This window comes from Brassica napus, chromosome A7 (assembly GCF_020379485.1).
Source record: "Brassica napus cultivar Da-Ae chromosome A7, Da-Ae, whole genome shotgun sequence".
NCBI lineage: Eukaryota > Viridiplantae > Streptophyta > Magnoliopsida > Brassicales > Brassicaceae > Brassica > Brassica napus.
The window spans coordinates 9,962,984-10,085,808 of NC_063440.1; the positions used below are offsets into that span (position 1 = coordinate 9,962,984).

Consider the following 122,825-nt stretch of genomic DNA (forward strand, 5'->3'; position numbering starts at 1 on the left):
GGATATGGAGAGGGCTCTTCTTTCAATAGAAGGTTTCATGGACATGGAGATAAGAGGACGGCTCTCCAGGCGAGAGACTTTCCACATCAACAAAGACAAGTGATAGAAGAGCAGCGCTCTTTGAACCCTACAAAGCTTATGCTTGACGCTTTTAAGGGAGCTCCAGGTGGGGTTCAGGGGAGTGGAACAGCCGGGACTGGGAGGTCTTCAAAAGCGCGAAAGTCTTTGCTATTTGAGGAAGCGGCTTCTGAGGTCAAGAGTGATGAGACAGGGCAAGAGATTGGGGTGCTGAGTACGGCTCAGTCTGTGCAGGAGCAAGGTGCACTTGATGTGGAGGCTAAAGAGGTAGAGGAGCAGTCTTTGCACTCTGATGCTCTAGATGATGCGAACCTGATGCTTGATGGCGTGATCTTGTCGGATTCGGAGCTCCTGGTGGAGGGGGACGAGTTAGAGGGTTGGGAACAAGGCGAGATTATGGATTTTGCCGAGGAGGAGGGTTTAGATGCGGGTGATCAAGGTTTGGGGGAACAGGAGTTGGGTGATAAGAAACTGGATGAGCAGGAGGGGAGTGATCAGAAGTGGAGTGATCAGGTGCAGAGTTATGTTGTCGATGACGGGAATGTCCAGATGCCGGACTCTGAGAAGGAGGTGGCCCCATCCGATGAGAAGTTTGCAAAGAAGAAGGAGATGAAGCAGGAGGCGGGGATGATAGGGGGTGTCAAGAAGCGTGTGGGGCAAGCTTTTGTTTCTCCACGTAAGAAGCTGTTGGCAAAGGCGGGAGTGAAGCAGGGCGATAAGGCTAAGAAGGCACCGCCGAAGCCTTAGAACTCATCTGAGTAAGGGCCTGCAGTATCTTTATTTTTATTTGAATAATGTTGGATTCAATTATGAAATCCCTTAGAATCGAGTCTTGTCCTAGTGGTGTTGTTTTTATGGTTTTCAGTTTCTATAGTCTTTTGCATGATCATCTCTGTGGTATGGCATGGTTGTGTCAAATCAATGAGCTTTTAATGGCATGCATGTGGTTTAAGGTTTTCAATATATGGCTCTCTCTTTGGTATCAGCATGGTTGTATGGTTTTGGCTCCTATGGTTTTGGCAATGTGTTATGTTATTTGTTTTGAAGATTTTGTCAAAGAGAGAATAAGGTCTCATTCGTTGTTAGTGTGGTTTGAGATGAGGTGGATTTTGGAGTTCTTAAAGTTGCTTTGTATGATAATTTGGAGAATACATATGCACGTGAGGTTGGCGGTAAGCTGCGGCCTGGTTTTATTATTTTTTAACCGTGTTTTGGTTTCTTGGTTGTGGAGATATTTGGAAATGGAATCTTGGAGATTATGGTCCGTGGGGTTGCTGATTCAGTGGAATTTTAAGGATTGTGGGGGTAGCTCATGCTCAGTTTACCAGATACATGGGGGAGATGGCTTGTCTCGGAGGCAATATATAGTTTGGTCTCTCATTGGTGATAGAGACTGGAATGGTAATTGGGTCTTTACGGTTTATACCGTGGAGTTGGAATTGTTGAGTCGGATTTGGTATGGGAGCACTGGCTTGCTTTGGAGGATATTTATAATTTTTGTTTCTTCATTGGGACCATACGGTTTGGATACGGCTACATACTTCAAGAGGTTTCGGTTTCCAAACTTAATTATTGTGGAATTATGAAAATTATAAGTTGGAATTGTCAAGGATTGGGTAGTCATTGGACTTTCAGTTATTTACGGGAAATTTGGGGGAAACATAAACCAGCTTTTCTTTTTCTATCAGAGACAAAGCAACAATTTGATTTTGTACAATCGGTTCAGTTTCATTTTGGTTACAGTCATCTTCATACTGTTGACCCTCTAGGTAGAAGTGGGGGTCTAGCTCTTTTCTATGATTCCTCCTTTAAGGTAACCATTCTGTCATCGACCAACAGAATTATTGATGTGGAAACGGAATATGAAGGGAAACAAATTTTTATATCCTTTGTTTATGGAGAACCAAATCAAAATCTACGAGATCATGTCTGGGAAAAATTAACTCGAATTGGTATAGCTCGGGATGAACCATGGTTTATAATTGGAGACCTAAATGAGATTACAGGAAATCATGAAAAGGAAGGAGGGGTCCTGCGGCACGCTGATACCTTCATCTCCTTTAACAATATGATTGAGAATTGCGGTTTGGTAGATTTTCCGAGTTTAGGTAACACTTTATCTTGGAGTGGGCGGAGGAATAAGCAAGTGGTTAAGTGTCGGTTGGATCGGGCTCTAGGAAATAATGAGTGGCATAATCTATTTCCTTGTTCTCATGTAGAATATTTGGGAATGGTAGGTTCGGATCATAGACCTATTGTGGCGTCTATTGAGAATAAAATACTTAAATTTCGTAGACAGTTCCGGTTTGATAAAAGATGGATTGGTGAAGAAGGTTTAATGGAATCCATTACTCGCGGTTGGCATTCGAGCAATAGGCGTGGGGATGTAGGAATTGTTGGGAAAATTCACAATTGTAGACATGAGATTTCGGTGTGGAGAAAAGCTAATCCACCGTATGGGAAAGATAAAATAAATAATTTACAAAAGGCGCTGGAGGAAATTCAAAATGCTTTTCCAAAACAAATGATGAGGTTCTGGAAGTCTCTCGGAAATTGCAGGAAGCATATCGCGATGAGGAACAATATTGGGAGCAGAAGAGTAGAACAAAATGGCATACATGCGGTGATCGGAATACGAAATTTTATCATGCTCTTACTAAACAGAGAAGGATTCAGAATAGAATCTCTGGTCTGTATAATGAAGAGGGAATTTGGGTTAATTCTGAGTCCAAGGTGGAAGAGGTTGCAGTAACATATTTTAGGGATTTGTTTCATACGTCATCCCCAGGAGATTTTGATAGCTTCCTAGAGGAAGTTCCTACTTCGATAACGGATAGTCAAAATCGGAAACTTATGACTGAGGCCACGGAAGAGGAGGTTAAAGCAGCACTATTTATGATGCATCCAGAAAAAGCGCCCGGAACAGACGGAATGACGGCACTTTTTTATCAACAATCCTGGTCAATCATCAAAGAGGATGTGGTGAATATGGTTAATAATTTTCTTTCTTCAGGAGTTTTTGATGACAAATTAAATATGACGAATATTTGTCTTATTCCTAAAACGGTGAGACCCAATAGGATGACTGAATTGAGACCAATTAGTTTATGTAATGTTGGGTATAAGATTATTTCAAAGGTATTATGTCAGCGGCTAAAAGGTCTGCTACCAAAGCTGATATCGGAAACTCAGTCTGCGTTTGTAGCTGGAAGATTAATTTCGGATAATATTCTTATTGCTCAGGAAATGTTTCATGGTCTTCGTACAAATAAAGCATGTAAAGGTAATTCTTTAGCAATTAAGACGGATATGAGTAAGGCTTATGATCGTGTACAGTGGCCTTTTGTCAAGCGTTTACTATTAAAGATGGGTTTCTCGAGTGATTGGGTGACCCTAATGATGCAATGTTTCTCTTCAGTTAATTATAAGGTTCTCTTGAATGGGCAGCCGAAAGGGCATATTGTTCCAGAGAGAGGGTTAAGGCAAGGTGATCCATTGTCTCCATATTTATTTATCTTGTGTACTGAAGCCCTCATAGCAAATATTAAAAAGGAGGAGCGTGAGAAACGACTAACGGGACTGCAAATTGCACGCGGCAGTCCAAATATTTCTCATCTCTTATTTGCGGATGATAGCTTATTTTTCTGTAAAGCTACGACGGAGGAATGTGGCATAATTTTAAAAATACTTAAAGAGTACGAGGCAGCTTCTGGCCAACAAATTAACTTTCAGAAATCATCGGTTCAATTTGGTCATAAGGTCCCAGATAATATTAGAACAGATATTCATAATATTTTGGGGATTACCAGTGTGGGGGGGAATGAGTAATTATTTAGGCATTCCGGAAAGTCTTGGAGGATCTAAAATACAAATTTTTGGTTACCTGAATGATCGGGTTAATAATAAAGTAAATGGCTGGACTGTTCGGTTTCTTACTAAAGGGGGAAAGGAAGTTCTGATCAAATCATTGGCTTCACCGATGCCAACGCATGTAATGTCATGTTTCAGACTTCCAAAAGGAGTTACGAAGAAAATAACAAGCACCCTTTCTCATTTCTGGTGGGGTGGAAGTGGAAATAAAAAAGGAATACACTGGCTCTCTTGGGATAAAGTGTGTGTTTCTAAGGAAGAGGGAGGGTTGAATTTTAGAGATCTTCAAGACTTTAATACAGCTCTGTTGGCTAAACAATTCTGGCGGTTAATAGATAAACCAGATTGTTTGTTTTCAAAAGTCTTTAAAGGCCGTTATTTTCGGAATACAGATCCTTTGGACGATCACAGATCATATTCATCCTCTTATGGATGGAGAAGCATCTGTTCAGCTAGATCTCTGGTTAAAAAAGGGCTAATCAAAAGAGTGGGAACAGGACAATCCATCTCCGTATGGACAGATCCGTGGATACCCGCTCCTCGCCCGAGGTCAGCAACACCAAAATCAAATACTCAATTTTTACACCCTTCATTAAAGGTGGAATTTTTCATTAACCCAATTGATTGCTCATGGAATGTAGAATTGCTGAATGCCTATATGCATCCCGATGATGTGAAATTGATTCGAGGTATAGCGATTAGTAGATCTCGGAAACCAGATACAGTGGGATGGAGCTTTACGGAATCTGGTAAATATACGGTTAAATCAGGGTTTCGAACGGAATCTCTGTACTCAGATAGAGTTCAGATACCCATTTTCTATGGACCTAATGTTAAACCGTTGTTGTCCTTTTCTTGGAAACTGAAATGTCCACCAAAATTGAGACATTTTGTGTGGCAATTTCTTTCTGGTACACTACCAGTGTCCAAAAACCTTACTACTCGAGGGATTGTTTGTGATACACGATGCAGCATGTGTGGGGCAGATGAGGAGACTACTAACCATGTTCTTTTCGAATGCCCACCTGCATTGCAAACTTGGGCACTCTCCAGGATTCCTTCTTCTCCAGTTTTTTTTCCATCGGCGTCTGTGTTCACCAATATGGATTATTTATTTTGGAGATTACCAAAGGAGGAGGATTTACACTATTTCCCATGGTTACTATGGTATATTTGGAATGCTAGAAATGATAAGATCTATTCAAATAAGGATGCTAATCCACAGGAGATTTTAAGGATGGCGGAGGTGGAAAGTAGGATGTGGTTGGAAGCACAGTTAACCGTTAAGGATCCTAATGAGAATTCATATACTGGGAATGTACATCAATCGGAGGATCTAGGCCTGGAAGACTTTAGAGTTTGTTATATTGATGGCGCTTGGAAAGAGGATGATAAGTTTACGGGACAAGGGTGGTTTTGTAAACAGAGAGGATCAACAGAGGTTATGTTTGGGGCAATGAATCTTCGAAGAAGTTTGTCACCTCTCCATGCAGAATGCGAAGCACTTATTTGGGCAATGGAATGCATGAAGACCCTCCAATATCCTGATGTAGTTTTTGCGACGGATTGTTCTCAGCTGGTGAAGATGGTGTCGACACCTGAAGAATGACCTGCATTTTCTACACACATGGAAGAATTCAAGCGAAGTAAGACTTTCTTCCCCCATTTTCGGATCAGACATATCCCTAGAGCACAAAATACCTTGGCGGATAAGCTTGCACGTGGTGCGAGGAGTTCTCCTTCAGCTATGCTTTATGTCGATTCAACTCCACCGGTTTGGCTTGCTAGATCGGCTGGAGACTCTAATTAGTGTTTGAGTGTTGTTGTCAAAAAAAAAAAAAATATCATTCCGGAAAAAACATATTAGTAGTCACATGTTATAAATAATAGAGAATGAAATATTAAATATGAGAAATTTGAGTCATTATTCTTCGTATCACCATCTTTTACTTGTAAATTTATCATTTTTAAGAATATTTTGCATTTCTTTTTTTTTGTCAAATCTAGTTAATTACTTTAAATGCATCTTCTTCTGTTGGAATCTTACCAAAACAAAATCCTAAACTTGAATTTCTATAACTTAAATTTTAATTTCAATCTTTAGACCATCTACATTGATTTATCTATTCAACACCCTCTTTTTACATCTTAACATTCTACGCCATCTTCTTTCACTTCCACATAATCATTTAATATACATAAATTTTATATATTTACAATGATTTTGTTTTTAAAAAATTACAACACTCTTTCCATCTACTTTTATTTTATATGTATTTATATTTTATTTTATGATTATATATTTTGGAATTCTATCTTACAATAAACATAAACAAAATTTAGTAAAAATTAACAAAAAATTATAATAGTATAAAATATGTTTTCTATGTCCAAATTAAATGAAAAAATCTCTATTTACAAAACACAAAATAATAAATTTTGATATTAAAAAAAAAAAGATAAATTAAGCTATTATACGATAATAGGTTTGAAAATGTCAGGGTGAATAAGAAAATATTAACACTTTCAAAAGCTAATAATATACTGACATGTTGTTGACATAGACCCCACCTTTTAAGTTTCAACTAATTGAATATATTCAATTACAAATAATTCTCATCATTTTAAAAACTTTCTCAACACCCTCATTAAACTCATTCAACCGTTTTAAAAAAATATTCAATAGCACATGGTCTAAGTACGAGTATAATTTGAACCTTAAGTAAGATTCTTGATCAAATCAGTTAACAGTAGTAATTCTTAACCAAAGGAGTCTAGCGGATTTCTCACATTAAATTAAGTTTAAATTTATGTATATATTTTCTTAATAATTTTTAACTATTAAGAATTTAGTTGCAATTGTTCATATCAAAACCATGGTTAAAACAATTATAGCTAGTTTGTGACAACATATTGTTATTAATACGAGCATGAAAACCGGTTGGCTACAATGAAACTAATTTAAATAATTTTAAAATGATGTCAAGAGATTATAAAAGTGGTCGGAACTTTTTTGTCGCCTATTATTTTTTTTAAAAAAATAACCACAGTAAAAACTAGATATCTACACTGAATTTCCCTTTTTATTTTCTCATATTGATATTACTTTTCTTATTGTTTTTATTGAAAAATTAAATTTATGTATGAGGAAAAAGAAAAAAAATGTTACAGAAATAAAACTTGGATTGATTTTTTAACCAAATAAAAGAAAAAAATGTTTACTTTCATTATGTAAGTGAAAATGAGATCATTGTAAAGTGCAGAAATAAAAAAGACACAAATTCTTTATCGAATTCAGTAGAATAAAAAAAGCAAATTACACCAATCTGTTAATGCATAAATCATGCACAATCCTCCTGAAAAACCACCATTGTCTATTATAAGAAAGTTTGGGATAACTCAATCATAAGCTAAAATTCACCCTAAAGTCTTAGAAAAACAAACTTGATAAGGCATGGGTCAATGGGTGATGTCTAGGACAGTAGGACTATTGAGTGTCCACGACCAGTGTCCTCCCCGAATTGATTTTCGTATTGTTGATAATGGACGAATTTTATGTAAGCGAAAATAAAGAATGATTATTTGTAATACAAAAATCAATAATGAAGCAGAAGTGACTAACTAGAGGGAAAGGACTTTGGAGTCGATTAAAGACATCGACATGTTAGAAGGCATGAAAGATGAAAGCTCGGTAATGGAATTACATGTCCGCGTAATGGAGATTACTTGTGAAGGAATGCATACACATTGATATGGACTTTCCTTTGCCACCTCTGAAAAGTGATGTAGCAAATCATTTGAAGAATTTTAAGGTTTTTATTTTATTTTTTGAGATCAGTTTTCTTATAATATGAACTTTATGAATTTTAAATTATAATATTTTCAGAGTTGGAACCGATCTTTATGAAAACTAATAAAAGTAAAGAATACAAAAGTATATATTTGAAAATCATATTAATATTCACGAAAATAATGGTAATATATATACAATGTTTTATTTTATTTTTAACTAATGCTGAACAATATATATTAGAGGTAAATGTAAATTTTATACTTTCAGATATTGCTTATATTTTGATGTCTTTTTTTTATTTCGATTTTTGATCTCTTCTCAAACTTCCAATATTACCACAATATTGAAAATACTATTTTGACCTCCAAACACACTGGACTAATATGCGCATGTGTTAGTAATATTGTGCTACTAATTCGCGAGAAAGCGCTTTACACCATGTTTTTGGTATTAAAGCGTACTGGTTTTCAACTAGAAAGAAATTAAAGTTTAAATTCTGTATAACTAAAAAATATATTCGATTTATTTCAGAAAGAATGTCACTTAAACATTTTTCACACATATTAAGAAACTGACTGAAATGTAATTGTGTTTTAATTAATGTCATCTATTTAACCAATAGCATTTTAGATAAATATATTTATTTATAAGAACAATGCATTTTATAATTAATATTGAACTAAAAGAAAATATAAATTGTACTGGAATGTAGAACGACACTTTTTGTGTTATAAGAAAAATGTTGAAGTAACAGCTAATATGAAACAAATGGAGTATGTATTAAAAAGTCTAAACCGGAGTATAAAAAGGAGCAATTACAAAAAGTACTAATCCCTAATATTGTATTAAAACATTTTAAAGTTATTTATGAAGACATTTGTTCTTCGTTATGTATCTATGTTATAAATTGTGATTTCTTTCCAGTGAACTCCTTTGTTTTGGAAGAGAAATAATCTTTTTTTAAAGAGAAATAATCTTGCAAAGTAAGTTGGCTATGATGACAAAAAAAGAAAGATAAAGTCGGCTGAATAACTGAACCTGAATCACATATGATTATGACGAACATGGCATCTAGTCGATTCTGTCATTTCTTAGATTTAGTAACTAAGATGATTGGGGAAGATGATATACACAAACTTTTTAGTTAATCTTTTTCACACGTTAAAAGCAAAACTTGTTGTCGCCCAATCTAATTTGCATTTGACTACGGAGTCTATCCGCTAAATTTTCAATGATGAAATTGGAAAACAAAATCGAAATAATATCTGTCACAATGAGTGATATATTGTCCAAATTCATTACTGCCTTCTGCATAGTTTACCAATGTGATAATTTTGTGTGTGGTAATATGGATGTTGAAAAACTTGTAAACCTCCCCCCTCCTTCTCTCTAGACTTTTCTCTCATACATTTTTTAGATTTCTTTCATTTAGCTTCGTTTTCCCAGTCGACAGAGTGAGTTTCATAGTCACTATCGGTTTAGTTTATGTTTTCTTTTCCTTTTCTAGTCAGTATACCGGCTCACCAGAGAGAGTAACACTCGTTCGGGTCCACCATAAATTCCAATAAATTTAATAACAAAAAGAGTCCATATTTTTATTTTTCTTTTACAACAAGGGTCCCTAATCTTAAGTTTAATTAACTATTAGGTGTAAAATTATTTTTGCCCAAGGGCCTAATACAATTCTAAGCCGGCCCTGTTTCTAGTGTACATGTATTTTTACTTAGGTTTAAAAAAATTTCTGATTGTATTCTAGATCATGATCTGAGATTTTGAGGTTGGAGTCGAGTTTCATTGGTGATGGTTCTTTTGAAGTTGCTTTTTCGTTGGTGTGGTTCTTTTCGGAGTTAAGAATATGAATATTGAAACATTCCTTGCATTATTATCCTAATAACCAATATCACAGTACGTATTTTCAACTATATATTTGGTTAAACCAACCAAGAAAATGCTATAGATGTGCACCATTTTACGTCCTCATATCATTAATAGTGGATGCTTATTTGGCACATAATAAATACAATAATAGTTATGGGTTTTCCGGTTTTCTAGGACAGAAAATAAAATTTGGGTCAATTTTTTTTTTTGCTAAATTTGTGGTGAATTTTGGTTATTTTACAAGTCACTTAATCTTGTTCCTTTTTTTCGATAAATTCTATCGACTGATCGACATCGGTATCGGAAGAAACACATTTAATGCTAGAAAGTAGCCATTGTCTGATTCGAGTTTAGAATACCTTCCGACTAATGATAACGGGTGAACCGATCATCTATTACGATCCACCATGTAAACTATTTTAGGACAAAGCCTAATCCCAAACCGTCAAAGTGATGGTAATTTAGTTTCTTGGCATTGGGATAACCAATGGATGTCCCTAAATTAAGTAGGTTGGATCGTCGTAAGATATGATTCGATCAAGTTTCTAAAACACCAAAACTATTAATAAGTACGAATGAATTTTTCTGGTCAACCAACGGTACAAACGATTGAAATCTGAAACAAAGCTTCAGTTGACATTATCATCCGTTTAATAAAACTAATTCTATGTTCTAAATGATGAACTGACAATATGTCACACTGATGTACTAAATTTTTTTTTTGCAACCAAATATATCATACTTTCCTTTTGATCACACAAAACGATAGGTGGCGAAAAATCATTTAAAATACATAAGGGAGTATTAGAAAGAATTTTGGGAGAATTTTAATTTAACTACAAGTTTGATACTATTTTTCAAAAAACAATTTTTTAATAATTTTTATAAATAATTTAAATCTGTGATATAAAATAAATTAACTCTCTTAAATCCTTTATAATTGTTTAAGAATAATTTATGAAATATTTATAAGAGTTTATAAATCCAACTTCACCACTAAATAAGGAATATCACTAAACCGTAGATCTAAATGTTAGGATATTTTTGATTGAATGTATTTTTGAAAAGTGATAGCCAAGTATTTAAGTAATTTTCAATAAATTTGAAAGATATGAGCACACTCATTGAAATTAATTAAAGATATCTAGATGATTGGGGGAAACGGGTTAGTGGCATATGATAAAGTTTTATTGATGTCGACTTATTATTCTCCTTCGTTCTTTGTGATTGTCTTTCTCATATTGTCGTCATCACATTTCTTTAAATGCGTAAAAGACTCAAAAGTTGCATAAATGAAAACTGAAAAGAAAACAGCTTCTAGGAATATCCCATTTATACAATCCTATAATCCGTTGATAGGTGATAGGTCATAAATCCTAAATATTTCAAACGATGATGTAGCATTGTAGCTGCATCTAGTTAACACATGTTTACAAAACTATTTTGGATGATTGATCGGTTTTCCTTGAACATATTAGTTTCTAGATGATAGTATATTTTAGTGATAAGTAACACATCGAGGTAAGTAATCGATCAACATATTTATAATAGGAAAAATTGTTTTTTTAGAGCAAAAAAAAAATGATAACTATGTCCCTTTAGACTAATATCTATTTTGTGTCATTTTTATCCATAACACCTTTTAATATTTTTGAAAATAAATTTAATAAATAGTTTTACAAATAAAAGAAAATTGGAAAAATAGTAAATTTTGATTAAATACCAATATGAACTTAGTGGTATTTTTTTCAGTTTTAAAAATGTTTAAATCATAAATTTTAGATTATGTTCTAAATAAAGTAGAAATGACATTCAACGAAGTAGAAAACAAAATCCACTTTTTTCATTGAATCTACAATGTTTAGAATACACGATATATGTAAATAAGAGTATTCTAAAAATATTTAGAATACACATTTTGCACTTAACCTACCGATCTAAAATCTTTAGAAATCAAAATGTACATATTAATATAAATCTACAACACGTAGAAACCGACTTCTACAGATTTACTGTAAATCTAAAACATGTAGAAATCAAAATCTAAATATTACTATAATTCTAAAAACCTGTAGAAATCGATTTCTACAAATTAGTTGTATTCTACAGATAAAAAATCAGTTCCTAAAAATATGGAAACAAAATATTTGAGAATATTCACTTTCATATTTTATAAAAAAATCGATTTTTTATAAAAAAACAAAAAAAAAGACGAAAAAAAAAATTACAACTTTAAGGGCATTATTGCTATTTTGAAAATAATTAGCCTAATAGAACATAAAGTATATGAGATTAGTCTAAAGGGACATAGTTATCATTTTTTTGCTCTAAAAAAACAATTTTCCCTTTATAATTTAACCAAGGTGACCCAATCCACTTGATAAGGCGTTTTAAAGTATTGATTTGTAATTATTTGATTTCAAATTTGAATTAGTTCACGATAAATGTCATGGATGATTGGTTGAATGAAAAACTAATGGGTGTACCCAAACTAGATAAACAATGATTCTATATATCTCATATATTAATTGAGGACATATATTAATTGATGATCATTTAAAAAGTTGTAACCTTAAGTTTGTACTAATTAAAAAGAGGTTTGCTTAGGTGTCACTTAATTAAGATGTCAATTTAGCTTACGTGGCAACATAAAAATCAACTGAAAAAAATGTTGGTCCAAACTCAATTACTAGAGAATATTATATTAACCCAAAATATAAGAAATACACACATTTCTTAAATAAAAGCTACGGAATTACCTAATATGGTTAACAAATTAATGACTATGAATTATAAAGATTTGATAACAATATTTTCATTCCTCTCATTTTTGTTTAATTTTATATTGAATAATAAAAAAATAGATTTTTATATGTTATATTTTGAATTTTTTAAAATGACTTTAAATTACAAAAATAAAGAAACTTTATATGATAGTATATTTTAATTTTTTTAAAGAGACTCTAAATTACAAAAATGAGGAAACCTTATATGTTATATTTTTCTTATATGTTAGAGTTCCTTATTTGTTATATTTAAAATATTTTAAAACGACTTTAAATTACAAAAATGTAAGTTTTCCTTAAGCATACGACTAAAAGCATTAAAATGATATTTATCAATTCGATGGTTGATCTGAAACCTTTCAAAACCATATGGAAGATAAAGGTAACATTACTATTCACTTTTTTCAAAAATATGTTCGGAGGAAAAAAAAGGTTTTTTGTCATAGTTTGTTCAATGTTCAATCTGATCAACCCATGACATATTATTTATAGTTTAGTTCCATAATTTTTGATAAAAATTGATCCGGTCCATCGGAAATAAATTATATAATGACAACAAAAATATTGTATATGTATAAATAAAATGATCAAATATATAAAAAAAATTCGATAATATATATAAATAAATTCACCATGTCTTATCCTAGTAAGCGATATTCTCTATTCGTTGAACATTAATTGTGAGCATGACAACTTCCTAACCTCTAATTATTTATAACCTTAAAAAAGCACTCATGTTATTGCCCGGACCCGACAACCCGAACCGGAATCGATCCGAAAACCCGGTTCAGGTCGGGTTCGGATACAACCATATTATCCTATTGGGTCTTACTTCTTAGGACCTGCGGATCGTCGATCTGACCCGAAATTTACTTCATACCTGAAGCAGCCTAAATCTATTCAGTTCCCGATACACCATTATAGCTCCTACTTTCCTTAATCGGTTCCACTCCCACAAAAGCAATTGAATCGAAGAGTTTGTCCATTTATAAACTGTAAATCCGAAATCAAACATCATCAAATTGTAATCTCATCATCATCAAACCCCCCTAACCCTAGCCGCTTCTTCATCAGCGACAGCGTTGTCTACCAATCAAACTAGGGTAAGTCTCGAAGTTTTGATTTAAATCTTGTTTATGTATTTGGTTTAGTCCGATTCTTGTTTTTGGTTTTGTTGTAATCCAAGTTTGATTCCTACTTGTGTTCCTTTGTTCTTTCTTTTGAAGCGTTTCTTTCGTGTTTAAGATTTGATCTAAAGTGAACCCGGGTTTGATAATGATTAAACCAAGTTTATTTCCTTGATTCTATTGTTCCTTAACTTCCTTTATTGGTCAGTTTCGAAGTAGATAATGTTCTTGTTGTTGGTTGTGTTTATCATTCTTATTTCTTTCTTAATGTTGTCTGGTCTATAATGCAGATGGTGTCTTGTGATAATGGTTCAAATTTAGATAAATCAGCAAGTTAAGACTCCAATCTCTCGTAACAAATCAAAACGTAAGAAAACATAAGGAGCCAGTGGTTCAAGGTCAGAAAAGAAGAGAACATCAAAAGTATGGGAACACTTTACTTGAAAGAATAAGATAATGATAGAGCCACCTGCAACTATTGTGGAAAAGAGATGGCATGTGCAAAAAAATCAGGAACAAAAGCTTGAAGAAACATTTGAATCTTGCCTGCAAGTGTTACCAAGCATGGGTGGCTGTGAACAAAGAAAATAAACAAGGTGCTTTAGATGGTGATTGCGAAGATGATAATATGAGAGTCTGCAAAGTATTTGAATCTGTTTCAGACAAGCGACAAATGAGATGATGGTTGTGGGAGAGTTGGCTTTATCTTGGGTAGAGAGTGTAGCTTGGAGGAAATTCTGCAACAAGACTAAGCTTTACGTGCCTCATTCTAGAAGAACAACAATCCGAGATATTGTTGAGATCTTTGTGAAAAAAAGAAAGACGCAATGAAGACGATTCTTAACGAGATCAAGCAACGACTTTCATTGACGAGTGATATCTGGCTTGATCCTCATACTGGTTCTAGTTATATGGTGATTACGGCTCATTTCATAGACAACTCGTGGCAATTGAGGAAGCTCATCGCTGGATTCAAGAATGTGTATGATCACAAAGGATCAACAATATATAAGGTATTTCTTGAATGCTTAGAGGAATGGGATATCAAAAGACTGTATGGAATAACCGTAGATAATGCCACATCTAATGGTTCTGCATTGAGAAAGTTTAGGGAACCTTTTGTTGAGAAAAATGGGGATGATGCACTAGTTCAAGATGGAAAGTTTCTGCATTTTAAGTGTGCTACTCACATTCTCAATTTGATTAAAGAAGGCTTGATGGAGATAAAGAGTAGTGTCAATGCCATTCGTAATGCCATATATTTTGTGAGCTCTTCAACTCCGAGGCAGAATTCTTTTTAGCGACATGTAGAGTCAAGAATAATTCAGAGAGGAAGCTTACCTTTAGATGTGAGAACTAGGTGGAACTCCACCTATTTGATGCCAGAACAAGAAATGAAATTCAAGGTGGTTTCTGAGAAGATGGAAGCTGAGGACAAGCCATACAATGACTACTTCAATGAAATTATGGATGGAAAAAAAGAGTTGGACCACCAAGTAAAGATGATTGAGAAGCAGTTGATAGGTTAGTCAAGTTCTTAATTATTTCCTACAAATCTACTTTGGTTATGTCTGCATCAAACACTGCTATTGCGCATAAGTTGTATCATGCGATCGTCACAGTAACGAGGAACATTAGTGCTTTAAGCACTGCTCCTGGTCCAGATGAAAGTTTAAGGTCTAAAACTAGGCAAGTATTAGAATCCGTTTGGGACAAATCATGAAAAGATGAATAAACTTGTGATTGTCGCTGGTGTTCTTGACCCAACCAAGAAGATGAAGGTTACCACAAAGCTATTTGAGAAGTTGAATGGTGAAGGTTCGGTTGAGGTTACTCATTTGACATATGAAGTCGAGGAAATTTTGAAGAGTTTGTTTGATCACTACAACAATGGAAGTGGCACTAGTGGTTGTTCGGTTTCATCACTTCATAGTCAGTCTCAAGGACCATCTTTTCAATCTGAATCTCAGTTACAGGATCAGTTAGGAGATGAAGTATCTCAGAGGATAGTACTTGAAAATGGGCTTGCATATGAGAGTATGAATGACATCTACAAAGAGCTTATTCAAAAAATATGATTATAGGAAAAACATTGAGTTGGATATGTATCTGAAAGAGAATGTGGAGATTCCAAACCTTATAGGCGGTTCAGAATATGATATACTCTCTTTCTGGAAGGTTAATAGTGCAAAATTTATGATTCTATCACTGCTATCTAAGGATGTACTTGCAATGCAAGTGAGTTATGTTGCATCTGAATCGGTCTTCAACACCATTTACCGAATTTTAGACCCCAGTAGAAGTTGTTTGACGCACTATATGGTAAACGTATTGATGTGCACAGAGCAGTGGCTCAAATGTGAGATTAGACTCAAGGGAAAAGGAATCGCAGGAAAGGAACAAATGCTTAAGGTGATAGAAGAGGAATATGCTCTTATGAGAGGTATAAGTTCTGGTTTCTTGTCTCTTTATTCTTTATGTCTATTGTCATTATGTTTTGTAGTTTGGTTTATACTTTTATGACCTTCACTGTTTTAGTTTTTCAGAATTTGAACATGTGTTTCAAGCTTGAATGTAGCTGTTCATAAGCATACTGAGAGTTGGAGACTGAGGATCAGTCTGTTGTTGTTGTTGTTGGTTTTGCCTTCTGGTTGCTTACTTATGTTTTTTAATTTTCACTTGATCGGTTTTTAACTTTAATGTCTACTTATGTCTACACTTTTATATAATGAAACTGCTAGTTTGTTGTTGTTGTTGTTGTTTTTGCCTTATCCTTGACTAATTCTTATGTTGTTATGAAGTATGGAAAAATTTACGAATTGATGGCTTTAAGTTTCAGCATTGCGGGTTTTTATTACAGGGTAATATCTAAGGTAAATAGGCTAATTTGGGCCAAAAACATTAGAACACGACCTGAAAACATCAAAGATCCGAAAACTCGAAAACTGACCCGATTTTTTTGGAACCGTAAATTGCTAGGTATTTACAGGTTCTTAGAATCTGAACCCGATCCGGTCCCGACAAGATCCGAACCGAGATTTTCAAGTTACCTTATCGGGTCATAAACTCTAAGACCCGAAGGACCGGGACTTGACCCGACCAGATCCGACCCGAACCCAATCCGAAGATCCGAATGCCCATACCTATCATGTTACATGACATATATATATATATATATATATATATATATTATTATATTATTATAATGTTCTCATAGAAGAGAAGAAAATCATTTAAAAAGCATAGGTCTTGACAAAACTTTAAAAAGCATAGGTTTTGATTCATATAATTAGAGCCCTCAATTATTTAATACATAAATCTTAGCAAGAAATATGTTACTATTGCTTGAGAGTTGAGACCACCAAGTTCTTGTAATCCCTTAAAGTATATACTTTGCTGGAGTAGAGTTTTGGTTTAAAACTTTATTGTACCATGGATCAGAGATGTATGTGGCCAGAAGGAAGACTCTTAGATATGGAACTTTTTCAAATTATTTAATTTTTATAAGTGTATATGAATCGACTGAGTACAATCTTGAAATGATGTTGACGTGTCACTGAAAACTTAAGCATTGGATATTGAGAAAATTATAACATAGTTAAGTCATAAAATTAAAGCTGTCGTAATGTCACAAAAACGCAAATCACATATACAAAGAACCATGAAAGACTAATAAATCTCTTAATTTTAATCATAAATTTATGTAAAATGCATCTCTCTATTCGTATTTATTTATTTTTTTTGGCAAAAATGATTGTACATATATATATTTCGAAACTGATTGTACATATTTTGCACATCTTCAATTGTTATGAACGCCGAGAAACATGATAATGTCAGAATGTAGAGAGGACTTTGTGGATGCATGCATGTGCATGAACATGTGTAATCTGTTTTTACTTTCACCTTTTAATGTAGCAATAAATACTAAATAGATCAGTAAAAAAAAAATCAAATAGACAATTCGATGTAGTGCTATTTATGTGGAGGCGAGTATAAATATGTACACTTAAATTTTTTTTTTTGGACAAATGCACACTTAAATTTAAAAACAAGAAAAATGGGATTCGTAGAACTGTGGGGTCAAACGGGGAGATAGGCCTGGGCATTCGGGTCGTCGGGTCAGATTCGGATCGGTTTCTTTCGGGTCTGAGTTTTTTGGGTCTAAGAGTTTAGGACCCGATAGAGTAATTTTAAATTTTCGGTTCCGGGTCGTTTCGAGTCGTGCCGGGTTCGGATCGGGTCGGGTCTTAGATAGTTAGACCCATTCGGGTAATTAGAATTTATCGGTTTGGATTCGGTTCGGTTTCGGATCGGGTTCGATCTAAAAAAGACCTAAAAATACAAAAAAATATCTGAAAATATTTATATATCCGAAAATATTCAAAATTTTATTCAACATTTGTGTTTTTATTATACTAAAATGTGTATATATACTAAACTATGCGAAATACAACAACAATTCGTTGTCTCCTAGTGGTTGACCCCATGTTCTCTGGACAAATAACTTGTCTTCGATTCCCTCTTGATGCATTTTATTTAATTTACATTATTAATTCGGGTACCCATCGGGTTTCGGGTTTGGGTCGGGTCGGGTCCAAGACCCGCGGGTCCTCTGCAACAAAACCCGATAGGGTAATTTTCGGATCGATTCCTACACGGACCGGGTTTTTTCTGGTCGGTTTCGGGTCGGATCTTCGGATCCGGGTAAAATGTCCAGGCCTACGGGGAGAGTCACCTTTTTTTGTGTGTGTGCACGAAACGGGAAAGAGTCACCTAACTCGCAATCTAAAGGTAGATCCGTAGATAACGTGGGATGTGACCGGTCAGCTTTCAGCTAAAAGCAATTCAACCGAAAATTTGCATATTAAAAAATATAGATATTTTAGTAACATTTTTATATACATACTCCATCGATCAAAGTATCAGAAAACAATTTCCTGCAAACCAGTCCTAAATAATATGCGATATGTTCAAAAAGACCAACATAATAATGTTCAAAAAAAAAAAATAATAATATGCGATATGATAGAGAAAGATCCTAGAAAAAACAACTCTTCAGGGTAAAGGGGTTAAATATTACTAAAGGATTACATATTCAGAGTTTCAATTCATACAACAACTTTGGATGTTTTAAATGGCTAAATATCTAAATTTTCACAACACATCAGAGAAAAATCTAAATTTTAGTATGACGTTATATAAAAACAAGATAAGATCCTAAACACTTCGTGTACACTATAATTCAAAATACGAATATCTCTTATATATTAAAGGAGAAGCATTACACACTATAATGGATACGTGGTAGATTCACAGCGATTGAAAAATAAGTACGCTGATGTATCATGTGTAAAAAGCTTCTCAGCCAAATTCTACACAAATGTGTTCTCACTAAGTATTTTATATTTTTTTTAATATAAAACTCATATGCATAGTTCCACGGATTATACAAAGGTTTCACATAGAAAGATAATTTACAAAAACTAATTGACATATCTTCTCCTTCATAAACCTTTCAAACTCTCTTATACAATATATATGTGTTTTTAATCAATACTAAACTCATATACAATTTCGAGAAGGAAAGATAGAGTGAAGTAATATAGAGAAATAGAAAGAACTTCCGGTAATGGATTCAAAAAGATCGAGTGAAGATATTTGTTGAATTTCTACGAATGTGTGTACACGTTTTAAAATCTTAGGCTTTTTGTTTTTTAGCAGTCCCAACTGTAAAATATTTGTTGCCATAAATGATTAATGTTAAAAACTGATTGGCCAAGATACAACATAATATACCAAAAAATAAAATGCAGCAAGCCATTATATATATATATATATATATATATATTATTTTTATTACTTACAGATACAATTTGATTTTTTATATGAAAAAAATTCACTAATGTGCCTATTTTATTTTTAATTAATTTTATTTTAAGAATTGTATCTTTCATGTGTTATTTTAAACAAAAATGACTTTTAATATTAATTAGCAGTATCTTTATATATGTATCAACTACTTTTATACACTTTTACATACACATACATGTGCACATTGACGTGAGCACCTATATAACTAAATATTCACCACAAGTGAAGTATCCAATTCTTTTGAAAGTTGAAATATTCTTTGTCTTAATGCTTCTTTTACTATCTACCTAATTATAATGAAATAATTCGTCTTAATAATTTTGTTTTCTTTTTGTTCAACTATTATTCGTTTAAAAACTATAATATGAAACTGTTGGTTCGACATCAGGACTATCTAAAATTCTTATAACATGAAACTAAACAAATAATAATAGTTTTTGGTTATCACCAAAAAAATCAAAATATCAAACATTTAACCGAACAAATCAAAATAAATATTGATTTGGATTGGTAGTTATATTTTAGGAGATTAAACCCGAAAACCAACCTAAAACCGAACCGATATTCAGAACAAACATATTTAATGTTTTCTTATTAAAAAATAACAAAAATAACAACCACATTCTGCGCAAGACGTGGATTATTACCTAATTTTTATTAATTCAGTCTACTATGTCTGATAATATTCACACGACACCCTTTTGTTATGTGTATCAAAAATTCAGAAATAATGTCAACAGAAAAAATAATTATTCATGAGAGCATATATAATGGTTCCTTCTACTTTGATATGCATTTTGTGTATACATTTGTTTTTGGGTTAAGTTAACCATAAATAATATCAATTCATCAATTCCTTCTATATATTCGTATGTATCGTATACCTTTTAAAGTGACTCAGATTTTATTTACACGTTCATAATTGATATCCATCATATGCTTTTATTCAAAAATCTTCATTCGTCTAATTAATTTATAAAAACTACCTTTTCAAGTCAATCGTTCTTTAGTAGAAAAAAAAAGTCAATCGTTCTATGTTTGCTTGTATAAATGTACGACTACAAAAAAAATGGACCTTATTTATAAATGTTCTGTCATACATATTCAAGCATAAATCGATTTCCAAAATCTGAAAATCAATTAATACAATATTTGTAAATCGTATGTATTTGATTCAAATTCCTTTTTAAACTGAATTTGATTCAAAATATTCTCACATCTACTAATATTTTTTTTTTTTGAAAAGCACATCTACTAATATCAAGCACGCCAAACATATGATACTAGGTAATAACCCGCGCCTTGCGCAGAATGTGATTACTAGTTTCGTTATTTTTAATAGAAAAACATTAAATCTGTTTAATCTGGATATTGGTTAGGTTTTACCTTTTTTTTTTGTTTTTAATCTTCTAAAATATAATTATGATTTTAAATTAATATTTATTTTAGTTTATTCGATTAAAATATTATTATTTGTTTATTGTCATATTATGAATTTTAGATAGTCGTTATGTCGAACTAATAGTTTCATATTATAGTTTTTAAACAGATAATAGTTTAAAAAATAGAAAAAAATATTATTAAGATAAATCATTTCACTACAATTTGGTCGGTAGTGAAAGAAACATTAAGAAAAAATATTTCAACTTTCAAAAAAATTAGATATTTCAGTTGTGGTTAATACTTAGTTAGAAGGTTCTCACATCAAGGTGCACATGTATGTTTATGTAAAAAGTATATAAAAATAGTTAAAAAAATATATAAAGATATTGTTAATTAATATTAAATGATATTTTTGTTCAAAATAATATATGAAAGATAAAATTAAAATTAATTTAAAATAAAAAAGACCTTGACATTAGTCATTTTTCATATAAAGAAAATAAAAATATATCCGTAAATAGGGATGGACACATATCAAATATCTGGGTATTTGAAAGCATTATTGTCGATTCGATATTTAACCACCTAGATATTTGGTGACTCGGATATCCGAAATATTTTAGAATTTTAAAGAATATCTGATTTGATTCGTAAATAAAATAAAATTTTAAAAATAATTTAATAATAACATTTTATTACAAAAATAAAATATTATATAACCTTTTAAATTCTAGTACCTAATATAATAAATTTAATTCATAAAAATATTTTAAAACAGATATAAAGTATAATATATATAACATATATATATATATATATATATAATTCTTTACATATATGTATATATGCATATAACATATCGAATTAGATATATGTTCCTAAAAATATTGGTATTTGTGATTTGCTTCTTTTTTGGATATTGTATTTTAGTATTTGATTTGTTTCGTAGAGTTTCAAATATCCAAATTTTTTGGTTCAAATCAAAACGGATAACGAATCGAATCAAATTTTATGAATATTTTGCTCAACTTTATCCGTAAATATAAAAATAATATATATATAGTTTGGTTTTTGATTCGTTATCTATTTTTATTCGAACCGAAAAATTCGGAGTTTTATTGGAACCATGTATGTGAGTTTTATATTTAAAAAAACACAAAGTACATAGTGTGAACACATTTATGATTATAGTGTGAACGCGTTATCATATTTATTATCAAATCATTGTGAGACTGACACGTGTCTATTATAATGTGAATGCATTTATTACAATGTTTTTCTTTTAATATATAAGGGATTAAGAAAACTAGCAAAACATGCGTTTTTTGCAACGTCTACAACTTCGATTCATCATGTTAACTTCTAATCGACTCGTAATCTTTCTTTTTGTTCTTTGTTTTGGTCGGTGAGCGAAACATTCTCACCCATAAATGATTTCTTCAAGTTTATCAACAACAAAAAAAAAGGAAAAGAAGGAAATCTTGGCTTATCGCTATCTAAAAGTTTATGCATTAAAGAGGAAACTGCTGATGAAAAAGAGGACACGTGGAGATTTAGGGTATATGAAGTGGAATGGGATGTCGTGGCTTTACTGACATCGTCTCAATCTTTTGGCAACTAAAGATTCCGTGCCCTTCTCTTTTGCTATGCGCCTACGCAAACACGTAACGCTATTCAACTTCTCATTTTTTTCCAATAAGATTCAGATAATATACAACTATACAATAATAGATATTTATATATATTTTTTTTTTGCTAAGAATGTAAATAACATTATAAACGAAAAAAAGGTTTGTACAGAAAGCAGACCTAAAGAAAGCAACACTTTGGCAAAAAGTGGAAAAACAAAGTGAAGCATTTGAGAGACCAATGAAGGCCTTTTATCTTAACCACAACGACATGAGGCCCCGGAAATGCTTCCGCTGCCTCCTTGCTGAGATAGAGTTTTTAATGTCTCTGTCTATTGATCTGAAAATTGCGTCCGGGGAGAGAGAGAGATTCCATTATGCAGTACGTTAGTACGCTGCCTCCAGATATGGTAAATAGTAGACTGGCCAACGAGCATTCTCAGTACTGCTATACAATAATATTAACAGGATAAATAGTAGACTGACCAACTATACAATAATATTTGCATGACGTATATCCAAAAGGATAATGCATGCATCTTAACAGCCGTATTTGGTCAGAATATAAACATTAAATTGATTGCCGAGCTAGTTGGGCATGTGGTTACCATCTCTACTCTGCTTCTCGGGCGTGTAATGTTTTTTTGTGCGAGTTAAAAAAAATGAGGGAACTAGAACTAGACAGAACGTATATCTACAAATATGAATGCGTATTAGTATATAATGACATGTACCTTTGTTAGATATCCATAAGAACACGTTTTAAGATTTATTCTGACTTTAGCGGAAAGTTTTAGCCAATACAAGAAAATAAATTTATGATACATGATTGGTTGGAATCTAAATGATTTCCATAGCCCTAATAAAATGCATTACAATTTATATGAAGAATGGTTTAAGCTGCGTGAAACATTGTTTTGAATATTGGACCGAATGCATTATATAAAACTTTGATCCTAAAGTACACGTTCTATCCGTGTGACAACAAGTTAAAATAAATAATTCATTTAGAGAAAAATATTATAAATATAAAAATTTTATTCATGTGCGAAACCCAGTCTAATATAGATTTTAGCTTTTAGTTATAAAATAGAAGAACTAAGAAAAAAAAATATTTTCTAAAAAAATAAAAAAATATACATATTTTAATGAAATCATGTTAGATAAAAATAAGTTTTAGAAAATCAAAAATCAAAAACTATTTTAAAAACTGCAAACAGTCGGTCAATCTCACAATCTTCCATCATTGAAATATCTTTGTATGTGAGGGCTGAGAAAAAGTATTCAAGAATCATATAATCTAAATCCTTTTCATATATTTATTATAGAAATATTTGAAATAAAAAATCTCTTTCAAACCTATATATCACAATGACTTCCAAAACCACTCATCATAGTTAACTGGTTAAAAATACACCCAAAGATTACAAAACCAGGAGTTCAATTCATACAACTGCAATTTCAGTTGACAACTGCAAATCTTTTATTGGCTAAATATATATGTTTTCTCTAAATCTCAGAGATTATAGAAGGATGCTTAGGATTTAAAGACCTTCCGGACTTTAATACTGCTATGCTTAGATATCAATTTTGGAAGTTGATAGAGAAACCAACCACGTTATTCTCCCGAATTTTTAAGGGACAGTATTTTAAGAATACATCACCCCTAGAACCGATTAGATCGTACTCGTCGCTGGCGCAGTTTTGTCTTTGCTAGATCTCTGGTTAGCAAAAGACTAATCAAAAGGGTGGGATCATGATCGTCTATTTCAGTATAGATGATCCTTGGCTCTCATCCACTTGCTCGAGACCAGAAAATAAAAATCAACATAACCTTTACCCTCACCTTACAGTGAACTCACTCATCAATGCAACTTCGAGAACATGAAATTTACAGACAACTAGGTCTCTGGTGGATCCTCATGATGCGAAGATTATTGAAAGTATACCTTTGAGTCGAAGCCAGATAGCAGATCGTGATGGATGGCATTTTACTAATAATGGGAGATACACGGTTAAGTAAGGATATCAATTGGAATGAGTGTACCCGAACAGAGAAAGAACACTGGCAGAGTACGGTCCTTCGGTATCTTCCCTAAATGCTTTTTGTTGGAAAGTTTGTTGCCACCTAATCATGTGGTTTTATGGCAACTGGTCTCAGAATGTATAGCGGTTAAGAAAAATTTGAGATCTAGAGAAATTCAGAGTTATACAATGTGCCCGTTGTGGAGCACCTAAGGAATCCACAAATCATGTGGTTTTTTAGTGTCTACCGGCGGTTCAGATCCGGGTGCTCTCACGAATACCAACAAATCCATGTATATTCCCACTCAGTCTCTTCGCAAACATGGATCATTTATTTTGGCGAGTTTTACCATATTTGGAAGATCATCAATTTGCATGGATTTTATGGTACATATGGAAAGGAAAAAACAATAAAGTTCTTAGCAATTTGGATGTGGACCCCATAGATACTCTCAAATTGGTAGAAATGGAGTCTTTGCTTTGGACTGCGGCACATGCTTCACTTACACAGAGAACTGATCAATCTAGATTGGTGATGGACGAAACATTGCCGACCATACCAGGTAGATGGTATGGATCATGGAAAGCTCAGGAAAATTACTCTAGACAAGGGTGGTATAATACATTGGCAGGTTTTGATGGTTTAATGGGGGCGAGGAACACAAGAGTTAGTCAATCACCATCCCACTCGGAAGCAAATGCTCTCATTTGGGTAATGGAATGTATAAAAAATTTAATATAGTTTAATGTTATATTTACAATGGATTTTTCTCAGTTGATGAAGATGGTTTCAGAATCAGATGAATGGCAAGCCTTACAAGTTATTTTGAAGATATCAAGATCCTGAAGGGAAGATTCCACAGTTCAGAGCTCATTCATATATCACAGACACAAAATACCCAGGTGGCTAAGTAACCGTCGTTTGTCGTTCATATGGATGCGGAGCTACCAGTTTAGTTTGTAGAATCTACATGCATCTGCTTAAGTTGATTACAAAAAGAAAAAAACATAACAAGATCCTAAACATTTCAAATCTATTATAATTTAAATATGAATTTTATTATTATTATTTCAATCTACATGTTGTAATAATATTTACCTAACATCCTTGATTATAAATTCATGTCAAAGGTTAAAAACATTCAACAATGTCAATTGAAAAAATAATTATGCGTCAAATAAAGTATAGTGTTCATTTTACCGTTAGACATGCATTTTTTGTATACATGTGTATTTAAGTTATTTTGAACTATATTTCTAATAGATGGTGATGCAAGAACGAAGATGTAACAAAGGAAACAAAAAGACGACGGCAATTTCTCGTCACGAATTTTGTGGTTGAAGGTGATTTTAAAGATAAAGAGGGGTTTTCTACAAGAAATCCACCCACGATGTCATGTATTCCCATGAAGGATCCCACGTCCTTTCGTTACAAATTAGCCACACAACGGTTAAAGAGAGATGAAGCCTATAAATTTCCAACTCAAAAGATGATTTCACTCACATTTTTCTCCAATTCGTTAGCAAACCTCTTGATTCACTTCTGGAAATTATTTATTTATCATAGTACAATGGAAGACGGAATTCGACGAGCATTACAAGAAATCAATTTGGGATTCAATGATGCATCGTTTGCTTACCCACGGAAGTGGTCCAACAAGTGTGAGAGGAAAACTGTTTTATCATGGTGGGGCGACTGGTTATATGCCTAAAAGACAATCTCTATGCAATTGTGGCCTCTATGAAAAGAGTTTGGGGAGTGGACGGTATATTTCAAGGATGTCTCATGGAAGGGCATCGATTCCAATTTGTTTTTCCTTCGGGGGAGGCCATGGACACAATTATTCGAAGGAGTCCTTGGGCTTTTGCAGAGAGAATTCTAGTGTTGCAGAGGTAGACAACATTAGGGGTGGGCACTTTACCCGATATCCAAAGTGGCATCCGAACCCGAACCGAAATCCGAACCGAAGTAGCAAAATACCGAACGGGTATTGAATTAGGAGAGATTGGATACCCGAACCCGAACGGATAATACCCGAACCCGAATGGATATCCGAAGATAACCGAACATATGTATAATTAACCTTATATTTCTACTTTACATCTCTCATTTTATATAAAACATTTATATTGATACTACATATACTTTAAATTCATATGATATATATACAATTACGAAAAATATGATTTGCTACTCACTTAAAATGCATGTCAAGTTTTTTACTTCAAAAAATAAGAAAAAGTTACATCAAAATTTTAAAAACAATAACTAAATTAATGTTTTTTTAGTTTCAAAATGTTATGTCCAAATCTATTAACCATTCAATCTATTAAAAATAAAAAATAAGTTAAGTGAAATTTATATTTTTAAATACAAGAAATTTGAGAAATGAAAATATAATTATTTTTTTTCAAAAGCTAAATATCCGAACCCGATCCGAAATAACCGAATCCGAACTAAAAATACTCGAACCCGACCCGAAGTACAGAAATACCCGAACGGGTTCTATACCTCTATACCGAAATACCCGAAAATCTGAAATACCCGGCCCGAACCCGAACTGGTACCCGAACGCCCACCCCTAGACAACATTGATGGATATTGAATTTTTTAATTTCATTTCTTTTTGGATACAAGTTAGAAGCATTCTTTTCCAGTTTATGAATTGTGAAATGATTCTTCATATTGCAAGAGCAATGGGACAGTACATCTTGATGGAGTACAATGAAGAAGCTAGTGGAAGACTGGATTTTTTCGCATAAGGCTGAATTGGAATGTGGCTCATTCTTTGAAGTTTTAGAGACATTTTCAGTCCACCCTTGGTGTTAATAAACTTTTCAAATTTCGTTATGAGAGGCTAAGAGATTTTTGCGAAGCTTGTGGAATGCTCTCTTACGTAATCAACAATGGAGGACTAGGACCAGATGATGGGGATGATGACAGTGGAGACGATAATGATGAGGAAGATGTAGTTCATAATCAAGGTGTCATAACTGAGGAAGTCAATGAAGATGAAGCTAAAACAGAGGAGGATCAGCCTGAAGAGTAGAACATGTCCAAGTAAAGTATAAGAGGGATGTGGGGGATTTTGAGAATGACGCCAATGATGATGAGTTACGGAGTAGAGCAGCTAGGAAGATGACGTTTTCCAAAGATCTAAATCAGGAAGAGATGTTCAATCATGTCAACCCTTTTGGCATTCACAATGGTGTGGATCCAAGTCTTAAAAGGAAAGCATGGATGGAAGAAGCTAATTAATGGTAATACTTCAATATTTACTAAACAAGAGAATGGAGAATCCAATATATGTAAGGATGTGAAGCGTATGAAGAGAAACACTCACCTTGATGATGAGGATGCAGATGACCTGGAACAAGACAAAACTAAGCAGAGAGGTGCGGTGGGTCCAGAATAACATATTCAGCCATGAAGACACTAAGTTGGAACTTTCGAGGTCTAGGCAGTGACTCGACAGTTTGACGCTTCAAGAGATACATAGGAAATATCTCCCATACATATAACCCTATCGGAAACAAAGCAACAATATGACTACGTGAGAGACGTAGGAGCTCTGTTAGGTTATCTGCATTCTGTTTTAGTTTCTCCGGTTGGAATGGGTGGTGGTTTAGTAATATATTTTTTGAAGCACATTCAGCTTTCTGTTCTTAGTTGTTCCTCAAATCTCATTGATTGTAAAGTTATATGCATTGAAACTCAGTGTTACTTGCCGTTTGTATATGGGCACCCAAACTAGGCTTATAGACAACATACTTGGGAAAAAATGATGTGTCTTGGTATAAATAGAAGAAGAGAACCTTTGTTTGCTCTTGGAGATTTCAATGAGATAGTTGGTAATAAAAAAAAGATAGGTGAACGAGTATGATCAGAGGCTTCATTTCATGATTTTAGAAGATGATGAGTACTTGTGATTTCACTGATCTTCAGACTATTGGTAATCATTTCTCGTGAGTTGGACAAAGAGGAAACCATCTTGTTCGATATTGTCTAGATCGTACATTGGCGAATAGTAGATGGTATGATATGTTCCAATTTCTCATACTACATTTCTTGAAATTGGAGAATCGGAGCATCGAGCACTGGTTACGTTCGTGTCAGCGGATAGAGAAGAACCTCAAAGATTTTCCAAGTATGATAATCGTTTGTTACACAAGGACGGTTTCCAAGATATTATGCATAGATGTTGGAGTGGTATGGGACAAGCACAACTAATAAGAGTTCCTCTGGCACATAGAATAAGTAGATGCATACAACATATTTCTAAATGGAAATGACTCAATAGGAACAAATCAGAGGAAAAGGTAAAGAGATTACAAAGTAAGCTAAATAAAGTTTTCATCTCCAGTGCCATTTCTCTTGAGGAAACGAATGCTATAAAAGATGAACTTCACCAAGCGTATCTTTAGGAGGAGATATATTGGAAGCAGAAAAGTTAAATTATATGGTTACGGTCAGGTGATAGGAATACTAGCTATTTTCATGAAATCACAAAGGCTAAGCGAATAAGGAATACAATAAGTTCTGTTCGAGATGATTAAGGAGTCATACGTGAAGGGCACAAAGAAGTTTCAGAAGTTGCTACAAAGTATATTAAGAGTTTGTACGCGTTTGAAGAGACTAATTCAGAGTTGTATTCAGAATTTTTCTCTGGGTTTAGACAACGAGTTACTCAAGAGATGAATGATGATTTAACAAGACCAATCACTGAGGAATAAATACAGGCTGGTATGTTTGATACGGGGCCTCATTGTTCTCCTGGATCAGATGGGTTCACTGTTGTATTTAACCAAAATTTTTGGGATGATTTCAAAGCTGATATAATGCAAGAAATCGAGGGATTATTAACTTAGGAGTGATGGACAAACAATATAACCATACCAACCTCGGTCTCATACCAAAAATATTTCTACCGAGTGATATGAAAGATTTTTCCTATTGTTGTGTGTAATGTTTTGTATAAGATCATTTCTAAAGTGTTGGTGAACCGTCTGAAGAGCCATCTACCCCATATTGTTGCGGAAAACCAAAATGCTTTCATCTCAGGTAAATTGATTTCAGACATTGTTGTTGCTCATGAAATTTTTCATAGCCTTAAGTCACGGAAGAGACAAGCTAACTCCTATATATCTGTTAAGACTGATAGTACAAAAAATATGATCGCGCTGAATGGAGATTTATACAGGAAACAATATAGTGTATGGGATATAGAGAAAAGTGGATTTGGTGGATCATGGCTTGCATATCTATCGTCACCTATTCAGACCTAATCAATGGAACTCCGAAGGGGTATATCATCCCAGAAAGAGGACTAAGACAAGGAGATCATTTATCTCCTTATCTTTTTTTTTTCCTTTGTGCAGAAGTTTGTCAAAAGTTATGGAAGATAGATCATTACTCGGAGTTAAAATAGCTATTCAAGCACATGCACTTAGTCATCTTCTCTTCGCAAATGATTTTCTTTTCTTCTCTCTAACCAATTTGAAGGCGGCAAACAAGTTAAATGATATTTTCAACAAGTTCAAATCAGTCTCAACTTAAGCTATTAATATCTTTAAGTCTACTATAACCTTTGGAAGTTAAGTTCGCTCTGAAGTAAAGACAAGGATGAGGAATGTGTTGGGAATTCATAACAATGGTGGTATAATGAACTATTTGGGTTTTGCTTGAACAGTTTGTATCAAAGAAAAGTGAGAAGTTCTCATATGTTATCGATAAGTTAAAAATGATTTTGTAAGGATGGAAGCAGAAACATAGTTCACATGGTTGCATAAATGTTCTCCTAAAAGTTGTAGCCCTTGCGATGCCAGTATATTCAATGAATATTTTCTGATTACCAAAAGAAGTTTATGAAGAGATCAATGCTATTTTAACTAGATTCTGGTGGGTTCAGGAACTAACAGAGGAATACATTGGTATGCTCGGAAAAGAGTTTGTATCCCTAAGAAGGAAGGTGATCTTGGTTTCACAGATCTGAAGCAGGTGTGGAGAATAATGCAAAATCGCAACTGTCTTGTGGGTAGGATTCTTCGAGCCCATTACTTACTTGATGGCGGTATTTTGAAGGCTACATTGAAGAATAAATCTTTTTATGTTCGGAAATCGATAATGCATGAAAAGGAGGAATGATATATATAATTGACAATGGTACACAAACAAACATGTGGACATATCCATGGTTATCTATTCACCCTCCACAGACTCCACGGCCATTGAGAGGAGTAAATCCAGCTATTAAAACCTCTAATTACTTCAATGTTATATACCAAATCTGGTTGGAATATAGAGAAACTCAGAGAAGATGTTGTTACAGAAGACATAGAAATGATTATGGTCCTTAAAATCAGTTTAAAGGCTCAATAAGACCTGATGGGTTGGCATTATAATGATAACGGTATCTATTCGGTTAAATCAAGGTATTCGTTAGCTACTCATCTCCCAGATAGCAACTATATTTCCCCAACATATGGAGATGCGAGGCTGAAACATTGAAACATTTTCTTTGGATACTTTTATCCAGAAGTATTGCAACTGGAAATAACCTGAGAAAAAGATATGTTACGACGGATGTTATATGCAAGAGGTCTTGGATGGAGGAGGAAACATAAGAACATCTTTTATTTTATTTTATATATCCTTAAAAAAATGGAGGGCACCTTGAAAAGCTAATACAATCATTGATAGATAGTTAGATGGAAACATTGGAAGAAAAACTTGAGGCATGTCTTCAATACTCTGCTTCCGCATCACTTAATCATTTCTAGGAATTACAAATCTAGATATTATGGGGATATAAAAAAGTAGAAATGTGTTATTATTTGGGAAAAGCCAATTGAATGTTTTGTTATATGCAAAAAGTGATGTTAGGAAATGGAAGTATATGGATCAGGAAGATAAATATGATTTTCAAGTAAGTAATGTCACATATTGAATAAGGAAAAAAAAACCTTGTACAACACCACCATACAATTGGATCAAATGTAATGTGGATGAATCTTTTATTAGTTCACAAACAAAGGCTACGATAGGATATATGGGTTGTTTGTGATGGAAGAGGACGTTATCAAGGTGCAGTACAAGCTAAAGGGTATAAGGTTTGCTCTCATTTGGAAAGTGAGTTACAAGCCATTCTAATGGCTATATAATATTGTTGGAGTCAAAGATATGGAAAGATCATCATCGCGTCAAACTGCAAAAATAATGAAAATACTAAATAATAGGTTCTACATTTTCCTACTTACACCTGGATAAGAGAGATTAGGTGGTGGGCCGATAAGTTTCAGGAATTATCGTTCCAATGGACCGGTCGGGAATCAAACAAGGAGGCATATATTTTAGCAAAACAAAGATCTCCAACTATGTCTTCTTATTATTTTCACTATTATGTACCTACAAAGATATCAAGTTTTCTACATGTGGACTATGTACTTGCTCGATTATCTTAATAAAGATTAAGAAGTTAAAGAAAAAACCATATCCTTAATTAATGTTCCCAAATTTTAACTATGTCTTTGTATATGTAGTATATTTATACCTTTTAAACTTGCTCAGTTTTTTTTCACATTTATATAATTAGTATACATCATAATTAAATCTTAATTAACTTAGACTAATTTATAAAATAGCCTTTTCATTTTTTTTGTCCGTTTCTGTATAAATGGTAGATTTTTAGGAGTAATTTGAATCAGATCTGATTTTCCTGTACCTAGAACCAAACAGTTGCTGATACCGAATAACATGACGTAAAGTATAGAGGTACAAGAAAATCAATTTTTGTACTAAACCAATACTTTAATGTACTGTTAGTTATAAGTATAAGCCCAATGACATCTAAGGCCCAACCTGATCGGCCCAGCTCCTCATTTATCAACGGTCAAGAACACGCAACAACCATGTCGTCGAAAGGTGTGCTTCGTACAGGACATACAGCCAAGGATCTACAGCTGCACAAGCGGTTTGAAACTTTAGGATTGTGTGCTGTCACCTGCTGAGCTATACCCTAGCTAGCTTCTGCTGTGTACTCAGTCCTTTCCTATATATTCATCTCTTATGTAATCTCAAATGTTAAGTTGAAAACATCAATAAAAAAGTTATCTTCTTCATAAAAAAATCCTTTTATCACCAAGCTTTTAACAAGTAGATGTTTGCATGTATACAGAGGGCTAAATCTAGATTTTTTTATTGGATATATTACCAATAAAAGCATAATTAAAATATAAAATGTATCGAAGTTGAGATATTAGAACTGCAATCTTACTGTTTTATATAACAAAGTTTAAATGATTTTATGCAAAAAGAAAACAAAATTTATTATTAGTGCACTTGCATCCATAACTATTAGCTGCCTTTGGCCTTAAAATGTTATGTCATCATTCAATCATAAACCCACTTTCAAAATCTCAAAATTAAGTAAGACATTGGGTAATTGAAATTTTGTGTATTTGATTCAAATTCTTCTACTAACAACAATCACCCCTTCTTTCTCAAAAAAAAACATCAATCACCCCAAACACATGATATTCAGAAAATACTGTTAACAAAACATGGGTTTGGGGCAACGTCAACAACTTTGATTCATCGTGTTAACCTTTTGTTTTGTTTCGATATGAAACATTCCCAACGATAAATTAAATAGTTTCTTCAGAATTATCAACTACGAAAAAGGAAAAGAAAAAAAGTCTTCGCTTATCGTTATCTAAAGTTCATGCATTAAAGAGGAAATAGCTGATGGAAAAAAATGTCACGTGGAGAGCTGGGGTGCGTAAAGTGAAGGGGGGTGACGTGGCTTTACTGACATCTCATCTCATTTTTTGGGGTAAATTTGGACAGAACTATTTTCCGACAAAGATTTTTGTCTCTCTCTCAGTTTCCAAAGGGTCACTCATTGAAGATTCCGTGCCCTTCGCTTTTTGATACCTACAGAAACACGTAACACGTTTCAAATTTTCTTTTTCTTTCAAATAAGACTCAGATAGTATGAAGAATTATTTTTTTTGCATATGACATATTAAAAAAATGAGAGGATGAATAAATTTAACATTCCTAGTACAACTGTTTTTTCAGATGAATAAATTTAACATGCCGTATTTGATCACAATTGTTCAGATTTTAGAACTCCTTGGCAATGTGGTTACCATCTTTACTCTGTTTCTCAGGCAGTCAGGCTTTTTTGTTTGTTCGAGTTAAAACGATAAGGGATTTAGAACTAGACAAAGTACACACATACAAAAATACTGGATGAGTATTTTTATTCATAATAAACTGAAACTTGATAAAGCTAGTCATTTACAATAAATGTACCTTTTGTTAGATCATGAAACAAAACTCGTTTAAAGATATATTCTGATTTTAGCAAAATAAAAATCATTACAACAGTTATAAGTTTACAAATATGATTGGTTTAAATGGAAATATATAATTGTTTGAGTGCCGTCCCAAAAAATTCTGTGGCCTAAAGCATATTTAAAAATAGTGGTTAACTTTTGTTTAAATTTTTTTTTCTGTAAAAACGTATATTAATTTAGATCATCAATAAATATTAGGGAGTTATTTTATAAAAAGAAAGGATAAAATAACTTTTAAATAAAAACTATAAAACTGTCAAACTATATATGAAAGATGAAAATATATTGTGATAAACATCTAAATAATCGAATGAAAAAAAAAATATATAGTAGCAAAAGCCAACTAACACAAAGAAGAAAAAACATTACTCAAAAGAAAACCACGCTAACCAACAAAAATGAGTAAAAAGATGTTGCATTAGACATTGAGCTACAATCATTTTATTGCAATGTGGCCTTAAAAACTGTGATTAATATGTGGCCTTAAGAACTGTGATTAATATGTGGCCTAAAGCACAAGCTTTAGCTGCCTTATGGCAGGGACGGCACTGATTGTTTCCGTCAACCTCCATACAAATTATAGTTGCTCCCGTCAACCATCATCACACTCTAATTAATTTAGAAGATATAAATCTAATTAAAAACTCCACCTAAAAAGTTTGTTTACAAAAGGAATCATTTATTTAAATATAGAACTATGTATGTATCGTATCGTATCATGTCATGTTCATTATTTGACAGTCGCGGGCGATTATAGAACCACAAAAAATCTGTAAAAATTCTTGGTCTTCGCGGCCAAACCAAACCCCATATACTATCACGTGGCTCATCCTGACCTCATCCAAAATCCATAATTAAACTACCATATAATATGCCGCACGAAATTCTCACGACGGCTACTTCATTTTGAATTATTAGTTCATCAAATTTGAGCTACTAAAAACTTGGAACGGAGGAAAAATATGTCTGAACGTGAGAATCCAAATTAAAAATTATGAAACAAAGTGCGATGATAACGATAATATAAAACGGTAAAAACATTAGAAAACATATATGAAAAAGAAGAATACATGGAGTAGTGATTTGATCATTTTTTTTAATTCAATAAATCACCCGTAGGTGAGACGATTTCCCTACGATTTTGAGTATCGGATTAAAACCACGTGAGATTATTTTGCTTCACTTAAAACAGAATCTACGAACCAACTGTAACGCTATAATCTCGACACTTGACTGCCATGCTATACTCTCGTCACTTACTTTGAAAGACTAGATGTATTGCTAGAACTTTTGTATGTGAAAGCTTACATATGATTAATTTGTCAGTTTTCAAGTGTATGAGAGTATATCTTTAATGGAGAGGTAAAATGTCTATTTATAGGAGAGATTCACAAAGTTTAGTTATAAAACAACTTGACATGTGTTATTGAGAGGTTGATTGTTTCTAGTTTTTGGATTAGTTTTTGGTTTTTGTTTTTCAAAAAACTATTTTGTATCCAATCAAGATTTTGAAAGAATAGATTTCCTAAAATGTAGGAAAACTAATTTTTACAAGTAACTATTTTTTTAACATAAAAGCCAAAAACCAAGTTTTCATGTTTTTTCTAAACCCACGGTAGTTTTTCATTTTCTTATAAAGTTATTTTTATTACTTTTATTTTAATATAAGAAAAATGATAAATACTATAAACAAATAAGGTTTTGTAAGAACCATTTGTTTACTGATGCCAAAAAAAAAAGAATCATTTGCTTACTATTTATTAAGTTTGTGATATATTCTTTTAGTAATTTTTATTTTGTCTTAAAACAAGAAATTAACTTCTAAGTTATTTAAAAAATATCAGACTAAAATATAATTAATCATTTTTTTTGACAAACCAATAAGATAATAAATTTTGAATTCAGAAGTCAAAATAGATTTATAATTTTATACAGAAAAATCATCATTCATTTTTTATAAACAAAAACTACAGAAAAATCAAAATTTATAATAAATATTTTCTTAGTTTAAAAAACAAAAATCTAAAGCTAGAAACCAAAATCACCGTTCGTGTTTCTCCAAAAACTAAAATCTACTGCAAAATCAAAAACTAAAAATTAAAAACCAAAATCTAAAAACTAAAAACTAAAACCAAAAGCCAAAAACTAAAATCTAAAAACCACGAAACAATCATCACCAGAGTTTACTTAAGCTTTTGACATTTGTTACTAAGTCATCAAGGTTAGACACCAAGTGAGCTTTAGCATTTGCCATTTGTCATTAAGTTGCATAACTTGGTCACTAAGTTAAAATTAGTCACGAAGTTTACTTAAGCTTAAATCATTTGTCACCAGACTTAGCTTAGTCATTAACATAATAAATGGTTTTCTCCATCATTTCTCAGCCCATGGGCTTGTAAAATATGATGAATTTTCTCCATATATTGTACAATATTTACTTCACATTAGATTAGATTTTTTACTCAACCCAATAGGCTTGTAAAATTCTATTCACACATACTTAATTTTTACTCAGCATAAAAGGCTTGTAAAAATAGTTCCAACAATCCCCCACATGAATAGATAAAATCTAAACATATGCAAGACTCGAAAGAACTTATACAGACTCGACAGATTCGACTGACTAAACTTAACTAAGACTAGACATATAGACTTTACGAGACTATAAGCAAAAAAACTAATTGTATGTGATGTGTAGTGTTTTCCATCCTTGGACTACTCATTGTTAGTATCTGTAGGATTTACTTTTCTCGTAGTGAACTTGATGTCTTGAACCACCTTAAAGTTTATGTAAACTGAGTCAACAAATATTAACACAGCTGTGTTTTCTCGTTGTGTTAAATTCTCATGTTTGCGTTTTGGCCGTGAACTTGCCTGGTGTTTCATGAGTCAAGTTGGAGGGTGTAGCCTGATCACCTCCTTGAAACGGTCTCATTTCAGACTCACTAGGTGATTGCCATGTGCACCTATCATAAACACAATAAATTGCCATGTTATACTTTATCATCTTGGGATATGGGCAGGCTACAGTGCTTTTATCGGATATTATTTGATTTAGTTATCCCCTTGAACCAACTTCTTGGGATCTCATGTCTCGATGGTGGGGTTTTCATCAAACATCCTTAGTTGTAGGCAATAAACCCATTCCCTTCGATGATTTTAAAATTTGATTTCCCAATAAACCTTCAGTAAATGGATCCGCAAGGTTATCAATTGACTTTATATAGTTAAGATATTGCACCGCTTGGATCAAGTGTCTAATGGTCTTATGACGTCGTCTTATGTGTCGTATCTTTCCATTATAGAGAGTGTTCAGTGCCCGAGCTATAGCCCACGGACTATCGCAATGTATGCGTAGAGTTGGGACTGGTTACTCCCACATTGGAATATCTTCCAAAAGGTTACGAAGCCATTCTGCTTCTTCAGTTGCTTGTCTAAAGCAATAAACTCAGATTCTATTGTGGATCTGGCCAATACTGTTTGTTTGGAAGATTTCCAATATATCGCTGCACCTCCAAGTGTAAACACATATCCACTTGTGGATTTCGAGTTCTTAGAGTCAGATATCCAGTTTGCATCACTATATCCTTCTAAGACTCATGGTTCTTTACCATAGTGCAGCCCATAACTTTTGGTGTATAGTAGATAATTCAATACCCTTGTTATGGCTTTCCAGTGTATATTACATGGATTGCTTGTATAGCGACTTAATACGTTTACCGCATGCGCTAAATCGGGTCGTGTACAATTGGTTAAGTACAACAGACTTTCAAATACCTTTGCATACTCCACTTGCGACACTAGACGAGGACACTAGCTCGTCTGCGTTTTTAGTTAAGTGCAATTGAGTGTCTAGTTGGAGTTTTCGCAATTCCATTTGAGTAATTTTTAAAATTCTCAGGTATCTTTTCAGCATAATGATCCTGGGATAAAATTATACCATCAGGAGTTCTCATGATTTTAATGCCGAGGATAACATCCGCAAAACCCATGTCTTTCATGTCAAACCGACTATGAAGCATGTTTTTGGTTCGTTGGATGATATCTTTATTACTGCCAATGATGAGCATGTCATCAAAGTACATACACAACAAAACATACCCGCTAGGAGTACATTTGAAGCAAATGCATTTATCATATTTATTGATGCTGAATCTGTTTGACATCATTACAGTATCAAACTTTTCATGTCATTGTTTCGGTGCTCGCTTGAGCCTATACAATGACCTCACAAGTCAAAAAACTTTTTGTTCTTGACCCTGGACTATGTTGCTTCATATATATCTCATCTTCTAAATCTCACCTTAGAAACACAGTTTTAACATCCATTTAATAGATTTCCAAGTCTCTAATGTTGCAATTGCAATCAATATTCTTGCTGAAGTTATTCTCATCACTGGAGAATAGGTGTCAAAGAAATCTAGACCTTCCTTTTGTATTTTTCCTTGCACCACAAGTCCGGTCTTGTACTTATCAATTGAGCCATCAAGTTTCAACTTGGTTTTCATTAGCCATCTACACCCTAGTGTTTTGAACCCCTGAGGTAACTCAATTAACTCGTAGGTATGGTTATGCATTATAGAATCTATTTCACTATTGACTGCTTTCTACCAAAAAGGTGCGTTGGGTGTAAACATGGCTTCGGCTTAAGATTTTGGCTCATTCTCAGTGAGAACTACCTTTATAAAATATTCACCATACGACTTTTCCTTACGAGCTCTTTTGCTTCATCTAGCTTCGTCTTTCATTTCTTCTGCTTTAGTTACAGAAGTGCCATAAGTACTTGTCTCATTAATAGAGGTCACCGCATCTGTTTCTTCACGAGTGCGTTTTGGATATTGTTTATCCTTACATGGAAATATATTTTCAAAGAATGAAACAGTCTTTGATTCCATGATTGTATTGACATGAATGTCTGGTATATCTGATTTATGAACCAGAAACCTCAAAAGTTCATATAGCATTTTGCCAGATACCTTATGAGGTATTTTGTTGAGGATTTCATTTGCGGAGAGAAGAGCTTCCCCCACCCCCCCCCCCCTCCCCCCACACAGATGCTGAGCTACACCAAATTCCTGCAACATTGCATTCATCATCTCTTTCAGAGTTTGGTTTTTGCGTTCTACAACTCTGTTAGATTCAGGTGAATATGGAGTGGTTGTTTGATGAATAATGCCATTTTGTTGACAAAACGTATTAAAACGTCCATCATACTCGCCTCCTCTATTACTTTTGACTATTTTGATAGTCTTTTGCAGTTATTTTTCAACTTTGAGTTTATACCCGTTGAATTTTTCCAAGACTTCATCTTTACTACGTAATAAGTATATGTAACAGTACCTTATGCAATCATCAATGAAAGTCACAATATACTTCTTACCACTTATAGTTTGTACGTACTTTAAGTTGCACAAATCTGTGTGTATAAAACTTAGAGGTTCGGTTGTTCTTTCGACACGAGGTGATGGTGTTTTTATGAGTTTTGCTTGGACACAAACTTCACATTTGTCATTCCTAATTTTGGATCTTGGGATCATGTTTAAATTCATTAGTCTTTCTATAGACTTTTGATTTACATGTCCTAATCTTTCATGCCAAATATTAGATGACTCAATGATATAAGCAACTGGATTCTTATTCATTGATTTTTCGGAAATAGGTTCATCGTTTTTCTTAAGGATTGTCATTACACACATTTTGACTAATCCAAATTTGACGAAACCTTTTCATATGAAAACACGATTCTTTTTGTGTATCAGCTGGTCAGATTCAAAGTGAATTCCAAAACTGTGTGTACTCATCAGAGATCCGGAAATCAGATTTTTCCTCATGTTTGGAACATGTTTTACGTTGGTGAGAGTGATCTCCATTCCAGAAGTCATCTTCAACACAACTTTCCGAGTACCTTTGATCTTAGATTTGGATATGTTTCCCGTCTTTACATGATCTTCAGATTTACATTTCTGATAAGTACTGAAAATATATCTATCAGTGCAGATATGTGTAGTGGCACTTGTGTCATACCACCAAGTTTTGGGATTTTCTTCAACAATATGAGCTACTGTGACCACATCACATAGATCTGCTTCAGTTAGGTTGGACTGATTTTTCCCCATGGATTTTCTACGACATTCAAATGATTTATGTCTCATCTTGCCGCAATTACGACATCTCCCTCCATGGGAAGTTGAGTTTGTCTTTTGAAGTTCGAGGGTGCTTTTTAAATAAGCTTCGGTTCGAATTTTTGAAATCTTGCCTTCACTTTACCCTTGTTCCGATACTCAGCCACATTAGCATCTTGAGTACGGAATGGCTCATCTTTGTCACGTTTCTAAAACCGGGTAATTAAGTTTGCCAAAGTCAAGGCCTTTTGCTTGTAAGCAAGATAAGTTTTGAAGTCTTCCCAACTTAGAGGAAGCTTTTCAATGGAGCAATTCACTGTGAAGGTCTTACAGAGCTTCATACCTTTGTCAACGAACTCTTGAAAGATAAATTGTATCTCATGAACTTGTTCCATGATAGGTCGTGAATCGACCATCAAGAAGTTAAAAGATTTTGCAGTAGCAAATTTCCCCGAACCTACATTGAAGGATTTGTATTTTTCTCCAAAGCATCCCATAGATCTTTGGAGGTTTCAATCTCACTGTATACATAGAACATCTGGTCCACCAAGTGGTTTTGGATGTAGCCTTTACATAGGAAGTCACCATGCCTCCATGCTACAAGGCGTGCCAGCGCCGTGGATCTGTATTATCGGCATCTAGCACTGGTTTGACTTCGGTAAGATACCTTGCCAAATTCAGTATAGTCATAAAGAATTGCATTCTTTGCTGCCACTGTTTAAAGTTCGATCCATCAAACTTATCGGGCTGAATTCCGCTTACGTTGCTTGGTACAACCGGAACTTGTGTAGGTTGCGTTCCAAGTGGTATACCATTCCCGAATTGGGTTGTCGGCTAACTTGTTGAATCACCTTTCGCCCCAATAACCGTAGTCATTGATTCGAACATGCAATTTAAATTGCAAATAATTGTTCTCAAAATCGCTAAGAAGCGTTCTTGAACTTTAATAATCGTTTTTTGGATTTCGCCAAAAGGTCATCCTAAACGTTATTTCTAAAATAAAAAACGAGATCGTGAACCTTTCAATGAATGTTACATATATCATTTTCTAAGGATGATTCGTCTTTTTACCAAAACGTTCTGAAGAAAAGCTAAAGAGTGTTCTCAGAACCGTTTCAGATGATTTAAAAATCCGTTTAGAAATATTGTTGGCAATATTCAATCCAATTCAACTAATAAGCATGAAGCGGATTTATTGAGTTAAGTATGTTAGGACGCAAGAATCCATATTGAAAATTACGAAACAAAGCGTGATGATAACGATAATATAAAGCGGCAAAAACTTTAGAACCCCAAAATGGAAAAGACAAATACGTGGAGTCGTTATTTGATCACTTTCCTTAACTCAGTAAATTGCCCGTACGTGAGAAGGTTTATGTACGATTTTGAGTCCCAGGATAAAACCACGTGAAACTATTTTGCTTCACCCAACACAGAATCTGCGAACCAACTCTCCAGACTTACTTTGAAAGATTAGAGGTATTGCTGAAACTTTTGTATGTGGAAGCTTATGTATGAATTTGTGAGTTCTTAAGTGTATGAGAGTATGTCCTTAATGGAAATGCAAGATGTCTATTTATAGGAGAGATTCACAAAGCTTAGTCTTAAAGTAACTTGACATGTGTCATTGAGTTTGTTTAAGCTTTTGATATTTGTTACTAAGTCATCAAGGTTAGACACCAACATAGTTTTATCAGTTGCCATTTTTCACTAAGTTGCGTTGCATAGCTTGGTCAATAAGTTAGATTAGTCATCAAATTTACTTAGCTTAAGCCATTTGTTACCAAATAGACTTACTTTAGTCATCAACTTAGTAAAAAGTTTTCTCCATTATTTTACTCAGCCCATGGATAGGGCTGGGTTGCGGGTCAAACCCGCCCCGCTGATCCGCCAACCCGCGGGTTACAAAGTTTTTTTTTGTCAAAAAATCCGATCCGCACAATCCGCGAACAAATAAATTTATACCCGCACCCACCCCGCTTAATTTTGCGGGTAACCCGCGGGACCCGAGGGTTATATTTTTGTTTTAAAAAATAATTATTTAGTTAATTTTTTGTAAAATATAATATAAATAATATATTTATAATTAAAATTTTAAATATTTTAAAATATTTTGATTATTATTTTTTAAAATTCCCATATTTTCTTTTAAAAATATACATTTTTACAGAAAAAAATATATTTTTTTAAAAGTTTTTTTTTAAAAAACAAATTGCAGGTTGGCGGATACCCGCGTTTCAAAATCCACCAACCCGCATCCGCCCCGCATAAAATGCTCATGATCCACACCCGCACCCGCAAATTAATTTTTCTAAATTGTTTGACCCGCATCCCTCCGCGGCGGGTCAAACGGGCCGGACCCCGCAGGCAAAGAATCATATTCCCAGGCCTACCCATGGACTTGCAAAATATAATGGACTTACTCTATATAAAGTACAACATTTACCTAACATTAGATTAGATTTTTTACTCACCCCAATAGACTAGTAAAATTATATTCATACATACTTAATTTTAGTCAGCTTAAAAAACTTGTAAAAAATAGTTCCAATAAAATAATGATGACATAGCACCTAGAATCCCATTAGTGAAATATCTTTGAATGCGAGGTTAGGAAAATTATTCGAGATTCGATAATCGATCTAACCTCTAACCTACATCCTTATATATATATATATTTTTTTTCCTATAGTATTATCTTATAATTAAGAGGGTGATATCTGATACTTATCAGAAAAAACTTATTGTAATGATGTCCCGTTTTGGGAGGAAAAATGAATGAAGAATGGTATTAAAAAGAGATCAATGCCTCATTTTGTTGTATTTTTGGATTTCCTATGAAAAATATGTTCTAAAAGTTACAAAAATTAATTTTTCGTTTATTATGTAATAATTTAATTATTTTAACTTTATATTAAAAGATTTGAACGATTACAGATGAATTCGATCGGACTGAATCCAAATATTAGGAGACCCAGGAGCTAGATAGCTATATCTTGAATTCCATAAATATGATTACATATTGAATATTGTAAGATAAGAGAAATTTCCAAATATACCACATTTATAATACTATTTTGATGTTTACACTAACTACTTTTACCCTTATTTTTAAAGAGGGAAAAAAGACATTTATAACTATATGATTAACTAATCTAGACTTAAATATTAGAGTTGAAGTGTAGGGTGCGATTCTTCGAATGTGAAATTTAGGATTTTAATAAATATATAAATAAATACTTTAAAATATAATGTTTAGAGAAAAAATAGTTCAAAAATAATTTTCGATTTTCATAAAGAAATTTTGAAAAAATAAACTGGAAAAAATTCAAAAAAAAAGATTTATAAAAAGGTTCAAATTTGAAAAAGTATAATGTTTTTTAAAAATAATTTTTTATTATATATATAGAAAACAAGGGTATAAAAAATATTTTGAATCTTAATGAAAAATATATTTTTAAAAAGATTTCTTAGTGGTAAACAGAAATAATGATACTAAAAAAATTGGTAAACATGAAAATTCAAGATAATTTATTTTGTTACTTATCAACGTAAACATTACACGCACGGATGGATGTCTTTGATGTTGATGTCAAGTTATTAAAAAAAACATCTTGATCTCAATTAAGTAAATATTTGTCCATAAACACTCAAACGTGGAGGCATCAAAATTTTCATTATTGAAACAATCTGGATCATACTTAGTCTTCAGACCCGAATTCGAATCTGCACTATACCAGATTTCCACAGCATGTGGTTACCGGAGCTTTCACATTTTATTTTCGGAGAATAGTTTACTATTTTTTTTACTTAGTCTTCGGTTTTGTTTAGTTATGAACTTATGATCAATTACATGTTTTTTAATCAAATTTAAAAAAGAAGAAAAAATTCAATACAAGAGCGGTCAGAAGATACGTTAGTTAACGTTATGGAATATTTTTCAACAACATGAGATTACTTTATATTTTGATTTCAAATATATGAACATCCATTTCTTAATCTTTAATGACCAAAAAAAAAAAATTTGGTGATCAAATGACAAGTTTTTTATTTGAACATGATCAAATGACTAAAGTTAGGACTCTGAATTTACATTGCCAAACAGCCTCATCATGTTACGTACCTGGCAGAAGCGGATGAGCCATCGGAAACACACACTGTCTCTGTCAAATTTTATAAATTCACGTGATTGTCATTCTACTTGACATGTATATATTTACATGTCGACATTCGATTATACAAAAATTTTTATGGTAACTTGTACGCTTTACGTGTACATTCGTATGCAAATGAATACGCATGTTGGATTCGCCTTGTATTTAACATTTTTTTGTCTTGATCGTTTTATGTTCGAGAAAGAAACGCGAGATTTGTATCGGTTTTTCAGGAGAAATCTTTTATATATCCCTTTAAATCCTTTTTACTATAGAATAAGCTTTATCTGGTAAGCTCTCTCTTGTGTGGACAGCACAGATGCAGGTTGAAAAAAAGATATTTCATCAATCATCATATACGAGTTTTCTGAATTAATATTAGAAACACCTACGTATAATTCCAAAAAAATTATATAATAACCATAATCGTGTGTTTATTAACTTATGTATGTTATTTCAAAAAAAATAAACTTTTGTATGTAAAATCATAAAATATACAATATTGGATTCGACCTTCGTCATCAATTCCACACCATTAGAGCATGTTTATTGGTAAAACCCTTAAGTGGTTCTTAGTGAATTTTTAACTATTAAATTTAAGATAAAAGAGTTTGTTAAGAGACCCTCAATTTTAATGGTTTATTGGTTGTTTCTTAATGATGGTATATAAGAACACAAGTTAAGAAAATGGAGATGAAGAATGTGAGATAAACAAGAAAGAGGATGGAGACTTCAATATTTTGAGAAAGAGAAGAATGGTATCTGATTTATAAAGTTTGTTTATGAATTACAAGTGTGTCTCGTGAATTAAAAGGGTGTCTTGTGACACAAGACTACAACGAGAACACACACACAACAACTACATCTCTCGTGACACACACACACATACATTTCTCATGACTACACACACACAACAACTACATCTCTCGTGACTGACTACACAAGACTACAACAACAACAACTATACTCTTCTTCTGAAAATCACAAACCTTTCACCATTTATCAAATCACGGTGCTTTCACCACTTCACTTCAACTATAGCTTTTACCTTGATTAACAATTGGTATGTGTTTGAGATACTATCACAAGACAATGCAACGGTGCCCGAGAAACCATCACTCTGTAGTTTCTTCATCCTCCCTTAACCTTAGCATGCCTCTTGTTCTTCCAATCTAAAGACACAAAGACAGGAAAAGATCAAAACAGAGCAAATAGAAAGGTTTTGTCCAATTGACACAACGGTTTATCCAATTCAACAGAGCAAATACAAAGGTTATATCCAATTCAAAAGATCAAATACAAAGGTTTTACCTTTATAAAAAATCTCGGGGGGTTTCGTCTGGCAGAGAGAAAGGTTTGACCTTTCGATTCGCTTGAAACAGTCACCGTTCTCCTTCGTCTCCGACAGCCACCACGAGTTTTAGATCTCGTCGTTTTTCTTGGTCGAAGACAGAAACTGATAGAGGGGACGCCGATTTCCATCATCGACAAGAGCCTTCGGGAGCGCCGACGTTTCGTTGAGGAGAAGCTCCTTGAAGAAGAGAAATCGACGAACGCAGAGAGGAGCGAAGGAAAAGAAAAAGAAGGAAAAAAAGAAAAGAGACCAAACCGACAGACCCACTTCTCCTCAATCCAATGAACAATAGACACGTGGCTCGTAAGGGACGTGCCTTCGCTCCCTTAATTAAGGGACGGAACTTAGTTTAATTCATGTTTTTCTTTTATTTTTAATGCAACTAGACCTAAGATACCAGCTTAAGGGCTGCTGATAAACATGCTCTTAGCATCATCATGAAGTTATTGACAATTAACCAAGCCATGAGAATCAAAAATTGACTCCATACGTTCGCAAAGGCCCATTAGCTCGATAGTCTGGATGGAACTAGGCCCTTTTAACTAAGTCCATTAACGATATGATCTTCCATCTATAACAAATACTCCCTCTATTTTTTATTTCAAGTAGTTTAAGTAAAATTTGTTTGTTTCAAAATATAAGTATTTTTTATAATTTTAAGTAAATTTTACTTTATTGGATATAGTGTGACCAATCAAATAATCAATACTATTAAAAGGGAAGGAGTCCTAAAAAATCTACTTAAAACAAGTCATAGTTGGACCATTTCATTTAACTAGAATTCCTATTATTTCTCATACTACTAACTTAATTATTCTTCATTAAAAGTAAATTAGTCATAAAAAATGGTACTAACCTAATTATCTACTTATATGTTTACTATATACGCATTATTCCATCATAAATATTTTGAGCTAATATTAAATAATGTCCATCCTATATTTATATAGTATATAGTTACTTGTGATTTATTTAATAGATAATACTTTCGAAGACTATAAACAAAATATAATATCCATTGTAAAAAATACATTTTTTATAGAGATGAACCATTATTTTATACTAACCTTATTAACTAAACTGATTTCATTAACCATGTTATATATATGAACACTTCAATATTATCATTCACAAACTAAACGATGTTTGTCACAATTTAATATTCCAAGTTGGTTGTATTATTCTAATACCAAACCAGTTCCTATAAAAATCCATAGATATGATTATGGTCTACATAAAACCGGTTCAATCTTTCCATCTGCTATATTTTCAGAAAATGACTATTTATCTTCGGTTATGTTAGATATTTAGTCTAACCAATTATAAATCGGTTAGTGATAACTTCTAAAACTTTGAAAACACTTTGTTATTTATTAACACTATATCGATACTTTAAAATATGTTAGCAGTAGAATTGTGTTTTAGAACAAAATCTACTTATTTTAAAACATAATATTATTTTGAAAATCGTTTTGATACTATGTGTTATATTAAAAATAGTTATATATATTTGAAATAAATAATTATATACATAAATTATACTTTTGGTTAACTAAATTATTTATCAACCAAATAAAAATATTCAGGTAATTCAAGTTTTCGTGTTATCCGGTTTATAAATAGTATTTTTAGGATATGTGTTTATTTAAAAATTGAATGTAATTAATATTTTTAAATATATAATTTTTATTTAAAAATTCAGGTACTCATTTGGTTCTCGGTTTGGTTTCAATTTTTCGGTCATAGATTTATGATTTGCTATATTATTTATGCAATTCAATTCAATTTTGGTTTTTCAGCTTGGTACGGTTTGGTCCGTGGTTTTGGATAAATGTGCTCAAACTTATACACTATCTTATATAGAAATTCGTTTACAATATATTTAATTACAAAATCTAGTATATACTTATTTATGATTGGTTTGGACTATACCTAATTTATATATCAAATGCTATTTTTGAAAAAATTAATAACTTTTTTTAATAATTGTGCATTCACCTAAAACTACCTCCATAAAAAAAACAGAGGGAGTATAAAAGAAGACAGAAAACCCATGTAGCTTCTCTCAATGATATCATTGACTCCAGTATATATCATGTATTGGCTGATTCTGCCTCTATAATTAGTCACAAGGTTGTGATGCAGCCACAAATAGGATCAAAGTGTGCTCATAACACATGTCATGTCTCATTTTCCATTTTACACTCCCGAAACATGTTATGTGTGCTGCTATATTGGATCAAACCAAGGGAATGACAAGGTTCGGCCCATCAGTGAAGCAAGCCTGCAGCAGAGAGTATGAATTTCTAGAAGGCAGATGATCTTATCACTTGCCAGCTGTCTCTACGGAATAAAAAATAACAAGTGAGAGACATCCCATGTGCTCCTAACGGCCTCGTCACATACGTGTGGCTGAGGTTGGGATCTTCTATTTATAGATTGTTCTGAGCAGAGAGAATGCTATCTAGTGTTTAGATCAATCAAGAGAGAAAGAGGGAGGTGAGGGTAATCCATGATACGTAGCAACCAAACCCGAGCCAGGCTTGGTCGCTACGCAGCGACCGAGCGCTCGTCCCGCTCGGTCGCTACGTAGCGACCGAGCTCGAGCCAAAAAAGCTCGGTCGTAGCGACCGGGCTCGAGCCAAAGTTCGGTCGCTGTGTAGCGATTGAGCCTTTCCGAACATCGACACGACACCGGTCCATGCATTCTCGTCAAACCTTCGAATGCTATCTCCCGAAGACCGTAGCAAGCTCAGTCCATGTTTCCCGCTATTGTAATTCATCGATCAAACTTCGCGGATTAGAAACCGCAGAAAACTCGTAGTAAACGTGTCGAGTCGGAAGACGGCCCAGAGGGACCTAAAACACGATTCGAAGCCCATCCTACGATTTTCCTACCCAAAAGCCCGTAAACCACAGCATGGTTTACGCTTGGCCCACGAGGAAGGATAAATGTCAAGTTTCCGCGGATAAATACGGAAGTTTTGAAGATAATTATGAAGATCGGGAAAAATGGAAAATCTCCATTTTATGCTATGACGGCTTAAGGGCAGAAGAGTAAAAGCGTAAACCGACCTTGGAGCTAGTATATAAGGAGTCCTAGGCGAGGAGCAGAGGAGAGAACTTTTTCAGAGCAAACTTAGCACTTAGAGCAATTTAGGCAATTTTCCGTTTTTGTTATTTCGAGCTGCGACTCAATTAGGTTTAGCTGTCTTAGGGTTGCTAGAACTAGGAATCTCGCCGACAGCTCTCGAGCCCAGGCTTATACCTTGTTGTAACACTCATACGCAGATTCGGAATAAGATCTACTTTGCTCTCTTTTCGATTTCTTATTTTTATCGTTGTTATTCTCGTGTTCTGATTGCTTGACGTGTGGTAATTAACAGATATCCGGGTCATCTGGGAAACTAGGGTTTTCTTAGTTTCCTTATTTAAACGGAAATCGACAGTGTGAATTTCGGTTCCCACAAAGTATATGACAGAATGTTTGGTATAACAAAACAAAAGGGTTTGTGTAGATGAGGATGAGAAGCAAGATTGAGCATGCTTTGAAATATAAGTCACTGCCACTGGCCAACTGCTTACCTCCACACAGAGGTAGGTTTTGTTTGGAGAAAAAATATGTATGGTAAAAGCTACTAGTGTAAATCTCCAAATTTCCTAACTAGAGAGGGCGACAAGATCTGTATAAATTTATACACACATTCAAGTGCAGTTGTCAACAAAAAGAACACTAACGACAGAAAGGGATCACCACCAAATCTAAATCCTCGGAGATCGTATTTTCGAAAGAGATAGTAAAAGAAGAGATGTAATTTTCGTAAAAAATAACTTATACGAGGTTTTTACGAAGAAGTATCCTTTGGGAATCAAACCGAACAAACCAAGCTCGGTCGCTACGTATACACGCCGTCTGGTCGCTACGTAGCAACCAAACCCGAGCCAGGCTCGGTCGCTACGCAGCGACCGAGCGCTCGTCCCGCTCGGTCGCTACGTAGCGACCGAGCTCGAGCCAAAAGCTCGGTCGCTACGTAGCGACCGAGCGATCGTCCCGCTCGGTCGCTACGTAGCGACCGAGCTCAGCCAAGCTCGGTCGCTACATAGCGACCGAGCGATCGTCCCGCTCGGTCGCTACGTAGCGACCGAGCTCAGCCAAGCTCGGTCGCTACGTAGCGACCGAGCGATCGTCCCGCTCGGTCGCTACGTAGCGACCGAGCGCTCGTCTCACACGTAGCGACCGGGCTCGAGCCAAAGTTCGGTCGCTGTGTAGCGATTGAACCTTTCCGAACATCGACACGACACCGGTCCATGCATTCTCGTCAAACCTTCGAATGCTATCTCCCGAAGACCGTAGCAAGCTCAGTCCATGTTTCCCGCTATTGTAATTCATCGATCAAACTTCGCGGATTAGAAACCGCGGAAAACTCGTAGTAAACGTGTCGAGTCGGAAGACGGCCCAGAGGGACCTAAAACACGATTCGAAGCCCATCCTACGATTTTCCTACCCAAAACCCCGTAAACCACAGCATGGTTTACGCTTGGCCCACGAGGAAGGATAAATGTCAAGTTTCCGCGGATAAATACGGAAGTTTTGAAGATAATTATGAAGATCGGGAAAAATGGAAAATCTCCATTTTATGCTATGACGGCTTAAGGGCAGAAGAGTAAAAGCGTAAACCAACCTTGGAGCTAGTATATAAGGAGTCCTAGGCGAGGAGCAGAGGAGAGAACTTTTTCAGAGTAAACTTAGCACTTAGAGCAATTTAGGCAATTTTCCGTTTTTGTTATTTCGAGCTGCGACTCAATTAGGTTTAGCTGTCTTAGGGTTGCTAGAACTAGGAATCTCGCCGACAGCTCTCGAGCCCAGGCTTATACCTTGTTGTAACGCTCATACGCAGATTCGGAATAAGATCTACTTTGCTCTCTTTTCGATTTCTTATTTTTATCGTTGTTATTCTCGTGTTCTGATTGCTTGACGTGTGGTAATTAACAGATATACGGGTCCTCTGGGAAACTAGGGTTTTCTTAGTTTCCTTATTTAAACGGAAATCGACAGTGTGAATTTCGGTTCCCACAAAGTATATGACAGAATGTTTGGTATAACAAAACAAAAGGGTTTTTGTAGATGAGGATGAGAAGCAAGATTGAGCATGCTTTGAAATATAAGTCACTGCCACTGGCCAACTGCTTACCTCCACACAGAGGTAGGTTTTGTTTGGAGAAAAAATATGTATGGTAAAAGCTACTAGTGTAAATCTCCAAATTTCCTAACTAGAGAGGGCGACAAGATCTGTATAAGTTTATAAACACATTCAAGTGCAGTTGTCAACAAAAAGAACACTAACGACAGAAAGGGATCACCACCAAATCTAAAACCACAAGAACCCTCTGAAACCATTAAGACAGTGCCCGAGACTCCGAGAGCACAAGTGAAGGGCATTGAGAAATGTGATTGCAATTTACTAGCTGAATGTTACGTGAAGAAGTAAAAACAATGATCTAGACAACAAGTGTATTATTGAATCAATCGATCAAGTGTTTACAACCAAGAGAAAGTTTCACAGGAGATTTCTCAGCTCCTACACTATGATCGACTCAAACACTCGATACCATTTCTCTTTTACATAGTCATATAAATAGGATAAGCGTAAAGGATAACACGTCACTCTCATTCTGTTAGGCTCGTACGTGCGATGTTCCCTCCGGTACGTGTGATGTTCCCCTCAAGTGGTTATTCAAAGATTCCCCTTCTAGATAAGTGCCACTTCACCTTCTAGAATCTGCCGCTTCCCCATCAAGTTGGAGCCGCGCTCTTCTTATTCTTTCTGTGATATTGGTAAAGGATAGGAGGCCTGCGAGCCTCGTATGTATCATTACCGCCGCCATTGAAATTGACCTTGTCCTCAAGGTCAAGTGTAGGAAACTGCTTAGCCATTGCCTCTGCTCCCTCCCACGTGCAGTCAGCTTCTGGCAATCCTGCCCATTTAATCAAGACTTCACGCTGTACCGACGTTGGGTGAATGCGCGCGTCTAACACTCGTTCTGGTTGGGCTTCCAAAATCCCATCCACCGTGAGCTGTGGCGGTAAAGAGACCGGAGTCAGCTCCTTTCCCACGGCTTTCTTGAGTTGAGAGACATGGAACGTCGGATGAATGCGTGCTTCTGGTGGTAGAGACAGACGATATGCCACTGGTCCCACCCGTGCAGCGATCTCATATGGTCCATAGAATCGCGCGGCGAGTTTCTCATTTGCACGACGGGCCAACGTATGCTGACGGTAAGGTCGAAGTTTAAGGAACACCTTCTCTCCGACCTGAAACTCCACCTCCCGGCGACGTGCATCAACCCTGTTCTTCATAGTTTGCTGAGCTTTGTGCAGATATTGCCTGATCAGTGCCAAGTGTTCATCTCTACCCTTCAAACGTTTTTCCAAATCCGCATAGCTAGTAGAGCCCGACTCATAACCCATCAACACAGGCGGGTCTCTACCATAGACAGCTTTGAAAGGTGACATCGAAATAGAGGAGTGAAAAGATGTGTTGTAGCTATACTCTGCCCATGCCAAGTACTGACCCCAAGTGCGAGGCTTCTCACTTGCATAGCACCGCAAGTACGTCTCCAATCCTCTATTTGTCACCTCTGTTTGCCCATCTGACTGTGGGTGGTAGGCAGTGCTGAAACACAACCTTGTTCCCGCCAAACGAAACAGCTCTTTTCAAAACAATCCCGTGAATACCTTATCTCGATCAGAGACGATCGTTTTAGGGAAACCATGTAACCTGACTATCTCATGAATGAATAACACCGCGACATCAACCGCAGTGAAAGGGTGTTTCATTCCCAAGAAGTGAGCGTACTTGGAGAAACGATCAACGACAACCAGCACCACGTTGTAACCCTCTGACTTTGGCAACCCTTCAATAAAATCCATGGACACGTCTTCCCAAACATTGAGTGGAATCGGCAGTGGCTGAAGCAGACCACTAGGGGCCAAAGTAGAATACTTGTTCCGCTGGCAGACCTGACACGCTGAGACATAACGCCGTATGTCAGTCATCATCCCCTTCCAGTAAAAGATCTCCCCGATGCGCTTCTGCGTTTTCAGCACGCCGCCATGACCCCCTTGTTTCCCATCGTGGAACTCGTTTAATATTAACCCCACCATACTCGCATCCTTCGGAATAACCAGCTTACCCTGGCGTAGGAGCCTCCCCTGGACCAGTGTGAAGTCAGGGTGCGCTTTGCTGTCCTGCTTCAAGTCTCGGACAATCTGTCCCATCTCCGGGTCAACCTCAACCGCTCTGTTAATATCCTCCATCTGTAGGGCAATAGGTACTGATAGTGCGTCGGCCGCCTTATTCTCCAAGCCTGGCTTGTATTGGATCTCGAAATCAAATCCCAATAACTTAGTAAGCCACCGCTGATATTCCACCTTAATTTCGCGCTGCTCCAGCAGAAACTTCAAGCTCTTTTGATCGGTACGGACCAGGAACCTGCGCCCTAACAAGTAGTGCCGCCATTTTTGGATAGAAAATACGATGGCCATTAGTTCCCTTTCGTAGACTGACTTCATCCGCTGCCTGTCAGTGAGAGCCTGGCTGAAGTAAGCAAGAGGTCTCTGCTTCTGCATCAGTACCGCGCCCAGACCGAATCCCGATGCATCTGATTCCACCACAAACAACTCATTGAAATCAGGTAGCGCTAGCACCGGTACTGTCGACATCGCGTGCTTTAGATGTTGAAAGGCCTTTGCTGGTACTGGCCCCCAAGCGAATTGATCCTTCTTGAGTAACACCGTAAGAGGTCGAGCTATATCTCCATACCCAAGCACAAACTTGCGGTAGTAGCCAGTCAACCCCAAAAATCCCCGCAAATCCTTCACATTCTGTGGTTCCTTCCAATCTTTCATGGCCTGTATCTTGCCCTCATCTGCAGCTACTCCCTCCGCTGAGATGATGTGACCCAGATACTCCACGGAAGAACTGCCAAACTCGCATTTTTTCTTGTTAGCATACAACTTGTGTTGTTGCAATACCTCCAACACCAGCCTGACGTGCTCAGTGTGCTCCTCCAACGTCTTGCTATAGACGAGGATGTCGTCAAAGAAGACGAGGACGAACTTGCGCAAATAGCCCCGGAACACATCATTCATGAGAGATTGGAATGTTGCTGGTGCATTAGAGAGTCCGAAGGGCATTACCAAGAACTCGTAATGACCATCATGCGTGCGAAATGCTGTCTTCGGTACGTCGCAGGCCTTCACTAAAATCTGGTGATACCCCGCCTTCAGATCCAATTTCGAAAATACCACTGCCCCCTGCAACTCGTCAAGCAGCTGGTCAATCATCGGGATTGGGTAACAATCAGCCACTGTGACTTTGTTCAAGGCGCGGTAGTCGACGCAGAATCTCCAGCTTCCATCTTTCTTTCTAACCAACAAGACAGGGCTGGAAAAGGGGCTACTACTCTCCTGTATAATGCCCGCAGCCAGCATCGTAGTGACCTGTTTCTCTATCTCCTCCTTCTGTATCTGCGGGTATCGGAAAGGGCGCACCCTCACTGGTTCTGCGTCAGGCTTGAGCACAATGGCATGCTCCTTCCCTCGCGAGGGTGGTAACTCCTTGGGTGCCTCAAAGACCGGCGCATAAGCCTCCAGTAACGAGGTAAGTTGTGGTGCGAGTGGTCCTTTCACCACTGGTTTCTCAACTTGCAACCCGTAGTACTCCACCAACACTACCTCTCCTTCCTGTTCCATTGTTTTCCTCATGGCTTTTGCTGAGACTGGTGAGCAACAGAGACTTGGATCTCCCACCAGTCTATACTTGCTGTTTCCAATCTTGAATTTAAGCACCTGCAACTTCCAGTTGACCTTCGTATCGCCCAACGTCTCAACCCATTGGATCCCTAAGATCACATCAGCGCTCCCCAATTCAATTGGCAGAAAGCTTGAGGTGATTGAACAACCTTGTAACTCCAACCTCACGTCAGGACACGTCCCCGCTCCTCTTATCGTAATACCTCCCGCCGTAAGTATGTTGTACGCCTTAGCACTATCGATGGTCAGGTTCAATCTCTTCACAACCTCCGTTGACACAAAATTGTGGGTTGTGCCGCTGTCAATCAGAACCACCACCTTCTCGCCTTGTATTGTTCCCTCTAGCTTGATGGTTTTCGATGATGAAATCCCCATCATTGAGCTAATCGAAATCTCTGCAATCTCCCCTTCCTCTTCCACCGCCGTCTCTGCCAACTCGACGGAACATTCAGAGACATCAATCTCCGTTCCATCCTCTAGCAACATAAGTACCAACAGCTCCGGTCGCGCACACCTGTGATTGTACCGGTACTTCTCATCGCAGCGGAAACAGAGGCCATCCGCCTTCCACTTAGCGACTTCCTCCGGTGTCAGGTGTCGGAACGGTGGCTTGAGCCTATTATGTGGCTTCTGACCTCCGTTGTTGGTGGTTGTCGTGGGTGTGTTGGATTTGGGCCTGTTCTGTCCACTCCCCTGGCCCAAACTTCCTTGAACGCTCCCACGAGCTCCTTGGGCCTGAAATCGTCCGTTACTGGCCCGGCCCGTTTTGCTATCGTTCCCTTCTCCCTTCTCCGACGAGTCTCCTTCTCCGGACCATTCATCGACCAGCTCCGCCACGTTCATTATCTTCTCCAACCCCCGCGGCTCCATCAGTTTCACCCCCGCTCGAATCTTAGGACGCAGACCGTTCTGGAAGGCTATCACCAACACTGAATCGGGAATCTCTGGGGCGTTGGATGCGAGCGCGATGAACTCCTTCCGAAACTTCTTCACGGAGCCCGTTTGTCTTAAGCTAAGCAGTCTCTCGCCTACGCTCGTGTCGCGTACGGTTGAGAACTGCTGAAGCACCCTATCCTTCATTTGCTCCCAACACTCAAATGGGTTTCGATTTCGCTCCCAACGGTACCAAGATAAGGCTTCGCCGGTGAAACACAGTCGCACCGCCCTCATCTTGTCTGCCTCCGTAAAGTCTCCGATCTCAAAGTATTGATCGATCCTCAGTATCCACCCCTCCGCTTCTGTGCCGTCGAACAGCGGTATCTCCATCCGCCGAGACAGCGAAAAGTTTCGATCCTCCAAGGCTCTCCACGGTGGCGGCTGTACCGTGAACGAGTCACCCTCCAACCTTGACTCACCCACGTACCTTGCCTCCCCATGGTGCCTTGGTCCTCCCTCGATACTTTTCCCCGATCCTTCTCCTGGATAGACCGGCGCGTTGAAAACACCCGCTGGATGAGAGACCAAACAAGAGGAGAGCGGCCCTTCTTCCCGCCGATCCTTCTCCTTGGTTTGTTCTGTCAGTCCAAGACGAATCTTCCCAAACTCACCGGTCATCAGCTTCATCTCCGTCATCATGCTCTCCATACACCTCTCCAATGACGAGATCTTCCCTACCTCCTTCTCGATCGCGTCGGTCCTCTCATCCACGCGATCTGCGAGCTCGGAGATCTTCTCATCGTTCTTCTTAACTGGCGCCATGCTTGATCTCAGGTAACAACCGTGCTCTGATACCAAGTTTGTTATGTGAAGAAGTAAAAACAATGATCTAGAGAAACAAGTGTATTATTGAATCAATCGATCAAGTGTTTACAACCAAGAGAAAGTTTCACAGGAGATTTCTCAGCTCCTACACTATGATCGACTCAAACACTCGATACCATTTCTCTTTTACATAGTCATATAAATAGGATAAGCGTAAAGGATAACACGTCACTCTCATTCTGTTAGGCTCGTACGTGCGATGTTCCCTCCGGTACGTGTGATGTTCCCCTCAAGTGGTTATTCAAAGATTCCCCTTCTAGATAAGTGCCACCTCACCTTCTAGAATCCGCCGCTTCCCCATCAAGTTGGAGCCGCGCTCTTCTTATTCTTTCTGTGATATTGGTAAAGGATAGGAGGCCTGCGAGCCTCGTACGTATCACTGAATCAAGCCTTTGCTTTTCCTGCCTGGATAGATTGTAGACGTTGTTGTAACTTCATCATCTGCAAGAGTTTGATTCCATAAAGATCGTCATCACTAGTTTAAGTAAAGGAACGAGTTTCCATTTGTGACCATTCGTCTCTATTCTTTCAAACAAAACAAACTCGTATATGGTGCTAAGTCCACCACGCAACAAGACAGAGGAGCGCACTCAGTTCAAGTCTTTACTTCCAGGACATGAATAAACTGACCCAGAAAACGTCTACTGTATATTTCTTAAGCTAAGTAAATTTAAGCATCAATGTTCGGACTATGACTGGTGTTAGTATCCATGTTGAAATGCATTCAAATCAGCATATAGTCTGTGAGAGGGATGACTTACAGCTTCTCTCTTGCTGTTTTGTTGCCCCTCGTTATCCTGGAGAGTTGCATCAATCCGTTTCCTGCAAACAATAAACGTTATTCCTAAGGGACATGACACTATGTAGCTCAAACACATGATCAACATAGGAAGTCATGTTTTCACATAAGTGCTAAACTACATATTCATCAACAGCATTTATTAGTATCCTAGGGCTAGAACGAAAGGTTCTCTCTTTTTCTTTCCAAGTTGATGTAACAATCCAAAAGAAAGAAACTTGGAAACATACAGTTCAGCAGAGATGTACTCCATACGTTTGCGAACATTGGCATTAGCTTCTGCCAAATCCTGTTTCACTAGCACAGGACCAATCAACTTGTATACGTTCGCGTCGTCTTCCAGCAAATCCAACTCCTGTATGATTCTCTTTCAATCTCAGAAGAATCATACTCTGTATACAAAACAGTGAGACATGTAAATACCTTAAGAACGAGCTCGTTCTCACCGAGTTGAATCGTATACTTCTTCCTCAGCTGGTGATTCTTCGCGATTTCTGAAGTATTAATCTAAGTTTATTGAACAAAAACAAGAGAAAGATTTCGAATCAAGGGATTGATTACCTTTCTGGATTTTGGCGAGATCATTGGCCTTGGCCTCTAGGTCTCTTTGCATATCTCGAAGAGCCATTGATGATGAACTCATCTTCTTCTTCTTCCTCTTGTTCCTCACTCCGGTGTCGAGTTCTTTAGTACTCTCTGTTTCCAGATGGGCTGAAAAGCCCGTGGAGTTCACTAGGATTGCAAATGGCCCATTACATTTCAAAATAGGAATAAAGACTATTAAGAACTTTTTATTATTTCTCTAAATCCCCTATATATTAAAAGGGAAACATTACAACATATTTTTGTATCCACATATCATCACCACAATCATTTTTAGAATCTTTAGAAAAATATGTTGGTCTATATAAATATATAATAAGTTTTTTATTAAACTAACCATAAATTAATCATAAATCTTCTTCATTGTTTACTTAAATAAAAATCACGGAATTATCTAATGTGGTTAAAGTATATACGATAATTAATGATTTTGAATAATAAAAATTTGATAAAAATCAGTTTATTCTCTATCATTTTTAATTCATTTTAAAATAAATTAAACAACCACATTAACTATATAATAAAAATTTAGATTTTTTCGTATATGTTATATTTTGAATTTTAAAAAACGAATATAAATGACTAAAGTTGTTAAAAATATCACACTAAAATTTTTGTGATCCATGGTTTAAAATTTATGTTATAACAAGATACAAATGATTACAAAATTACATAAGTAGGAAGTCTCATCGAATTTGATTTGAAATTTTTTTATAAACATTTTGAACAATTGTTGACAACTTAATATTTAGATTTTAAACTTTGCATTGAATGTTTTTAAAATTATAAATTATTAAAACTATTAAACATCCCATAATTTTTTTATTGTTATCATTGATTTAAAAATTTTGTTATAAAGAAATACAAACGATTAAAAATAATATGAGTATAAAATATGTTTTAACAGATGTCAATATTAAAAATGTACTATATATTTATGTTAATATCATTTAAACTTAATTTTATAACATATAAAATAGAAAAAGTGTTTGTCTGGATAAATAAAATTTATTTAAATATTTGTACCAATTTAATTATATACGTAATAGTTACTAAAATTTTAATCATTCAATATATATTTATTATTTCATAATATGTAAAAAATATATAATATTTAAAAATAATTTATATATAATATTCGTTCCGCGCAAGGCGCGGATCTTAACCTAGTTCACAATAAAAAAAAAAAAGAATTTAACAAAATTGTGTTTAATATGAACTAAGAGTCAACGTTTTTTTTTTAACAAACTAGGAATGCTATAGTTGGTGCCATTTTTAATAATATCTTATAAGCAATCCAAATAAAAAAAAAAGTAATTGAACTATACTTGGGTGAACTTGGGTGAGCTATATAAGCCGCAAAGTTAAATACGACCAGAGATATGATGATTCCTGTGAATGATATCTACTTCAAAGAGAAAATTCCTGAGAATATCACATTTGCGCTAACTTTGCTAATGATATTTACTCTGGATTAAGGTAAACAAGTTCTGGAATTCATGCCTTCAAGTATGGCATTGAGTTTCCAACACTTGAGCAACATCATAACAAAACAAAACAAACACACACATATGTCAGCTATTGCAAATCATATCATTCCTATGATAACACTTGAATATTGATTGAAATAAACACCAGAGTTTGACGAAGTCTTACATCCATTAAAAAAAAAACACAATTATAAAAAGGCAATACTTTCAACATGTTCGGGTGAGACAGAGACATTACAATCGCTCACCAGTCCATAACGGCGCCTAAAACCTTCATCGTCAGCAATCCCATGTATCCGAACTCTTCTCAAGTCTTTTATTTGAGTATTGTAGTAGAAAATGTAGAAGGGCTGTGCACCATGTGACAGTTTTGTTGGAGCAAAAATGATTTCACCAGCCTTGTTGGTGCCCGGGGAAGTCATATTCACCAAATCGCAAGGAAGGTCAAATGTTTGCTTGGACCAGACACCTTTCTTCACGTCCTCTAAAATCCATAAATCAAAACTGCGGAAGCTCAAAGGTTGGTGTCTAACAACGGAAGCTAACTTCCCTTTGTATTCTATCAACACTGAATAACTCAGGACATCCTTAGGCATTTTGATAAAACTTATCTTCTCATGTCTAACATCAAAACAGACAATCACCGGATTCATTCTTGGTCTTGGGGCCCAAGCACCAAAATATATAAAACCATTAATGCATAGTCTATTCGTCAGAGGGGAATAAGGTGGGGAGGTTACCATATTGCGTGATTCTCCTCCCCCTCCTCCTCCAAGTTTTATAACCTCGTGCACAACACAAATATGATAACCCCGGACAGGAGTAGGCACCAAAGACAATGCTTTGAATTGACCATCAACAGGATCGTATCCCAAGGATGTGCGGTTTCCTTTACAGGGCAAGCTAACGACTTGACCCGTGCTAGGGTTACATATAGTGAACTGAAAACCATAACAACAACCGACAAAGCCATGGACGGAAGGACAATCGGAGACGTGAGACAAGCTCAACGAAGGTATAGTCATGTGGAGATTGGCAGCCAAAGAAGAAGACGAGAAGATGAACAGACGCTGGGCATCACCCTTGACAAATACACTGTTGCTGAAAGCGACTGTAAACCGGGATCGGGTTGCAGAGGAGGACATAGCGTAGTAAGCATGGACGAACCCTTGGCTTAGGATGATGGAAGACCACGTCTTCGACACACATCGGGACCTCATCAGAGACTTTACAGGCAATCTAGTCATTATCTCCACCTCTAGGTCTAAAGGGATCGAATGTAGTAGCTTACTTGGCCTCTTGTCGCTCTCATCGTCCTCGTTACCATCTCTCTCCTTGCGTTTCAAGCAAACCCTAGATTCGACTTTGCGAAGGAGTTTCTTTTGGTGTGGTTTAACCTGCAATCTAGTCATCTTCTTCAGATCAAGAGGGATCGGTTCTATACTTCGGTGGCTGGAGAACCTCTCCGTCTCATATCCCTTGCGTTTCATGGCGACTCAAGACGAAGACTTTTAAAGCCAAAAAGAGTTTTTTTTTTTTTTTTTTACGTGTTCCAGAAGTCATCAGTTCCTCTGCCGTTTGTTTTAGGTTAACTTCTCTCATTAGAAATATCAGTGAATTTCTCAATCTCAGCCGTCTATTTGAGGTGTATCCCTGAAATTCGCTGAAATGTATTATATACGGTAACAACTATATAAAATAATAATGTTAAGAATTTGATATTTTTTATAAAAAAATACAAAAAGTTTCTTTTTTGTTTAATTAGATTCATTTATTTTAAAGTATGTTTCATATAACTTAAGAAAATTGTTTATTTACTGTAGACTCATATGAAGATTTTTACTTTTGACAAAGCCAAAGAGTTTCTTTTTCTTTTACGTGTTCAAACCTTTGAGTCTGAACCTCTTCTCTAAATCTCAGCCGCTTGTTTTAAGTTAACTTCTCTCATTGGAAACATTTTCAATCTCAGCCGTCTAGTGAGAGGCGTAACCTGAAATTCGCTGAATTTTTTTTTTTCAACTAAAATATTATTTATTAGACAAAGGTGTGGGAGGCGACAAAAGACAAAAGTGATTGTCCCTTGAGCCGACAAAAGAAAAAAAGTGATGGCACTTGCAATGTTTCACTATATGATGAACTTGTCATCAGAAGACCAAATGTTTTTTTTAAGAAGCAAAATACAACATTACATGCCCAAGCAAAAAAGCAGATCACAAACCATAATAGTTCATGGCTACAAATGATTACAGTGTAAGTTCCAGCCATACAAATCAAAAGGCTCAAAGCAAATCCACAAGTACACCTTGTGCAACACATAAAATGAAACAACATATATAGAGAGAGAGATTCAACATACTGTTATATCTAAGTACCATAGATATACCATAGAGAGAGACAGAGTGGTCCAGATAGTGCTGGACTGAGAGTTACTTCCCAAGAACAGTTGCAATGGAAGAAGGAATATCGGATAGTATCTTCAAGATTGGTTTGAGAAATGTCCAACGCCAAGTTTCTGAGCTTCGAGTTTAAGTGACTTGAGGTACTGAACAGCTTCATCAAGTACAGAAGCTGTATTCATCTCGTCCCCTCCAGGGACTATTCTCCTCAACACTCCCATCATTTTCTTCATCTTTCTCCTTCCTTTCCCATCATTGTTAGAACTACTAGCACTTCCAGATAAACTCTGCTTCCTTCTTGAGCTATTATATCCAGAGCTCGAGTTACGAGCAGTGCTGCTGACCTCTTCTGAATCACCACCATCCTCACTCTCATCATCATCATCATCTTCATCTGTGCTCAAGAGAGCATCAATCTCATTAGGATCTTCTTGGTGAGAAGAAGAGGATGATACTTCTTGTTGGCCATAGTTACCATAACCTCCCGCAACATACTCGTTCTGAAACGAAGAAGCTAATCCGGAGTTCACGAGCCTAGGTGTCAGTTCAGGATGGAACATCACTTGGCTGCGGTCATACGTTTGGTCGAAAACGACAAAGTTCTTTGGACAGACCGAAGAGGGTTGAAGTTCAACACCATGGAATGGTAACTTGGCACATGGCGGGAACAAAGCATCAAAGGATGACGCTGATGCATACGACGGGGCGCTGTTCATGTTTCCGTCTCCCATTTGGTCAGAGAAGTAGGGATACTGATTGTTCTGCATTAGAGCTAAAATGTGAAAACAAAAAACAAGTCCTAAGCTGCGAGCTGCTTGATTCTTTACTACCAAATCTGTCTTCGTTAAGCTTTGAGCTGCTCGGTTACACTACTAAACAAACACTACGTTGACAACTGAACCAAATGCTAAATCAAGTTGTTATGGCCATCAGACTGAAGAGTCTCCACCAAACAGAGTTCAGTTGTCTTCAGAATACCAAACTCTTAATATCTCACAGTAATCAAAAGACAGCCGCCGCCCAATTATCGGAAACTCCAGAAACCAGACTACGTTACAGGCTTAAGTAACTGTCTGAAATATTCTGCCTGCAAAGATTTTAGAAAAAAAAAAAAGAAAGGTTGAAACATCATACACACTGTGGTTTTGTGCTTTAAAGAATAAAACTATTTACCCAAAACATATATGATCTATTAGAGGGATACATTTTTCAATGCTTGATAACTTAATCTAATTCAGAAAAGTAGTTATTACTAGGCGTTAAAAATGGTTATGAAATGAAGTAAATGAAGGAAAGGTATGTACCTGGCAAACTTGAACGGATTGGTAATTAGCAATGAAACATGTAGTCATCATAAAAGTTCCTATTTCCTTCAATGATCTGTATCCCTTCTTCTTGTTTCCAACAATGCACATTCTCAACACTAAAAAAATAGTCACAACAACAACAGAGAGCCACTCCGGATTAACAACGCCTGCAAAACGAGAAAGGAATGTTCACTAGTTTTAAACACAAGAAGCTGTGAAAAAAAAGTAAAACAAGAGAGCATTCGTTTTCACATGGCACCAAGGCGAGAAGACAATCTAAACTAGATACCGACATACTATATAAAACAGCTAATATGGAGGCAAAGCAAAAGAGACTACAAAGATCTAAATAAAAATACTTCACATGAATGGTAGGACAAAAAAACAGAAGATGTGGCAAAAGATACACTCAGTCACTCACCTGGAAAGGATGGAAATTTACAGAATGACAAGGAAAAAGACAACGAGACGAGTGCAAGTCCGGTTGAAAAACATGAAGAAGGATGTCCAAGGCATCTTTGATTCCTTCCACTATTAATTTTGAGTATTTAACCTCCCCGTTCCTCTTCTCTTTCAAAAAACTTCACAAACAAACACAACAAAATTAGGACCAATGCCATTCATAAAATAATCACAGATATATGAAGTTGAAAGGCACTGAAACCAACGCAAAATCTCTATAAAAAATATATCTAATAATACTGAAAATAAATAAAATAAACAGAGGATGTTTGATTCATGAAACAAAAGCATACAGCTTTATGCATCTGTGTACGATAAACAGAGCAGCCATGACCAAAGACACTAACACTGGTGGATCACGGATAATAAATGTTTTTTTATCTTTTTCACTAAAATTACATACTGATCACCAAAACTGAACACGAAACAGAATCTTCAAGCGATCATGAATAGTTTATTCATGAAAAAGAAACAGAACGAAATCACACAGAAATATCAAAGGGAAAAATAGAATCTTCACCCAAATAAGTCAAAAAATTGCGGCGGCAAGAAGAAGCAAAAAAGATCATACCTATAGAGATCAAAAACCTTGAGAATAGAAGAGGAAGAATAAAAATGAACTCTTTCTGCGTAGAACTTAAGCTGAAAGGCTGATCGAAAGAAGTTGCAGTGGGGTGGGGAAGAAGATCTAGAAAGAGAGAAAAAGAGAGAGACAATAGGAGTAATTGACAGAGAGCGTGGCCTTCTTCTTTTCTGGTGCTGTTTGTTTGTTTTTGTTTGGTTTGTCCACTCCCATTTTAATCGCATTCATCATACATATACGGATGTTTAAAGTTTTTTTCCTTTTTTTCTTTTTTGTAAAACAGTTCCCTTTTTATTAATTCATAGCACGGTTTGTGTGCGTGAATCTACTTGTTTTTTTTTTTTTGAGCAACTCTACTTGTTTTATTGAAAACAAAAATAAAAACAAGCAAAAAGAGGTTAAACTTTAGTGGAAATTTCGGAATTATCAATTTTTTACACTCCTACTAATATTGATTCACCCAAGATCAAATTATCGACAAAATATGTCTTTCTACGAGTTATATTGAAGAAATAAAATCTTTTGATGTAGTCTTTAGGAATATGTTCAACTGAAAATTTGATGTAAACTGTACTATTAAAATAGAAATCATAACTTTTTTTTTACATGTGTGATTTTTTTAGATCATCTTTAAAAAACATTTTTATATTTACATAACAATATCCTAACAATATATCTAATATCCTTATTCCTTACATTTACTCTTCGTTTGTATTTGTATTTCATATAATTGAATGGGCTCGTCGATGAGTCGTAACTTGGCCAGCTAAAATATTCAACAAACACAAACATTCAATTTTATCCTAAAAATAATGGATGGTAATCCATCAAGTAATTATCAAGTAATGATATATTCTTTTGTCTACCATACCAAGAGGTATAAAAATATATCTTACAATAAACATATTGTGTTAGATCTTTGTAATTAGACTGGATTTAATACTTTTTAAAAATATTGGATTTAATATCTATCTTATTAAAACTCAAGTACAAAATTGGAGTGTTTGGAGACTTGAATAGGACTTTTAAAAATTTGGAGTGTTTGGAAACATGGATTGCAGTCTTTAAAAAAAAATATTTTTGTTTGAAAACAAGGATAGTAGTATTAAGAAAAAAAGTAATGGGCTTATGTTTTTTTAAAAAATTGAAAGTTATCTAGGCCACTTTTAAAATATACCAAAATGGGTCAATCTAATTCCCTAAAAAAAAATTTTCTAATCTAACCATAAAACAAAATTTAAACTTTATATACATATTTCAAATCAAAATAATAATTCAAATTTGATTTATATCAAAAATTGATTCAAAAATATACATATATTCAAAAATGGATTTTTACTAAACTATTTTTCAATAACCATTATAAAAAAATATTGTCAATATATATAAGAAAAATATAATACAAAGCCCAATTTGAAATACCAACTCAAATTATGGTTTTCATATTTCATATTAAGTTTTAAAAATATAATATATGTAATTATTTATATGATGGTATGTATAAAATACTATTAATTATATGATTACTTATATGATGGTACATATAAAATACGATTAATTATATGATGATAAAATACGATATATAATAATGACTAGGGATGGGCTTTTGGATACCCATACGGGTTTAGTTCTGATCGGTTTGTATTTTGGGTTTTCGGGGTCAAAGATTTCAGCCTTATTAGAATGTTTCTAAATTTTGGTTTGAGTTCGATTTGGATCTTTGCGGGTTTGGTTTGGGTTTGGATAACTAATTTAAATTATTTTTAAAGTCTTAAATCATTATATATTTTAAATTTCTCAAAATGTATAAATAAAATAATATATTACGTATAAATTTGAATAACATATGTCATAATACTTAAGCTTAACATATCAATTGGCTTGATTTAAAATTTTGGATACGAAATCAATAATTATTTTAAGTATTTTTGGTGATTTGAGTATATTTTAACTATTTCAGATATTTACTTTTGACTATCTATATATATTTTCAAGTATTTAAACCAATTTAAAAGTATCATTTTTGATGTTTTATATGCGTTAAATCTAAAAATAATTAATATATATAAGTATATAAATCTATTTTTAGATAAATTCGGATACCCAAATACTTCGGTTCGGATCAGATTCGGTTCTATAAATAACAAAATTTTGAATAATTAGAATATTTAATCAATTTATGTTTGGGTTTGGTACTATATCTTTGGATCGGTATCGGTTATGTTCCTCGGATTCATTTTTCCAAATCCTAATAATTACATGAAAAACAAATATCAACATATTTTTCAAAATATACACCCGCGCGCCTGCGCGGGTCAAAATCTAGTTGGAATTAAATATGAAAGCATATATATAAACATACGGTCATCTTATTTTATATCTACATTTAAACCAAATAAAAATATATCTGCTAATAATTATTATTATTATTAATAGACCCATTTTAATATGTAGATGACACACGTATCTTGTTTTAAAATGATTTTGAAACCATATATTCCAAAATATTAAAACCAGTAAATAAAATTTATTTAACAAAAATATTAAGTTTTAGTTTATAGAACCGAATCTTTGAAAATGTAATATAAATAAACTTCTCAAAAAATACTTCATTAATATAAATAGAAATATAAGAGAATAAAAATGGTAATTTGAGATTAAAATTAATGAAATTTATAGAAGTATTTTATTTTAAAAAATTTATGTTCAGTTTACTCATTTTTGAATAACACATCTATGTATACTATTCAAACATAAGTCATAATTTATCTCATGTGTAATTGTTTTATGGAAAATTCTCTCGAATGACTATTTTTAAATTATATAACGTGAATAAGTATGTATAATAGCCGAAGAATTACAAGAATTTTTTTAACACTGAAAAATTCATTTTAAATGATTCACGAATATTAGGATAGTACAACCAAAAATTAATAATTTAAATCACTAAAAGACATAATAAAAAAACTCAATAAAACATAGACGATGCACTACAATTTTTTGTTTAAAATTCAAATGAAGTGGGACTTTTATAAGTTTGTATAAATTATTGAGTCAAAAATTTAAACCATACAAAAAATTTGATTAACATCTATGTATAGCCAATGTACACATTTAATGAAATATCTAAATCAATATTAAATAAAGTGACTTCCCATAAATATAACAAATAGTTAATGTTTTAATTAGTGTTCATGGTTTAATAAGAAAGATTGTACAAAATCAAATTAGTACAATGTGAAATATAAAATTGGTGTGTGTGAAAATGTTATATGATACAATTAGTAATATGATAAATATTAAAATTATATCCACTAATCATTTTAAACAAATGTTATATGAATAAAATGATAATAATTACCTGCACGATTGTGTGGATGAAGATCTAGTTTGTATTAAAATGACAAATTTACAATTCAAAAATGAATTTTACCCACTTAAAATTTTCTGTTATTGGACTTAACATTTTATAAAGTAGTCTTAAATTTATTGTTACTGATTTTAAATTGTAAGTTTTAAAACTTTCGAGTGATTTTAGAGTGTTATGGTTAATTTCTTAATTAAAAAAATAAAACTCAAATCTCATGATTTTTGGTAATATTTTAAAATAGTTTAAAAAAATCACTTTAAATTCTCTAATTTATATAAAATCACTTAAAAATCATTAAAAATCAAACTACCTCAAATTTAGATTAAATACAACCTTGAGTTATTTCATCCCCAAAAATAAAATAAAAGAGTTTATTTTGTTGTTTCTTTAGTTATTTATTGTTTAGAGAAAACTTCTATTAGAACATATAACAAAATTGTAACCAAATTTACATGATTGGGCATGATTCTAGTGTCGATTTTCAGTTAGTCAAATTGATTAATGCAATAAACATAATGGCATACAACATCGAAATCACTTATATAAAATCAAACTGGTATGTTATGTCTCACATAATCTGATAATTAGGATCGAGTGTAGAATTTCAATACTACTTATATAGTCGTTTTTTATAATCGTGGAGATCCAAATATATTTTAGCCCCAAAGACTATCCTATGATACATTGCATCAGAATACACTACTAATCCATGTAAATGGCATAACTAGATGGGCAAAACAAATTAAACGCAGGACGAAAGTTCTAACAGTAATTTATTTACCAAAGACGATTTTGGTTATCATACTGGTCTCAAAAATAAAGTTTACGTGAATAGCGTAATGCATGTATATCACTCATTCACTAGGCGGATATAGTTTTTTGAATAGGGAATTAGAAAGGACAAAGTTTATAAAAATAACAATAAGTAAATGTATTAAGAGATGTTTTGGTTGTTGCTAAAAAGAAAAAGATGTTTTGGTTTAACAGTAGGAAAACAAAAGGAGAGGGAAGGGGAGCACGCGTGAGAGGTTGGACAGAAGAGAGTCAAACACGGGGAGTGTGAGCCGTTAGATGAAGCAATCTGAGTGGTTCCCGATCAATGCGGGCATGATGGTGACCGTAGGATTGCGATAACACGCGTGAAAAGCTTTGTAGGTCCCCCACCAAAACTTGACATTTTTTTTTTGGTATGTACTTAAAATAATATAATGATGATAAATTGTAGTTGTATGTAATAATCGACGACACGAGATACTCATCATCGCTTTGGGCTCTTGCTCCAACCCATACTTCCAAGTAACGTATACTTAGTTCAAACCAAACCTCATGATTTCCCTCTGTACATTTGAGCTGCAATAATAAGCTTAAAAAACAACATGGAGATCGAGTGTCTGACGCAAATGTTGGCATGCGGGTTTATGTTTTTCCCCCTCCACTAATTTGATTTGATTGGTAGCCACAAACAATTACGATGTCGTGTTTTAAATCACTGTTTGTTTCGCTACTAATCACCCAAACACTATGTGAGATTTGGTAGAAAAGTAAACATTTAATTTGATACAAACTTGTTTGCTACTAACAGCAAGTCAGATTTGGTAGAAAAGTAACAATTTAATACTACATGGTACAAAAGAAATAACGGCCGCGTACACATATGAGTCGTGTGGTTTTAGCTCAGATCATTATTTGGAGTATTGGACTTCGAGGTAACGATATCCACATTGTTTGAGCTTTAATCAACACACCCAACTATTTTATCAACAGAAAGATGGATATATTGTTATTAATAATAATAATACATGAAACAAAACAAATATCGAATATTTTTTTTTTTGACAAAAACAAATATCGAATATTTTACAATTCGGTGAAAGTAATTATTCATTTGGGAGGAGACCGAATTGTAAGAAAATGAATATGTAGAAATGTCTGATTATCTTTAATTTTGGCAAATGTTATTTTAGTGACAGATGATTATGGTGTTGAAAAGGGCTATTAGACCATCTCCAATGAAACTCTATTTTTTTCACTCTATAATAGAGTAAAAGTAAAATATAGAGAAATATAATTTTTTACTCTAAAATAGACTAACTCTATTAGGAGTTGAAAAGTGACATTCTTCGATATCTAATCTATTAATTTAGGGTCCTAAATTTTATCTACTTAAAAAATTGTCATTTAAATTTGGACTATTTCAGTTTTGTCACTATGATGGACCCTTTCAATTGATAGATTATATATTTTCAGACGTAACAAAGTAAATACAACCGGACAACTTAAATTAAACCAACATTCTCTATTAAACCTAAACCGATCTCTTAATCAGAAATTAAACTATAATTAAACCGAAGGTTATCTACTATATTATATACGATCCCAAATGCACTCACCTTTGCTTCTCTTCAGTTTCATTCAAAAACTCTTACTGGACTTCATGGTAGTATAGACGATCGTCTTTGCTTCTCTTCAGTTCATAAACTGCAAAATCTGATTATTTTATATTTTTGTCCATCTTTCATCAACGTTAACATTCTAACAAATATTATACTATAGTTATGTCAACATGAACACAAAGGTGAAATGAATTTCTTTTATGATGCACTTATAAGAACGTGTCATTATGAACACAATATTGTTTTTCGTTTATCATAGCACAACATGCCATTCATACATGTATACTATATAATATTCATTAATATATATTAATAGGTTAGATGTATTTTGTATATTAAATAATATTCATTTCTAATAATTTTGTACATACAATTGTTATCTTAAAAATAAGATTCTAACTATATTAAAAATAGTTTTGATCAAATCTAAACTAAATAGTCTTGCAAATAAAATAACCGCTAACAACTTAATTCAGTTTGTTTATATATAATACATTAAAATTTAATACAAAATCTAAATTTTAAATTTAAGCAAAATAATATATCAATTATATTCAACATTATTATCTAATCTATTAAATATTATATTTTGTGCACTAACACTATATACAACGCGTATTACAATGTATAATATGAATCATATACATTATAAACTAATACCATATACAATACATATTACAACATATAATATAAAAGGAAAAATGATTGCTAGCTACATGAAATATTTGTCACCACATGGCTAACCATACAAACTAAATTAATGTATACCTAACCACACGAAATATATGTTATGCATGACAACATTCCTCAACTTTACGATGTTATGTAGTTAACCTCACGAGTTTAATTTTATTTTATCCAAAAATTAATGTGGATGTTAGAGATTGTTTAAAAGAATAAAAAAACAAAATTAATTAAATAATATCTTATATAACTTTTATATTTAACATAAATAAAAATAATATAATTATATTGTTTTCAAATACACTAAAATAAAAATGTTAAAACATTACTTATCAAAATTTATAAAACATATTGATTTTTTAAATTAGATTTTGTTAAAAATATTTTGACGTTTTTAAAGCACGGGTCAAAATCTAATTTAGGTAAATTACCGTCAGGTACGTCACATTTTAATTGATATAAGGAGAGATTTAATTGGTCTCTCACATACACATTATTTTTTGGATATAAAATTAAATTCGTGATGTTAACTACATAACAACATAAAGTTGAAGGATGTTGTTATGCATAATATATATTTCGTGTAGCTAAGTATACAATTGTTTAGTTTGTATGGTTAGCCATGTGATGGCCAATACTTCATGTAGTCAGCAGTCATATATTATAAATTAATGACAAACATATAAATATTATATACATATATTATATACCAAAAATATATATAATATCAATTTTGATTAAATAATATCCGCGCATAGCGCGGGTCGGTATCTAGTTTCACTTTATAATAGAGTAATTCTATTATTTACTCTATTATAGAGTAACATCATTGGAGCAAAATTTACTCTATAATAGAATTATTCTATTTTAGTGTTAATTATAGAAAAAAAATAAAGACTCATTGAAAATGCCCTTAGAACACTTTCATGGCCATGAGAGATCTCTAAGGGGGGCTTATTGTACTTGAGATTTCATAAAATTTTGGGTTTTGTTCAAATCATCTCTTATTGAATATGGTATTTATAAAAGTTCTAACAAATCCATGGTTATTGGATATAGTATTTGTACAAATCCTATCAAAACTCCTCTTATTGTAAAATATGGATTTCATCAGTAATTATATCAAAGATTATTTTGAATTATTAGGAAAAAAGATTTACACTACAGATTCAATAGAAACAAATACCATCTAAAGAGATGGAATTTAAAAAAATAATCTTATCTCTCGTATCAGCAGCCGAGGAGCCTTTTGTTTAGTAGTTGCATTAATCTCCAAAGTCCAAACAAAAATAATTTGCAGATTGTGGATCTGGCATTAGAAGGATCACAAAGAATCTGCTGATATGGTACTCCAACGAGGTGAATATGTTTCTTCGGTTTCTACAACTTTTAGGGCTTCAGTTCTTCTTTGTCTCATTTATAGACTTGTATCTTTTGATCTTACATTGATCCTCTTGAGCCTGTAGCGCAATTCCTTGATGCCGCACGCGGAAACTAACTTTTTCTGCGTTCCTCTTCACGTAATGTTCTTGTAGTGTCTCTCTTCTATATTCTCTATCTGATCTTTGGTTTTCAATTCTTCTTATCATTTGTTACGTGGACGTTTATATAATCATAGGAGTTTACTCCAGCTGCTCAAATGCATGATGTCATATGGGTTCATTGGTGCATCGGGCATCTCATGCTATGTTTCTGGTGGTTGATCTCAGTGCTGCCTTAAACCTGGTGGGGATTTTGGTGTGAAAGAAACTCTCGCTCAGCAAGGTAAATTGTTCTTCTTGACATTTCAAGATGACATTGACATCGGGGATGATGATGATCATCAACAACAAGAACAAAAGAAGCCTAATTAGAACAAGGGATATTAGTTGTCGGGGATAAGTAAACAGAAGCTGGCGAATAAGTTTACGAGCTTCAAGGTAAGCTGAAGAAGATGACGGCTAAGAATGAGAAGAGTATTGTGACCAATGAAGAGAAACATGAGGACAATAGCGGCACTCAGTCGACCAGATCAAGAAGAAGTATGGGTTTGCTTCCTCATAGATAAGCTTCTTTATAGCCTTCCTAGAAAAGTATTGTAGGTTTCTTTTGATCAAAAAGTATTGTAGTTTCTCTCCATGATTTTCATCTTCTGGTGATGTTGTGCAGGAAATGGGTGCTGCCAAAATGGCTCAGAGCAAACTTCAAGACAATCTGAAAAAACTACAAGTACTCTACTTCTGATATCAGATTTCACATTGATTGTTTCGTATGCTTAAAATCTGTTTTGTAATCTCTGCAGGGAATCAGCTTGAAGATGATGGAAATGGAAGATACTGCAAAGTCTTTCTCTTCTACTGCAAAAGAACACGCTGTCGAGTTCAAGAAATGGAGCTCAAAATTCTAGCACGTTTTTCTCTTGTTCAGTTGATATTTGTTTAAAGCTACATCTTAAAGAACTCAGAATGTGAAAAAAAAAACAGTTCATTTTGTTTAACTACATTTATTGGTAAACGTTATTGTAGATAGCTTCTATAAAGTTGTATACTACACTTGCGAGCATACCATCTCATAAAAGTAGAAACAAAGCTCAAAGCTAAATCCAAAATTATCATGAGAAATTGAAGTAGAGATGTGAATAGTTCCAGTTAACATAAAGTGGAAAAACATAGTAATATCTTCTTCTCCCTAAAACTAGTAGCTAGCACATAGTAAGAGAAGATACTTCATTACACAAACTGCTGCTGATCCATCTTTTAACCATCATCTAACTCCTGCTAAACATAAATCAACCATGTGTGACAACTAGATAGTAGCAACATTTACAAAGCAAACCACGATAGAGATTTTTATATCTTCATTCCCAGCTTAATTGGTCTTCGTGTTGAAATATTTAAAAAATAAGATTTCACCAAAAATTATTTTTGTTTTGAATCCTACCAAATCCCCCGTCAAAATCTCCATCAAAATCTTTAAAACCCACCAAATCCCACCAGATTTGAAACCCCCAAAATTTTGTGAAACCCCTGATACAATAAGCCCCCCTAAGGGAGTATCCCAAACATAAAAGAGTTTTTAATTTTGTTTAGCTTACAAACTTACTTTAAATACTTTAACAATGGCGATGTTTTTAGTGTCAACGGGGGTTCTTAAGTGCTGATAAAATACTCTTTACTGCTGCGCAAAATGCTACAGTATCTACCAATGTTTTGAAACTAAAACATGATAGCCTAAATTATCGCATATCCAAAAGAAATCGTATAACTTTAAATTTGTGAAGTTTTTTGTTCTAAAAAACTTCAAAACTTAATTTGAAATTTAATATTTCTGATTAAATTTTAGTTTTTACAATTATACATCACATTTATAATCTTAAAATATTTTATCGTTTCTCATTTTAATCTCTAAAAGTTTTACTTCTATTGATACTAGAGATTTTTTCCGCGCTTCGCGCGGATTATGTCTTATAAATTTATTTTATTTATAATATTATTTGTTAATTTTTTTCTTTTATATTAACTTCTTGTTTTTCCAATGTTAGTTTTTCTTAATTTAAATTTATATGTTAATAATTTTTCATTTTTTTGTTGTAGATGGAGAATTATATTTTTTATTGATGGTTTTTTGTATGTGATAGTGACATAAACTTTTTGAAATTTTAAAATAATATTATATATAGTACGATTAACACATTAAAGAAGAGAAACATATTCAGACACATTTTACACAGGTTTTATATGCATAATTTTAAACATTATATATGTATATATTATAAGTTTGAAATATGTAAATGCTTTCTAAAGCTAAATATTTGTTCTGAGTTTACATAACTTATCGAAAGTTTTATCTCTTTTTAAATTCAAATCACAGAAAAAATATAAAAAAGTCAGTATAGATAGGTTTTTTGGGCTTTTAAATCAACACTGAAAAATTACATGAATCAGATAACAACAGTTTTGTAAACAACTGGATAAAATTTGACCGAGCCAAAGATTTTCACACAATATGTTCTTTCTTCTTCAAATTGCGAAGAGCCTATAGGCACAAGAAAAAAATCATAATTTTTGTTTTCACTTATATAACATTTTTTCTCCTTTACACACGGAGTTTATTACACTGCTATAAGCAATGTAGAACTCTATTCATATAAGATTCACATCTATGCATTTTGACAAAGAAGAATTTCAGCCATCTTTAGTTTCGGAATGTACCAACTTCAGTCATATACACTATATTTTCTCTATGATTCAAAACTTATAATTTTAATATATGTGCAGATTTCCATGTGAAATGCACGCACGCCATCTATCATTCAACCTATTACCTTTTCCAAAGTAAACACTATAATCCTCGTTTGGTTAGCTCCACAAACTAATCTTTTTGGATCAGTTTATCAAAAAATATGGATACTAATGTCAGAAAAGAATATAAACACTATCAACAATACATATTGGCACAAGAATATTTGGTTCAAGGAACATATTCCACGTAATGCGTTTATATCATGGCTGGCTTTGCGGAGAAGACTGCCAACCAAGGATCGCTTGAGGCGTTGGGGATTAAATGTCTCAGGAACGTGCGCCCTTTGTAATCTGGAAATAGAGACTCACCATCATCTCTTCTTTGAGTGCTCTTTCTCTCGCTTGATATGAGAGCCTTTTGCTGCTGAAGTTTGGATTTCTCCTCCGGCTGATCTACACTCTGTTGCAGCCTAGATCAATCAACCTCGCGTCAACGTAGATGCACATGCTACTCCAGTCATCAAGCTCTACTTTCAGTCATGTCTCCTCACCTTCATCAGTCATCCTTGCCTCTTTCGACCGTATGATGCGTGACCGTCTCCTCTCTTACCCGGTAAGTTCTTCTTTCTCATCTTCTCTACTTCTTTTTATATTTCTTGTATAAGACTTCCTTAAGGCTTTTTTTACCTTGAGTTGTTGTTGGTTGTTTTTGTTTCCTTGCTGTAATAAGTTGTTTAAAAACAACAGTGTAACATTTTAGAAAATAATAATCTTAACATCTTACCAAAAAAAAAACAACAAATATTGACTTATTTATGTGAATATATATTTTATTTTAAATCATTATAGTGGACGAATAAAACACCATAATTTGTACAACAAATTTTCTTAGATTCACCTCATCATACTCACCATTTTACCATTTTAATTACATAATTTTACATGAGCTTCTTCATCCTTCCCGGTTATTTTCTCTTTATTTATAACTACAATATAATGTTATAAATTATATATATTATAAATTAATAATTTATTTATCCTTAAAGTCTAACTATTAAAATATAACATAATTCAATATAGATATATGATTCTATTAATAAATTAGCAGTTACAAATTTGAAATTTCTAGAAATATCAAAAGTTGTATGTTAGTTAATTATTTTCTAAATGATATTTATTTTTAATTCTTTTTAGATGAGAATATTTTGGCTGAGGTAGATAGTCTCAAAAGCCTTGAATTTAGTCCCTTTTATATAGTAGGATTTCAAACTTGTTCTTCTAAATTTAACTTTTACACATAAAATTAAACAAAAATTTTAAAACTAGATTTAGACAAGAACCAAATTACAAAAGAAACTTAACAAATGTACTAGTTGATCATATCTGAAAATATTATGAAAAAATAGTTTTTATAATGTGGTATTTTACTAGTAACTTAATATTTAATTATGTATTTATATGCAAATATTATATTTAATATGGGCTATTGCTTTCAATCTATTGAATACTTGGAGAGATGATCTATCCATGGGCTGCACCTCTCCTTGGAGATTAGTTTGGATTCTTCCATAGGTCCGAGACATTCAGGATTAATAAAAAAAATAGATTAGAGATACTCTAACTTATAATTTTTCATCTCGTCGAGATTAGACTAAAGTAAATAGAGTTTAAGTTGAACCGTTAAAAATGTTGACGGAAACAAAATCAAAATACAGTTTATAGTAATTTTTAAAAAAAAATTATTTTGGGTTCAAGTTGCCACATTTCAAAGTGACTCACTTTCTATTTGTACTCAGAGAAACCAATTTATTTGTATTATATTAGAAATTATGCATGGGCATAAAATCTAAAATCTGAGATCTTTACCGAAACCAACAAGAAAAACCTGATTTGTATCATAACTGTTCTTTTTTTGTTTCGGAAAAATCTTCCAGTTGTAGAAAAGATGATTCCAGTGGTTGCCTTCTAACCATTATCTCATTCATACATATAAGTGAAAGATAAATCAACTTTAAAATACAACAATAAATTATATTAATCACCAACTAATAAGTTACCAATTGAATAAGGTGATTTTGATGGCTACTTTTAATCACTAATCACAACACTCCTACAAGTTGGGAGTTATAGAATCCACTTTCAAATACAATTGAAATCAATTATTGATATGGTCGAATCATAAATTATGTGTGTTTTATGCACCACAACCTGTTTTTTTTTTTACGTTGCAATAGGATCATGTTGCCTAAATATGGATGCAAAAGATTATATGCGTAGATGAATAAAGTAAGATGGGGTTATGCATTCTTGTAGAATTTCATCACTAGATTAAAAGACGTAATGAAAAATGCACCTACTCAAAAACCTTAATTTGTCAATAAAAGGTAGAGACTATTCATCCTATACAAGTATTCATCAAAAATTTATATTCCATTAAATATAATTCTCTCATCTAAAAATTATATTCCATTCATTATAGTTCCCTGATCTTTATTGGACTAATTCATCTAATGCTTCCACTTAAAACCTACAACTCGATGCATGATAACATAGATGCACAGGGTATGATAAACATTTATATAAATTAGTGTTTTGAGTTCTAAATTCATACTCGTGAAAAGATAATGCGAGATGTTGTAGACAATAATGTACTAGTTTGAATTTATACTAGATTTTGACCCGCACGCCCGTGCGGGTCTATTTTTTTTAAAAAAAATATGATGATATTTGCTTCTTATGTCACTATTTAGGGTTGAGTAAAAAACTTGAATTCGAAGATTCAAACCGATCTTAATTCGAATAAGTAGTACTAAATCCGAACCAGAATTGATTAAATATCTAAATTATTCAAAATTTTGGTATTTGAATAATTGAAACCTAATCCGATCCGAACCGAATTATTTTGGGTATCCAAAATAGATTTATATACTTATATATATGATACTTTTAAGTTCGCATAAATGCTTGAAAATATATACAAATAATTAAACGTAAATATCTTAAATAGTTAAAAAAATACTCAAAACTCTAAAAATACTTAAATAATTATTAATTCTCTATCCAAATATTTAAACCAAACCTATTTAAATTGGTTATCCAAATCAGAACCAAATCTTCAAAGATCTGAACTGAACACGAAATCCCAAAAAGACCCGAAAACGAATCCGAACGTCCACCCCTAATCACTATTATATATATCCTATATGTGTTATCATAGGTTACAAAATATGTGTTATCATATAACTAATCGTATTTTATACGTACCATCAAATAAGTTTTCTTATAATTAATAATATTTTATACGTACAATCATATAAATAATCACATATTATATTTTAAAACTTAATGTGAAATATAAAACCATAATTTAAGTTGGTGTTTGAAATTGGATTTTGTATTGTATTTTTATTATATATATTTAAAAAATTATAATAGTTATTGGAAAATATGTTAGTAAAAATCAAATTTTGAATATATGTATATTTTTGAATGAATTTTTGATATAAATTAATTTTAAATTATTATTTTGATTTGAATATATATATCAAGTAACATAGATCCATTACTTTTTAATATAATGTAATTGACTTTCAATTTTTTTTAGTAGCATAAGCCCATTATTGTTTTTTTCTAATTTATTGCTATCCATGTTTCCAAACAGTACTATTTTTTAACTACTATTCATATTGCCAAACAATCCCAATGTGTACTTCAACTTTAATAATATAGATGAGTCATTCTTGGGTTCACCCCCTAGCACCAACCAATAGGATTTCATTATTTCAAATTCGATATCTTTTAAAAAAGAAAACAAAATATTCTCAAATTATATTATGTTTTTAAAATAAAAAAGTAAAAAAAAATAATAGTTACAGGAAAAAGAATTAAAAAATATATTTTTAATGTTCTCAACAAAACACTAAACACTAAATCCTAATCCCTAAATCCTAATCTCTAAACTCTAAATCCTAAACCCTAAACCCTTGGGTAAACCCTAAACCCTTGGGTAAACCCTAAACCTTTGGATAAATCCTAAACTCTAAATAAAAAAACACTAAAACCCTAAACCCTAAACGCTTGAATGTTTTAGTGTATAGTGATTTTGATTTAGAGTTTAAGATTTATCATAGAATTTAGGATTTATCCTAGAGTTTAGGGTTTATCCAAGGGTTTAGGGTTTATGATTAAGGGTTTAGGGATTAGAATTTAGGGTTTAATGTTATGCTGACGATGTAGGGTTTATTTTTAATGTTTATGATTAAGGGTTTAGGGATTTTTTTTTTGTAATTATTACTATTTTTTTTTTACCTTTTAATTTTAAAAACATAATATAATTTGACAATATTTTGTTTCCTTTTTTTAAAAGATATCGAATATAAAATAAAACAATTCTATTGGTTGGTGAACCTAGAAGTTTACCCTAGGGGGTGGACCTAAGAATAAGTCAATTTATATAAGTGATTTGAATGTGAGTTGTCATGTGTTTATTGCATTGATCAAGTGAAGTTGAATTAAAAAAAACTGAAAAACATAAAACTACGTAATTTAGCTAAAGTTTTAAGTTGTTAACCCTAATTTGCAATTCACGTTCAATTCATTGTCTTCTAAAGTCTATACCACAGAGCCCTGCTAGTTGCCACCTTCACTTTGCCTCTTCATAGCTTTCTTATCTACCAAAGGTTTTTGTTTTGATTTATGTTCTCTTCTTTTTTGTTTCTCTGCACATGTTTTTTTTTATATTGAAGTTTGCAATAGTTCTAAAGTACGATCAGTTTTTCTTACTAGTTACTAAAGATTTGTTTTTTTTTCAAAAACTGCAGAAAATCATTCAAGAGATTTTGCCATTTTGGTATGGCTGGATCATCTGCAAATTCACATATGAACCAAGAAGGAACTTCAGAAACACCAGCTTTGAAAAGAAATTCAAAGGATGTTGCTTGGGAATATGGGATGTTGTGTAACCCAAGTAATCCAGATAAGGTGAAGTGTAAACTATGTGGAAAATTATTTTCTGGTGGTGCATTTAGGATTAAAGAGCATATTGCTAAGATTCCAGGAAATGTTTCTGCTTGTCCACTATCAACAAAAGATGATCAAGAAAAGTGCAAAAATGCTATTGATGAAGCTAAGAAGAAAAAGAAGAACAAGAGGAGTTCAGATGCTGACTTGCGAAATTCTGTGAAGATATGTGATGTTGGAGATGAAGATGATGAGGCTGGTGCTGAACTTGAAGAGTTGAGGTCAAAAAAAATTCCTAGGACACTTGGTCCCATGGATAAATTTGCATCAGATATCAACCCACGACTCTCTTCCGTGGAGACTAGACAACAAAATATTAGTGATGCTCTTTGTAAAGATAGATTACATAAAGTTCACCAATACATTGGCAGATGGGTCTTTGCTTCTGGTGTCCCCTTTCATGCTACTGCAAACGATGAATTTAAGTTGATGCTTGAAGCTGTAGGACAGTTTGGCTCGGGAGTTACGCCACCAAGTCAATATTTGCTAAGAGAACCTTTACTGAAAGAAGAAGTTGAGAGAGTCAAGGGTTTATTAAAAGCTCAGGAAGAAGAGAGGAAAGAGAACGGGTGCTCAGTTTTGACGGATGCTTGGTCCGATAGAAAAAGAAGAAGTATTATGAACTTATGTATTAATTGCAGAGGAGGAACCATGTTTCTTTCTTCTAAAGATTGTTCAGAGGAGGCTCACACTGGTGAATTTATTTATGAGTATGTCAAAGGGTGCATTGAGGATGTTGGGGTAGAAAATGTGGTTCAAGTGGTGACTGACAATGCTCCAAACAATATGGCAGCTGCGAGGTTCTTGAAAGAAAAAATGCCAGACATTTTTTGGACATCATGTGCTGCCCACACTGTTAATTTGATGCTTGAGAGCATTGCAAAACTCCAAAGTTTTAAGACCATCATCAAGAGGGCTAAAGGGTTCACAATATTTGTTTATGCTCACCACAAGACTTTAGCGATGATGAGGAAATTCACAGACAATAAAGACATTGTTAGACCAGGGGTTACAAGATTTGCATCATGCTTCTTAACTTTGCAAAGCCTGATGGAAAAGACTGATCAGTTACAGTCCATGTTTGTTAGTGCTGAATGGAAACAGTGCAAATGGGCAAAGCATTCTAAGGGAGTGGAAGCTTTTAAAACAATGACGAGTATGCAGTTTTGGAATGGAGTCACTATGTGTTTGAAGGTTTTTGGACCCTTAGTTAAGGTACTTAGATTGGTTGATGGTGATATGAAACCTACAATGGGATATCTGCATGGAGAGTTATTACAAGCAAAGAAAGATATATGTGCTGGGTTGAATAACGTTCAAAGGAATATTCAGCCAATCATGACTATCATTGACCAAAGGATTGAGGGTCGACTTGACAGTCCTTTTCATTTGACAGGTTATTTCTTGAATCCTTACTATTTATACAAGGATCAAACCATTCCATTACATAACAATGTGCTCACAAGCTTTTTCAAGTGTGTCAATGCTTTCATTCCCGACGACCTTTCTAAGCAATGCAACGTCATCAATTCTGAGATTAATAAGTACAAGAACAAGGAAGATAATTTTGGGACACCATGGGCTGTAAAAGGCTGTGAAGAATTTAAAGATGATTATGATCCAGGTATGTTTAAAAATTCAAAGCCACTATATATCTTTAGTTTTGTTTGATATAATTTGTGTAGTAGAATATATTGTTTTGTCTTGAATCTTGTGCGTAGAGACAAATGTGAATGCGTAAGAAATAAGTTGATTCCGTAACGTTTTCACTTTAATAAATTAAATAAAACAGAAAACACTAATTGTTTTGTTTTCTTATTAGTTGAATGGTGGAATACTTACGGGACGTCAGTGCCTAATTTGCAAAGAATGGCAAAGAGAATTTTGTCATTGACTACTAGTTCATCAGGATGTGAAAGAGCTTGGAGTTCTTTTGAAGGGGTAATTTTTATTAGTCTATGATTCTAAAATCTTTTCATATGTATTGATGATTTTTTATTTAAAAATGCAGATACATACAAAAAAGCGAAACCGACTTAGTACAAGTAGAATGAATAATCTTGTATTTGTCCAATTTAATACAAGATTGTTGAACAAAAGAAAAAAACGGAAGGAGAAGAACATTGATATATTGCTGGCTGATGATGCTACTCATGCTCAAGAATGGCTTGTTGAAGGTGATGATGGAGAGCATGAATCAGCTATGGGTGTTGGAGCTGGTGATACAGAAAGAGCGGCAGATGATGATGATATGGCTGATATTAGAGAATTGCGTGATGAAGATTTCATTTCTGATGCTGAAGAGGAAGATTTTGCTGGTACTAATTTGGAATCAGATGAAGACCAAGTTCCAAACATGTACGGTGAAGAAGAATATGATAATTAAACTTTCAGTTGGTTTATTTTTTTCATTTTAGTTGTTCTTTTGATTTGAGGACGAGGATGTTTTCTACTTTATTTAGATTTGGAACTATTATCATCTTTTTAGATGTTGGTTATTTGATTTTAAGAATTTAGTATTTAAAGCCTTTTGTTCTTTAATTTAGTACTAATATTATTTTATTTCATATCAATCATTAATAATATATATCATTAATCATTAATATATATATATTATATATATAGTCCGCTTAGGCCCCGTTTAGGCGTCCGCGTATACGGCTAGGCGCTAGGCGCTAGATCACCGCATAGAGAGCGCATAGCGTATTTTAGAACATTGGTTACCACAGTTTCCTCGGTTGCATCTGCTGTTGGACGACGTTTACGGATTACTGCGGTTTGAATTGTTGTTATCAGTCGTCATTGTGAGCGCTGTTGAGGAAGAAACGTGGTCGGAGTGCTGAGAAACATGTTTGTTTGTTCTTTTGAGTCTAGTCTCCTCCATCTGCAGTATTAACTTCGATGTTGCGAAGCTGGGGAATGGTTCAAGGTGCTGAATGACATTGATGCTGTTGTCGAATCTTTCACTGAGTCAATTGAGAAGGTAGGTGACAAGCGTGCGATCAGCAATGGGAGCGTTGACGTTGGCTACACGGTCGGACATAGACTTCAATTTTAGATAATAAGCTTCGATTGGGAGATCACTAATCTCAGTGGTACGAAGCTCATTGTCTAGCTGGATTGCAGGAGCCTCTTTGTTGTTTTTGACTTTGTTCTCAATGCGGATCCATAATGTCCTGAGCGGTACCGTTGGCCTCAAATGAGCTTTTGAAGAGATCAGGAGACAGAGTCCCGTAAATCAAAAAGCTTGATCAGGCCGTCTCTCTTGTTCCATTGAGCATCATCGTCTCCAGGCGGAACGTTGTGCCATCAAAATGTCCCGCGATGTCAAAAGTGATGGAGTGAGTGAGGAAAAGCTCACGCCAGGTGTCATAGTTATGTTCAGCTAGATCGAGGATCAATGGAATGTGTGATTTTATGTTAGTCACACCAAATCACGCTCGAGATGTGATGATAAGATGATGAAGAGAGTTAGAAAGAATCAAAGAAGATAAGCGAAGAAATAGAGAAAATTTTAGGAGCTAACATGTTATGATACCATAAAAGTAGATGGAATTCCATGTTGGGATTGATCTCATTATGTTGGCATATAAAGTCATTGCTATTACATGATTTGAGGGATTTACATAACAAACTATATCTAATTTAAATTTATACAGAATCTACTGAGAATAAATTTATTCTCTAATAAAACACAAGGAAGGAAAGAGAGAGAACTAGAGAGAAGCGTGTAAGAGCATGATTAACTTGGGTTTTTAATTCATGATATGATTTGACACAATTTTATTTTATTTTTTACATTTTTCGGCTAATAGCCGGCTCTTATAGTATGACTATTGGAGGGTTCTTAGGCATGATTAATCCCGGTCTCTTAGCTGGGGTTCTTAACTCATGATTTGACACTTTTTTTTTTGTTTTTGTTTTACATTTTTCGGCTAAGAGACAACTCTTAGAGCATCAGCAACGCTGATACTGATGGTTGGATAACCAAGGCAAAATTTTTTAATTATTTTATTAGTTTTTTTAGCCTTTTAAAAAAAAATAGTAGCCAATTGCGGGCTCCCACGTGGCGATGGAGCCCGCGTACAGTAACGTATCTGTGAGTAAAACGATCCTTAGCTAAGGATTAAAAGAGATAAAGTTGGCACAAATTCTTAAATGGTTTGGGTCCCATAAATTATTATAATAATTTAATTTTAAGGATTTTTGGTTAAGGATCAGCATTGCACATACTCTTATATCTCTTATTTAAGAGACGGTTCTTAGCTTTTCTTAGTTAAAACCGTCTAAGAAAAGCTAAGAACTGTCTTTTATTCGAAGCTAAGAACTCCTGTTAAGAGACTGGGGTTAATGATGGTCTTAAGGTGGAGTTCTTAGCGGAATATAAGAACCCGTCTCTTAACTTTAACTAAAAAAGCTAAGAGACAGGTTCTTATATTCCGATAAGAACCTCACCTTAAGAACCTCCCAATAATCGTATTCTTATATCTATTATTTAAAAGACGGTTCTTAGTTTTTCTTAGTTCAAAGTTAAGAAACGATTCTTATCCGAAGTTAAGATTACCACCCTAAGAACATGAGTTAATCATGGTCTAATAGTCAGTTGCCGCCACTCAAAGGCTAAAACAAGCAAGTTAATAATATTTCATATGAAGATATAATTTGTAACTTTGTTTAAAAACTATTTTGGATCCAAACGTATTTCAAAATGTTCCATGAGTATGTAGATTTATATTTAGGTTTTAAATTTATAATTTTTTTCAGGTATCTGTTTGATTTCAGATCGAGTTCGGATAATATTCATTACTCAAAATTGTGCTTTACAGAGTTCGTTCTAGTATCATAGTGGATACGGGATCGAGTTTTTTTTTTATATCACAGGTTCAGAAGTTCAGTTACAAAAGTTAGATGCCTAGTTTGAAACTTCACCTAAAAATGATATCGAATTAAAAAAAAAGGAGAAACAATAGGGTTCAAAATTTAATATATTAAACGATGAGGGTTACATTTGCAATAAACGTCAAAGTAGTTAAAACCCAACTCATAAACTCCTAAACCCTCCTCCTCCACTTTTCTAGCCGCCCCCAAGCTCTCTCCTCCTTTGTCTTCTCAATCAAAGCTCTTCTTCAAGAACCCTAATTTCGCAGAGAGAGCAAAACCGTAATAATCATGGTTATCAAAGGGAAAGAGACGGTTCCCAACACGGAAGACTTCAAGGAGCTTCGCAATCTCGTCACGCACCACATAGAGTCTTTCGATTACATGACAGAGAAAGGTCTCGATGTTATGTTCACTCGAATCAACTCCGTCAATGTTTACGACCCATCCACCGAGAACAAGTGGAAAAATATCCCTTTTTTCATTTAATTTAATGCTTAATTAATTTTGTCTCAATTCATAGTTATGTTGTGTCTGATTGTCCTTGACGAATTAAGATACTTAGCTTAGAAAATCCGAAAGTGTTCTCTCCTCAGAAGGAGAGTTTGAGTTCAAATTCAAGGAAAGAGTCTTTGTATCCCTTTGAGGTGAAGCTGCTTTCTTTTCAAAAGAGATTGTTTTTTTTTCTTTCTTTGTGGCGGAGTGATAAGCAGCGTTTGTTTGTTTTTTATTGGATAACAGTGTCGGCAGGCGAAGATATCGTACACGGGAGCGCTTATGGCTGATGTTTGCTTTCAGTATGACAATGGACTCGGAAGCGGCCTTGGAGCCGTCGTTCGAGAGAAGTTTGAGTTTGGTGAATTACCTATTATGCTCATGGTGGGTTTATCTCTTCTTACTTTTGTTAGATGATATGATTCTGCTGCTGTGGCGACAAGAGTTTGCTTCTCTGGCTTTATGCTTTGATTTGTAAACTTGGCTCTTATAACTATCATTAGAACAAAGCTCAGTTCCATGATAGCTCTCTTCTTTACTTTTCTTACTATGGCAAGTCTTTGCTTATCTCCGTTCGTTTTGTGCAGTCAAACCGTTGCCACTTACAGGGTGCTGATTGCCGAAAGCTTCTTAAGTGTAAAGAGTCAACTTCTGAAATGGGAGGGTAACTCTTCTTGCACCTCTTATCTTTAATGACATAGCCACTTTGAGGCCGAGGCACGGTGTTATATATATGCTTTAGTGTTTGTGGGCTTTCTCTACTAAAATATATCTTTATTTGCATGCCAACCTTTTATTCATATTAGTGGAAACTTCTCTCTTGCCTACACATTAGCAAAACATATTATGCATAATATAGCTCGTCATGTGTTTCTTTCTGTAAGTATGATCATTGTAATAATTTTGGCCTTCTTTCAAATAGGTACTTTATTTTGAATGGGATTGAGAGAGTGTTCCGATGTGTTATTGCACCAAAGCGGAACCATGTAAGCCACCTCTGATTTTTTAAAAACTTTTAGCCGCTGCTTAAAGAGTGTATGTGTAAAATGTAATCCCAGGAAGTTCCTTGTAGCATATATATTTCTGTCATAATTTAACCGAGTAAGAATCTTATGTAGCCAACGGGTATGATCCGGAACTCATTCACTGGAAAACGGGAAGGATACAGTGACAAAGCAGTTGCCATTAGGTATGTGAAGCTCATCTCTTATGTATGATAATGCTAATCTTCACCTGAATAGCAGCAATTTATGCTAAAGAGTTCTTAAATTTTAGGTGTGTTAGAGACGACCAGTCCGCTGTCACTATTAAGGTGTACTATAATCGCAATGGAAGTGCCAGAGTTGGATTCTGGTGAGTGTTAACTCAATTTGTGTAATATAGTAGACATTAATATCTACAATTTGAGCTACCCTTTAAACTTATTTCTAATGGACACAGGATAGGGGGAAGGGAATTTTTGCTTCCTGTCGGCCTTGTTCTCAAGGTATTGTCTAGTCTTTTTTATTTATTTCAATTCTCTTTCAATTGTCTTTGTTTAATATATGTCCTTCATATGTTCCTAGGCTCTCACTGAAACCAACGATGAGGAAATATACGAAAGCCTGAACTGTTGTTACAATGAGCATTACGGAAGAGGCGATGGGTCTGTTGGAACCCAACTTGTACGTGAGCGAGCCAAAATCATTCTTGATGAAGTGAGAGACTTGGGTCTTTTTACCCGGGAACAGTGCCGCAAGTATCTAGGTGATTTACCTGCCTCAACGTCTATGTACACATATCTTTAGACTTATAAGCTAACGTTTTACCTTTTAAACTGAACAGGAGAGCATTTTAAATCTGATATTGATGGGCTAGAAAAAGAAAGCTATCCTGTTGTAAGTTTACTCAATCATTAACTTCCCCCTTTTGGTTTCATCACTACAAAATATATTACCTTTTGAAGAGTCGTCTTGGACTTCTTGGAAATTGTTATTAGGTTCTTGTTTCTGTAATTGTTCTATAACTGATGACAATAGTCTGTTCTAAAAACTTTCGTCTCTTCATTTTACGTATTTAGGTTGCTGAAGCCGTGCTCAAGAATTATATTTTTGTTCACCTTGACAACGATGACGACAAGTTCAATTTGCTCATGTAATTTCTAGCTTTTGCCTCATGTTAGCTTTCTTTTTGAGTTGTTTTTTTAAGTGTTAATGTGGTCAACCTTTTCTTCATGATTCCGCAGCTTCATAATTCAAAAGCTATTTTCTCTGGTGGATCAGACTTCTTTATCTGATAATCCCGATTCTCTGCAAAATCAAGAAATTTTAGTCCCGGGTCACCTTATAACAATTTACCTCAAGGTACATAACGATTTTCCTCATATGCTAGAGACATCTAGCCTTAAAGGTCGTGTAAGAGCATGTGACTTCGTTGTTATCCATGTTTTTGAATATCATAAGTACAACCATAAGTGTTGTGTTTACTAGAGTGTTTGTTCATAAAAAGGAGTTACTTGACGTCACCTCCCTTGGTTATATAGGAAAAACTTGAAGAGTGGCTGCGGAAATGCAAAAGTACTATTGAAGAGGAGATGCGTAATATTAAGAGCAAATTTGACTTTGAAAATCGTAAGTTGCTTTCGTTTTGTTTCCTTGTTCAATGTTCTTATCTCCTGCATTTGTTGCAACTATATGAAACTCATTTTCTTTTGCTATATTCACATTTATTGCGCATGCATTTCCACAGATATCTTGTTAACTAATAGCATCTACTCTATGACGATTCATTAATTGAATGCAGATGCTGATATCAAGAAGCTTATGAACAAAAATCAACCCAGGAGTATTGGCACATCAATTGAGTCTTTGTTGAAATCAGGATGTATGACCACAAGGTCTAGTTTGGATTTACAGCAGGTAAGCACTTGAGTTGATCGCTTGCTTTGAAAACTATAATCTGATCTTGCGAAGCTCAGTCAAGTATGATGTAGTTGATAGAACAATACTAATATCTATTCTTTTCAACTCTTTACCAGAAAGTAGGTTACACTGTTCAGGCTGAGAGGTTGAACTTTCTCCGTTTCCTTTCATTTTTCCGGGCGGTTCATCGAGGTGCTTCCTTTGCTGGACTTCGGACAACAACTGTGAGGAAGCTGCTTCCTGAGTAAGTTCTGGCACTTTTCACCTACCGAACTCCAGATGTGTATTGATGATGCGGCCACCAAAATATTCTGTCTTTACATTTTTCCTGTTTTGTTGTGATCTTGTAGATCTTGGGGTTTTCTTTGCCCTGTTCACACTCCTGATGGGGAACCCTGTGGATTGCTGAATCATATGACACGTACTTGCCGTGAGTTTCTCTTGCTCTCTTTTTCACTTATCATTTCGTCTTCTTGCGAAATTCAGTACGGAGCATAGATGGTCTAGTTAAGCTTTAAATATGTGAGATTTATATGGAATCACGTTGAGTGAGAGTTTGCTATATTACTCGTGGTAGACTGGAGTTGCCAATTGTATGCATAGATGGTCTAGTTAATCATTATATATGATTATGCATATTGTTATACGACACAATACACCACTTCTTTGCGGTAACAACTTTGTATGTTCTGGTTGGTTATGTTGTTCAGGAATCTCCTCTCAATTCGATTCCAATGGAAACATCAGAGACTTTCGGAAGATAAGAAGGTCGGTTGTTGATGTTCTGGTTGGGGTAGGGATGGTAACTTCATTGCCAAAACTTGTACGAGCTGGACCACCAAAAGTGATTCATGTTCTTTTAGATGGCCAAGTTGTTGGATCTCTATCTTCTAACTTAGTCCCTGAGGTTGTCGCTTATTTGCGGAGACTGAAAGTGGAGGCTCCTTCAATCGTAAGTCTTTTTTAGCTTCCTAACAGTATATTTACTGACTGTAAATTTTTTTCATTAGAAGAGACTTCTTACGTGAATGCTTCAACTACAGATTCCTGAAGACCTCGAAGTCGGATATGTACCAACAAGCATGGGTGGATCTTATCCTGGATTGTATTTGGCATCATGTCCCGCAAGATTCATCAGGCCTGTTAAAAACACATCGATTCCATCCAACAATCTTGAACTGATTGGACCATTTGAGCAGGTAGCAAATCATGTGGATTTGATCTTCATATCCAGCTTTTCTCGTATAGAGGCAAACTAAAATAGATATCTCCAAAATCAGGTTTTCATGGAAATAAGCTGTCCTGATGGTGGAAATGGAGGAAGGAATAACTCTTCCCTTGCAACTCATGAGGAAATTGATCCAACTGGGATGATAAGTGTGGTTGCTAATCTTACACCTTGGTCTGATCATAACCAAAGTCCCCGTAACATGTATCAGTGTCAGGTACTTGCTATTATATTCAATGGAGGTTGTATACTATTAAACTACGGAAGCTGTTGTTTAAAAGAGTTAATGTAATACAGATGGCGAAACAAACCATGGCTTACTCTACTCAAGCACTCCAATTCCGTGCTGACCAGAAGATTTACCACTTGCAGGTCAATTCTAATTTACCTACGAGCTTTCATGTAGTCAATTTTCCTCTTTTTGGTTCCATGTCTTCTGAAATTGTATTTGTATTCCACAGACTCCTCAATCCCCTGTGGTGCGCACGAAAACATACACTGCATACAATATTGATGAGAATCCAACAGGGACTAATGCAATAGTTGCTGTCCTGGCTCATACTGGGTAAGAAACTGCTTTCACGTTTAAGAGCTTGTTATTATTTCATCAGCATTTTCTCTTACGCTTTTCTACATATCTGTCTCACAGATTTGATATGGAAGATGCCATGATTTTGAACAAGTCATCTGTGGAGCGGGGGATGTGTCATGGGCAAATATACCAGGTTCGAGTTCCCATTCTCTATTGAACATTCATAAGAAATATCTAGGTTCGGTGCTTAAGCTCAGTTGCATGAGTTTCCTTGTCATCTGGAACTGTAACAGTATAACATAACCCTGGTCAAAGTCCTCTGCACTCGTTTCTTTATTAAACCTTGTAGTTGCAGCGAGGGGTTAATTATCATCATACAACATATTAATCAGCATTTTTTTCTGTGGAAGTTCTTACTATTTGTCCTCATGATCTTGCAGACAGAAGCTATTGATTTGTCAGATCAGAAAAGCCGATCGGGTAGTGGTAATAAAAGGTTTAGGAGGAATAATGCTGTCAAATCCGCTCATTCTTGTGTTGATGCTGATGGATTACCATATGTTGGACAGGTAAATCATCGCTTTCTATGTGCTGTAGATTAGTTTCCTTGTTAGCTTTCGCAGAAACTAACTTAGCTCTTTGAATCTTATGTGCAGAAAATATATCCAAACGAGACGTATTGTAGTATCTATGATGGGGTAACCAACGATTATAAGCCCATGAAGCGAAAAGGAACAGACCCTGTCATCGTTGACTTTGTTTCTCTTGACATGAAGAGCAAGAACCATCCTCAGAAGGTGAGGTTCACTAACTCCTTTAACTACCTGATAAACAGAGTTCTTTTTTTTTGGGTTAAAATCTAATATTTCAAGGATCATCGCAGGCAAACATTCGATTTAGGCATGCCAGGAATCCCATAATCGGTGACAAATTCAGTAGTAGACACGGTCAAAAGGGTGTTTGCTCCCAGCTTTGGCCTGATATTGATATGCCCTTCAATGGAGTGACTGGAATGCGTCCGGATCTCATCATTAACCCTCATGCTTTCCCATCAAGAATGACAATTGCTATGCTTTTGGAATCTATTGCTGCTAAGGTATCCATAGAAACCTGTCTGATTCTTAGGTTTCTCAGACAATGATGCTGTGCAATGCATCTTCTGTTTCAACCAGCTTACATTTTAATGTTTATATTACAGGGAGGTAGTCTGCGTGGGGAGTTTGTAGATGCAACACCGTTCCGTGATGCAGTAAAGAAAACAAACGGAGAAGAGGATAGCAAATCCAGTTTACTTGTTGATGATCTTGGTTCCATGCTGAAGCAAAAAGGATTCAATCACTATGGGACAGAGACTTTATACAGTGGTTATTTAGGAGTAGAGCTCAAGTGTGAGATATTTATGGGGCCTGTTTACTACCAAAGGCTGCGTCACATGGTCTCAGACAAGTTCCAGGTTTTTTTTTTTTTAAAATCATTTTGACATGAAATCTCCAACTTGGTTTTGTCTAAGTCATATATTCTTGGCTTGCAGGTTAGATCCACAGGAATGGTTGATCAGGTAACTCGTCAGCCAATCAAAGGAAGGAGACGAGGTGGAGGGATTCGATTTGGTGAAATGGAAAGAGACTCATTGCTTGCTCATGGAGCTTCCTATCTATTACACGACAGGCTCCACACCTCTTCGGATCACCACATTGCGGATGTGTGTTCCCTGTGTGGAAGCTTGCTGACTTCTTCGGTTTTGAACGTTCAACAGAAGAAGCTGATTCGAGAGATTGGAAATTTACCACCTGGTAGGACACCAAAGAAGGTAACTTGCGATTCTTGCAAGACAAGCAAAGGGATGGAGACTGTCGCAATGCCGTACGTGTTCAGGTACTTGGCTGCAGAATTGGCGTCAATGAATATTAAGCTGACTCTTCAGTTAAGCAACAGTGGTGAAGGAATCGACAGTGAAGGAGTCTAGTTCATGGGGGCATATGTTGTATGGATATTGTCTTAAAATTTTGATGGATTAGCACAATATATGCTTCTTCTACAACAGCTTTATTACTCTTGTTCCTTTTCTGGTGTTAAAATGATTTGTCTTAGAGATTTATAAACCAGTGGATTTGATTATTCAATACCATTAATCTGTATGATGACATGTTTAATCAAATTGCTCGATGTTTGTAGGAACAACATTTGCAATCGAGTGATCCCAAGAACATAATCCATTTCCATTTTGTTTTAAGATATTGAGTTGGGGAAAAAGAGTTATTTGATTAATTAGTAAATCATACAAAGACTTGCAAGTTTTACATCTAAACAACATCTCTCTCTTTCTCTTATTACACTCATACTGAAGCAAATACTGATAAAAACTTGGCTCACTTTCCGGGAACGAAGTTGGTGGCGAAGGCCCATGCGTTGTTGTTGACTGGATCAGCAAGATGGTCAGCAAGGTTCTCCAAGGGTCCCTTACCAGTGACAATGGCTTGAACAAAGAATCCAAACATAGAGAACATAGCCAATCTTCCGTTCTTGACCTCCTTCACCTTCAACTCCGCGAAAGCCTCTGGGTCGGTAGCCAAGCCCAATGGGTCGAAGCTGCCTCCTGGGTAGAGCAAGTCCTCGGCCTCTCCCAAGGGCCCGTTTCCTGCAACTCTGTAACCTTCAACGGCTCCCATCAAGATCACTTGAGTAGCCCAAATAGCCAAAATGCTCTGAGCGTGAACCAAGCTTGGGTTTCCCAAGTAGTCGAGTCCTCCGTCGCTGAAGATCTGTGAGCCAGCCTTGAACCAAACCGCCTCTCCGAACTTGACTCCATTCCTGGCCAGCAACTCCGGGAAGACGCAGCCTAGGGCTCCGAGCATGGCCCACCTGCAGTGGATAACTTCTAGCTCACGGTTCCTTGCGAATGTCTCGGGATCGGCTGAGAGACCGGCTGTGTCCCACCCGTAGTCTCCTGGGAACTCTCCGGTAAGGTAGCTCGGTGGCTCGCCGGAGAATGGACCCAAGTACTTGACTCTCTCGGCTCCGTACCATGGGCTGCCTGATGGTCCCTTTGGCTTGGCCACGGTCTTCCTCATTGTCACACGGCCACTTCCGAGGACTTCTGATGCCGCTGGCGAAAGTTTCACGGCCTTTCCGGCGAAGGCAGAGGAGGAGAGAGCCATTGTCGAGGCAGCCATTGCGGTTGAGTGCGGAGTAAAGTAAAAACGTTTATTAGTTGTTGCTATGTGCCAAGAAATGGGTGGTTTGGTTCTGAAGAGCCTTTTCGGTATTTATAATATAGAGTTGTCATCTTGTCTTATCTTAGAATATCAAGTCTGAATAACTTCTTATCCTATAATATCAATTTCTAGTGTTTCTATTGGCTGTTGACATATATTTTTGGTGCTGACGTGGTGATTATGGATTCTACTTAGTATCTCGTAGTTGATTTGTGTGTGTTTAAGATGTAGATATCTTGTAGTGTTGCAGGAAATGTAAAGCATCCACTCATAAAGTGCCACGTATAAGACTTGATCTCTCTATCCTTTTGATATCCTGAGAGAATCAATGTGAAACCAAACACAATTTGTGGATAATTGCATAAATTACATTTTCATTGAACCTTTTCTATATATTATATCTTCTTTTTCTGAATGCAATATCTTTTGTTGGCAGCTTTCGATAATGTTAATGTATCAGTCAACATAACATTTGAGTCCTGATAATGGTTAAAGCCCCCCGGTTCTGGACTCTCTGGTCATGGTCATACGCCAGAAGTTGGCTCCTCCTTCACACTCTTCCAAAGGCTACAATAAGCCAATTCCAATTCCATCTAAACCGTAATATACTCCCAAAACCATCTAAACCAAATTAATATTGAACCAGAACCCATCTCAACATATGTGGAAGAGGTGGGAGAATGTATCGAATACGGATTTCTCAATCGTTTCTAGCTAATGTTAAGAGCTAAGGCCTAGACTAGGATGTGAGAAGAACACTTTTTGACAAAAACCTGAAGCTATTTTGATTTGCATAGTTGTTCATGATTTGTATCTCCACTTGCTTAGGTCATTTGGGGCTTTGGCATGTATTTAAGTAACTTTTGGGATGCCTGTTTAGAAAACCCTGAATATAAATTGTTGAGTTTCTTTTTTTGTAGATTTTCTGAGTGGATGGAGGAGAGGAATAAAATGTTAATTACTGGCTCATAGCTTGCAGTTTATGTGGATCTTATCGCCAAGACTAAAGGCTTAGCAATCGCTCAAAAGTTCCTCCGGAAAGTAGACCCAAACTTCAACACCATGGACAGTAATGCCAAGAAGCTGGCGCTTTTTGATCGTTGAAGATTCTACTTTAGTTTGACAGTTAAAGTGGGCTAAATTATCCCATAAACACACACTTTCTCATCTTATGGATAATCAGGGCGCTTGTAAAGTTTTGCATCATCTGCTTGTGGGTGTAACTTATTGAATAAAGCAGCGCACCTCTTGTTGAAACATCCTCATCTTAATTCAATAGTAACTTGAATCTTTTTTTTTCCTCTTTGGAAACTTTTATGTGATCAATGTGGAGAGTGAATCATGCATCAGTTACAGATCATCATTGTTGAAGCATGAAGTCCACGAAAGTTACTGGAACTGAAACTCGACTGAATTAAGATGAATTGACAATACATAATCATGCATACGTAGGTATTAATTATAAGAAACACAAACAAAGAAACTTGAGATTACGTTTGGAGTTCTTGGAGTTCTTGGTATAGCAAAGAAAGAAAACATGTCTCTTTGTCATGATTTTTATGAAAGAAGAAAGTGAAGTCGAGATCAAATGATTAGAAAAATCTTTCTCACTTAAAATCTCTGTTACTATATATATATGGGACATTGGTGGTTGGTGCATGAATGAATGTCTGTCGGTGTGAGGTCCCAAAAGATTGAGAAAATAGAACATACAAAATTGTGCAGCTGTCAGCTTAAAGCTTAAAAGTGCGTTCTAGTTAAAGAGTATGTGAATTCATGTCTGTAGCATGCATGGGCTAATTGAATAATTTAAATTGTGTTTGTGTGTGTGTGTGTGTCATTTAGAGCTCTGTAAAACTGATACATGAGACATGCAAATTACATTATATAATGGTTGCTCAAGGCTTATCCATAAAAGTGGCTGATGAGTAAGTTGTAAACTGGTAATGATGGAGTCACTATTGAAAATATTGCTAAATTCATGGTCAAAACATCATAAACATGATATATATGGGTGAATGCATCTTCTATTGCTACTTTTACATAATGTTCTTTTGAAAAGCAAAGTCACAAGGTGGTGTTACCGTTAACGAATACGACGACGCACACAACTTGTGGTCTCAAAATGTTTTGGTTGGAATGAAAGAATCAAAGCAAAAGCTAATGGACTAGAAACTGCCACATAGGATCAGCAAAACGATAAAACCAGAATCTCAAAAGCCAATGAGAAAAGAGATATTTATTACTTCACAGATAACAAACGTTACTCACAGTATCTCTATTTAATCGAAACATTTCCTAACATTTTCAATCACTCTCACTCACAAGTTAGTCACCAAAAAACCAAAAAGAAAAAAACAAAAAGGAAATTCAATGGCTGCCTCGACAATGGCTCTCTCCTCCTCTGCCTTCGCCGGAAAGGCCGTGAAACTTTCTCCAGCGGCATCAGAAGTCCTCGGAAGTGGCCGTGTGACAATGAGGAAGACCGTGGCCAAGCCAAAGGGACCATCAGGCAGCCCATGGTACGGAGCCGAGAGAGTCAAGTACTTGGGTCCATTCTCCGGCGAGCCACCGAGCTACCTTACTGGAGAGTTCCCAGGAGACTACGGGTGGGACACCGCCGGTCTCTCAGCCGATCCCGAGACATTCGCAAGGAACCGTGAGCTAGAGGTTATCCACTGCAGGTGGGCCATGCTCGGAGCCCTAGGCTGCGTCTTCCCGGAGTTGCTGGCCAGGAATGGAGTCAAGTTCGGAGAGGCGGTTTGGTTCAAGGCTGGCTCACAGATCTTCAGCGACGGAGGACTCGACTACTTGGGAAACCCAAGCTTGGTTCACGCTCAGAGCATTTTGGCTATTTGGGCTACTCAAGTGATCTTGATGGGAGCCGTTGAAGGTTACAGAGTTGCAGGAAACGGGCCCTTGGGAGAGGCCGAGGACTTGCTCTACCCAGGAGGCAGCTTCGACCCATTGGGCTTGGCTACCGACCCAGAGGCTTTCGCGGAGTTGAAGGTGAAGGAGGTCAAGAACGGAAGATTGGCTATGTTCTCTATGTTTGGATTCTTTGTTCAAGCCATTGTCACTGGTAAGGGACCCTTGGAGAACCTTGCTGACCATCTTGCTGATCCAGTCAACAACAACGCATGGGCCTTCGCCACCAACTTCGTTCCCGGAAAGTGAGCCAAGTTTTTATCAGTATTTGCTTCAGTATGAGTGTAATAAGAGAAAGAGAGAGATGTTGTTTAGATGTAAAACTTGCAAGTCTTTGTATGATTTACTAATTAATCAAATAACTCTTTTTCCCCAACTCAATATCTTAAAACAAAATGGAAATGGATTATGTTCTTGGGATCACTCAATTGCAAATGTTGTTCCCACAAACTTTGAGCAATTTGATTAAACATGTCATCATACAGATTAATGGTATTGAATAATCAAATCCATTGGTTTATAAATCTCTAAGACAAATCATTTTAACACCAGAAAAGGAACAAGAGTAATAAAGTTGTTGTAGAAGAAGCATATATTGTGCTAATCCATCAAAATTTTAAGACAATATCCGTACAACATATGCCCCCATGAACTAGACTCCTTCACTGTCGCTTCCTTCACCACTGTTGCTTAACTGAAGAGTCAGCTTAATATTCATTGACGCCAATTCTGCAGCCAAGTACCTGAACACGTACGGCATTGCGACAGTCTCCATCCCTTTGCTTGTCTTGCAAGAATCGCAAGTTACCTTCTTTGGTGTCCTACCAGGTGGTAAATTTCCAATCTCTCGAATCAGCTTCTTCTGTTGAACGTTCAAAACCGAAGAAGTCAGCAAGCTTCCACACAGGGAACACACATCCGCAATGTGGTGATCCGAAGAGGTGTGGAGCCTGTCGTGTAATAGATAGGAAGCTCCATGAGCAAGCAATGAGTCTCTTTCCATTTCACCAAATCGAATCCCTCCACCTCGTCTCCTTCCTTTGATTGGCTGACGAGTTACCTGATCAACCATTCCTGTGGATCTAACCTGCAAGCCAAGAATATATGACTTAGACAAAACCAAGTTGGAGATTTCATGTCAAAATGATTTAAAAAAAAAAAAACAAACCTGGAACTTGTCTGAGACCATGTGACGCAGCCTTTGGTAGTAAACAGGCCCCATAAATATCTCACACTTGAGCTCTACTCCTAAATAACCACTGTATAAAGTCTCTGTCCCATAGTGATTGAATCCTTTTTGCTTCAGCATGGAACCAAGATCATCAACAAGTAAACTGGATTTGCTATCCTCTTCTCCGTTTGTTTTCTTTACTGCATCACGGAACGGTGTTGCATCTACAAACTCCCCACGCAGACTACCTCCCTGTAAGTGTTATGGGGGCACCTCATTTTGCAAAATTATGTACTTTTAAGTATTGCGTATGCTTAATTTATTTTGAAGCAATCTTATATTTTCATAGAGATAAAGAAGGAAAAAATGTCTTTTATGTACCAAGACGTAGATCCCCCTTGTGGGCTTGAAGTTAAGCGTTGGGAATTTTGGGTTGAATGATAATATCATAGCAACTTTAGATATCTATTTGGCAGACGTGAAGTTTAGTCAAAAGCTATATTTGAAATCCTTGTCTACTTGGGATTTATAGATCCAACTATCCTTAACCACATATGAAGCTAAGAAATCATGTAGATCTTGAGACTTATCTTGCTGAGCCACCTAGCGAGATAACGAGAGTAGATATATTGAACAAAAAGCTGTGGTCATCCCAGTGAACGAAAAGCTAACAAAAAGGAATAAAGATTGAGAATTATGAGTAAAAGAGTGTTAGGAAGTAGGCCTGAGATGGAGCGGATACCGAAAATCTGTGATTCGCATTGATCAAGTCTGAATATCCGAAGTTTTTCTGAATATTTTCGGATTTTGATTCGATCCATCAATTATATTTAAAACTAAAACAATATATAACATTAAATTAAATAAACAAATATTCATAATAGCAATTTAAAATAAAAATAATAATATCATACTAACAAACTAACATTTTAAGAGAAATTGTAAAGCAAATTTAATATTAACAAGCCTAATAAGAAAATGCATATGATAACATTTGACTCAACATGAAAATTAAATTGGATATGCAATAACTCAAAACAAAATCTTGAAAAATAATTTTAAAGAAAAATAACCAAACTGTATCATAAAATATGTATAGATATAATAGTTTGAATACACAATTACATTGCATATCTATAGATATATGGATCGGATCAGATATATCCAATTTTGTAATAACTATCATTTATGATTTGTTTCAGTTTTTACGGATATTACATTATGATGTTTGCTTTATTTCAAAGCTTTATTGATATCTGAACTTTTCGGATTTAATCAAAACGAATAACATATCAAATCAGTAAAGCTTTACAAATGAAAAAGCACATAATCTCAAGATCTATGAAAAAATGAAAAAAAGGAGAGAAATGAGTTGCAAAAGAGAGGGAGAGCGGTGTTGATACTGACGTTATTGAAATCCATGAGGTGTAGGGGTGATAATTGTTTGTATGTAACCTCATTATCGTCTTATCCAACTTGTAGATGGATTCATATCAAAGGTAATAAACCTAACACATTCACTATAGTATGAAATGAACCAATGAAGTGATGTGTAAGTATAACAATATTAAGATTCTATGGACCAAAAATAAAAATAAAACAAAACAGATGAGAAGCCTATATACATAACGAAAGAAGTGGACTTACTAGTAGGTGAGGTAGAGGTTGGTAGTTGGTACTACTACTAACCAACTAGAGCTCAAAATTATCATTAATCACTAGTTGACAACTGACATTAACATTTGTCAAAATAAAAATATGAAACGAAGGTTTGACTTTTATAAAAATTAAAATTGGATGACAATTAGTGCTTATAATCATAATGTGCTTAGATTAGATTACATCTTAGTGGATAGATTTTGTGGGGTTATTGGTTTAATGATTAAAAATTAAAGATATATTTTCTTAAAAGAAATTCCTAAAATAGAATCAAAAAAGTTTTTGTCACAAATATAGATCTTAAAAGTAAAAATGAGTAAAATAGAGTTAAATATTTTATCAAAAGAAGTAAATATACACTTATATCCATAGAGTTAATTAATCTAGATAATAGAGTTTAGAATTAAGAGTTTAGGGTTTGGAATTTAGGGTTTAGAGTTGAGTAGTGGAGTTTTGGGTATAAGATTTCAAATTTTAAAAAATTTTAAAAATTAAAAATGCTATGTTGGTTATTTTAGTTTTTGGAATTTATTTTTGTACAAAAACTTAATAAGGTCTATTTGAGAGAAATGCCATTTTCTTAAACCAAGAAAATAAATCAGTTGAGCCCAAAACCCACCATCTCATCCCAAAGGTTAGCCATAATCTTTAAACCCTAGTCTACAGTGAGTGGAGGCAACAACACTTCATCATCGAATGCGCATCCTCTCCGCGTTTATACCACGCACACAAATCCTCTCCCTTCGTCGATTCCAAACCAATTCAATCTCCACTATCCGCGCCTCAATGGACCCCACCGAACAATCTCTCCGTCAATCCCTCTCTGAGAAATCCTCCTCCGTCGAGACCCAAGGTAACGCCGTACGCGCTCTCAAGGCCTCCCGCGCAGCTAAGCCCGAGATCGACGCCGCCATCGACCTCCTCAACAAACTCAAGCTCGAGAAATCCGCCGTCGAGAAGCAGCTCCAGTCGACCATCACCAGCTCCGGAAACGGCTCGCTTAACCGCGAGGCGTTCCGGCAAGCCGTCGTCAATACTCTGGAGCGGCGTTTGTTCTACATCCCTTCGTTTAAGATCTACCGTGGTGTGGCTGGGCTCTTCGATTACGGTCCTCCTGGATGCGCTGTCAAGTCCAATGTTCTTAGCTTCTGGCGTCAAGTGAGGATCCAATTCACGTTTCGTAGAGTAGAAATTGATCTTTGCTTAGCTTAGGGTAGGCATTGATATTCGATCGGATTCGGTTAGAGGTTTTGGTATTTTCTAATTTAGGATCGGTTTGGGTTTAACCGGTCTGGTTATCCGAAAATGTTTAAATATATAATTAGTTATTAGAATTTATAATTGTAATTTTGAGTTTTAGATTATTAAGAGTAGTAATATAAATAATATTGAAACTGATTTTGCTTTTATATGATGTTGATTTTGTTTCGTTAACAGCATTTCATTCTTGAGGAGAACATGCTTGAAGTTGATTGTCCATGTGTGACGCCAGAGGTTGTACTCAAGGCATCTGGTCACGTTGACAAGTTCACTGATCTCATGGTCAAGGATGAGAAAACTGGGACGTGTTACCGTGCGGATCACTTGCTGAAAGACTACTGCACTGAGAAGCTGGAGAAAGATCTCACCATCTCTGCGGAGAAAGCTGCTGAATACAAGGATGTTCTTGCTGTTATGGAAGATTATTCCCCTGAAGAGCTTGGTGCTAAGATCAAAGAGTATGGGATCACTGCTCCAGACACCAAGAACCCACTGTCGGATCCTTATCCCTTTAACTTGATGTTTCAAACATCCATTGGCCCATCTGGCTTGATTCCTGGGTGAGCATTCTTCATTTTATAATTATTGTTGAACTTTTTGTTTCCCTGAGTTCTTATCAAGTTCCGTTTTGTGTATCAGTTACATGCGTCCTGAAACCGCACAAGGCATATTTGTGAACTTTAAGGACTTGTATTATTACAATGGAAGAAAGCTTCCCTTTGCTGCTGCTCAGATTGGCCAAGCCTTTAGAAATGAGGTGACTTTTCTTAAAGTTTCAACTACTTTGTTTGATATATTGGACGTTGTCTTCCAATAAGTAATGTCTTGTTCGCAGATTTCTCCTCGCCAAGGGCTTCTTAGAGTTCGTGAATTCACTCTGGCAGAGATTGAGCACTTTGTCGATCCTGAGAACAAGTCCCACCCTAAATTCTCTGATGTATCAAAGTTGGAGTTCCTCATGTTTCCAAGAGAAGAACAAATGTCTGGCCAATCTGCTAAAAAACTTTGCCTTGGCGAGGCTGTTGCCAAGGTCTGTACTTGTAATCTTACTATGCATTCTCACAGACTCCTCTCTTTATTATCTCTTATATTGATGTCTGCAAATTGAACATGTAGGGAACTGTGAACAATGAAACTCTAGGGTACTTCATTGGAAGAGTATATCTTTTCCTCACCCGCCTTGGGATAGACAAGGAACGGCTGCGTTTCCGTCAGCATCTTGCAAATGAAATGGCCCACTATGCAGCAGATTGCTGGGATGCTGAAATTGAGAGTTCCTATGGATGGATTGAGTGTGTTGGCATTGCAGATAGGTCTGCTTACGACCTACGTGCTCACTCGGTATGAAACTTACCTTTTAGTTTTCCTTTGGCAACCATTCAAAGTTACTAATGCTGATTGTGGATACTCTGTTGTATGGTAGGAGAAAAGCGGGGTTGCTCTTGTGGCTGAAGAGAAGTATGCAGAGCCTAAAGAAGTAGAGGTATCTATTCATTCGATTTCTTACATTTTCATTACTGTCTTTATAACTTTGTTGTTAATATGTTTCTCTTTTCTTTCAGAAACTTGTGATTAATCCTGTGAAGAAAGAACTGGGTCTTGCATTCAAGGGAACTCAGAAGAATGTGGTTGAATCTTTGGAGGTACTGTTTTACTTTTTGGTTTTTCTCTCTCATGGTATGAGTTTATATAACAAAGAACATGCTCTGGGTAATGTTTTGTCAGGCGATGAATGAGAAAGAAGCTATGGAGATGAAGGCAACCCTGGAATCCAAAGGGGAAGTGGAATTCTACGTGTGTACACTCGGGAAAAACGTGAGCATCAAGAAGAACATGGTGTCAATCTCGAAGGAGAAGAAGAAGGAGCACCAGCGGGTTTTCACACCGTCAGTGATTGAGCCATCGTTTGGTATTGGTCGAATCATATATTGTCTGTACGAGCATTGCTTCAGCACAAGGCCAAGCAAAGCAGGGGACGAACAGTTGAACGTGTTCCGCTTCCCTCCTCTTGTGGCTCCCATCAAGTGCACGGTTTTCCCGCTGGTTCAGAACCAACAATTCGAGGAAGCAACCAAAGTCATTTCCAAGGAACTCACTTCTGTTGGCATCTCACATAAGATTGACATCACTGGTACGTGTTAAAAAAACAGTTTTAAAGTTATTTAGAATTTTGAGATGGAGCAAAACCGAGTGTGAGATTTGTGTGTTTGAATGAACACAGGTACATCGATAGGCAAAAGGTATGCGAGAACGGATGAGCTAGGAGTGCCGTTTGCAATAACAGTGGACTCGGATACATCGGTGACAATCAGAGAAAGAGACAGCAAAGACCAAGTCAGAGTTAGCTTGAAAGAGGCAGCCTCTGTGGTGAGCTCAGTCGCGGAGGGGAAGATGACATGGCAAGACGTGTGGGCAAGCTTCCCTCACCACTCTTCTGCTGCTGCAGACGAGCAGGAGTGATTTGTTCCTCCAATGATCATGAGTATAATTTAAAACCTATGTTTTGTGAAAATCGTTTGTTGGACCTGCCCATTTTTATGTTTTTATAATGACTGTTCTCTCCTCGAACTTTTCCTTTTTGCCTATGTGGTTTGGTTTCCTCGAAAAAAAAACGTTGACTACTCTCTCAGAGGTGCATGAGGAAGACCCTCTTGTTGGAAGTCTTTGACTTTGTTAAGTAAATGTTCTTAGCTTGTGGAGTAAAAGCTAGTGTCTTTCACACATGTCTGCAAAATTCAGTAGACTAGATTGTGTCGGCTGTCAATTTACATTATTGATTTTATTTGTATACGGCATTTTCATTCTTGAGGAGAAGATGCTAGAAGTTGATTGTTTAAATTAAATGTCACACCAGAGGTTGTTCTCAAGACATCTGTGCATGTCATACGAACACTGGAACATGTTACCGGGCCAACCATTTGCACAAGGACTATTGCACCGAGACGCTGGATAAATATGTTACCATCTCTGCTGAGAAAATTGCTGAATTGAATAATGTTATCGCTGTAATTTCATGAAACAATCATCGTTGCTGAGCTAGTTTCCGTTTCTTAATTAACCAGAGTCTCAAAGTTGTCATCATATTTCCTTGTGATTCAGTTACTTGCCGCCTGAAATTGCACAAGGCATATTTTTCAACTTTTATGAAATGTATGAATACTCGGTCTGAAACCTACCTTTTATTTCTCTTTTCATCAATTCATTCGATTAAACTTAATTAATTACTAAAGTAGAATGTCTCCACATTGTTGTATGGAAAAAATGGCGTTGCTCTTGTGGCTTTAGAGAAATAACATGCAGAACCTTAAGAAGTAGATGTATCTATTAATTCGAATTAAGATATCTTTTATTTTGTTTGTTCTATTTGCTAATTTTTTTTCCGTCTCAGTTAACGATGATTTTTTTGTTCAAATAACATATCGCTCTTAAAACAAAAAAGAAAGTTGGGGAATTATATATTTCTCTCCATATATTAGTTTCGATAAATTCATCGGAGAAAATGAGATAGTATGTCGAATTCTTGTACTTGTTAGTTGTTAATATTGTTGTTTTTAATCATACAGAAAAATATTAATTGTTGGGCTGAAGTAATTTATTTTGAAGCAAGTTTGTTTTCGTTATCTAACAACGAGTCAACAGTTTCCCGCTTTTAGAAAAATACACAAATTAGAAACTTTGGTGACCAATAATAACATCCAAAATGTTCAATGCAAGTGAAATTCAAGTGAAATCATTCTCAATATGCACGAATAGCTTTTCCTTTTTGTTCTTCGTTTGATTTCAAACATCATTATGTAATAAACCACATAATACACCAAATATTACAAATTATCCAGGTTTGAAGAGGAAAAGTTAAAACATATACACAAATCATCTCTTTTAAAAACCACAATTTCAATTAATTAGAAGTAGGCTGTCCATGAAATAGATACACATACATGTTTATATACAACAAGCTAAGTAATTTATGCTTATATATAATGTGTTCATAAATACTCTATATATACGCATATGAAAAAGAAAGATTCAGATCTCTAGTACTATCTCTCAAGATTCATGCTTCAAGAATTTTGAAGGAACAATGTCCTGAAGAAGACCACAGTCAATAACTTGTTGATGATTACTATAATTAGTAGAGTCACCATGACACCGTTGATACGTTACAGTTCCTGCTGATTGATAATTGACCGGATGTTGATTCTTCATAAGAAACTCTTGATGGTAACGTGGGAAGCTATGGAGGATAGCACTTCCATGGTGGCCTAATAAATTCTCCCCGACCATGGGACCTCTCAACGTCGATGGGATTGGATGGTAGTGCTTTCCTTCGTAAGTTGTAATTACGATCAACGGATCTTGAAACGATCTCTCTACGCGTTTCTTCACGTTACACTTCTGCGTTGTGCACCTATAGTAACTCCTGAAAACGCATGCATAACTTTTACATACATATATTGTGGTATACTTTTATAATATTACATGGACAAGTAAAATACTTCATCCGTTTCATAATATAAGTTTTAGTTAAGAACATGGAGATAAAAAAAATTATTATCATAAAAGCATCAGTTGATATATAAAATAAGATAGTTCAACCAATTATAGAAGAGTTTGCAAAATTTAATTGACTACACAATATTGAATAAAGAATAAACTAAACAGAAACAAATTATATTTTGAAACAGAAAATAATACTAAAATAAGTAATATTAGGCAATAGAAGACATACTAAAATTAGAATATATAAATATAGTGAGGAAGTGAACCTTGGATAGGGGCTGTTCTTGACGGCCTTTTGTCCATATTTTCTCCATCTATAACCATCTTCAAGATGATCCACCTCGCTTTTGGTCATAAAGGCAACCCTAGCTTCTCTTTCTTTCTTCTCTCCTTTCCCTTTGCCTTGTTTTCTCCTAACCATACTCATCATCCACAAAGCATGTTAGTCTCCAGGGTTACAAAGTTTAAACGACTAATTGATTGTAATCAAGTAAATGTAGATTTCCTGAGAATCTTACGTGATGAATTGACGACTAAAGACCGAATATATAGACTGAGTTTTGGTTCAAGAGATCTAGCTACCCGAACATAAAAGAAAAAAAAATTGATAGCAACTGTCTGAAAGGTTTTATTTGGCTCATAATCCACCCTTAAAACACATTTTGATAAGAGGAAATGGAAAAAAAAAACTCACAATTGCTTGGAGGTTTCACCAACACCATGTTGGTCTCCTTCGTTGTGATCCTCCATTGGGCCGCTCTTATCGCCCACGTTCTCTTTAGGGCCAGCTTCATTGGAGGAAGAAGAGACTATTGGAGAATTTGGATTGAGGTTTAAGTAACGGTAATTCACTATTTGGCCCATATTAGACGGTGAAATCGGTTGGCAAGGGTAATTATAAAGTGAGAACTTGAAGGCCTTCTCTAGTGAGCTTTGTAAGCAGTCGGCTACGCTCGTGAAAATAACCTCATCTAAACAAGTGTTCTTGTGGTCAACCTGATCATCCATTGAAGAAGAAGAGGAAGATAATTGGTTGTTTAAACTTATGTGTTAGGTTTCTATGTGGACTTTGGGTGATCAAGTCTAATAAATACAGGTCCATTCAACTTTACTTTATTTGCTTTGATGGTCTTGTAGCTTTGAATATTAATAATATTATTTTTAAATTTTTTTGGAGCGTTATTTTTGGAGAAAACAAATGTATCCATTGGCCTGTAAATTACTGAGTTTCAAAATCAAAACCATTCGACTATAGTGTTTGACCTCCAAGCAAACATTTTAAGTTTTATATACAAAATAACAATGTAATGTTCGTTTTAGGACTTGGCATTCGGGTCTTCAAGTCTGGTTCGAACCAGTTTCTTTTGGGTCCATGTCATTCGGATCCTAAACATTTATATCCAACTAAATACTCAGAAAGTTTTGGTTCGGATTTAGATCGGTTCTGTTTAGATCCGAGTCGGTTCTCATCTATAATTAAAATATCTATAAAACACATGTAATTTTTTGATACGTAATGGATATGAATATTTAAGATCCAAAAAAACCCAAAATATCACCTGGATCTAAAACACATGTAATCACTTCTTTTTGAATTTGTTCGAAGAATGGTAGACCCACTAGATTTTTTATAAATAGTTTAACGAGTAAGAATCTAAAATTTATACACGGCGTGAAAAATTCTACTATTACAATAACAATTTATAAACCAACTAGATATGACCGATTTACTACTCTGCAACAATTGATCTTACCAAAACAAATATTTTTGCCTACAAAAATATCAAATATTGATGTAATTTTTTTTAAAATTTCTCCAAAATGTGAAATCAATAAATTTGAAAGAATCTAAGAGGGACAAATTGTTATTGGAAAGTTTAAAAGGGTCATAATCTTTGAAGACTTTATTGGGTATAATAAATATTGTTAACAATATGTTTTTCTTGTCATCTGTTAACAATATGTCTGTAAGTGTGAAAAGATAGGTTTGACAATTTCAGCTTGAAATTAATTTGGTAGAGGTATATTGAACAAAAAGTGGTTTCTATGAAGGAAACATTAAGCTATCTTTTCTCTCTCAATTCTATCTACCATACTATGATTTACCATCATTATTATTTTTTAACATGCTTTACCATTATTAGTTTTAACTTTCAACTTTATGAATTTTATTTTAAGTATTTTTGTTTTATAAAATGGATAATATACTGATATGAAAACATATATTGAGACGATGTATAGTCTTTTAAGATTATATTACACAATTAACATGACGAGTGGTGCTATGACTATGTCATTAGCATTAAAAGTAGAAAAAATGAAAAAAAAACTCGGTTAAAAAATAATGTATATTAGATGATAATCTGCGCGCGGGAGTGAGTATTATATACTAATATTTGTTCATTAAATGGTTTTAACATTTTTCAACACTACAATATTTATTGATTTGAAAATAACGAATACAAATGTTGGTCTCTTAAATGTACCATTGTTGTTGAAGAGTTAATGTATTACAACTCATTTTATTTATAAGACTTCATATGCGCAAAAAAAAATTAAGTTTTTTCAGTAGACACTGACCACCAAAACTAGATAGGCAACATCAATTGTAAAATGACGAAAGAAGATTAGATTTTCTGCTATCTATTTATTTACTATTGACTCTCCATAAATGACTTTATTTTCTACCTCTATAAAATTGTATTTTGTTTTTATTTATGTTTCACTGATATGAGTTTTGTTAACTTCTTCTATGAATTCGATGAATTATAAATGTCAATTAAAAAAAGATGGACATCTATAAAAATTAATTTCACTCCAGATACATATCTAAGAATCAATTTTTTGAAGAAAATCAGTGACAAACTCTACTTACATGTTAGTGTTCAAATCTAATATATATCAAGCTATTATAGAATATAAGTGAAGACTCAAAATATAAATGTCTCTCTAGTATATATATATATTCACCAGTTTTTACAATTATAATAGCTAGATAGGGTATTAGGGAGAACAAATATTAGACGAATGATCAAATCTTTCATTTTTCGAACAAACTCAAAAGGAGGTGATTGAAATCTTGTCATGATATTTCATTAAAAGTTTTCTAAGAATAAAAATCAAGCCTAAATTATTTAATCTGAATGAAATAATATATATATATATAGTGCTTCCAATATTAAAAATCACTTCAATTTGAAGAAGTATATTTTTGGGGTTGTGAAGATCAAATAACACATCAGAAACCACCTATTTTAAAAATAATTTGCATACATAAAAATATATACATTAGAGTAAACACATAAATAAAAATCAATACCTTTTGTTTATTTACAATCATGTTTTTGGTAAATAAATCAAAACAATCATTTTATTTACTTTATATGGTATATAATTAAATTTTAGTGATATTTACACAGATATATATATATATATATAGTATATCTTAATATGAATATTTATTATTAACATTTGTATATTTGATGTAACAAAAATTTAAACCGTTAATCACAAAAAATTTAATATAAGAATTTCAGTACAAATTTTCAAAATTAAAATATTAAGATCTCAATAATTTTTCACTGCAAATTTTGAAATTAACATATTTTTATATAATATATAATTTAATTTAAATGATATATATACATATGTAATATGAATAATTATTAACGAGACTTCATATTCATACGATTTATCATCATTTATATTTTGTTTGAACAAAAAAAGTTAAGCCATTGATCAGAAAATTTTCAGTGTGAGACCTTACCATTTTTAGTAATTTATAGTTGTTTTAAAAAATTCAAAATATAACATATTAAAAATCTAATTTTTTTTTTGTTATATGTTTAATGTGATTGTTTAATTTATTTTAATAATATAAAATTAAACAAAAAAAAGAGAGAGGATACAAATATTGTTATCACATATGTATTATTCATAATCATTAATTTTCATATATATATATTAATCATATTAGGTAATTCCGTAGCTTTTATTTAAAAAAATAGTTGAAAATATTTTTTTGTATACTAATAATCAATTTGATAGTTAGTTTAATAAAAAGTATAATATATATTTTTATATGGATCAATTTATTTTTTCTAAAAATTTTAAAAATCATCTTTGTGATGATACATTAGTAAGAAAACATGTTGTAATGCTCTATGATTAATATATAGGAGACTAGATATGAACATCGCTATATGATCTTATGTATTATAAATGGGTAGACTCAACTTAATATAATTTGTGCATATGTCTAGCAAATTTAAAAGGTTGGTTTAAGAACGAGGTATTGGAAACTATCAGTAATTTAGGTCTGTGTGAATGCAGCATGATTAGGTCTTCTAAAAGTTTATTTACGTAGACTTTTATGCATATACTTCCAACGTCTTTGCGCTGGTCAAAAGAAAGCTTTCTAGACGAATCATATACATTTTATATTCATATACACAAGTCATGTGAATAATTGACTAAAATCTCCGTTTTACCTTTCTCTAGAGTCTAGACCCTTTTGAATAAATTTTGGGTTTATTGAAATAAATAACCTCCGTACAATTTTAAATATGGGGTTTATAATAAGATATTATCCTTCCTTTGGAGCTGCATTATTGGTGTTGAAAATTCAAAGTCAACTAAAACCACTTAAATAGTCAACACCCTTCAAAGTAATAACTTCACTTTCTAGACTTATCGTGAGACGTACAGAAATATTTTATCATATTTATAAGAGATAAAATCACAAAATAATAACAAAACATCTTATATATTAAAACAGAAGTCACAACCTTAATTAATGTGTGATTTTTTAAAAAAATGGATCTAATAGACTTATTCCTAAAAAGTCATATTATATTTAATCTCTAATCTTATCATTTAAATTTTAGACCTACCATAAGTTTTTATTGACTATCAATAATTGAATTATAACAATAGAATATCTATTGGATTTATAGATAATATAAATTAAATATATATAATTTAATATTGTAATACTATACATTCATATGTTAATTACTTAAATATTTATCGATGTTAACTTTTAAAATATAAAGATTTTTTTTTTAAATAACAAAAATCATATTATCTAACAATGATTAATCTTTACTACCTTAAACCAATGAAAACAAATTTTAAACTACATAGTTTATTTTAAAAATTAAACAAAAACTAAATGTTAAATTATTTACTCGATAATATATATCTATGAAGCAAAAATTTTAATTTTAAAAAAACTTTCTAAATTTGTGAAATGTTACAATATCTTTGAATATGACATTAAAACAATATTTTACTAATTTTTATATATATAGTTAGGATTTTAATAATAAAATAATAATCCAAAAATATATATATAGAAGAAGATAGAAACACATATGAAAATTTGAAACAATCTATTCAATAAAAAAAATATACCGTAAACTTATTATGTTTTAGAAATTGATAGACACATATATATTATAATATATACCAGTTTAGAATTGAAAACAAAATGTTTATATAAAAATAAATGAAAACAAAAATCTGCGCGGATCGAGATCTAGTATTAGTTGCGAAGGGTGTTGACGATATATTATTTGAACTATGGAGTATGGATTAGACCAAAACTATGGAGTATGGACACATTAATATTATGAATGAATCGAGTTTGGGAATGCACCTGATGACCCAAATTAGCCATTTATGTTAGAAACATAAAAGTAAGGTGTGACATGCAAGACTTTGCTGACCCAGCAACGGTGCCATTTTCCATCACGTCTCTTCTTCAATCTTCACACATTTTCTTTCTTCTTTTTTTTTTTTTAGTGTTAAAAAAAAAAGGTGTGAAGATTGAAGAAGAGACGTGATGGAAAATGCCAAAATGGCACCGTTGCTGGGTCAGCAAAGTCTTGCATGTCACGTGCTGAACTTTTTTTTTTTTTGGTCAAATCACGTGCTGAACCTTTCTCTGTGTCTTTGGTGGGTGACGATTATTTTTATTTCATATATAAACTCATATTCTATATATATTATCAAATAAAAATTAAATATCAATTTCTCTTTGACTTCAAAACTTGAATCATGTTTACCCATGAATTAATAGTTCGAACAATTTATATTCAAACCACGATTAAATTTGGTTTACTGTGTACTAAAACATATTTAATCACAAACTACCAATCACAATCTAAACTAAAACTACTTATTAGGTTAAACTCTAAATCCATGTTCTAAAAATCAGCTAAACTTTGACGTTACGCATCACTTTTCCGCCTCGATTTATGCCAAATCGGTTTAAAAAATCAGATATCCGATTTTCCCCGCCTACACCGTCTAAACGACGGCCTAGCCGCCTAGTATATTTTTATTTTTATTTTTATTTTATTTTTAATAATATTTTATTTATTTTTTTATCTAAAATTTTATAAATATCATTTATATTTATAATTTTGATAAAAATTACACAGTTTATATATTCTATTTGTGTGTTTTATACAGTCTTAAATTATAAAAATGTATTAATATTATAAACAACTAAAGATTAACATGTTTTATAACATAGTAAACAATCTAAAAATTCTGCTCCATATAATTTCTGATTAATCCCCGATTTTTTTTTTAGTTGCTAGGCCTAACCCGACCGTCCGACTAGCACCTAGCGCGTTCCCAAACAGGACTCTAAATCAAATAGCAAACCATCTAAACCGACAATAATGTATTATTGGGTTTCCTATTAGGTTTAGGTTATAACTCAACAAATCAGTTTAATTTAAATTTTGATTTGTATCTTATTGTTAATTGTGTTGGTACACAATAAACCAAACTTAATCGTGGTCAGCCGTGGTTTGGGTGTAAATTAATTTAAACTATTATTTCATGAGTAAATATGATTCAAAATTTGAAAATATGAGAAATTTAATATTTAAATTTTAGTTAATGAATATATAGAATGTGAGCTTGATTTTGTTTTTAGTATATATAGTGCTATATGATATTATTATTGGGAAAGAAATTGTCACCTTTTTTCTTTTGTTAAGAAAAAATCTTGTAACAAAAAAATTAAATATTTTTTCTTTAAATAAAATTTGACAAACTTTTAACAAAACAATTCGTGTTTGGAGGGTGGTTTCTATTAGATTGATATTAAAACTTCTATTCAAATATAGTGGATCTAAATTTGGAAACAAAAAATTTAAACTTAGATATAAAATCACTATGGCTCTAGCTGGTAACTATTAAAGGAGTCTGAAAAATAAAAAGAAAATAAATGAAAGGAATAAAATAAGAGGAAAACCTATTCCTCTTCTAATTTGATTAAAAATTATTGTAGACTATTATTCTTTAAATATTAAGAAATGTAAAGAAATCATAAGAACAAATATTCATTATAAATGATATAAATTATAAGGAATGATAAGCAATTCACTATTCCCATCCATTTCATTAGTCACTAATTAAAGCCTATATGTTAATTTTAAATTAGCTAAATAAAATGAGACTACTTGAACTAAGCTAAACTAGCGATATATACATACATACTAAAAAATATTTGCCTTTCCATTTGATGAATATTAGATCTAAAAAGAAGTTGAGCAGAAAAGCTACACAACTGTTTGAAAATATTGCTAACCAACAATCGAACTTTTGTGTACAATTTTTTTATAACAAATTTTGTGTACAAATGTTGATTAAATTTATTGAAATTACCTGATTATGATTAAACAGAAATTTTTTATCATATCACCTATGACCTAACGTCAAGACGTTTGATTTTTAAGTTTAAATTGTAAGTAAAATAGAATGCCGTTCTGAACAAGTTTGTGTATTAATAAATAATTTATTGTAGAATTTAGTAGATATAAGAAAATAATAATAATACAAGATTAGTTGATAGGTTTTTTTTTTGTCAACGATTAGTTGATAGGTTAAGCACGGAAACTGGAAACACTTATATGAGCCAAATGATGCGCATTTGTTACTTTTTCTTTAACATTTACATACCAACTTTTTATTTGCTAGTTCGAATGTTCAACAGTAGCATATATATTTCTTTTTGATAAAAATAGTAGCATATGTAAATCAATCTTTAAATCGTCTTTTGAAGTCCAGTGTCGCTACTACCAAAAGAATGGGACTAACTGGTTAATATAAATCATAGTTTGCGTTCTTATCAATTATAATTTCTCGTCTATAATTTATTGGCTATTTTTGGATTTTGGTCTGTAACTAAATTTTATAAAATGCCCTTTTACAGTAAAAAAGAAACTAAATTCTATAAGAGCTCATACTAATTCTGCAGTGACAAACATGTGAATCGGTCGAAAAAATGGATCAATCAGTTACCACTTACCATATATACATTTTTATTTCAGTTACTTACCTACTTTGTACGTCATGCTATTGGTTACAATACTTTATAAAAAATAATATATAAATACGGTGAATAATACTTTATTTTCACAAATAACGTATAACTTGTAAAGTCTGTATTCAAACTCAAAACTATACAATTTAGATTAAATAACAAAACATGAAAGTCTGACTGAACTACTCATGTCAATTCTAATTGGTTGAATGTGACACTAAAGTTATGATTATGAATGCTTTTTTCTATTAATTTACCACTTTGTCTATATGGGCAGGTATTGTGTTTGGTGCGTTAATTGATGAATGACAATATTGGAGATATTAATTTTACGAGTAATTAGTTAATATCTATGACTGAAATTTTAGAAGTCAAAGGTCAACGTTTTAGCCTAAGTTGAAATCGAGATTTTAAAGTTCAATATCCACTCCACTAATGACATTTTGTATTACTATTTATGAAGAAAAATTCTTTGCGTTTTATCATTTTAAAGAGATTATTGTACGGATCAGAGAAGACTTTGCTTAAAATGTTGTTTAATTGTCTTTTTCTTTTCTCTCTTTCAAATATCCACTTTATTATTGTATAACTGCAACATTATTTAACTGCATAGTCCACCTTCTTATTTACGCGAGTGATGGGTAAGGTCTGATGTGGGCACTAATTGCATCTTTTGGTATGCTTAGTACTCGAGTAACTTGACTTGTGTAAGTTGTGCTGTTCGAGTAATGTAAATTTAAATTTGTATCTGGTTTGTTGTAACAAGTTTTAAGTATTTGCTGAAAATTAACGTGTTTACAAGTTAACGTATTTACAAGTTATTTACTACGGTTTACTATACCTTATTAACTATTTGTAAATTACTTGATAAATTTTTGTAAGTTATTTGATAATTGTATATTTATTTTAGCTACTTAAATTTTACACATGAATTTGAGAAAAGCTTAGTTAGTTAGAAGTCCAATCTATTTTTTATTTTATAAATAATTTTTTTCTGTCTTCTTATATGTTTTAAATCGATATAAAATGACATTAAGAAGAAACGAGAAAATACTTTTATCCATATCAACTGTATAAAGTTAAAAAAACTCTAAAATATTTATATATAAGTATACTACTTTGTTTAATTCATTATTATATTAAAAAAACTCTAAAATATTTATATATAAGTATACTACTTTGTTTAATTCATTATTATATAAACGATTTCATTTATTATAATTTAGATAACTTTAAACTAAAAACGGATAACAAACCAACAACGTCAATTAGTTAATATATGATACTTTTCTTGTACTTGTAAATACTTGAAACAAACGATTTGATACTCGACTTGCTCTATAGGACGAGTATAGGACGGTAGCAACTAATTGTGTCCATCCCTATCTATGTCATCTATGGTCGTTGTGTATATAACTATGTATCTTCAGAGTATACAGGCCACTATCTGAAATGGTTTTCATTTTTTTTTTGGTCGACTGACATTGTTATAAAATTTATGAACTATCTAGTTTACTATCCGTTTTCTTTTCCACTTTTGAGTGTGTTTCTTGAAGTAACGACTAACAACTTTTGAGTGTCACATTGAACTAAGATCATTATATTTTCTTGGTAATTACTAACTAGTAAGGTAATATCGTTTCGTAATCATTATTTCTTCATTTGTTTTTGAGGACCAATACTAATATCTTCATATTATTCATCTATGTTGGTGACAATGTCCCCCTTTCTCTTTAATTGTATTTGTGACAAGTAACAACTAACTTTGAGTGTAAAAACTAACTAGGACCATTTTATTTTTGGTAATTACATAGTTATGGAAAGGTTATAAGTAAATCGTTAGGAAACGTATGGATAATGTTTGTTTGTTAGAAAGTTGAACTATGGCGTCACTTATTTGACAAGTGAATGCTTTAAAAATAATCAGAAATCTTACTTTTGATCATTGAGTAACGATAAAGTTGAACTATGGCGTCACTTATTTGACAAGTGAATGCTTTAAAAATAATCAGAAATCTTACTTTTGATCATTGAGTAACGATAAAGTTGAACTATGGCGTCACTTATTTGTCAAATGCGCTTTAGTATTTCGGTTGACCTTTGATTCTTGTGACATGAAAATGATGGAGTCGCTTCAATACTTCACGGCCGACAGAAGTTGAATTATTTATTTTGTATCAATTCTTCAAGAAGACCTCAGATAAAATTAGTCAGAATAGAAGCAATTTTTTTTTTTCAAAAAAAAAGTCAGAATAGAAGCAAATGAAATGTCCAAAATATAAAATGCAGAGTTTCAGTTTCAGATTACTCTTTATCCCATCCCAACCATATGGAAGATCATTAAGATTCACTGAGAATAAACATATTTCACGGTAACATCTAACTAGAACTCACCAACTCAACAGTGAGATCTCAATAGATATACAAAAGCACAGCATAATCTTCTTCTTCTTCCTAATCATCGTCCACCCCACGACGTCTCTGGATCTGTAAACACATCCAAGATAAACTTACACTCAATGATAACGTTAAACTAAGAGCAAAGCTTTTTGCTTTGATAACTTGTGTTTTTGGAGGATTGTGTGACCGTACCGTGACTTTGGTCTGCTTGCTAGTTTGGCTGTTTATCTGTTCCAAGAGGGTTATAAGCCGTTCCTCAGAAACCTGTTCAAAGCAAACAGAGTATTGCAATAACTGTCAGATGAAATGTAAGGAAGTAAGAACTAAATGACAAAGAAAGGTGACTGGATTCTTACCTTCTCAACAATCTGTCCCATTTGAGCAGCCCTTAAGATAACATCCTCAACGCCTCTAGCTTTCTCAGGTTTCACCAATGCAATTCTAGCAACTATAGAGAACAAGAAGAAGAACGAGAAGCATATGAGATTCATTACCACAGCTTGGAAGATCATCATATCGATGACAGTCACAATGTAACATGAAAAGGAAGAGGAACTAGATGAAAAACTTACTTCTCTCTCGGGCTTGGGAAGACAGTATTTGACTAAGCATTATTTGTCTACGTTCATCAGCTTCCCTAAACACATGTTTCAATCAGAGAAAAGAAGGTTAGCTCAACATAGAGTTTACTTTCAAGTAATCGACAACAGACCTTTTAGCATCTTCTTGTGCTCTCTCTTGATCTGGATTCTGCTGATTGCCCTGCTTCCCCTGCAAATTACGTTGGTTCACAATCAATGAGCCACACAAAGTGCAATTTTTCTCAATTGAAAAAAAAGAAGAAGCAGAAGTGAAGGTTATTCAGAATATTACAGTGCCATGTTGAGCCATGAGCTCTTGCATTCTCCTCTGCCTGATAGCTTCTAGTTCAGGATCAGCCTGCACAGAGAGAGAGAAGTAAAAGGGTCGGAATCATAAAATTGCAAAAAAAAAATCTCAACTTCCGAAGGAGAGGCATAGTGCTATGATTTGCTGAAAACTAATCTATCAACTGAGTCGTGTCTAAGGGTACTTTTCTTTTGCATCCAACACTCATTTATCCTACAAGATGGAATCACATAGTAATGCGAAAATGCCATGAAACCAGAGATGGGCCTGCTTTTCATTCATTTGTGAAATTAGATCAAAAGTAAAGCAATGACTAACAAAGCTCAAGAACTGCTTGACGTTGCATATTAGAACTCATTAAAGCTCGATTCGCATCATTATATGTTTGAATCTCAGTCAAAGGAACCCGCTTTCCATTAGGCACAGAACCAAATCGTACCCAATCTCTTTTTTTGTAAGGAAGGAACGAAAAATCAATTGAAATAAACTAACTTATGCATAATCTCCAAAAACCCTGACAAAGATTCGAGTTCCCTGTAAATACTTATAAAGAAGCGTAACAATTTCGACAAGAATTCTCACCATCGGAACAGTCTTCGTCTCGAATCGATATTGCGCGCAGCTAACAACACCTCAGAAACCAAACACAGAGAGCAGCTCCAAAGGGCAGAAAATTGATTTGTAGCTTCTTTCAGAAGCGCTTCATCTTTTTATATTTTCTCCAATATAAAATTTCATATTTTTTTGGCCTATTTCGCCGAAAAAACACGAAACGAAAGTTTATTTGGAGATCATGCAAAATAAAATTCAATTTGGTGATCGGATAAAGAAGGTGGTGGGAAATGACAGCAATATCCCCTACGAATATCGAAGCTATGCCGATGGGCTGCAGTCCTAATATAGGCATATCTAAACTAGATACACTTGTCAGGTTCTGTCAGAGATAATGACATTTTGTCTCACTTAGTTCCCGCGTAAAGAAGATTTTCGAAAGGAACAAAAATTGTATTTGCCACACGAATATAAACTTAACCTGACATGTATCAAGATTGCAATTTATAAAATAAGTCCTTCGAAATTGACTTTTTGACAACAATAGCCAAGAAAATATAAAACGATAATAGAGTCCAATGGTAAAGAAATCATACATACAAACATAATTTTATATAGAGCAGACGTGAATTGGTAAGATTATTAAACATTAGTATATCACTAAGATAAACTCGTAAACCTATTTCAGAGAACATTTATAGAAAGCAGGAGTATAACAAAGAAAGAGGAACAACAAAACTTAACCCTGATAGAACCCAAGTGATAACTACCAATAGGAAATAAATTTATCTTTTTATCATGTAGACAATAGCAGCTTTTGCTACAGCCAATCCGATCAACGAAAATAATACCAATTGATAGAACATCTTGGCAAACGTAATATTATGAGCAACACTGATATCTTCAACAGACCTCTACAGAGCCATGTTGCTCGCATTTAAAAAAGCGTCGTCCAGGATTTGCATCGGTCGAAGAGATGCAAATGCTTGTTGATTGAAAACAATGGCAAAGAGGAGCAATGATGGTTGTGTGCGATGAAATAGAACCTGAAGAAGATTTACCTACTTCCCCCATTGAATTCGCCCAGTTTTTAAGAATGGCAACGAAGCTGAACACTTCATAAATTTAAATTGTAGACAATAAAACTCAATTTTCCATAAGGGGTCGAATATAGTCAGCACACATGAAAGGGCGAATCTAAATAAGTTGTCGATAGAAGCACAACGTTACAATTAACAGCAACCATAAACTGAACCAGATCAATTGAACAACTCGAAAAATCTGAGCCAAAACCGATAACCGGTTTAGACCAATTTCGCGTCCCAAACAAGGAGATGATAATGTCGAGAACATTGTAAATTATAAAAAAATGTAACGTGTCAGAGATATTTTCCATAACCTACACAACTGTGATGATGATAGCTAGTACTAGGTAGGAGGTGCACAAGTTGCTTGCATATTACCTGGATTTTCTTTTTTTTTACTCCACCTCTTTATCTAATTTTCGCTATAAATAGCGACTACCGGCGAGCAAAATCCCAAACAAAATTCACCACAGAAAATCCAGTTTCTTAACGTCTGCTCCGGAAATAGCCTAGAGAAATCAACAGTAAAGGTACTAATCCTGTCTTTTTCTAGGTCAATCCTTTATACACACTAAAACTTAACAAAACTTTTAATCGGTAAACTTGTGATATATAAAGTTTGTAGTTGTGTTTTAGCTAAAAAAAAAAAATTCACATGCAGATGGGACGGTTGACTAAGCTCATTCTCGGGCTTTGGAGTAAGTCGGCCAATGGAGAATGGCGTTTTGAGGAAACATCTGCTTATCATGGTGAATGTGTCGTAATTAACAAGAACGAGTCTCTTGAGGGCCTCCTGGAGCTGATACGTATAAGGTTGGATCTTGGAATTCTCACTCCTGTTGCCTTAACGTATCAACTCCCGGATTGGATGAATCTGCCTGGAGGTGCAAAGACGCCGCCGATAAATCTGCTAACTGACAAAGATGTTGAGATTATGACAAGTGTGGAGGACTACATGGCTGAAGCTGTGCTCTTTGTAACTAGTGGACCTGAACTAGTTGCCAAGTACCAGTTCTTCTGTCGATCCCCTTTCACAATAGGTGACACAATTTACCTGGGTGAGGAGGTTACAGAAGCACAGCATCGGCAAGCTATAAGAGGTTAGATTCTTTAACTCATTTCATAACAGTATTTTACCGTAAAAGAACATAAATAAGATTCATTTTCTTAAATATTAGCAGATTTAGTTGGTAGCCACCCGATCGTATGTAGCAAGCATATCTTGGAGATAATGTTCAACGAACCACAACTCCTCATTGTCTTCCGTGTTGCGCTAGAGATAGAGATGGTTTATGGTTTACCTAATGATGAAGGCGAAACACAAGACCAAGCACAGTTTCAGCGCTTAACCGTGGATGACATTATATCTATGGACGGAGATGGTAGCATGTCACCAGAAGATCTAACGTATTTCAATCCTTATGAAGAAGGTAGCGTAAATCACTTATTTATACGAGTAGCATATTAATTATAAAACCGATGATCATTATTAAACCCCTAGTTAAAATGCAACTTGTATAAGTAGTATTCAACACGTAAAAGAATTTTACGTTACTAAGTAATAATAGCAATGTTGTGTTAAACAATTTATGAACTTTTGAAAAACATGTTGTGGTGATAGGTAGACGTAGATAGTTAGACAATTTATATAACTCATATGATAAATATCTAATGTTATTTCTAACATTCCTAGTTCTCTATGGCGAGCCCATGTCTCTGGACGAACTAGAAAATGCAGTCCCAAATTTATAACCAGCTGAAATTCTCCACCTCTCTACACCTTTGGAAGTGCAACCTCTACGCATATGGAGAGACATCACGCAGGAATACCTCTACTTGGATGATATGATGGATGAAGAAGACAGCTATGAGGTGTATGTTGGAGAGTCACCACACGAGAATCAAGGCGTATTAGGTTTGCCACTGGCGGCTAACAGACGAGTCTCTGCACCCCAACCTGCAACAATAATTATCATCGACGAGGATGATGATAGCTCAACCACTGACTCTTCTGACGGAATCAACCACAACAATAACATAAGCAACGCCACTCCAACGCAAGTCAACAAACCAAATTCTACAGACGTGCAAGACAATACACCCAGTTTCATAAAAGGTAACAAATAAAGCATCTATACTTATGAAACGATTGTCTTAAAGACTGTATATTATTGTTACTCATTCGCTTGTTCTAATGCTATAAGGTGATTCATCGGCTGGACTGGAAACAGACTCCTGCAAAGACGTCAACATGATTACACCGGCTGCACCTGAAAAAGGAACCGATGCAGAGCCTTGCCTCGAGCTCACACTTGGAGTTGGAAATAAGACATCCGTTGTCGCTCAAGTTCCATTGGGCACACTCGATGACTCTTCCTCTGAATCTGACGAAACCTGCGGTGGGTTTGGTCCCTTAAATTAATATCACCTGCTACTTTTAAATCTAGATAAATAACCAAGTCACCGATGTTTGTTGTGAAATAGTTGGACGCACCGAAATCCTTTTTGGCTTTTGTTTAAAGTATAACGGTGGCTTTGTTTATATGTTTGCGGAACCTTGTAATGTGAAATATCAATGTAACATAAATGTATGTTTTTTGCTTTGTGAAAACTTAATATTAACCAATGCGAAGACGGCATTGTAGGAAAACACACAATTAACTCGGACGAATTATACGAGGGAAAGATTTTACAAGTAGAGCTGATTTCAAACAACAATTGGTACTATATGCATTGAGACATAAATTCCGGTTTAAAAACGCACGTTCATCTCCCGATAGAATGGTCCTGCGATGCATAAATCAAACATGCAATTGGAGGGTTTATGCAACTAAAATGAAGAATGTCGACACGTACGAAATTCGAAAAGTAGAATTACAACACACATGCTCAGTAGACGACCGTGCAGGTATTACCAAAACCTCTGGTTTTAAGTGTTTGAAGGTAAAGTTACTTATAAGAAACAAAAGACAGTACTATATTAACCAGTTTAGGATTTTTTTATGTATATCCCTATTCTTCGTAACCAATTCATAAAGTATGAAATTTATGCTTTGCATTTTTAATAACTCAACATTATCAATATCGAATTTATACATGGGCACATGTTCGATGAATTTAGAACATATATATTGCCAAGATATGGAAGAAATATTTCCAAATAATTGATCATAAGTCATCACTTTTACATAAATTAATTATTTGTTCGCATGATTTAAACACAACTAATCAATTCTGTTTACACAGGATATGCAGAACAAGCAACACATTCTGTTATTGGAGAAATGCTCAAGTCAAGATTTGCTGGTCAAGGAGGCGGACCATGCCCACAAGAAATAATGCAACTCATGCTAGGAGATCACGATGTTAGGATATCGTATTGGAAAGCATGGCGTTCTAGGGAAGTTGCACTGGAATATGCAAAAGGATCGTTTGCTACATCGTACAAACTGCTTCCGGATTACCTGCACAGAATAGTGATTGCAAATCCAGGCACCGTTGCAAAACTGCATACCGTTTTCGATTCAATAGTTGGGCATAGATTCAAATACATGTTCCTTGCACTTGATGCATGTATTAGCGGCTTGAAGCATATGCGTAATGTCATAATCATTGATGGGGCGCATTTGAGAGGGAAATATGCTGGTTGTTTATTCACAGCATCATCACAGGATGGCAACTACCAAGTTTTTCCTATTGTCGTGGCTATAGTAGACGGTGAAAATGACAACGCATGGGAATGGTTTTTACAAATGCTTTTGGAATTCATCCCCAACAAAACCGAGCTTGTCTTTGTATCTGACAGACATTCTTCCATTTACAATGCAATTGCAAAGGTATTTTTCCTGGTGTTAGCTCGACATACATAGATGTATAGATGAACATTGCACAAGTTTGCCGTTTCGATATACATGTATAAATTCGAACTAATTTTCCATATACTTGCAGGTATATCCAGCAGCTCAACATTGTGCATGCATTTTGCATCTAAAACGAAACATAAGGACATATTTTAAGAACAAACATCTTAGTTACTTGGTGGGGAAGGCAGCCAGGGCATTTCAAATCAGTGAATTTGACGACGCATTCGACGAAATAAAGAAGATTAATGCTTCGTGTGCAAAATACCTAATTGAAATTGGTTTCGAGCACTGGGCACGAGTTCATTTCACTGGAAAGCGCTACAACATTATGACCAGTAATGTAGCTGAGACATGGAACTCGGTTCTTCGCGAAGCAAGAGAGTATCCAATAACGCATTTGGTGGAGTATATAAGGTCCAAACTGATGAACTGGTATGCAGAAAGGCGGAAAGTGAGCCAGGTTTGCAGTGGACGTTTAACTCCACGCGTTAATGAAATCGTGGAAGAAAATTTCGAGGTTAGCGGCGGAATGCTTGTAAGCCAGATTAATGATCTTGAGTTCGATGTGAAAGAGAAGAATGGCTCGTCGTACCACGTTAACCTGTGCACAAAATCTTGCACTTGTTTCTCTTTCCAGAGCCTTCTTATACCGTGCCCACATGCGATTGCAGCGGCAATCAAAGAAAAAAAAAGCATTGAAGAACTCGTATCTTCCTTTTACACGGTTGCAACGCTAGCATCTGCGTATGCTGACAACATACTACCCATAAGCAACAATGTCAATTCGAGTGAAGTCAAAATCAATGGTGAAGGAGAAGAAGTCGCAATATTCCCACCGGCAAGTAAACGTCCTCCAGGCAGACCGCGGAAAACCAGGATATTGTCCACAGGAGAAATTAGAGTAAGCACTTTCGAGTTAATAAGGGTATGGTCCTTTCAAATAACTATAAACGTAACCTTTTTTTTTTGCTAGATGAAAACTCCTCGAAGAAGAAGACATGTTTGTAGCCGTTGTAAAGGACGTGGACACAACAAAGCAACATGTAAAGTTGCCATATAATCAAAAAGGTGTAAGCAAAACGAAATTGGCTCTTCTCGGATGATGAAGGTGTTTGGAAAGATAGGTGGATTAAGGAAGACATATTAAATAAAAACATGACATGTAAAATAGTGGAGTCCATGTTTAGATTGAGGCAGGTTATAAACTTGTTCCCGAGATTGTAATATAAATAAGAAGCCATTTTCGTACTGTCTTATATTACCGGTTTCAATGACCACATGACAACAGAAACGTTACTTATTTTTTTTGGTTTTTATCACTATTGATAACATAACATGAAGATTTAGAGGAAACAAAAGTACTAAGGACACATAATATTTAAAAAATACTTGTTATCAGGAACCGTACGTTTAGCAGTACATATAAGGGAGAAAGTGGAAGCTGTTTAATCCGGATAGAAATCTTAATAAACAGGATTTTTGTTATAAATGAAAATTATATAAGGTACAGTTTGTCTCTACCAAAACACTAATCCAGAAATACAAGCGTCACACATGACACAAAATACTATAAATTCTAAGGTAAACTTGTCT

At 34.4% G+C, this 122,825-nt stretch overlaps 10 protein-coding genes, 1 long non-coding RNA gene and 1 pseudogene across 11 annotated transcripts in view; 5 read left to right on the plus strand and 7 right to left on the minus strand.

Annotated features, from left to right (window-relative positions):
* The window catches only part of LOC106355111, a 1,167-nt gene extending 342 nt beyond the window's left edge, over positions 1-825 (plus strand). Inside the window, exon 1 of the mRNA XM_013795120.1 lies at positions 1-825. This exon is cut by the window's left edge and continues 342 nt beyond it. Within this exon, the coding sequence (XP_013650574.1) occupies positions 1-825 (825 nt within the window).
* A 44,001-nt stretch (positions 826-44,826) lies between these two features.
* Positions 44,827-48,053, minus strand: LOC111208315. Its single transcript, XR_002660304.2, has 2 exons — positions 45,390-48,053; positions 44,827-45,250 (listed from the first exon to the last, which is right to left on the minus strand). It is a non-coding gene; the product is annotated as an uncharacterized LOC111208315 (long non-coding RNA).
* A 10,962-nt stretch (positions 48,054-59,015) lies between these two features.
* On the minus strand, positions 59,016-60,445 carry LOC106356274 (F-box protein At1g30790-like). The gene has a single exon (XM_013796061.3). The coding sequence runs from the start codon at positions 60,388-60,390 to the stop codon at positions 59,089-59,091; it is 1,302 nt and encodes a 433-aa protein (XP_013651515.2). The 5' UTR covers positions 60,391-60,445; the 3' UTR covers positions 59,016-59,088.
* A 583-nt stretch (positions 60,446-61,028) lies between these two features.
* On the minus strand, positions 61,029-63,909 carry BNAA07G07520D (transcription factor bHLH144). The gene is made up of 4 exons (XM_013797630.3): positions 63,637-63,909; positions 63,025-63,184; positions 62,601-62,770; positions 61,029-62,383 (listed from the first exon to the last, which is right to left on the minus strand). Exon 4 carries the CDS (start codon positions 62,061-62,063, stop codon positions 61,377-61,379), a length of 687 nt encoding a protein of 228 aa, XP_013653084.1. The 5' UTR covers positions 62,064-62,383; positions 62,601-62,770; positions 63,025-63,184; positions 63,637-63,909; the 3' UTR covers positions 61,029-61,376.
* Positions 63,910-78,621: 14,712 nt separating this feature from the next.
* Positions 78,622-81,720, plus strand: LOC106355083 (annotated as a pseudogene).
* Positions 81,721-84,384: 2,664 nt separating this feature from the next.
* Positions 84,385-91,545, plus strand: LOC106355081 (DNA-directed RNA polymerase I subunit 2). The gene is made up of 27 exons (XM_048736618.1): positions 84,385-84,681; positions 84,774-84,859; positions 84,954-85,091; positions 85,295-85,371; positions 85,630-85,693; positions 85,826-85,896; positions 85,983-86,060; positions 86,148-86,193; positions 86,273-86,453; positions 86,532-86,584; positions 86,767-86,840; positions 86,932-87,049; positions 87,229-87,316; positions 87,489-87,604; positions 87,724-87,851; positions 87,958-88,037; positions 88,318-88,559; positions 88,651-88,806; positions 88,888-89,052; positions 89,133-89,207; positions 89,297-89,400; positions 89,485-89,560; positions 89,808-89,936; positions 90,024-90,164; positions 90,251-90,463; positions 90,566-90,820; positions 90,899-91,545. Exons 1-27 carry the CDS (start codon positions 84,504-84,506, stop codon positions 91,331-91,333), a joined length of 3,567 nt encoding a protein of 1,188 aa, XP_048592575.1. The 5' UTR covers positions 84,385-84,503; the 3' UTR covers positions 91,334-91,545.
* Positions 91,546-91,609: 64 nt separating this feature from the next.
* Positions 91,610-92,696, minus strand: LOC106357833 (chlorophyll a-b binding protein 1, chloroplastic-like). The gene has a single exon (XM_013797535.2). The coding sequence runs from the start codon at positions 92,538-92,540 to the stop codon at positions 91,737-91,739; it is 804 nt and encodes a 267-aa protein (XP_013652989.1). The 5' UTR covers positions 92,541-92,696; the 3' UTR covers positions 91,610-91,736.
* Positions 92,697-94,842: 2,146 nt separating this feature from the next.
* On the plus strand, positions 94,843-95,886 carry LOC106357831 (chlorophyll a-b binding protein 1, chloroplastic-like). Its single transcript, XM_013797532.3, has one exon. It carries the CDS (start codon positions 94,956-94,958, stop codon positions 95,757-95,759), a length of 804 nt encoding a protein of 267 aa, XP_013652986.1. The 5' UTR covers positions 94,843-94,955; the 3' UTR covers positions 95,760-95,886.
* A 104-nt stretch (positions 95,887-95,990) lies between these two features.
* LOC106357832 (DNA-directed RNA polymerase I subunit 2-like) lies at positions 95,991-97,176 on the minus strand. Its single transcript, XM_013797533.3, has 2 exons — positions 96,679-97,176; positions 95,991-96,597 (listed from the first exon to the last, which is right to left on the minus strand). Exons 1-2 carry the CDS (start codon positions 96,817-96,819, stop codon positions 96,163-96,165), a joined length of 576 nt encoding a protein of 191 aa, XP_013652987.2. The 5' UTR covers positions 96,820-97,176; the 3' UTR covers positions 95,991-96,162.
* Positions 97,177-98,990: 1,814 nt separating this feature from the next.
* LOC106357830 (glycine--tRNA ligase, mitochondrial 1-like) lies at positions 98,991-102,323 on the plus strand. Its single transcript, XM_013797531.3, has 9 exons — positions 98,991-99,498; positions 99,778-100,160; positions 100,240-100,357; positions 100,436-100,630; positions 100,717-100,941; positions 101,024-101,083; positions 101,163-101,243; positions 101,326-101,731; positions 101,822-102,323. The coding sequence occupies exons 1-9, from the start codon at positions 99,037-99,039 to the stop codon at positions 102,058-102,060; spliced, it is 2,169 nt and encodes a 722-aa protein (XP_013652985.2). The 5' UTR covers positions 98,991-99,036; the 3' UTR covers positions 102,061-102,323.
* Positions 102,324-103,421: 1,098 nt separating this feature from the next.
* Positions 103,422-105,571, minus strand: LOC106356229 (WRKY transcription factor 71-like). The gene is made up of 3 exons (XM_022689521.2): positions 104,795-105,571; positions 104,367-104,513; positions 103,422-104,020 (listed from the first exon to the last, which is right to left on the minus strand). Exons 1-3 carry the CDS (start codon positions 105,106-105,108, stop codon positions 103,648-103,650), a joined length of 834 nt encoding a protein of 277 aa, XP_022545242.1. The 5' UTR covers positions 105,109-105,571; the 3' UTR covers positions 103,422-103,647.
* Positions 105,572-114,712: 9,141 nt separating this feature from the next.
* On the minus strand, positions 114,713-116,598 carry LOC106355080 (DNA-binding protein DDB_G0278111-like). The gene is made up of 7 exons (XM_013795093.3): positions 116,315-116,598; positions 115,718-115,783; positions 115,557-115,615; positions 115,417-115,481; positions 115,201-115,292; positions 115,037-115,108; positions 114,713-114,931 (listed from the first exon to the last, which is right to left on the minus strand). The coding sequence occupies exons 1-7, from the start codon at positions 116,315-116,317 to the stop codon at positions 114,899-114,901; spliced, it is 390 nt and encodes a 129-aa protein (XP_013650547.2). The 5' UTR covers positions 116,318-116,598; the 3' UTR covers positions 114,713-114,898.
* Positions 116,599-122,825: the final 6,227 nt, after the last annotated feature.

What these genes read in the sequence shown, in the direction of transcription:
- LOC106357833 (XM_013797535.2), bottom strand. Translation starts at nt 92,540, where the DNA reads ATGGCTGCCTCGACAATGGCTCTCTCCTCCTCTGCCTTCGCCGGAAAG.
- LOC106356274 (XM_013796061.3), bottom strand. Translation starts at nt 60,390, where the DNA reads ATGAAACGCAAGGGATATGAGACGGAGAGGTTCTCCAGCCACCGAAGT.
- LOC106356229 (XM_022689521.2), bottom strand. Translation starts at nt 105,108, where the DNA reads ATGGATGATCAGGTTGACCACAAGAACACTTGTTTAGATGAGGTTATT. An exon ending in GGTGAAACCTCCAAGCAATT is followed by an intron (nt 104,514 to 104,794) that starts GTGAGTTTTTTT and finishes GAGTATGGTTAG; the next exon opens with GAGAAAACAAGGCAAAGGGA. An exon ending in AAGAACAGCCCCTATCCAAG is followed by an intron (nt 104,021 to 104,366) that starts GTTCACTTCCTC and finishes ATGCGTTTTCAG; the next exon opens with GAGTTACTATAGGTGCACAA.
- LOC106355080 (XM_013795093.3), bottom strand. An exon ending in TTCCCAAGCCCGAGAGAGAA is followed by an intron (nt 115,293 to 115,416) that starts GTAAGTTTTTCA and finishes TGTTCTCTATAG; the next exon opens with TTGCTAGAATTGCATTGGTG. An exon ending in TGGGACAGATTGTTGAGAAG is followed by an intron (nt 115,109 to 115,200) that starts GTAAGAATCCAG and finishes TGCTTTGAACAG; the next exon opens with GTTTCTGAGGAACGGCTTAT.
- LOC106357830 (XM_013797531.3), top strand. Translation starts at nt 99,037, where the DNA reads ATGCGCATCCTCTCCGCGTTTATACCACGCACACAAATCCTCTCCCTT. An exon ending in TTCTTAGCTTCTGGCGTCAA is followed by an intron (nt 99,499 to 99,777) that starts GTGAGGATCCAA and finishes TTTCGTTAACAG; the next exon opens with CATTTCATTCTTGAGGAGAA. An exon ending in ACATAAGATTGACATCACTG is followed by an intron (nt 101,732 to 101,821) that starts GTACGTGTTAAA and finishes GAATGAACACAG; the next exon opens with GTACATCGATAGGCAAAAGG.
- LOC106357831 (XM_013797532.3), top strand. Translation starts at nt 94,956, where the DNA reads ATGGCTGCCTCGACAATGGCTCTCTCCTCCTCTGCCTTCGCCGGAAAG.
- LOC106355081 (XM_048736618.1), top strand. Translation starts at nt 84,504, where the DNA reads ATGGTTATCAAAGGGAAAGAGACGGTTCCCAACACGGAAGACTTCAAG. An exon ending in CTGTCGGCCTTGTTCTCAAG is followed by an intron (nt 86,194 to 86,272) that starts GTATTGTCTAGT and finishes ATATGTTCCTAG; the next exon opens with GCTCTCACTGAAACCAACGA. An exon ending in GTAACATGTATCAGTGTCAG is followed by an intron (nt 89,053 to 89,132) that starts GTACTTGCTATT and finishes AATGTAATACAG; the next exon opens with ATGGCGAAACAAACCATGGC.
- LOC106357832 (XM_013797533.3), bottom strand. Translation starts at nt 96,819, where the DNA reads ATGCTGAAGCAAAAAGGATTCAATCACTATGGGACAGAGACTTTATAC. An exon ending in TGGTCTCAGACAAGTTCCAG is followed by an intron (nt 96,598 to 96,678) that starts GTTTGTTTTTTT and finishes CTTGGCTTGCAG; the next exon opens with GTTAGATCCACAGGAATGGT.
- BNAA07G07520D (XM_013797630.3), bottom strand. Translation starts at nt 62,063, where the DNA reads ATGCAGAACAATCAGTATCCCTACTTCTCTGACCAAATGGGAGACGGA.